Below are 136,162 nucleotides of genomic sequence, written 5' to 3'. Positions count from 1 at the left end.
ACAGTACTCATAACATCGTTGATGTGCGTGTTGTGCCAACGAGATCGATATTTTTTGTTTTTGTTTTACCCTTTTGGTTATATGGAGGTATAAGAGACGGACCGTTTTCTAGCGCAGAAACGATCCAGGGGGAAAAATGAAAAAAGGAGCTAAACTGTCACGAACGTTTATCGTGGAGCAGTTAACCATCGCCCGCCGATCCACAATATTTTCGACATCCCCCTCTAATAGTATCGTTGTCGATAAATTTTGGATAGCGTCGATAATTTGTCCTGGTAAAAGTGTAAAAATTAAGACATAGAATGTAAATTTTTCTTTAAAAATGTTACCTTGAGAAACGTCATCGTTTTCTTTGATGACACATTAGATTGGACGATGAAAGTCTTGAAAATTTTATTGCCCAATAAAAATGTCTGTGGCATTTTTCTGCCTGGTCGGTATGATTACAACAGAGGAGCTATGCTAGACAGGGCTCAAATTGATTAAATGCTAATTCCAACTGCGTAAATTATCATTTCATTCCGTTTTTCGTGAAAGGTCGCATCCTAGAGAAGAAGATGAAAAATGACAATTTTTTAAACTTTTCAAATAACTGGATAAGTGTTGTGGGGTTTAACGTTTTTACAGGGAATGTGTGGTCGATGGAGTAATCAATCGTGCCGGTTGACAATACTGAAGCATGAAGTAAATCTTTAGTTTTGTAAAAGTACATTTTGTTTTTTTTTCGCCTAATGACCTCATATAGAAACTGGCACAAAAGGTTTCCAGGGACAAGCGAGTATAATAAATTTTCGTTCAAATTGAACTAAATTTTGTTTTGATATCGTTTCCAATGCCTTTCTGTGGATGAAATGGTATCTTTAGAATCAATTAGGACATGTTGTTAAATGGTACGACGAATTCCCACAAAACTGGTTGATGTCCCAATGATCAATAGCTGTTTGATGGTTCGTAAGGTGTAAGGTAAAGTGAGATTGTTGAGGTAGAAAAAAAATCATTCTGCGTTAAGATGTGTACGTTTATTTGAGTTATGTTATAATGTAACGGGGGATGGTTGCACGGCATTCAGATGTTCACTTACTTCTCAGTGAGACCAATTTGGAGGCAGAATATATAGCCGAATTTCAGTAATTTGCAAACTGTCACGGTTTACGAAGTCTTGAAAACAATGGCTAGAATAATTGGTTTTCCAATGCGATTTTGCAATACCTGCGATTACAATAAAAATATTTTTAGTCCCTACTTTTGTAAAATGTGTTCTGGATGTATAAGTTGGGTCCAATCAGTTTTATCTGAATTGGCAACGGTGTCGCCATGAAATTCCAATCACAGTTGATAGAAGATTTGATCGTCTGCATGATGGCTTTCACTGTTACGTATGATAGTTGTTCATTATTTGATTCTTTGGGGGTAAGTAGCTACAAGTTGTCAAGGATTTTCAACACATTCTCCCATTATGGAAAGTCTTCTTCCATCACTAATTCTCTTTGCGACCCCAGGATATCCCCTTTACTCAATTGATTGGATTCATTTCGTAGGTGATGGTAGAGTTCACCCTAGTATTGGGTACAACACAAGTAACGCAGCACATATTTCGTATAGAACACATCAGTGAAGGATGGTGTTGGCCTAGGGTAGGAAATTGAAAACAACAAGGTAATCAAAGCAAAGGGTTCACTGACTTGGAGATGGAAAGACTTCATATGAAATAGCAATGTCCAAAATAGCTATGGATTCGACTGAGGGTTGAGCAGTATTGGTGAACTCGTTCGTCATAATTCTGATACTGGTTTGATTTGGTTTTAGTATCGTATTTTACTTTTGTCAGTACAAACATTTGTCAGCCAGTTCCCTCTTTCCACGAAAACTTCCTTTTCGATGGCCAGTCCAGGCTACCTGAGTGATTCAACTTATAAAGAAGTTTATGAATTATCATTGTTTACTTATTCCTACTTTCTGGCTTACTAGGATTTTTAACTAAGTTTGGAAAACAAATTTAAAATCTATGCAGTAGGCCTACTATTCAGCCCAGTGTTATTCTACAAGCCAATAAAAAATTATTCCGTATCTGAAAGTTAGAGAGCGCAATAAAATCACTTAATGTTTATATATTAATTTATAATAACCTCAATTCATAATAACTTTTTCCGAATTTCGACAAGTTATTCCGTGTATTTAGAAGGAGATTTTTTCGTTTTACGTTCAAACCATTTACATAGTAGGCTTGAATTAAGTTTAAAAACCACTGTCAATCAAAAAAGACCAATCAGAAAATCAATCACGAAACGAAGTGTTTCCTTCAGTCTACTTCGGCTGCTAAGGCCTAAAGAGAGTGGTGATAATACAAGTCTTTAAACCCACTTGTGACTTGCTTGTCTCTTTTCTCACTAGGTAAAAGGGTGTAAGATGGATCGGGATAAGTGAGCCCACAACAAAGGGTTGCCACTGACAACCCGTTGTTGGCAACTTGGTTGTTCTGGCAACTTTCCAGAAAACTCACTCTAGATTACGTTAAGATATGCTGAGTTAGCTAAACCAAACAGTTCTTCTGCCCAGTTTCAAAATGCTGCAATCCAAGTAATTGTCAATTGTTATAACAACATATCGGATGAAATGAATAAAACTCATTTCGAGATGATAATACAGTTTTAACTTTAAACCTCATTTATACATATCACAACTGTGGTTAAAAGGTAAGAAGGAAACACGTCTGATTCATACAAAAATCTTTTTTGTTTACGTGTACGACATATCAGACCTCGAACTACTAATAAATCGTTGTTTGTTTCACTCATTTTCTTAATCATTTATTCAAATCCTTTATGATTTAATTTATCATAACAATATGTGGCTTTCTAGAAAACATATAAATTTAAACAAAAAACGGAGCAGGTTTCAAATTTGCTTCTTCTGTGACTTGGATCCAGAATATAGCATCATATCGTAGCTTTCCTTATCGTGCTTACACAATGGAAGTGATTTTTTTCACCAGTTTTAATCCGCGAGGTTAAACCGAATACAAAAAATACACAGAAACAGTCACAACCATTTCCCGAACTGCTTCGGAGTTGACGATGAATGTTGACGATGAAAATCAATCCATCTAAATAATACATGATCCTATCTTTGGTGCATATGAAACCATATTTTCGTTTTTTTTTTTATTTCTGATATCTTTTTCTTCAAATCTATCGCTTCTGCAGTTCAACTTACCTCAAACTGTACACGTTCCTCTTCTAATTTCTGATATCGTTCAACTTTATATTCTTCAACTTCTTCAACTTCTAGGTCCAATATCTCTTCTCTGACTTCTTCCAATTTAAAAGAAAACGATAATAATTCATTTATTTTTTCGTACCATTTTTTTCCGTTGTTATCTTTTCGTTGCTTTAAAAAGTTTCTTCATTTTTCGAATTCTCATTTTTATTTTTATTTTTTTTCATTTGGGACTTCTTCACTTGATCTTTTTACACCCTTTAACTGAAGAAAGTATATCAATAATGTTGAACGTTTACATTAAGGAAGTATTTACCAAATAATCCAATTTCAATTTTAATAACTAATTTACAAAACATTAAATCGCATGGAATATTCCAAACTCCATAATCAACAAAGAACTCCTGATTATCCAGCCTCATCAATTTCATCATTAACAGCATGGTTCGGTATAATCCTTCACAGTGAATAGACTTGCGCATATCGCTCACAGTGACCCCTCAAATTCACATTAGGCTCCAGACCTACTTATACTTGTCTTGACACTTTGTCTTGACAATCAACAAGCGAACCACCCTACCTCGGAATCTAACCCAGCACGTGCCAGTCCAACGACGAGAATCTTAAAAAAATTGGCACGGAAGATGTAGAAAATCGCAGCCCACACAGGAAAAAAAGCGCGGTAGCGAGACCCAACTACCCCCAGTAATCACCAAACTCACGGATGGCAAATCTAACTTCAAAACCATGCAAATTGTAGAACGCATGAAGATCCGAAATGAACTTATCAGTGCGGTGAACAAAGAGATTCCGCAGTCCTCATGGGAGGAGACCTGGCTGTTAAATCCTAGAAGAACTAGCCGACCAAAACATCACGCACGTTAAGCATGGGAAACCGGAAATATGGTCAGAAACGGCACTTCGCACCTTCTTATTCAGCCTACCTAGAGAGTAAAAATGGCTTCACTACGCTATCAAGAACAAGTTTCCGTACCCAACCCCTAAAGGTGCCCATAAAGGCCCGCAAGATGCGGAGCCTTCCAAAAAAGTTGGAAGAACTGCTTCAGACAACACCCTAGCGAACAAGAATGTTCCATGAGATGCGTAAGCTGGGTGGACTACAAATACGACTCAGACTGCAACTACTGTCCAGTCTTCCCGGGGCCGTATTCCCTAAATCTAAATCTATTCACGAAGTCAAGTACATGAAGTACTCAAACAATCAAATATGTTGTTTTAGATTCATCATTATTTCGTAAAGGTCTTCAGGTACTTCTTCCATAGTAACAGGAACACCCAAACGAGCTCTACTTTCCATCAACACGTTTAAATACATAAATCTTTCCCTTTTCAGTCGTTTGTTTCCAATTTCGTCACTTAGCTTACAAATTTTATTTTTCGTCTCACTTATTGTTGATCGTGTAGTTTTGGGTGTAGAGCGGCCGTTGCAACTAGCACCTTTAGTTATAAATATTTTGCCAGACATTGATGGAGTCGGAGTGATTGAAAGAATGGTCCCATCATCCCTGTTTAAAACAACATTAGCTTTAAGTCATTAAAAACCATTTAATTTCTTTTTACTTACGTAACATCTACAATCACATCGCTTGTTGTGAAACTGTTATTGCTCCTCTCATCTTCATCAATTTCATCGACATTTGGAGTTGGTGTTGACTTTCTTGGTTTAACCATGCAGCTACTGCTAGCTGTTTCATTCTCTACACCTGCCTATAATATAAACTTTTAATAGATGAACATTGAAAGCTGCTTTATGTTTTACTTCGATTCGTCCATTACTATTGCTGGATTGTTGACTCCTATGACATCTTCAAAAATCTTTTTGTGAAGCGGTTTCTTAAATTGATATTCAGGGCCTCCACCTAGGTTAACGTTTCAAGTTAAGTAAAATGGTAATATGCCGATAGAATAATAAACTCCCTGTCCCACAGTAATTTGTGAAACGCGTTCCGTGATTGGTCGAACTAAGGCCCTCCTCCCAAGCTTGTCCAAGTCAAGCAAAAATTTCAATCCAACTAAATAAAAAAAAATTCGTTTTTAGAATTCTCTCTTCAAATTTTGCTTGGCTTGGTCAGGATTATGATTACTCAATCCAAGCTTGGGATCCAATCTCCCTTGAATATCAAGCCAAGTTCGGAATACGGCCCCTGGTGATGAGAAGAATCCTTAAAATGGCCTACGTAGAAGGGATAACGGTCTAAGAAACCCGAACAAGACGAACAGCCCTACTAAAAAACTTGGCCGCAAACGACTTGCAAAACCCACTCGCCCGGATAGTCAATAATCAGCAGAGAACGACCTACTAAAAGAACAACTTCAGGCCGTGCAACAAAACATAAAATCAAAACATAAAATCGCATAAAATCAACAAGGACGTAAAAATCTTAACGGTAGACCTGGCGGCTGCGAACGGGAAGCTCAACGGTCCCTGCTTCTCAGGCGTGACGACGTGATGCTAAACAGCCTCCCCACCCCAACAGCTCCCTCGTCATATTTTGAACACACGGACAATGAAGACATGGACCAATCTATCAACCACAATGACTAATCCCACAACCTCCGATTTCAAGTACCTTCAATGGAACGCAAGAGGTTTGACGAAAGCCAAACTAGAAGATTTCCGTCATTTCTTATCCTCAGTTAACCATGAAATAGTCATTCTAAGCGAAACTTACTGGAGCAGTGGAGTCGCCATAAGTTTCAAACCCACCACATCCTCAAGAAGGACCGCCCAACAGAATGGGGGGGGGGAGGTGTCCGCAAAATCCTAAAAGAAGCAATGAAATAAAACGACGCGCATAGACGTCAAAGGATCAGAATGGGGATCAGGCACTCTTTTTTGTTGTGTGCCTACAACCAGACTGGACAGGGTGGAATCTTCATACCACTTACTTCCTTAAAAAAAAAATTGTAAAGTAACTCGCAACTCACCTACAAGATTATGTGACTAATACCCCAACACTGGGTATCCTCACTGGGCCATGCGGGATCAAGCCACCAACCTTATCCAGCCAAAAACACACCACGACAGAATTATCTTTGCAAGAAAGAACAAGAATTAACATCAAATAACTAAGAAACAATAATTTTTGACAGTCGAACCACTCGCAGAACTAAAGCTGCCCAAACCTGCACCACACCTACAATACATCACAAGAAAATAAATTAGCACAGTCAACGGCAAAGAGGATAACGGTATCACCAACAATCAACTACAAAAACAGCACCTGCAAACACCGAACAATCCATCTACCAATTCCTACGAGCCGCTCGCTCTTCTCATTTTGTGTGTGTGCCTGCAATCCCAGGTATTGCTCGTTATAAAACTCATTGTTTTTATAAAATTTTTATCTTTCAGAAAACCATACGAGCCAGATCTACAACGGAATCTGAGGAGGGCATTCATTGAAAGAAATGAAGAGAAAATGGAGAGACGCAAGTTTCTTAGGTTGTCCGATAACCTTATGAACATGGAATTTGTTGGACAACAGTAAGTATTCTATTGTAATGGAAATTTAGGACTGCTTTTGTAATAATGATTAATTTTTAGGATTCGATACCCTATAGAAGTCTACCATGAAATCAAAAATTTGGCAGGAAATCTATGGGAAGAATTAAGACGAGAGAAGAAACTTGCCAGGATAAGGCATTATGGAGGTAAATTTATTAAATAAAAAATAAATTCCTTAAATATCAAGTTTTCTCATCATCTTTCTTTCGTACCAGAATACTCAGTCGAACATGGATTGGATGATTTTGTTCTCATAATGATGAGAAACGATAAAGAGGATATTGATTCTGGAGTTGGTTTGACACAAGATCGCTTGAAATCCATTATTCAAGAATCAGCCCGTTTATGTGGTTTGTTTCTCAAAGTGGATATTTTTAGCTGATGGGAGAATATGGTAAAATTATAATTAATAGTCACTAACACTTACTATATCAAATAAAAATGACCAATTTTAGGGAGACTGAAATTCTACTGGACGGAAAACTGATTGCGTTTGCGCGGGCATAGATAACGGGAATTGTCCATGAAACTCAAGGATTTCGTTTTGGAGGAAGCCATTCAGCACGTTGATTTTCCAGACCATCACTATGCCAAAATCACATTAATCCTAGACTCACATATATGTAATATTACTAATTCTATCTTAGCTTATAATGTTAAAAATTTCTTAATTCTATTTCTTATTCAGCCGTTACATTAGAATCGAGAAAATGGAGTTTTGCAGTAAAAGAAAGCATTTCAATCCTCCATTTGATTTTTCATTTCAGGCACAGAATTTTTTGAAAAACTTCGTTTCTGAACGGTCTTTGGAACTCCTCGAGTTTTCGAATGAATTGTCTCGTTGTCAAAAAGATATCGTTTGCGAGTAAGTTATGGATTGCCCCCCTCAACTAAAAATGAATATTTTCTGGTTGATATACGCAGTCATAGAAGATGAAAATGTCTATCCAATCTTTAAAAGCATCCTTGATTCCTTGTGCAACCAAAACCTCGCGTAGGATATTGGGCATTTATGCTCAGTACCTTTTCTCTCTGTGTACAATCTGGTAATGCTTATATCTGATCAAATGAGTCTTCAGATACAAATAATGGCCAGACCTATTGCCATGCCGGTCCGACAGGCAGACAGGGCAATAGAGGGCTATTGCCCTGTCAGTGTTAATAACCCCATCTAGCGACGGATATTGCATTTTACTTTGCGTATGTACATTTTTACTTTGGTCAAGGCCTAATGCACCTTTTCTTAAATTGTCTTGGTCACGACTCACGAATTAGGGGAGAACGGGGTCATGAAGGACAAATGTAATTATTCCCTCAGTTCAGAAGAGAAAATTTAATTTTTAAATGTTTTATGTAGAATTTTGTGTTTTACATCACAGATTAACTTTTTATTGAGATCGTGTGATTATTTTGGATGCTATCGCAAATTAAAAATAATAGGGGCAAAATATATTTTTTTATAGATGCTACACCATATTCTTTCTTTTCTGATATGATTACCCTTTCGTTAAATTGGATTTTTGTACGGTTATACTGCCCAGTCCATAGCCTTACGTTAAATCCGTTTATGTTAGTCGGGCTTATTTCAAGGCATTCCAGAGGATTTAATGTTTCCAGCAGCTTATTCATTCGCCTTAGAGAGATGATCATCAATAAAACAATGTAATTACTTTTTTAATTAAAAAATCATGCTTGAAAGTTTCTTGATTATAACTTTTATGTATTTAATCAAATTTTTAGGGATATACAACTTTGTTGGGTTCAATATTTCTTAGAGAATCGTTGCGGAAGTTGCAGGAAATCGAAATGCACTTGCCGAACCATGAAAAATGAAATCTAGTTGGTATACTTTTGAAAACGAAAGTAAAAAGCACACTCCACTTGCGTTTCTTCTGGTTATCTTTACCGTGTTGTACCGCAAAGAAGATTGGATTTCGTATGTAATGTGTTGTCCTGGGGACTACACCACAAAAATCCAAAATATTGTAAGAATTACATTACAGTTTTATAATTTTCTCCTGTAATACAATTTTTTTTATTTTAAAATTGTGTAGATGAAAGCTCACAAAGAACTGGTAAAAAATGGGATTCCATTGGATAAAGTTTTGTACATTAGTTACGGGATCGAAATCAGAAATTAAGATGATGGCTGGGGTAGCCTTGATAATTTTACAATTTTCAGTGCTGCTCAATTCTTCATTATACCGGAGCAGAATCTTTCCTGTGAATATTGTAGAAAAAATGCATTTTTGAAATGGATTTACTGTTAGAAATCAATTTTGAAAATATAAAAGAGACACGTTCATTCTGCACTTGTTTACACCTTTTTACAATAAAATAACTATATAAATGTTCATTAAAAATACTTTACAAAATCCCATCAATATTAGCAAAATATGTGGAAGTTGCAGCAATTATTGGATACTCGTACATAACACCGATGATGTTTACGATTTATGCGGGTATAGCAACGATTGCCGCCTTTTTATTACCCCACCTCGCTTTTCCTAAATTTTCTTTCCCCCTTAACTAATGCCCCCGAATAATGATTGATAATGGCCTTTTTTAGAATTTGAAAAGTTCCATGTGGAACTTTATAATGAATTCCAAAAAATATTGACTTCCCAAGAAATTTTTTACAAATGGCGACTCTCGACTTTTTACTACGAATTGTTCAATTAACTGTACTTCTATTGTTTCTAATTTGTAGAGAATTTTGGGGTCTGGTTTAACTAGACCCCGAAATTCTATTTTTTTTACAAGAGCAATAATAATGAGAAAGCAACAGTTAATAAGCAATCCGACTTGAATCGAGAAAAAAAGCAACTTTGCTCGTCAATTGCCGACGATTACCCGACGAAATAACGGGGAAAACCAAGGGCAAACAAAAAACAAAACAAAAAAATGTTGGGAATGGAGCTGGGAGCAAGTTGGAGTGTGAGTCGAATGAAGAACAAAAAAAAAAGAAAAGAAAAAAAGGATACTGAATTTAATCCGTTCGTAGGACCATGTTCAGTTTGCAACGCTTTGCCGGAAGTGTTCACCGGTTACAAACCGAAAAGATGAGAATTAAACAACACTTAGAGAATGAGGTCTTGACTCAATCGAATTTCTTTTCACACTAGTTTATTCGTAGATTAGAATTTGGCGGTTTACACACTTGGGGTAGGGGTACAATGGTGACAATGGGGCCACCTAAGGGGGGCCCTAAAGCAGTAATCATTAAGATGACGCGGCAAGCGACTCTGACGGTCAGATCTTGAAAAAAGCTGTTGGGGTGTCGGTACATTCCCAAAAATGGCGGTCTTTAAGTGTAGTTTACAAACATAAAATCATGGTCTATGAGGTGGTATCCTTGTCACGTTGTAGGATAAAATATCTATAAGCAATCGTAAAATTTAAAATGAACTGGAATGGAATACTATTGCAATATCATCAATAGCTGAGACGGTAGAAAGCGGTACTATGAATCCTAAGGTCAAGGGTTCAAGTCCATTATCGGGTTTGACTTTAGTTAGTATTGGTCGTTTAGACCATTAATTATCAAGTTTATGTCGTTTTAAATTATTCTCCATTATGGGCAGAATTCATAGATGTTCATAGACAACACAAGTTCTCATGGTGTTTCTTTATGTTCCTTTGATGTAGGGAAAGTGCGAACCAAGAGGAAGTACATTCGGATATAGGTCGTGGAACATACACAAATAATGAAATGAGATAGTGAGAAAGAGTATCCCTCATTGTTACACGTTTTTCGTTTTTTTTTCTTTTTCATCGGAAACAAAAAATTTTGATTCTCTCTTGTCCCTTGAATTGAGGAGAGCTCGGAAAAACCGACTCGCGGCCCAATGTTAAATTTTCTTATGGAACTGACTGACCTCCCCCTTAATGGCTCTGGTATTTCCTTGACATTTCAATGATACTTCTAGACGAATTAGCTTTAAAGCTAATGCGCCTGTTTAAAAGTTTTAAAGAAATTGGAATCTTCCTCATCATAAAAAATGATAGTCTTTTGTTTATTGTTATTTCCATTAATTGTCTGACAAATACACAATCTTTAAGGCGGATATGTAAATCTCGCGCACATTCTTTTTGTTCATTATATGTCTTATTCGACTATTTACATATTGGAATTTACTAAAAGAAATGTGTGTTGTCTTTTTAAAAAGTTGTTGATGTCTCATAAGTGTTATACCCAAGGATGATAAATTCAACATTTAAAAAGTAGCCACTTAGCGTGTATATTGTTTGTCAAATTTTCCCCAAAAGTTTATTTTTTAGCGCTAGATAGAGGTAAAAAACAATCGGAAAAATAATCGACAAAAATTAAAGGAAAATCAAATTTTTCCCACAGAAATTTTATCGTTGATTATATTTAAGCGATTATCGCTAGCAGCCGATTATCGGCGAAAAAAAATCGCGCGATATGTCTGAAGCTACGTATCCCAAGGTAGAAACAAATATATGATAACTTCAAAACTCACTTTATATTTTAGTCCAACCCGAATCGTCCAACCCGAATCTTCACAGTCACAAATGACTCCATACGCAAAAATTGGGCTGGCTATTCTGCACTTATCTGCTTTACATCCAAACTAAAGCATTCACTCTCTGGGTCCCTACCTCGCCACACTACAATCTTTCAAGCAGAAGGCCTTGCAATCCTTGCCGCCCTAGACTGGATTGTCTCAACACGCCCACTTCCCTCTCAAAACTACGAAATCTCTTCCGACTCCAAATCCACACTTGCTGCTTCTACTCCATCCTCGTCCACTAAATCCTCCGAACCATTCTCTTCTATAGTAAAAATCTTGGCTAAACACTGCACAAATATATTTTTTTTTATCCCGAGCCACTCTGGCCACCCTGGGAATGATATGGCAGACTCTATTGCTAAAAGTGCCACCCAAAGCTGGTCCTCTCATCACCCATCCCTGCCGATGACAAAATCATATGCAAAAGATGTGATTCTCAACTACATCAACACTCTATGGGGAGATGAGTGGAGGTCCATGAAAGCTGGAAAGTCAGTGCGGTACTTTGTTCCCCACAGCAACCATTGCAATAATTCTCAACACCAATTCCCTTTCCTACCAGACTAATCAACTCCTTACTGGCCACTGTCGTTTAAACGACTATCGCTTCAAACATGTTTCTTCGCCACTTTGCTCTTGTCTTTCCGAAGAGGAAACGGTTGAACACTTTGTACTCAGATGCCCCAATTTTTCCATACACCGTGAGCCTCTTATCCGCGCAGTTCTCCAACTAAAGCTTACTTGGCACCCTAAACTCTAAGTCTTCACCCAATCCAAACTTCTTCTTCAAGCCCGTCAAAACTTTTTCACGATAAAAACTTAGCGCCTAAAGTAACCTATGACGAATGCACGATTTGATACTCCGTTTCACGCCTCTCACATTTTTCCTATCTAATTTTGTTTTTATTTTATTTTACTCCAAATATAACCATCACTATACCCTAGTCTACTCTCTATGCCGTAATATTATTTTCTTTGTTTTTGTTTTCTTTTTCTTTTTCCCATTGAAATACAACAAAGAGGAAACTATCATTATTGATAAGTGATAACGCCTCTGCAACTAAAAAATTAAATATATATATATATATAGAGTATTTTATACTTAACCTTCACTATCACAATAAAATTGTTGCAATTAATAAATCTGTACATAGTTACTAACTGCTAAAACAAGAATTTTTATAATTACATTTACATTTTTGTTTGAATTTGCAATCAAAAATTTCACAACATACTAGGTTGTGACAAAGGGGAATTAGTGAAGCATCAGTAGCATATGTAGTATTAGGATAAGTGATCCGATTTTCCCCTTTTCTCTTTCCCCAAAAATTTCATATATCTTTAATGTCCGTTTTGGGACGGCCAAACTCTGTTGACATTTGGATTTACTACGGCGCGAAATTTCTTCTAAATCCATTAAGTCAAAGTTGATTGACCATTTTGGTTGTGATATCCATATTTTTAGTAACGACGGATTGATGACATTATTTGTTTACAGCAACTTCAAATCAGAAAAAAATTAATTGTACTCAGCCGAAGAAGAAAAAATTTGAATAATTTGTGCTGCAGCAAAACTAATCAATTAGAATTATAAATTATTGTCTCTAAACTTGAAATTGAACTTTCAAGTTTAGAAAACTGTGGCCTGTGTGCTTGTATATAACTAAATATTTTCTTGAAAATAATTACTGTGAAAAGTAATCAATCTAAAATTCCATCATTTGCTCAATCAATTATGCAGTTTGCGTATCCAAAGAAAATTATAGCGCCATTACAAGTAATCATATCTAAAAAAAAATTATTTAAATTTCATCCTACAACAAATTGTTCTTGCAGTATTACTACATGCTTCAAGAGCTTTAATTTAGATAATCTTTAAAGCCATGGATTTTGTTCATCATGCAACGAAGTACTTACATTTGAAAGTCGGCTGCCGTAACTTCGTTCACTAAACTGAACATCGCGCAAGATGCCTTTGTTTAATATATTCCCGATAACACTGATCATAATTTGTGCACTTTAGATGGAAAAGGCACTTTCCAAGGATGGCTACTATCGCTACGATAACCTTATGTTCTAAGAAAGCTTAAGAAAGCAAGCAAAAAAATACAGTTTCACGAAGAAAAGTAACTTTTAAAAGTTGCGCTTATCTTAACCTTATGAAAATTACACTCTTCTGTAATAGGGAACAGGCGCAAAACCTTCATATCTAATTTCACTATAATTTTCGTTATCATTTGCGTCGCTGGCAGCAATACCTCATTATTACTAAGTATTATTTGCTCGTCTAGTGTTACTATTTTACCCATTCAGTAGAAATATTGCTTACACCACATAACTAAAAAACAAAAAAAATTGTTTTAAGGGGGGTGGGTTGTTGTCTTTGGTGACAAGGTGTTACAAGGGGGTGGTTAAAAAAATCGACAATTTTCGTTACCTAATTTAAAAACGGCTCCATATCAACCTTAATAGGGAAATTTGGTCATTGATGAAAACATCATAGGTCTACAGCCTTCACAGGGATCCCAGGAATCTTCTTCTGAAGAAGAACCCCCAAATATAGTAATTGTATATATTATATGCATAACACACATTATATACAAAATTTACATTTCATGTTATCTCAGAACATCTCCGCCGGTAAACCAGAGGAAACATCGTTACCCGACAAAGAGGTGTGTATAAATAAAATGCGTTTTATTTTTATCCACTAAATAATTCGTATTAAGTAAAAGTTTAAAGTTAAACTTTAATAAATTAAATAAATAAAAATAAATAATTAAGTAAATTAAGTAAAGTTTAATAGAAAACTATTATTACAAAAATGTCCACTCTCTTGGTTCTTTGCTTCTTTTCTATTATGTGTACCAAGATTGAGATATTTATAGATTTAGGGATTCATGGAATACAAATTTATTGATCCCGATTTATCAAGTGTCCCAGCTATCGGAAGGTGATGATTTTTATCACCAAATTGCAAACTAACCGCTGTTTCTGCGAGCACGAGAGCGCCTCAATTGGCTTTAAAAAACCAAGGAACCCTAGGCCATCAGCCACCAGCGAAATTCATCACAGTTTCTGAAGATGTCCAAGTTACTTTGAATGTGGTAAATTACCCCCCTCCCCCCAAAAAATTTAAATTGATTCTTATTTACATTTATTTACAGAAAGAACTTGATGTGTTTTCCAAGGTGAACAAACAATTGAAGAAAAAAAAGGGATCTGGCCGGCAGTCATTCATCAATTGATGAGTAGGAGTCCAGAAGAAGGGATCCAGTTCAAAAATTCTTATGAAAGTGTTCTCCCTATCCAGGTACACTTTGGCCACCCATTCAACTTTATTTACGTGAGAAGTGAGACTGTCCTATTCGTTCCAAGGGGGACAACAGGCAATCCACTGTATACAATTCCCTTTTGCATTATTCCATTATTCCCAACTAAACGAATCAGAGTCGACAGATGCAAGCTATTCCTCTTTCCACATTTCGCAATATCTTCCCGTTTTACAGGGACCAGATGCTTTTTGGCTTTGATGGGTGGTTGGGAGGAAGCACCTCCAACTTTTGCAGGAAAGACCGTACGTTTAGTTGCGGTAGTTGCGGTAGGCTATGGTGAGGTGTGACTGTTTGGCCGTTGTGTGTAAAACAGCGGTCTGTGTGTCTTCAACTTGAAAGATTTCTTTTGCACAAACAGTAATTTTTGTAATTTCTCAGTGCAATTTGTGCTAAGGTGAGCTTTATTAGTTATTTTATTATTTTTCGATTTAAAAAAATATAAAAAAGTGAGGCTCAAGCCTAGTTGTATGACCATTATTTCACAATACATACACTCAAGTTTATGAATATATACCCCACCATTTAAATTGCAAAAATCAACTACAGTTTTACACATTATTTTTACGTATTCAAGAAAAGTCCCAGATGATGCTTGATGTTACTGCATCAGCATTTCATAAAAAAATAATATATAGATACATTTGAGTGTGTGAATCCCCACCCCCTACAATGACGAAAAAATTCCATTGAATTCAATTCTTTGCGATTCTTTACATTTATCTGTTAGCAAGTATCTGCTGACGACGCTGTCGCCTCATTGACTGAGAAACAGAATTACAGGCGGAATATACAGCAATGCCAATGCCAAATATGAATATCAAAACACGACTTTTAATAATCAATATATTCTTATTCTGCAACGCTGCTTGAATTAGGTGTTCCTAATTCTGAAGCGTGTCTTAACATAGCCGAATTGATGAAATCGTTCAAGCCTAGAGCTTCCCCATCTCTCCCGTGCTTTCGTCTTGACGCAGTCTCCACCTCTTTTTAAGCGAGGTTCTTATTGAGATCAGCGCACTCTAGTGAATGCAAAAACAACTTTTAAAAAACCTGCCGGTTATTTTGAATTGCTCCGACGCACCAAAATATTAACATGGTTGAACCTCTTGTTGAGACGAACATCACATTCTTTTTTTTCCATGGTTGTTTTAGTAGAAACATCTTGCATGTTTTGTTGATCAAAAGGGGTAATTCGTTCACTACATTGAAGTCGTGATTGGAATGGACAAAAATACGTCACTTTTCTTGAGCAAAAATTTTTGGGCAAAAAAAATTCGTTGATCTTTGCTAAATGTTTGAAGTGACTAACGCAAAATTTATGAAAGCCTTTTGATGGAAAATAAAATTAATAAGAAGGGATAATATGAATGTGTTATTTTTGTGTGTTATTTTTTTATTTTAAAATTGTGTAGGTGGAACCTCACAAAGAACTGGTACAAAAATGGGATTCCATTGGATAAAGTTTTGTACATTAGTTACGCGATCGAAATCGGAAGTGGAGATGACGGCTGGGGTAGCCTTGATAATTTCACAATTTTCAGTGCTGCTCAATTCTTCATTACGTTCAATTATTCATTTCGCAAAATTCTGGGAAACAATTGCCGCGTAGTAATTCAAATGATATTCATGGATTTTGTACAGGAATGCTAGATGGTAAATTAATAATTTAAAATTAATGTAATTTAAGAATCTATTCATCGTAGTCTATTAAATTATTAATCAATGTAATTAATTATTTTTGTATTTTCTATTTTAAATATTATTTTAAAAATTTAGATTTTGATGGGCGTGAACATATAACGACACAAGGAAGATCAGTTATGGCTGGAAAACCCATCGTAAACAAACATTAATATAAAGATAGCAAACTATCTACTTTTTCACTTGTTGTAGTCTTGGTAGTCTGTGTGTGTCTGTGTATTCTCTAGTGCCGCCTCGGTGGTCTCGACATGGAGGAGGGGAAGATGGGAGGCCACCTAGTGGTAGACTTTACAACATCACTTTTGTACACTCATGTTTTCATGTGAACTAATTTTCATTCACCTTTTAATTGATTGACATGCTTGTCATGTTGATTAATACTTTTTTGATGGTTTATTTCTGGTCTTATGTGGAAACATTTTCAAATATTTTGTAGTTCAATATATATAACCTAGCTTAATTTGCATCTTATTTTGATTTTTGATTTAATTGAATCTATTCCCCATAATTGTTTTATTTTATTATTGCTTTGTTCAAAGTAATAACTTTTGGTTTAAGAATGTTATCATTGCTAGTAAAGTGAATTACGATATAATTTATGCGTTTAATGAAATGATTGTTAGTTAGTTTAGTTAGTTTTCATGGAACATTGTGGATAACTAGAATTAAAATTTTGGATGACTAAAATTGATTAAAATTTTTTTTATTTCAATTATAATTGTGTATGACTAGAATTGATTTTGAATTTTGGATGAATGGAAATGAGGGATATTAAATAAACGAATAGGAATTCAGTAATAGTCAATCAGCATCTTGCCCGTCGTTTGGTTCGACGACGAAGACCAGCTACAGAGGGATGAGTCCGCCTTTATCTTGGGTGTTGACGTTGACTCCATGCTCGAGCAAATACTCGGCCACGTCCAAATTGGTCCTCACCTTTTATCCTGCCAATCAGTCAATTCAACTCTATCATCCATTCCATCAACATCTGACTGGGTGGCTAGAAATGGGCGACCACCATAACCATTACTGGAAATAGGCAGTCACCACTTATTCCGCCACCGAGTCTGACTGGGTGACTATAGAAATGGGCGACCACCATAACCATTGGAAATAGGTTGTCACCACTTATCCCACCACGACAATCGAATGATGACAAATAGGAACATGGGCCGTACGCATGGCACTGAACTGCAGGAAAGATTTGCCAATTATTTCACGACAGAGAAGCAGCTGGCGATGACAAAAATAGCAGGATAAATCTTTATGTGAGGGGCAACCAGTTCCGCCGCCGATGCCGTAATTTTACGAAGACGGATTTAAAGGATAGTTGGAGGGTATGATTGAATTTCAAGGCGGATAAGTAGGAAAGTGATAGTGTAGTGGATATATTAAAACAATTTTTAAGACGGATAAAGATTAAAAGATGTGCGCTATTACTATGTGTTTCACTCTTCTCTTTTATGATCTAATTGCCGAGTTTCCTTGATGAAATTTAGAAGTGCTTTCCAGATGGCTGATGACGTTGCTACTGTTGTTAGTGGGGGTGGATAGTCCCTTGATTTTTTTTTCAAGCGAGCTTCTTTGCATGTTTTCTTTTGCGCTGTGAACAGGCAGCACGTGAAAAGGAAGTGCTCGATGGATTCTTCTTCAGTGCTACAGTCACACACTGATGTTGACTGAATTTTCTTAATTTTGAAGAAATGGCGGTTCAATTGACAGTGACCTGTCAATAACTGAGTGATTTAGTGGCTGATGAAAACACCCTTCAGCAAATATGCATCGGCTGGGGAGGGGAAGAAACTCCTTGTGATGGCACCTTTTTTAGTTTTCGGACCATTCCTTTTTCCACAGCTTTTGAATCTTGTTACTGATTTTTGTTCTGAGAGTAGACAGCAAAACTTCTGTATTTGTAATCCCTAGACTGGTAGGGGTGGACTTAACGCTATTTATGTCGATCAGTTCCAGGAAATCATTGCTCGACAGCCAGTGAAATGAGAATAAATCACCATTTGCAAGGATCATCTCTCTACTCTGGGATGCTGTTGGAGAAATGTTTTTGAACGTCAATGTTCTATTCAGAGCTGGCTTGGAACAGCTGACTATATTGCAGGTGGCGAAATGCGAACTGTTTTATGCCGCATTCCGGATCGCGAGGTGTATTGCTCCTGCTTGGGTATTCTCAGCTTGGGTTGATGAGATGAACGCCGGAAATAGTACTACTTGGGTTTCTCTCACAGTTGGTGACTAAAACACACTCCGGGCCAGGATTCCCTTTTCGTGTGGTGCAGTTGCTACAAAAATTACTACGCTGTTTGGTTTTTCCGCTAGTATTCGTATTCCTGCTGCTTTAGCGTTGCTGTATTTGAGGGGCGGGATCTCCCATGGCTGCTTTGTGGACGAACGGAAATTTCTGCTGACTTCAACTGATATGTAATTCATTTCACTTTCGGAGAGAGTTAGCCCAATAGCTTTAGCCGAGAAAATAAAAAATGGACGATTTTTGTACTGGAAAAAACGAAGGGCAGCAAATTCAAAAGCAATCAGGTCAATTGGCAGTAAGTTATAAATAATTAGGAGGGATTCTCTTTGTGCTGTCTTGTGTGATCAGGTGATACATTTCAACATTTGGTACTGCGTGTTCATGAGCTAATTGTTGATACACCATTTCTTTTTGAGGCAGTGACTCCAGACTGATACACCATAAAGTAACTTTGGGACAATAATTTATTTGAAAAATGTTAGTAAGGTGTTAGTATTCAGTCCCCACGTCTGTCTCAGACAGTATTTCAGATTGTGAATTACTCTTTGAGTTGCAAGACATTTTTTTTCAACATGAGTTCTCCAGTAAAGCTTTGTATCAACTTCAAAACCGACAAATTTTGTGGAACGTGAAGGAAAAATATTTACATTGTTGATTTTAATTTGTACTGCATCTGTTATCATTTTTTTGCAAAAAATCATGAGGAAAGATTTTAAGGGATTTATTTCAACTAACACATTCTCACAATTTTTAAAAACTTCATTACACATTGTTTGCAAATTTGCTATGGATATTTGTAAAAATTTTATGCATTGCGACCAGCGCAATTTCATCTGCATTTCCAATTATCAAAAATTTGAAAGAAAAATTCGCATTAATAAGTTGCCCTGCTCTCCAAAGAAATGGAGATATAATTCCTCCTTATAGGTCGATGATAGACTCCTGCTTTAGTTCGTACAAGAGCGGATCTTGGGATTCCGTCTTTCCCAGGGTAAACTTCGTCGACACGGCTGATGGGCCATCGCTCTCTTGGAGCGTTCGGGTCGATGACGAGCACCAGGTCTCCTACTTGTATGTGTTGTTGGCGTTCCTGAGCCCGCCAAGATCGTGCGTTTTAATTTGGACCTGGCAACGCAGCGCGAGGGGTAAGGGAATCGGAGACGAAGGGCGGAGCTTACCACCACGCTACCACTTGGAATCCATTCGTCGCGAGAACCACATCTCCGCTCCGTAATTTTCCTTTTTTTGCTTGGCTTCACCAGCGCTTGCAGTTTTTTCGTGTCAACTAAAACTAGTTTAAATTGTTTGTGTAATTTGTGTGTGCGTGTCTTGAATTGTGGGGAGCTTACGCCGGGATCTCCTTTCTGGATCGTAACATTTCGTGTGTTGAGACGCGTGGTCTGGCAGCCATTGTGTCTCGTCTCGTCTCGTTTTTTCCTGTTCGTGCCGTGTCTTTCATGTCCATTGGAAGGCAACCAGTGGACACGTTGAAATATACATCGGTTTAATCTTCTGACGTTTGTTCGTGTCCTTTTCCGTCCCGTAACCGGCGTGGTGTGGCAACATTTGGTGCATCGACCGGGAAACCGAATCCCGGCACGGCGGCCATTACCACGCGGTCGGCGTTTCATCTGGCCATCGAAGGAGAGCTGCCGATATCAACAGCCATCTCATCCCGCTGCCCAGCCGTCGCCGACATCGAAAGTCCCGCGTGGCAGAAATTTCCGTTGCAGTTGCTGATTCTTCCGGCCCACGAAGAAACTGGCCAGCTGGCAGTTTACGTCGCAGTCGTCCAGATCTTCAACCCGAAGAAAGCAACATTTACAATTATTATATTTCATTTCTTTTCGTCCGTTTGTCCTGTTCAATATAATAATTGCTGTGTGTCGTGTGACGAGAGTCCATTGGTCGATCTCGTCAGATCGTCCGTGGATCTTCCCCCCGTTTGTTTGAACTCATTGGTCGATCTCGCCAGATCGTCCGTGATTTCTCCTTTTCTCTCCCGCCCGATTGCGTTGGTCGGTTCCGCCGAACCGTCCGCAAAATCCTGTTTCACTCCGTCGTCTTTCGTCAACGCCGTTCCAGGCAGCTGTCACAGTGTCCAGTGTCCGAGTGTCCAGTGTCCAGTGTCAGTGTCCAGGCTATCCAGCTATCCAGCCCGTCATCCGTTTCCGTCTGCTGTTTCTACACTCTAGTCGTTCCAGCATCACAGTTTGTCCGGCTTCATTGCCCGTCAGCTGACCCTTTATTCCCGCTCAGTTTGTCCGGCTCGTTGGCCCGCGTCAACTGATTAATTTTCCGTCCAGCTTGTCCGCCTTTCGGCCAGTGTCAGCTGGTTTCATTTGTTTCTTTGTCCGGCCGTTGGCTCGCGTCAGCTGCCTTTCCCGCCCAGTCTGTCCGGCTTTCCGCTGGTCAACTGGATTTCTTTCCTTTCCGTTGGTCGTCCCTCACTGTCAACCAGGCTAATCATCCGCCTTGGCCGGCGCCGTCCAGCTGTATAGACGTCTCGTTTATCTCGCGTGCCCAGCTCTTCAGCTCCACCATTCCGCGTAAATTCAACAGCGACGAGAAGAAGAAGAAGGACAATCTTACCAAAAGCAAAAAGAAGAATACCAAAACACTCCTGGCGGCCAGAGAAGCGGCTATTGCATATTTCGCGCGCGTCGACGCCGCCGCTGCCGACGAAGCCGCCGCCATCGAAGCGGCTGCCGCCGAAGCCGCCGCCATTGAAGTTGTCGACGTCGACGTTGAAGAACCCGCTGACGACGCCGCCGTTGCTTTGGTAATAGGCATTGCCGATCAACATTCGAGGCCGCGTCTACCAGATTTTGTACCTCCGCCAACTTCACGCCGCGTCGTTTACCGTCCTTACGACCGGTGGCCATCACCAGAAGAGCCACCTACACCACCAGGCGAGCCGGAATCAGAGGAAGAGGATTTCATCCCCAATCTTTCGGACTGCGAGGTACGAAGTCAGGTGGGGTCCTTTTCGGACGACGAAGCACCTGAGCCGACGTCGCCGCCGCCGCCGACACCACCGTCGCCCCCTCGTAGAGTGGTGCAAATTAGAAACACCAAGACTAATAAGACGCGTTGCGTCGGCCTGGATCAACTTTTCCGCCCGGAATCACAAGACAAGATCGTCCGTCGCAAATAATCCGCCGCTTCATTTAATTGTAACCTCATTGTGATTTGATTCATCGTTTGTATTTCTTCACTCGTCCCGCATCAAATAAATATCATCATGGCTGAATCTTTAGTTCCGGCTCTCACTTCAATCGCCGAAGAGGAGGAAGCAGTGTCTGATCCTGATGCGATCACCGATCCCGCTCGTCTCAAAAGATTCAGGACCACCTCCAAGATGGTCCATACGAATTCGGGAAAGAATCTCTTGAAATCAGTTAGAGTCGGCGAAGATCGGGACACCGTCCGAGCTTATCGTGTCATCTACGTCCGTGATTTTGACAGCCTGGAGCAGCATCACGATCGCTACGTTCGGTGTAACGCTCAAAACTGCTCGCAGGATGATCTCGATGGAGAAAGAGATTGGATTCAAGCCGTCATCTTCGACCACCAGGCAAGTCTGGCTGTTTGTGACAATTATTTGGCTCAAACTAATCCCAAACCACCCTCCACGGTTTCAAGAGCCTCATCACGGCATTCCAGCGTCTCCTCACGTCAAGCTAGAATTCACGAAGCTGAACGAAAGGAGAGGGAAGCCCAGTTGAAGCTCCAACAAGAGGAAGACGAGACCAGACGCAGAGAAGAAGAAGATGCGAAAATCAGGGAAGCGGAAGATTACAAACGCAAGGTGGAAAGTGAGAGAAGACAACGCGAGATACGCGACGAGATAGATCTACAGCGTTTGAGCGGCGCAATCATGCGGCAACAACTGAACGATATTACCGTCGACGATCAGGCAGCACACGCGCTTCATCTGTCGTGAGCGGTTTATCGCGAGTTTCATCACATCCTTCCATCCCGAATAATTCGACCATTTTCGCTCAAACTCCAGCCGCGCCTACACAAGCGTCGACCATGACAATCACGGCTCCGATTTCCAGAACAATGGCCACTCCGCGGACGCAGCCAAGCACCGTCGTGATTTCAACGGCTGCTCAAACTCAAGCGATGACCACACCCTTAGTCGGATCCGTGGCTAGGATGCCAACACCAACGAGACTCTTCAGCCAACCGGCAGCGACGGTGCCGTCAACACCAAAACCGACCCTTTTCGGCAGATTACTTCAAGCTATCACGCCCGGCACGCTTACACGTTCCGCATCCGTGCCGCATATTCCCTTGAATACAACCGCGTCGAATGTCATCGTTACAACCAGTATAACGAATCCGATGTTCTCCACACCGTCGTTTACTAGAGCACAGCCGGTCACGACGAGTCAGCCCATGTCAACGGCTTCAAACGTCGTCACTCCACCAACGTCGTTCTTCCAGGCTCCTATACCGACCGTTCCGCCAACAACGACATCGGCAAACGCTCCGATTCCTACGTCGGTAGTTCCTCAAGCGCCTACATCGACTGTACCATCGTTCGCCCCACCAACTTCCACATCAGTTGCCGCTCCGGTCTCTACATCATCGGCTTATCCGTTCACGCCGGTGACTACAGCCACCATGCACGTCCCGACGACCAGTAATGCGACGCACGTCCCAGTGTCGGTCCCGTTGCCACCCAGGTCTTCAGCTTCGGTCCCATTTCCGCCCGGATCTTCAACTTCGACTCCGTTACCACCCGTGTCTTCAGCAAGCGCTTCGTCGTGGTTTTCATCGTGGAGGAACGTTGGTCAACCGAATTTATTCGGGCCAAGGCAACCGGCCCAGCCACCGTCCGCTCCGCCGGCCCAGCCACCGTCCGCTCCGCCGGCCCAGCCACCTTCTGCTCCGCCGGCCCAGCCACCTTCTGCTCCGCCGGCCCAGCCACCTTCTGCTCCGCCGGCCCAGCCACCGTCTGCTCCGCCGACCCAGCCACCGTGTGCTCCTCCGGCCCAGCCACCGTTTGCTCCGCCAACTCAACCACCGTCTTTCCCGCCAGCGTCTAGTGCAAGCCACGCTTGGCCCCCGAATCCGCCGCCGACCACTTCAATTCAGATGGGCACGGTCCCGACGAGTTCAATTCCGACAAGTGAAACGCAAGTCACCTCCGCACCGCCTTACAGCACTAGTCATGTGCCGGTCAGCCTAGGTCCGTCATACGGTCCGGGTTTGTCCGCCTACAATCCGATTGTGTCTACAGCTCCATTTGAAATGGGTTCGATTTACGGGCCGGCCACCGCGGCTGCAACCCCGACCTCATCGTCATTTACGCCATCAACCAGTCTTGGACACGCCCCGACGTTCTTTCCAAGAGCCTCTGCACCGCCATTCGTGCCAACCAGCCTGACATTCGCGTCCGGCTTCCCTGGACCTTCCGCTCCTCCACCGACAACCGACAACCCGCACGGAGTCTATACGCCAGACGCCTGGATCCATGGCCTCAGTGCTGTTCACGCTCCGCCAGGCCGTTCGAGTATCAAACCACCGCGGATGAAGGCGCCGAGCTTTGATGGAGACCCTCGAAATTGGCCAATGTTTATTCAGATGTTTAAGGTCTTCGTCCACGATGCCGTTAGTTCCGACGCGGAACGAATCGCTCATCTTCACGACGCCCTTACTCCATCGATTAGAAAGGACATTGGTGGAGCGTTGTTGAATCCCGGTCTCTACCAACACGCTCTCAACGAACTCCAGAAACGATACGGCAATCCGCAAATCGTCTCTCAGGCTTGCACCGAATCAATCCTGAAACTCCGGCCCTTCAAAGACAACGATTTTAATGCCCTCCGCTCCTTCTCCGCGGATCTTCACTCCGTCGTGGCGACGTTACGGCTTGGGGGGTATGGAATGGAGCTTTACAGTCACGCTACTCTCTCGCAGCTGGTTGCCAAGCTCCCACCGGCTCTGAAAAGTCGATGGGGCGAGAAGAGTTGGGCGATGCAACCTGCGCTCGCGTCTATTGAAGACTTGGACCAATGGCTCGACGGAGTTGCTATGGCCGAAAAATCCATCCGGGCCAGTTCAGTGGAATCGTCTCATCAGCGGCCCGTGAAACCGACTGAGGAGAAGCGACGTACGCACAAACCGAATGTTTTTAACATTACGTCAACGAATCCCACAAAAACTGACGCCGAGGATAAACGCCCGAGATGCTTAGGGTGCAACAGCACGCACCAGCATCGGCTAAAGGACTGCAGAAAATTCAAGGATTTGCCAGTCGAAAAACGAGCCAAGATAGTGAAAGATTCGAATCTTTGTCTTCGCTGTTTAGGTAGTGGTCATATCGGCAAAGACTGTACAAAGCCCGAACGCTGTTCCAAACCCGAATGCGATGGGACTCACCACTTGCTACTGCATGGAGCTCCACGACTTTTTCCTAAAAGGACGGATCCTAAGCCACCAACTCCGGCGACATTTTCCGGTTCAATTGCATCGAGATCGTCCGGAAGCCGCATTTTACTGCCGATCGTCCCGATCATCCTAAAGACAGATGGGAAAGAGTTCCCGCTCTACGCTCTTCTTGACTCCGGAAGTGAAATTTCCGTTATAAAGGGGGAGACGGCGAACCTCCTCAATCTACATGGCAGAGTGGAGAGGGTAGCGACGAGAACGGTCAACGGCGAGACGAAATCTGCCGATCGAAAGATCGTCAATTTCAGTGTTTCTTCGACGGACGGTCGTTTTTCTTTCGACATCTCGGATGTTCACGTCATGGAAACCTTCGAACTGAACAAGCGATCAATCGACCTTGCTCGCCTGAGCAAGCAGTGGCCTCATCTCGTTCACGTCCCAGTTTATCCGACTACGCAAGAAGATGTCGCCATCTTAATCGGCCACGATCATCCAGCAGCCATCGAAATCTTCGAGACCCGAAAGGACCCCTTCGACCAACGAGCTCCTCGCGCTTATCTAACAGCTTTCGGTTGGTGCATAGGCGGTCCAAGCGGCCGACTCGATAACGGAGCAAGTAACTGCTATCACTCCAGCACGGCCGAAAGGGATTGTGACGTCATGCTGCATCAATTCATCGAAGCCGACACGTTCGGGACGAAGCCAAACGTCGCAAAACCAATTGGTGCGGAAGAGAAGCGAGCGTGGGAGATCTTGAACAGCACTACCAGACACACCGGTGAAAGGTACGAGGTGGGTCTGCTCTGGAAAGCGGATGATTCCGTTGTCCCAAACAACTTCTTTTCCACCCAACGGCGATTTACTAACCTCGAAGGTAAATTCGCCAAAAACGAAGGACTTGCCGAGACTTACCGGGCCGTCATCAACACCTACGTCAACCTGAAGCACGCCCGAAAATTATCGAAGGAAGAAATTGACTCTGGTCCAGATGGGCGAACCTGGTATTGCTCGCATCATCCCGTCTTCAATCCGAACAAGCCGGGAAAATGCAGAGTCGTTTTCGACCTGTCCGCCAAGTACAAAGGAGTGTGCCTCAACGACGTTCTTTTGAAAGGTCCTGATCTTCTAACCAATCTCATCGGCATTCTTCTCCGATTCCGACAGCATGCAGTTCCGATCGTCGCCGACGTGGAAAAGATGTTCCATCAAGTGCGAGTGAGACCTTCCGACGGGCCGGCTTTCCGCTTCATCTGGCGTGATCCAGGTGATACTAAACCTCCGGATATCTACCAGATGGACGTACATCTCTTCGGTGCTGTCTCTTCACCGGCCGTCTGTGCCAACGCACTACAAAAAGCCGTCAAAGACAGCAAAGATGCGGAATCGCTGCTACCCCAAATCACTCGACATTTCTACGTGGATAATTGGCTAGCGTCCTTTCCTTCAGCCGCCGAAGCTATATCGACTGCCCACCGATTGACTGAAGCCCTGAAGGTTGGAGGTTTCCCATTGACGCAGTGGGCCACTTCCAACGAAGCCGTAAGGAAGTCACTTCCAGGGATTCAGCAGGAAGGAGCATCCATCAATATGGACTTGGACGCCGATCCGATCGAACGAACTCTCGGTTTAGTCTGGGATTTCCGTCGCGACGTCTTCGTCCTAGGTGCAAAGGCGGATCCTGGTGGAAGAACAAAACGAGATCTTCTTAAGTCAATTTTCAGCATCTTCGACCCCCTCGGCTTTCTAGCGCCGATAGTTTTCCAAGCGAAGGTCCTCATGCAGGATATATGGCGCCACAAATTCGATTGGGACGACGAGCTAAGCCAAGATCTTATTGACCGCTGGATCCGATGGGCAGAAAATTTGCCCTCACTCTCCGGACTCGTTTTACAACGATGCATCGCTCCCAGCCGAGAAGACATCGTAGCGACCGAACTGCACGTTTTTGTGGACGCCTCAGAATTGGGCTTCGGTGCTGTCGCATACGTCCGATTGTTCAGCGATGGATCAGCCAGTGTCCGGTTCATCATCTCGAAAGCTAGAGTCGCTCCGCTTAAATTCCTGACGATCCCACGTCTAGAACTTAATGCTGCCGTTCTAGCCGCGCGTCTCGGCGCACAAGTGCGTACGAAGCTGGACATCGTCTTCGACCAAATTCTTTATTGGACCGATTCTACAACCGTGCTTAGCTGGATCACATCCCGTAATTGCCGTTTCAACAATTACGTCGGAAATCGTGTTGGCGAAATATTCGAAAGTTCAACGCCCGCTCAATGGAATTACGTCCCAAGCGCCAGCAATCCCGCCGACGACGCCAGCCGTGGTCTGGATCCTTCCGAGTTTACCGTTGAGCATCGTTGGTTCTCCGGTCCGCCGTTTCTTCAAGGCCTCGACGAATGGCCGAAACTCAAGGTTCTTCCGCCGGTGGAAGCAAGCGACCCAGAGATCCGCGAAACGTCCTGGGTCGGGCTTGTACAAAGAGAAAGCGACGCAATCGATCTTCTCATCGAACGGAAATCCCGGCCTTTGATCATCTTCAACACCGTCGCCTACATTTATCGCTTCATCCGGAACGCCCGTCAAAAGGACCGCAACCAGCGTTCAATAGGCCAACTTTCGGTCGAAGAAATTGAAGTTGGAAAGGCGTTCATTCTCCGCCGGATGCAATCTAACGCGTTTCAACAGGAGGTGAACGACCTACGGGCCGGCCACCAAATCGAAGAGATTTCCAAGATCGTCAAGTTGACTCCTTACTTCGACCACCACGGCCTCATGTGTGTTGGCGGGCGACTTGAAAAGGCGCCTCTCCCGATCGACGTCCGCCACCCAATCATTCTGCCTCGTTCCGAGCGGATGACTGAGCTAATTCTCTTCAAACTCCACCGTGATCGCGGCCATCTCTCGGCTAGCCAGCTTCATCACGAGGCGCGTCAGCAATACTGGATTCCGAAGGGCCGAATCGCGGCCCAACGAGCTTACCACCAGTGTCACCGTTGCAGAAGGATAAACGCGAAAGCAAGGAATCCATTCATGGCTGCTCTACCCGCTTCCCGGTTAAAAATTGGCTATCCCGCGTTCACCCACACCGGTGTAGATTACTTCGGCCCCATCGAGGTGTTAATTTTCCGTCGTACCATCAAACGTTGGGGTGTTCTCTTTACATGCCAGACTTCAAGATGCGTCCACCTCGAAATGGCTTATTCAATGGATACAAGTTCCTTCATCGCTGCACTCGAACGCTTCCAGAATCGTCGCGGCGTCCCAGCGTCTTATCACAGCGACAACGGGACTAACTTCGTCGGAGCGCAACGAGAGCTGGCCGAATGCCTCCAGAACTTGAACCAACATGCCATCCAGCGGCACCTGAGTCGTCAGCCGTCAAAATGGGTTTTCAATCCTCCAGCTGCTCCACATTTCGGGGGTAGTTGGGAACGGATGGTTCGTGCCGCCAAGATCGCGTTGCGAGCAGTACTAGGAAATCAACGCCTCACCGACGAGATCCTGTTAACCGCCCTCACGCTCGTCGAGAACATCCTCAATAGTCGCAAGTTGACCCCAATGAGCGAGGACGCGACCGATCCCGAATGTTTGACCCCAAACCATCTACTGCTGGGCCGTGCAACTCCAAATCTTCCGCCTGACGTCTTCACCAAGGATGATTTGAACGCCAAGCAGAGATGGCGAATCTCGCAGGCTGTTGCGGATCAATTCTGGCATCGTTGGATGAAGGAGGTTCTACCGAGCCTCACCGAGCGCGAGAAATGGTACCGAGAAGGCCCAAATCTCGAAGTAGGAGACATCGTCGTCATCATCGATCCAGCTACACCTCGTGGATCGTGGCCGACTGGAAGGATCCTGCAAACATTCCCTGGCGATGACGGAGTGGTCCGCTCCGCGACCGTCCAGACGAAGGGGACTGAACGCCATCGACCAGCTCACCACTTGTTTCCCCTGGAATCCGTCCGGATCCGAGAGGGTGCTCTTCGTATGACGAAGCGCAGGGCCGGCGATGTTGGCGTTCCTGAGCCCGCCAAGAGCGTGCGTTTTAATTTGGACCTGGCAACGCAGCGCGAGGGGTAAGGGAATCGGAGACGAAGGGCGGAGCTTACCACCACGCTACCACTTGGAATCCATTCGTCGCGAGAACCACATCTCCGCTCCGTAATTTTCCTTTTTTTGCTTGGCTTCACCAGCGCTTGCAGTTTTTTCGTGTCAACTAAAACTAGTTTAAATTGTTTGTGTAATTTGTGTGTGCGTGTCTTGAATTGTGGGGAGCCCACGCCGGGATCTCCTTTCTGGATCGTAACATTTCGTGTGTTGAGACGCGTGGTCTGGCAGCCATTGTGTCTCGTCTCGTCTCGTTTTTTCCTGTTCGTGCCGTGTCTTTCATGTCCATTGGAAGGCAACCAGTGGACACGTTGAAATATACATCGGTTTAATCTTCTGACGTTTGTTCGTGTCCTTTTCCGTCCCGTAACCGGCGTGGTGTGGCAACATGTGTCGACGATCAGCAAACCACTTTTTTCTTCTTAGTAGAGAGGGAACTACCTCGGCGGTCCATCTTCGCCAGAAATTATCCCCGATTATCTGAGCGTTCCTCCATCGCTGACGAGAAGTTGGATTGGACTCGTAAATCACATCAGTCGGGAGGCTAGGATTTGCTCGGCCCAGGAGAAGATGATTAGGCGTTAAGACGGCCGGGTCGTTTGGATCCGTGGAGCATCTGCCTATGGTTCGGTCATTCATAATGGACTCCACTTCGACTAAAGATGAGATGAGAACTTCGTCCGGGAAGGAATGGTCCTGAAGGATGAAACACAGAGCATCTTTGGCCGTCTTAATGAGGCTTTCCCATGCCCCGCCGAAGTGTGGGGCGGAAGGGGGGGGGGGGGGGGGAAACGTCCACCTGATGTTCTGGGCGCCGAGTTCCTCTGCAATGATGGTTTGATTCAGGCGTTCAAGACCGGCCTTAAGTTCCTTTTCGCCGGCTGTCAGATTGGTTCCATTATCCAAGTATACTACATCGGGCCGAATCCTTCGACGTGCGAATCTCCAAAAGGCCAGGAGGAATGATGACGTGTCCAGGGAATGAGCCGTTTCAAAATGCACTGCTCGAGATACCAGACAGGTGAAAATGATTCCCCATCGTTTCTCCTTTCGTCACCCGACAGTAGTAACAATAGGCCCAAAATAATCGATTCCAGTGTTAGAAAAAGCGGGACGATCGTCTTGAAGACGGTGGACTGGGAGAGGGCTCATCAAAGGAATGTCCGGCTTCGCCCTGAATCTTTTACAGTCAAAATATTTTCTTATCATGCTGTTGACGGAAGTTCTGCCTCGGGGAATCTAGTATTTTTTTGTACAGCAACGAGCGTTCTTTCAGCGGTCACGTGACGGAGGAGTAAGTGAGCTTGTTGCACGATGAGATTTGTGACGTGGTGGTTCGAGGGCAACAATATTGGATGCTTGATATCCGTCGGGAAATTGCAGTAGCCTAGACGACCACCTACGCGGATGAGTTTTGCCTTCGAGTCGAAGAATGGAGTCAGAGTGATAATAGGTGAATCAGGCTTTATCTCGTTCCCCTTTTCCAGATTTCGGCTCTCCCCTTTGTAGCTTTCTCGTTGGGCTAGTCAAACGAGGATGACTTCAGCTTCTCTCAGCTCGGGAATCAGGGCGTAAGGTTTTAATCTTCTTTCTTCGGCTGAAACGGAACGATTATGGATAAATCTGAGGACCCAGACGATAATCCTTTTTAACCGACACAAGTTTGAGTTCTTTTGAATCAGTGAATGAAGAGGATGAGATTCTTGAGACAAAGTTGATCCTACAAATTTTGAAATGGTTAATTTCGGGGTCGTTGTCCGGCGGCTCAAAATGTTCCGGCATGGCTGGCCAGCTGGTTTTGGGTTGGAGGAGAAAGGTTGGACCGGTCCACCAGCGGTTGTCTTCCGTCAGAGAAACTGCTTTGACGCCACGGCTACAATCATCGGCCGGGTTTAAGACGCCCGGTACGTGTCGCCATTGTTTGGCCTCCGTCAGAGTGATAATCTCGCCCACTCGGTTGGCTACCCAAGTGTGGTAACGGCAATGGGTTGAGTAAATCCAACGAATTACCGTAGACGAATCGGACCAATACGTTTCAGCGTCTATTTTCAGTCGTAGTTCTCTTTTAACCGTTTGAGCCAAACGTGCGCCGAGGAGAGCGGCGGATAATTCCATCCTCGGTATGGTGAGGTGGTGGATCGGAGCTACTCGACATTTTGACATGACGAACGAAGTCGTGACGTTTCCTTCAGATTTCAGCAACAGATACGACTCGGCTCCGTATCCAGCTTCGCTGGCATCGACGAAGGTGTGGAGCTGGATGGATGTTGGGGAAAATGGTTGCATGCATCGCGCAATGTTGACCGATTCCAAATGATGCAAATCGGCGACCCGTGAAGGGTTCCCATCAATATTTCTTCTGCGGGCGGGTTTAATTTTAGGGCCCGGAGCGCTTGGTGCGGCATCAAACTGAGCTCCAAACCAGGATCGACTAAAGCGTAGGTGACGAACGAGTGCCCGTTGGCTTCGACTTTCAGCTTGACTACGGCTAGCGCTAGCTGGACCTGTCCAGTCGAGGCTCTCTTTATGCAGTAGCTTTTTCCCTTTAGTACAGGGGGGAAAACGAGACCTTCGACGTCGTAGATGCGGGCGTCACAGATGTGGGAGTCGTAGACACGGCGGTCGTAGATGCGGGACCCAGGTGTGCTTTCTTCTTATCTGGTTGAGACGAAGGTGGCCAGGGCATCCTTGGTGCACCGTGCATCATCGGATGATGATATGATTTACAGTTTTCGCGAGTGCAAGTAATTTTCGTCGTACATCCTTTGCTCGCATGGCCAGGTAGCAGGCATCGGAAGCAACATTTTTTGTCAAAAACCAATTCGGCTCTTTCCTTTGGCGGCAATTTTGAGAATTTCCCGCAGTTCGGTAATGCGTGTGACCCTGAGCAGAACACGCAGGGACTCGGTTGAGTCGTGTTGAATATTCTTGGCGGGCGGGTGTTCACTGGCGGTTTCTCTTCTCTTTCTTTTGTCGTTCTTTGACGTTGCCGGCTGGCATTTGAAGCGGGGGGAAGGGCTGGAGCTGCCCATGTCCCTGCCATTACTCTTGAATCGAGCCAATGATCGAAGTCGATAAGAGTTACCGCCTTGGGTTGAAGTTGACACATCATCTCTCCCCATTTTTGAGTCAGAACGGGTGGGAGCTTGAATGTGACTTGGTAAAGCAATCCTGGTGCCAACAGATCGTGGACGTGTCCGCCATTTGAGAGATCGGTGACGGCGGCTTGGATTGCTCCCGAAAACACACAGATCGAATCGAAATCTCCGTCCTTGGGCCCGGGGAGCTGCATGAGAGTCTGGACGTGGGCTCGGACGACTATCTGGGGGTTGCCGTACCTTTTTGGAGCTTTTCTAGCGCTGCGCGGTATTGTGCGGGGTCTCGAAGAGAGTTTGCCACGCTGTTGCGGACCCTTTCGGTTAAGTAGTTCTTTAGAAAGACAATGCGTTACGCGTCGTCCGGAACAACGTCGTGCACCAAACTCTTGAAATTCTGTATGAAGTGGGACCAATTTCTTGGGTCTCCGTCGAAAGGGGCGAGGTTGATGCGGGGCAACTTCAATGCCAGCCTTGAGGACGGGTGGCTCCATGGGTTGGACCAGATGGCGTCATTAATCCAGCTATCCGGCGTCCGAGGTGCGCCCGGTGGTAGGGCGGAAGGGTTTTCATCCGGTCGTTTGTGTAGATCCATGGCAAATTTTACCTTAGGCTCGGGAGCAGCTGTCCCGGACCAAGTCAGGTCGCCATAAGCGCGTGCTAGGTGACCGTCGGCCGACGGATAGTGGTGGGCGGGAACATAAGTTGAATAGCCAGCAGCGGAAAAAATCGGTGGGCCGGCGGGAACATGAGCCGAGTAGCCAGCGTCGAAAGAAGTCGGTGGACCAGCAGGAACGTGAGTTGAAGAGTCAGCGGCGAATAAAGTCGGTGGGCCGGCTGCGAATGTAGTCGGTGGGCCGGCAGGAACATGAGCTGAATGGCCAGCAACGAATGAAGTCGGTGGACCGGCAGGAACATAAGTCAAAGAGCCAGCGGTGAATGAAGTCGGTGGGCCGGCTGCGAATGTAGTCGATGGGCCGGCAGGAACATGAGTTAAATGGCCAGCGACGAATGAAGTTGGTGGGCCGGCTGCGAATGTAGTCTGCGGGCCTGCAGAAACATGAGCTGAATAGCCAGCTCCGTATAAAGTCGGTGGGCCGGCTGCGAATGTAGTCGGCGGGCCAGCAGGAACATGAGCTGAATGGCCAGCGACGAATGAAGTCGTTGGGCCGGCAGGAACATAAGTCGAAGAGCCAGCGGTGAATGAAGTCGGTGGGCCGGCTGCGAATGTAGTCGGCAGGCCGGATGGCCAGCAGCAGACGGAGTCGGAAAACTAGCCAGAACAAAGGCCGGATGGCCAGCAGTAGATGACGTCGGGATAGTAACTGGAACATAGGCCGGAACGCTAGCAGCAGACGGAGTCGGAAAACTAGCCGGAATAAAGGCCGAATGGCCGGCAGCAGATGACGTTGGAGTAACTGGAAGATAGGCCGGAACGCTAACGGCGGGCGGAGTCGGAAAACTAGCCGGAATAAAGGCCGGATGGCCAGCAGCAGATGACGTCGTAGTAGTAACTGGAACATAGGCCGAATGGCCAGCAGCAGACGGAGTCGGAAAACTAGCCGGAATAAAGGCCGGATGGCCAGCAGCAGATGACGTCGGAGTAGTAACTGGAACATAGGCCGGATGGCCAGCAGCAGACGGAGTCGGAAAACTAGCTGGAATAAAGGCCGGATGGCCAGCAGCAGATGACGTCGGAGTAGTAACTGGAACATAGGCCGGATGGCCAGCAGCAGACGGAGTCGGAAAACTAGCCGGAAAAATGGCCGAGAGGCCACCAAGGATCGAAGTCCGAGGGCCGGCAAGAGTTGAAGTCAAAAGGCCGGCTGTGGCCGGGAGTGGAACGCCTGCCGAAGCGAAGGTAGGGTAGCCACCAAAGATCGAAGTCCGATAGCTAGCGGCGGTTGAAGTCGAGAGGCCGGCTTGGACGAAGCCTGAATGGTCAGCTGGAATGCTAGCCGGATGGTTATCCTCCGCAATCGTTGGAAGGCTATCTGGAAATAAGGCTGGACGGTTATACCGATAGGCGGCGAAGAGGCTGGTTGAAAATAAATCTGTAAAGCCGGTTGGGACGGAGCTTGAATTATCAGCAGGAACGGTGGCCGGATGGTTATCCGGATGTGTGGCGAAGAGGCTAGTTACGGGATCCAAAACTAACAGCGACGATCCGGGGCTGCTGTTAGGAGCCGTCTGGTCATCGATGTTAAGTGGAACTGCAGCTTGTTCTGATTTAGGATCGTCACTTGTCCGTCGTTCCATCGACACGTCATGCGCGGAAACCTCGTGCTCAGCTACCTGCGGCGGGGCGTCACGGTAGCCGGTTCTGAACAACCCTGGTGGCTGATCCCAACCGTGGAACGCGTCATCGCCTCCATAAGAATTAAATGATGTTACTCTTGGTCTAGCCCCGTAATAAACGTCGTCCACGTCGGGATGTTGAGTCGGCGCGGAAGATGGTCTCGGTAGAGGAAGTGGCGGTGAACGGCCTGGGCGTAGGCTTGGGCTTCCGTAATAACCATGCACTCCTTAGAGCTCTAGTTGGTTCACCCGACGTCTTAAATCATTCCAGTCGGGATCAGAGGTCGGCCGAGGCGAATGCGGTTGATTGATTCCTTCACTCAATAACGGCTGCTGAGAGAGCCGTGATCAGACGGATGCCTTGCTCGAAACCGACTCACCCACTCTGCTGAACAGGTGTTCTTCGATGGTGTCGAGCCAGAAGTCGAGGTCCGTTTCGATCGTACTGATCCAGGCAGCGCTCGATCCATCGTCGGGACGGATTGCAATGTAACAATTGTTGAAGTGGCTGCATTCTTGGAAGGCGCCGATGATATCTTCCCTCCTATTTTTTATTGATGTCCGATTGCCGTGGTCGGCCATCAAATCTCGAACGAGCTTTACTAAATTCGTGAACCGTCGTTTCGCGTTACCTCGAAGTACCTTGAGTGTTGCTGGGTCGTCGGTTTGCGTTTCTGCATTGTCTTCGGACATGTCGTTGGCCATTTTGATGGATGAACGCGGATACACTAGATTAGCTGCGTGGGCGTGGCTCGAGTGATGAGCGTGGAACACTATCGAGACCAGCGTGCGAGGTGAGGCAATAAATCGACGTGATTGTACGCTGCACGAGAAAGCTACGCACTCAATAACGGGGCCGCACGAGTAGGGAACACGATTCAATAATGACGGACCACACGTGGTGGGCATTGGCAAGTTATACACATGACGGGCCGCACAAGGGCCGACAAAGTACAAGCATACAAGACGGGCCACACTAGGTGGGGGACCGCGAGTTGCAGTATAGGTTTAAGTGCGGTCGATGAACTGAATCGACAATAGTACGAAAAACAAAAAGGGCACACAAATGGCAATTACCCGCTACTAACTGTTACTGATTACCATTTGTGTAGGTCCTGCCACGCGGGACTTGGGTGGAAAGAGAAGTGCACACTGGGACAGGCTTGTCGAGTCACTTTCCCGGTCGATGCACCATGTTCATTCTCGCGAGAGAAATGACCATGCACTTTCTTTCAGAGTTCAATCAATTGTATTTTTTAGTGTCACAGTAAGTTCAGTTACAAAATCACTTTTAGACAATAGAGTGGAATCAAGAGTCATCGATACGCACAGTTAAACAGGACACTAACTAGCAGCTCTCCGCACACCGCCGAGCTCGCCATGAAATCGCCTAAAGCTACTTGCTCGACTCGGCGTGGGGAAGGGAAACGGGCGGTATCGACGACATCTATGGTTCAGGTAAAGGACTCAGCAATTTGTTGTTGTGGCAAGGCTAGTGAGCGGTAACAAGTTACTTTTGCTATTTTCCATACTTTAGGGTAGTGATTTAACTCGAAGCATTTATTGTGGAATTTTAAAAGAATATCTGATAAGATGGAGTATGCAGTCTGGATATCTAGGCCAATCTCATCAATACCAGGCGCAGCTTTATTTTTGAGTGAATAAACACAATTTTTAAGTTCAGATAACGTAACTGGGGGAAATGACAGCTTAGACAGTTCTTCTAAATAATTTTTATACTTACGGAAAATAGTTTGCTGAGCTTGACCCATGTTTTTGGCCTTTGGGAAGAAACTTTTGCACAATTCTTCCACTATTACCTCTCTTTCCGTTATACTTTGACCATTTATATAATTAGCTCACCTGGTAGAAAATTACTGCATTGTGAGGTTGCCAGTTTTTTAAGACCTTTGTATGGGTTTCGTTCATGTCAACTGTGCACTGCTTCTCAAAGGCCTCCTTCTTGCTTCTCCTTAGCAACCTTTGATAGTCTGCTTTAAGTTGTTTGTGCTTATTTACATCGGATTTATTTTTTGTTTTAAAAGCTTCTCCTTTTGCGTTTCTTAATTATAGTTTTAATTGTAAAAGCTCTTCTGACCAGAAATCCAGTTATGATTTGCTTATTTTATTACTCGCTAATTTACTTGACATATAGCACTGTTCGATATATCATTTTTAAGTTCTTCTATTATACTGTCTAGCTTACTTCTAGAACAACATGGCCTCTCCGACTTAAGACAAGGCTGTTTCTGAAACTTTTTCATGTAACAGACAAAGTGTCTTAAGTTTTCCTTCTTTCCCAGGGGGCACACAGACTATGTTTCAGACCTGTAACAGGGTTGTTTTATCGGCCTGTTTTAGGTCGGTAATGAGTGCATACAAGTAAGGCTGTTACAGCCTTGTAATACAGTATTTGTAAAACATATCTGTTACAGATATGTTTTTTTGGGTGCATCTCACAGTGACGGAATCGCACTAGTAAAGGTGGCCATAAATAACAGCTTTTTTTTTTTTGCTCATAAATATATAGTGTTGAAAGTAAAGTGTTTCATTAGTAAAATATATCACTAATAATTTGATTGTTTAGTAACTCGAAACAGTACCCATTAATAACTAGTTCTTTAAGTAAAATGTCTCATAAGAACGAAGTTCTTGTGGTTCTTGTATCATAAGAACTTCGTTGCATTGATAAATTGTCTCACTAGTATTTCTGTTCACAAGTAACATCAGGTTAGGTTAGGTTAGGTTAGGTTAGGTTAGGTTAGGTTAGGTTAGGTTAGGTTAGGTTAGGTTAGGTTAGGTTAGGTTAGGTTAGGTTAGGTTAGGTTAGGTTAGGTTAGGTTTGGTTAGGTTAGGTTAGGTTATAAAATTGGTAATTCCCGAATCACAATCACGGCGAAGCCGTGAACATCATATTATTATCATCCACGGCGAAGCCGTGAACGTCAAGTTATTATCAATCACGGCGAAGCCGTGAACATAATTTTATTATTATCCACGGCGAAGCCGTGAAATTAAATTCGGTATCATCCACGGCGAAGCCGTAAAATTTACATTCGGGATCATCACGGCGAAGCCGTGAATATCATACTGGATCATAGGGGGTGTTACTGTTGATGCCTGTTACTAACGAGACGTTGTCGTTATACTACAAAATACTACTGTATCACTTTCCCTTTTCACACGAAATTTTGAAACAGAATTATGAAACAATTTACTATTGACCATTTGTTTCTATGAAATAAATAAATTATTTTGAAAATTTTGATTTTCTACCGAACGGTATTATTTGAGATACGTTTTACTAGTGATACACTGTAGCCATTTTCAATTTTACTAGTGATACAAATTACTATAGTACGATACTTACGCGCCTTTTTACTACTGCGATTCCGTCATAGTGCTACGCACCGGTTTTTTTTATGTACTATTTTTATGTGAAATAAAATTAAATACGACCAGAATCATTTTGATTAGTTTAGCCGTATTGGTTAATCGCTGCTAGAATACACGTTAGTTATATAATATTTTATTTCACCACATAATTCAAGTAGATTATGTTTGCAAACGTGTTTAATTTTATTTTTTTTTCACCAATTTTCTCATAGACTAAAACAATTGGGGGAAAAAACGGTAACTGCATCTTCGAAAGTACTGGATAAGATACAAAGGATGGACTAATAATAAAAATGGTAGTAAATAAAGATTTCATGTATCTGAAATAATGGCAACATAATCTAAAAATATTTTACTTATGATATAGCTCCGTTACAAAATGAAAAATCAACTTAAGAGATATCTCCGTAAAATAATTAAAAAAACAAATTGTTGGGATTTACTTTGATAGAATATGTAACTATTTTAATATTAAATCAAATTGAATAGAAACATTTTCATTTTTTCAGCTGTATTCCTTAATCGCTGCTAGAATACACGTCAGCAAGTTTAAGTTTGTTCACCTTTGTTATAGGAGAAATTTGAGAACTAGATTTGTCTTCAGTTTTTGTTCCAGGGTTTCTACCAGTTCCGGCTCTTCTACCTTTGCCGCCTCTGACTGATTTTCCTCTGGATGATGATGGTATGTCAAATGATTCGTGATCCTGTATTTTGAATTTTCTACCCGCTCCGCCTCTTCTACCTTTGCCGCTTCTGACTGCTTTTCCTCTGGATGATGATGGCATGCCAAATGATTCATGTTCCTGTAATATGAATACTGTTGCATTCGTAGGTGGCAATTTTTCAAGAATCACTTTGCATTCCATTGATAGTTTTTTGTCTTTTGATGGTGATGCAGGTTTCAATGTAAAATAACCAGATCGTTGCCATCTGAAAGGACAAGCTGAAAATTTGTCGAAGCAGCAGGTGATGACGAAGTAGACGGTGTGGCCATGAGAGAAAAGGGATGATTGGATGGGGGCGGAGACAATGACGGAGAACGAGCAGGAGGGGATCCTGGATGCTGTACTAAGGAGTCTTCCTCTCTTGCCTCTCCTATATTTCCTGTCCCTTTTATTTCACCTTTTTTCTTTCCCTTTCCTTTTCTTTCTCGAGACAACCTTTTTTTTCCTTCTTCCTCTTGATTTCTATTGAATTAAAACCAAACATTAGTTTCGGTATCATCGTCAGCGAGAGAAAAAAATTTTGAATACTTTTATCAACATCGCTTTCGTATGATCGCCCGTCATCCTCTCCTAGATTCCAGTCTTCTTCTGTTTCACTTGTAGGTTTATTTTTATTCAAAACTTTGTCCGTTTTTCCCTTTTGTCATATTTCCTAAACAAAATGGTTGAAATATTTAGTGTTGGAACCGATGACAGAATCAAAAGAAATAAATTATTGTCATGTACCTATTTTGTTCTTTTTACTTTTCCTTGCAAGCCACACTTCCTCTTTTTTACAAAGTTTCATCCTTTTTCCTGTTAAAAATAAATGTCAAATAGATGAAGTACATTTAATTCTATAGATCTACCTTGAACCTTGTCCCAGTGACGTTCCCATAAATGTTGAGTAAGCGTACCATCTTCTCTCTTTGCAGTAGTCAATACCTCCTCCGCTTGCCAAAATAAATTTGGTGTGCTGTGTTCCATTAGGAAGTCTGACCAAAAGGAGCATCGAAGCATTATACTTTGTTGCTGCTTTGGTTATCTTCCTATTAATGCTCTCAATCAAGTGAGATTTAGCTCTGTCCATGTTATTTGGTTCCCTCTCCGTTAGACCATTCCAGTAGTTTTGGTACTCTAGAACACCCCATGGCTCGTTCCTGGTTTCCTTCTCCTTGGCACCTTTGAAAACTTCCTGAGACAGAAAAATTTTTTAAGAAGGTTATGTAAAACCATAATATTATTGACTTAAGACTTACTTTGAAAGCTGTTAATCTCTTTTTAGATTCTTCTTTTTTTCTTAATTGTTCTTCTTTGCAAATTTTTAAGTTCCTACCTCTCTTTTTTCCTTTGTGCCTTGGCTTTTTTCAATCTTTTGCCTGCAACGTCATTTGCTACGCTCTCATTAAAATCAGAATTTAAATCAGATTCAGAAGACATTTTGATCCAAGTATCAGTTTGTGGTCGTATAAATATAAATCAAATATCGTATCTGGTATGTCTGGTATCGTATCAGTTCAAAAGCAAAATTTGACCAAACAGCGAATGATAAACAGCTGAGTGAGCTGACACCTGGTGGCATTTTAACGCAGTTGCAAATCACAATAACAAATTGGATAATATTGATTTATTAAAATAATTATCCTTATTCTACGTTATTTTTAGAATTGAAAGTCAATATTTATAAAGTTTTGCCCCTTTTTTTTATATTCGCCAAGAATAACGGCAACACCTTCCCTACCCATAACCCTCCATGGCCTATTGGCCGACTGGCCTTGTCAGTGTGAAGTGTTTCCCTTTATTACTGTATTTCAAAGCTAGTGAGATTTTATTGTGAACCATATTTTGGTTCCACAATCATTTTTGGAAATGAAATGGACTTCCAACAGATGGCTGCAACATCCAGCTGAATTACCTCCAATTCACTCAACTCAACTGTATATATTTAAAGGGCCCGACAGGTGGCCCCATTGCACAACCGCCTTTAACCCGAAAACCCTTTGTGCTTCCCCCACTTCATGTCTCGGGAGGCGTTGGGGAGGCAGTGTGTCAGTAGAAGTGTCCAAGAGTCAATGTAAAATATAGAATACTTCACGCTCAGTCTTAATACAAAAGGATCAGGGCATACATCTATCTTCCCGTGTCGTTTAACTCGTCTCAACTAAACATATTTCGGTACGTAAGTAGACACGGCTTACTATTCCGAACAATCATCAAGAGGTTGTGGTCTGCTTTTTTTCAAATATTTCACCTTTTAACTGTTATAATTTTATAGATTCTCTTTTCCCAGTTAACAGATTCAGGATACCACCTCAATCTTTCTGTTTCCTCTTTCAGCCCAGAAATCAGGTAAAAAAAGATATATTTCAATGTACCTAAAGTTATTACAAAAAATTGTTTCATTTCACTCTTAGGTAGTACTTTACTGGCCAATACTTGCATCTGGATAGATGTAGGATTGTTCTGATCATCCCGATTTAAGGTTGTGTGTCCCGTTGACATGTGTTTTAAGTTACAATACTCTTACCTATTTTATGATACAGGGTTTTGGCTGAAAAACATCAGGTGCTTGCGGTAAAATGTTGATGTGAGGAAATGCGAAACTCACCTTTATCTGGGCACCTTTGATAGTTCCCGTACTGTGATGTATAGAAGCACCAAACTTTTGGTAAATATCTTAAGCTTAAAAACCTTTGTTAAGAATTTTGTAATTCTAAGATGTGACAACAGGCTAATAGCTTGTAAAACTATAAGTAGCACATTCGAAATTTGTTAGATGGTTGTGAATGTTTATTACTTAAAGGTTTACTTTTTTTAACAGTATCTGCAAGAAGCTTTCTAAAACATCTTGATGGTAATAAAGTATTTTTGAGCATTGAATTAATTAATCCACTTAACATAAACTTGTGTCTTACTTACAGGCAGTCTATATAGTATTTGGTGATAGCAGCGTATAGGACTGCGAAGTCAGCTCCCCAGCAGTCATGTTCATTGTCAGTTTAAAAGAGGACTTAACAAGACGGACGAGAAAACCGACATCATTTCATATATATCGTACCTTATGTGCATTTAACCGCCTGTCTGTCTGTTTCCACTGGCTGTGAACAAATGCCGAAATTCAATAAATGTTGTGTGGGTCACTACTCTCATTAATTTCACGGGACATTTTTTCGTATACTGGATTTTTTTCTAATTCATTGGTAGCAGCCGAATGAAGCTGGAGATGGGCTATAATAAATAGTCAAGCGCCACTAAAATTGGGGTGTACAAAAAACCGGTTCAAATATTAGAACTTTGGGTATTCCATTGGAATCGAAAACGGTTCTGTTAGTACTGAAAATAAGTGTAAGTAAACGGGTCTAGTATTTTCAATTGCATTAGTGCTGCTGTGACTTTACGATGCGAAAGTTTAAATTAAAGTTTGAATTTTTAACGACTCCAGGGAGAGCGAGTGCCATCCTTTATTATGAGAAGAAAATCAAACAAAAACGCAGATTACAAAGAATGTAATCAATGAACTTTCTTTGGAAGGACTATGATATCACTTTTCACTTTTCAGAACAGTTTTAAAGTTAAGATGAATTTAATAAAAATCCAGATACAAAATGAATATTTGGGGAAAACCACCGTAGAGCCACCTATAGATCTTATTGCAATTCAAAAGTACGCGACATAGCCAAAAGTCGTGCGCAGCTTACGCCAATGCGCACCACTGTGGCCTATAGCCGAACTAAAAATTGTTTTATGCTTGACTACTCCCATTGTCCCCATTATGACCACAAAATTCGTGGAAGTGATGGGGACAATGGGAGTCATATCATATCATTCCAATTGTGATCAGTGTCATCTTCACCTGAATGCTGCTGCTGTAAGATGCATGACTTGCAAGAAACATCTCTGTCACAAGTGCGATACAGGCTCTCATTTAACTATGCCATTTCACCGACGATTCTTGTGTTCTTCCGACACATTGCAAATTTTGCTACCAGAACATTTCATCGATCCCAAGGGCAACATTATAATAAAAGGTATGGAAGTAAGAATCGAATTGTTCAGACAGCTTTGTTTCAAGTTTTTTATATTTTAAAGATGTCCCAAGTAGCACAGATATATCCCTTGGATATCTAGGAGATGGATTGACAGACGAACTCGACGTCCAGTGTTATGTCCCTTGGACATCCAGCGATAATCCAAATGTCGCTACGTATGACATCAAAATGAGATATACGTGAGACATCTGTTTGGATATCCAGCTGGATGTAGCCTGGACGTTACTTAGACGTCTGAAGACATCTAATTTTTTAACGAATTTTATGCCTGCAGGATATTACATTCATCGTACGCTCCCAGCGGATATTTCATAAACTACAAGAATATTTCGAAAATAAAATTGTATTTACTCTAACAATTGAATGGAACAAAATTATGAAACTTAAAAATAAATTACAAATTCAAGCATCTTTGCTTTAAGTATAAGTGAACAGAATTGGGGAATAAACAATGTAGGAAAGGGAGCAAACATTTCTTTTAATTTAGTGGAAAATATCATAAAAAAAGAAAGAACTTCAAGAAATCAGTGGAAAAAATAAATAAGAAAGACGTTTGAGATTATTCTTCTGTCAAATTCGAAGCTCTTGCAGGAGCGTGCCGCAACCAATTCTTGACATGGGTCTGAAACACCGTGTTGTTGTGACGAACCACATCCTCAAATTCAGGTTGCTTTCTGACCCCTTCTACACAACAAACCACAAAAATAAATGTTGCTGAACGTGTAAACTAAAACAAATATTACAAATAGGAAAATTTATTATACCAAGAATAGATTTGATGAACAGCATGTCATGGCATCCTTTCTTTTGTTTTTCCTTCCTTTTTCTGCCAAGCCAGTTGACATCACGCAGAACTTTGTCAGATGCCACAGCATCCAGTGCGCGTTCAATCGCATCTTTAAACCCGTTACCACCAATTGAGGATATCATGTCAACCTGGGGGAAGAGGAGAAATAAAAGAATTTGTGAACATCAGACAGTTATGTAAAATAATTCTCAAATTACTAATTGGCGTCTAACTTCTTCGTCCCTCAAGGAAATTTCATAACGTTCCAGTTCTGCCATTGTCTGCAACGGTAGTCCTTGTATTTCAGTGACAGTAGGGTGGTTAATAGTACCATTTGGTCGGGCCTGATTTTTCAATTGCTCAAGATCTTTTTGGTGCTGCAATTGATTCTGGTTACATGTTGCAAAAAAGTAAAAATGCAGTTATATATTTTTAACACTTGTAGGCTACACTGGGAGGGTAAATTTTCATTTTTGAATGCAACTATTTCAATACGTCGTAGAATTTCTTCACATTTGAACCCCTAATACTGTCATTTGGCAGTTCCAAATAAGCCGAAAAAGACATTCCTGAACCTCTGGTAGTCAAATGGGCTGGATACACAAAAAAACTATTATATATTACCAATGATACAACAATCATTGCTGATTGCGTAAAAATTGTATACCGTTAACTCTCAGATTTCTAGATACACCAGCACTCATTGGCAACATGTGTGGATTGGTTATGTCTGTTGATGAGACTTGTTGATTTGAGCCACTTTATCACACAAGCAGCAGCCGAAAAGGTGATTGGTATAAAACTGATTGCGAGTTCATTAATTTTTTCACCTGTTACTTTCAATTTTAAATAGGTGGTAGTAGATACTCACTCCCTGTATTATTAGTGGTCGACAATTTGCGATTCAGCTGCGTTTGGGGACTATACAAATGTCAACAGTGTAAATTTTTACCACAGACGAAATAGGTGAGACTTTTTTTCATATATTGCTATTTTATGTGTGTGTAACTTTCTGTTTACCTGTTAAAGGTATCGTCAGAGACAAACTGTGGCCAGGCTTTGTTACGTCCCATGTTGCTGCTGCTTTCTGCTAATTCGAGCCACTTTTTAACACAAGAGTTACAGCTGAAGGTGAATGAGATAAAACTGATTGCGAGTAAATGGATTTTCACCTGTTATTATTAATTTCAAATAGGTGGTGGTACACAGGCATCGTACATAGTTCCACATTTTCACGACATTGAAGTGACAGTGCAGTGGGACTGTGTATCAACTGTACTGCTACATTGAGACCAATTTGAATATCATCTTTACAAGCATGCCTAGAGTAAATTCTCGCTGCAAGGCTGTTGTCAGTCTGAGACAGTAGCAAAAGCGCATTAGGGCTACGCTTGAAAGGATTTATCTTGTTGATGAAGTTGTTGCTGAACCGAACATAGCAGCTGCATCATCTTCCATTCAACCGGAAGTGAATTGCTCTTCCAGTATGAATCATTTAAGTGACTGTGAAGTTTACAATGTTCCCGGTATTGAAGCTGTGTTGACAATGGACGACGGTGACAGTTCTGAGCCAGTAGATGAAGAAAGTGACGTTGATTCGTACTTATCGTTGTATGATAGTGATTCACAGAACTCTTGCTATGGTTCCAACGAAAATTTGTTTAAAAACATTGATTGGTCAAGCAGTGAAAGTGAAAATGGTCTGGAAGATGAAGTGAAGAAAAAACAGGACGACTTCTCCGAACTCTGGGCCATTGGGTTGTGGAATCGAATATTCCAAGGGTTCATGTGGGGAAGTTGTTGAAATGCATTCGTCCCCATTTTGATTTATCTTTCCTTCCACGTGATTATCGAACGCTATTAAAAACTCAGGGTAAAGTAACATTAAAAGAAATGCCTCCGGGACATTACTTCCATTTTGGTTTGATAAAATATCTGTTCGAATTTCTAAACTCTCTTTCCCCTCAACAAATTCCACTTTGTATAGAGTTGTGTGTTAATGTTGACGGCATCCCACTCTATAAAAGTTCGCGTAGTCAGTTCTGGCCTATTTTGGGATTGTTAAGAAACATTGATGGGGCGAAGCCTTTTATTGTGATTGGCATCTTCGAGGGGACAAGTAAGCCCCTCGATGTAAATTTTTTCCTGGAAGATTTTGTAAGGGAAGTTAAATTTCTAGAGACAAACGGGGTTATTTTGAATGGAAAAGTGATTAATTAATTAATTGTACCAACATTTTTTATTATTTCACTATGGTACCAGAATCTTGTCAGACCCTGACTTGAGTGGACTGCCAGAAATGATTTCTTACGCTGACAAGATTCTCAAACTATTTGTTCATCAATCAAAAACGTTGTATGGCAAGAAATTCGTCTCTTTTAATGTTCAATGTTTAACTCATTTAGCTCAAGAAGCCACAACTTATGGTTCCATTGACACAATTACATGTTATCCCTTTGAAAACTTTTTACAGATATTAAAAACGTTATGTAAAAAGAGTTCAAAGCCACTCCCTACAGTAGTAAAACGTTTAAGTGAGATTCAAACTGTTAAACATCGAGAGAAGAAGAAAAATCCCGAACAAACCATTCTTCTCTTTGGTAAGCATCGTAAGGGACCGTTAGTGCCAGCTTTATTTGGAAAGCAATATCGTAGAGTAAAATTCGGTTACTTCACATTGAGAACAAAAGTGCCTGATAACTGTGTAATTTTGAACGATATGTCTGTCTTTATCGGTTAAAACTTTGTTCAAGACCGCGACGGCCAAGTTTTTGTCATCGGCAGTAAATATTCCACATACAATTACCTGTTTATTTATCCGGCGCCTTCCCGAATTGTAGGAGAGGTTTTTGTGACTGAAAACGATTTGTCTACTTGTCTTTTGGCTTTTCCACTGTCTTTTATAAAATTTCAAGCTGCGAAAATTCCAATTAATAGTTCTGACGTCGACAAATTTGCTGTTATATCCATAAGAAACGAAGTGAACATGTATTAAACTTTTCTTTTGATGTAATCATGTTGCAACTATGAGATATTAAGAAATACAGTTTACTTGGAGAAACATTCTAACCTATTTTATTTTTCCCCTCTTATATTCAATTCATTGTAATTGATTGAGATAAATGACATACATTATTTTTAGCTTTTTGTTATGAAAAATTTTTTAGAGCACGGGGCGAAAACATTAGGTGGTCAAACTTTACATCCAGGCGATATCTACAGGACGTAATTCTATTATATAGATTACTATCCTTTTATCATCTAAGATTTACGTCCACTGGACATCCAAGAATGGTCTATCCAAGGGATATCTCCGAGCAACGTCTAGATTACGTCCATTGGGACCTGGACGGAAATCAGATGTTCAGATATCCAATGGACATCCAGGGGATGGGCTGTGCTACCTGGGCGTATGTGTTCCATGCTTCATATGTGTTACAATGTCGAATGCGAAGGATCGATGTTACTCATTCCAAATCTTCAAGAATCAATCGTGGTGGTCAATGAGAGTGGTAATACTTATATTGATACATCTTGTACAATAAAATATTTGAATCCTCTAAAACACTTCAAAGGTCGATTTCTCGTTAAAGCTGAAGCTTTCGTTTGTGATAGTTGCAACTCTCGTACAAGAGCCACAATCGATGACTATGTATTTTCTGGATTTTTCCCTGGAAGTTTATCGCCAAATGTCACCTATCTTTTTGCAGAAGAGGCACTTCTTCTAGGACACCACATTACTCATAAGTCTCCTGGGTCTTCAAAAAAAATGTATGCACATTCTCTTGAAGAAGTATCAACAGAATATGGCCGGGTATGTTACATAAAAGGTCCTGTTTTGTATGCACGTGATTCTAAAAATTTGGTTCTTACAGAATGGACCAATAAATGTAACATTATTTACTACTGCAGAAAGAGAATGGGAAACCTGTAGACATAATATTGACGACCAAGTGCTTGAAAGGAACAAAATTGATTGCCCCAGCTGTGGGAAAGAACCTTTAGTCAGATCTTCTGACGCTATCGTAAAATTGAATGGGAAACCTGTAGACATAATATTGACGACCAAGTGCTTGAAAGGAACAAAATTGATTGCCCCAGCTGTGGGAAAGAACCTTTAGTCAGATCTTCTGACGCTATCGTAAAATTGAGGCGCTTAAGCTCGGCTGGAAAAGTGCGAAATCCAGAAAAAGAAAGAACGTAAGATGCGTATACAAGAAAACACGACAAAGACTGGTCTTAAGTTTTATTATTTCAATAGAATGGAACAACCACAGGAGAGGTTTGGAAACTTAGTTATCAAATCCAATGCAGAAGTTGAAAATTTCCGTCAAAGGATTTACAACAAAGTTTCTACTGTACGCAATTACATTTCATTTGAAACTACTAGATTTGACGTGCTGGACTACGATATGATAAATCATGATTTCATTTTATTTTTAATTCCCTTATCTTTTTTTGTAGACAAAAAAGAAACAGATGTGTGGGGGATCGGCTTTTAAGGCCGCAAGAGAAGACTCCAATGAACAAAAGAAATATGACTGGGCTCGTCGTTAGCTCTTGCAAGCACTGCGTTGTACCATACGCAATTAACATGTTTAAAGGTGAATCGTGGACCCATACTGCATTTATGCACAAGGAAGCCATGAAAAGTAACGCCAAATTCTTCTGCTACGATGTGGTATGCCAATACTGGAAATGGATGAAAACATAAGTAGCTGGTCATTTTCCTGAATACAGTAATCTAACAAGTGAAATGACAGGAATCTTGCCTATCATGCATAAGAATGCACATCAATTGCCATGCAAGGTATTATATCAATAAATTATGAAGCAAAGTCTTCTCTCAAGCTTGAAATATATATGTACAAAACAGATTTTATGGAATCCCCGCTGGACAACTGGAATAGACTTAACTGGAGGAGAAGAGCACGAACAAGTTTTCTCAAAATTGTATCTATATACTTATGTGCTAAAGCATATGGCCAAACATAGTAATAGAGCTTCTTATTTTATTTATTAGCAAACATTGTTGCATTGTTAACTATTAATTCAGCGATTTTACTCTTACTTCATGTAGACAGAAACGATTTTTTAACATTAGCTATTCTTTATTGGAACTGGGGTAAAATTTAAAATATGCATTTCCTTCTACGCAGAAAGCTAGAAAAAGTAAACAACTTTCCAATACAGGTTGAATAATTATTTGAAAATAACGAAAATTTTCTTATTAGGCAAGAAAGGAAATCAAACAAGGCACTTCAAAACTCGAGAAATTGTTGGAAACCCATAACCTCGTAAATAATGATCTTCCACTGATTCACAAGGAGCTGGAGAGAAAAGCTAAGGCAATTCTTGACCAAAGAAAAACCAAAAAAGACTACAGCTGATAAACTGAGAAGAATGCTGGAGGGCTTTTAAAGACTACTTCCATTTCTATCTCTAAAGAAGCAGGTATATTACAAAAACTAAATTGAGACTGCATTACTTACTTAGAGTATCGAAGTTGTACTAAAACAGAAAATTCGAAGACTTTGACTAAATTAAGGCGGGTTTTCACTGAAACTAAACGGAAGGCTTTGGAAACGATCGAATTAATTAATTCTAAGGATAAAACGCTTCCAATTTCTTACGAGGATTTCGATAAAGGTGTCGTTTCTTGGGAAACAGTTCTGTATCGGGATGACACGCACTTTCCTACACGTAAAAATAAAAAAAAATTTATACTTTTTTAAGTAAAAACTTTATTTCGTCGTTTTTGCAGTTTCCCTTGCCGACAAATATAATATTGTTGATTGTTGGATGCTATTGAAAAGAGCAAGGGAGGAAATTACATTGAGTAAGAATGAAATGATAAACTACATGCGATTCCTCATTGATAAACGGTCATCACTAAAACAACCAAGTCAAAAACGGGTGTACGACATTCAGGCCCAGTCATTCAGGCCCGCGACGTTCAGGCCCACCTTTTTTTTACGTGCCTATCAGGCCCAATTTTGACGTCATTCAGGCCCAAGATTTCTTTTTTATAAAATTAAAAAAAAATGGGGTATCCGACGACTCCCCCTGGTGAGCACAGTTGCTCCCACACCTGGGCACTACCACTATACGTATACAGTTGTCATTATAAAATTTAATAATTTCAATTATTTCGAAATTTCTATTTCGACTTGCCCGAGATTCGAAACTCGGTCCATTGTCATTACAGCCCGGGCTTCTGACCATTAGACCACCGTTGTTATAGTGACATACAGGAAACATGGACGTTGATGGTATGGTTCAGGTATACCCCCCTTTCACTCAACCCTCTCCCAGGGGTGCGCGCAGTCCCCGTCCCCGCCGCTCAACCTCAGCCGCTAAGCCCTATATTAAAAATTATCAGTGTAAAAAGATCTTCATCCATGTATCAATCGTTTTTCGATAGCAGAAAACTTGTCTTGCTAGGGAACAAATCACTTTTGAATTATTCAAAATGCACGTCTGTTAAACGCTGATTGGCTTTCGATATATTTATGTATTGTGTTTTTATGTATAGCCTTAACTGATTGATCATTACTGATTGATCATTATTTTAAAAGGTTTAAAAATTCTTAAGTATGAAATGTATTTCCAATATATTAAACTGTGAAAAACATAAAAATTATATTGGGCCTGAATGACATTCAAGTCCGCCTTTCAGGCCCAATTTTTGCGACGTCCAGGCCCAATAAAAGTGGGCCTGAAAGACGCGGGCCTGAAAGACGCGGGCCTGAATGACCGGGCCTGAACGTCGTACACCCAACTTAAATTACAAAAAAAAACTGAAATTTTCCTTGTTTAGTTACATAATTTTTTCTACTTCGGTACTATTTAGAGTTAATTTAGATGCTTCCGATTGCGATTCCTTATGAAGATTGGCTTAGTTAATTTTAAAAATTCTTAGTTAGTAAAAATTTGTATAATCCCCCAAAATACATGTCAATAACGCTTTCGTAAAAATAGATAAAATCTTAAGACGTTGCTTTGTCTGAAGTATTTTTTAAATGAAAGATTCTTAGATTTGAAGTAAACTTGATAATTGCTTTACGCTAAGGTTTAAGTTTTTTAAAGAAATGCTAAGTTAAAAAGAAAAAAATTCTCAAAATATACAACCCTCAACATATGCTCTGCGACTTAAGATAAGGCTGTGTCTGAAATTTTTTATGTAACCCATACCATTGAAACAGCAAAATTTTAGAAAATTATGAAAGGGAATATTAACGTTTGGAAAATTTTATGCTGTGAATTGAAAAGGGATAAAATAAATGTATAACAAATATAAGGAGGCAATGCAATAAAAAGAAGGAAAATTTAAGACATGGCTTTGTCTGTTACATGAAAAAGTTTCAGACACAGCCTTATTGTCTTAAGTCGGAGAGGCCATGTTGTTCTAGAACTAATTAGTGGTAATTGATCTTCTATTTTTTTTAACTTTAATTTCCAACTTAGCAAGACATTTCATTTTATCTATGTTTTTTACTCTTGGCACTATTTTACTTACTGTACTACGCTTTGGTTGTTTCACAGCCACTTGAAACAGAATGATCGGATGATCAGAGTGACTGTTCTCGTTGGGAAAATGCCAATTTGAAATATTGGTATTATCACCTCTGAGAGTGACGTCCACCATCGCTGTTATCTGGGGAATGTATTCTAATTTGGAAACAGGAACGTTTGCTATATTTAACTTGTTTTGGTCAGTAAATGATTCCAGACACTCACCTCTTTTATCCGTAGACTTACTATTCCATAACTTATTTTTTGCGTTAGAATCCATGCCTATTATACAGACCGCTCTAAGTCAGGACCAGTCTTTATAAGATTCAAAAAATAATCTAGACTCAGAGACGGTCGGCAATATACAGAGAAAAAGTTTAGACCAGGGTATTTGTTTAAATGGACTCCTACACAATTATTTAGGTTTTGCACTGCTATATTTACAGCCATAAGAAATTTTGTAGCCAGAATTATTGCACCAAAAGCATGTTCTTTATTTAAGTTATGATGAACCGTATAATTACTAGGAATATTTGGTATAAGTAACTCATTATTAAATTTATTGGTTATGGCGTAAGGTTCTTGAATTAACGCTATGTCAATATCTAGCTCTACTCAAACTTGACTCAGGTTTAAGGATGCTACTTTACAGTGCTGCAGATTAATCTGTAAACATGAAAGTGATTTGTTATTGTGATTCATACTTTAGGCTAAGAGTTGTCTCAGTCTATCCACCACCTTAATGTGCGCTGAACATTGAAAGTCACCCGATTTGTGTGCACCTTTGCAATTCACGCATTTCATCTTGTTGTCTGGATGGATGCAGTCTTGTGTTTTGTGCGACTCTGCGAACCGGTCACAGATTTCTGCTGCCGATTTGTTTGTGCATTTAAACGTGACATGGCCCAGTTTTTTACATTTGTAACAATACGTCACCTCAAAATCCAGTTTAGCTTTTTCTACTCTATTCTCTTTTAACTCACCTGCGGCATTTTTAACTGATATTTTCCTAGCTTGGATTACTGCTTCTTCACACTTTTTGAATGTGCCATAAATCTTTGACGTGTCCTTTCTAATTCGAGAGCGGTTTGATTCTATTAATTTTACCACGTAATATTTCATTTCTAAACTCCATCTCTTTTTTAAGAACCTCTAGATTCTCTATCCCAGTCCCGAAGACTGCTATCGGGTACTCTATTTTGCGTTCTGAAACAGATTTTAAGGACGCCTCTATTTTTCCATCCGCTTCCATTAACTGTTTAGCCTTTTTGGCATCAGCGTCGTTATTAAACTTAAACCGAGCTATATTGTCTCTCTTAGTGAAAGACTGCAGCGTCAGATACTCCGAATTACTTTTAAAGAACTCATCCATAGCATCACCGATAAAATTGCTCGTGTCCACATCCGGATCTAGCTTAGCAATGATGGTGACCGACTTCGAGGCCACTGCCGCATAGGATTTACCTAGCTGCGAGTCCATTCCACTAGGTGGCTCATTCTCCTTAGTCGGCTGCCCATCACCGAATAACCCATTCAAGAACCTATTTGCAATTTTAACCTTGATGCTGGTTAGCTCACTTTCTATCTCTTTAGTATGACTGATAATGCACTCTTTCTCTTGAATGAGCGTCTCTCTTTCCTCTTTTAAATCCTTTATTAGTATATTATCATGTCTTCTCTCGACATGTCGGTCAGAGAATTCTGGCTATTGTTCTGTACACTAAGTGTACGTTTCCGTTTCTCACCATTGGTGCCACCAATACTTGATCTAGGTCTAGAGTACATTATTTTACACACCTCAGAGCAATAAAGATGATTTCCCTGCCATACTCCCTCCTATACGACGGAAATTCCGTCGTATAGGGGGTATATATTACACGAGCGAAGAAAGGCAACTTGCGTCACTTATTGATCAAGAAAAACTGAAGGTATATTTTTTAAAATAATTTAATGTCGTAGTGAATAGTGATCTAGTAACCACTACTTTGCCATTCATTTAGGCTATCAAACGACCAGTTGGAATAGCTTTTATAACCTTCGCCTCAAACATTCAAGCAGCGAGGGTAAGCCAAGATCATAGGCCCAATTGGCGATGTGGATCAATCCCAGAAAGCTCGAGCCTGATTGTTATCTTTAAGCCTCACCGTTGGTCCGTTGATTTTGCTCCACGTCCAGATGAGATCAATTGGTAACTAGATTAAATTAATTAAGGTTAATTCAAGTTCTATAATTATCCTCTGTCGTATAGGAGGGAGTATAGGATTAGTCAAGCATAAAATAATTTCTAGTTCGGCTATACGCCACAGTGGTACGCATTGGCGTAAGCTTCGCACGACTTTTGGCTATGTCGCGTACTTTTGAATTGCAATAAGATCTATTCGGCTGCGTCAATAGTCAATACAATACGTGTTACTGATGTATCGCGAATAACGTTCAGGATCAGCGCAGTGTTAATGGTTTATTTTACGTTACGTTTTTACGGGTTTATACGTTAATGGATTATTGGTCCTGATTGATCTTGTCCATTCGGAACCGTTCCGAACACAGCCGCCTATTTTATAACATTTCCCAACACACCCGCTGTGGCGCGGTGTAAAGGATTGGCCGATCGCACGATAGATGGTGTTTCTGCTTCATAAATCTTTGATCTTTGATTTCCATTTTCCAACCACTTAAAACCTAGGAGAAACCTTTTTCTTAATTATTAATTGGAACATATCGAGAACAATAATATTAAATCAATTATGGTAACTATTGAGTTTTGTGCTTCATACCGAATCATCGAAGATTAATTTAATTATTTATTTATCTAGTTACCTTTGTCGCTACTACGTACAGCCCAGAATCATCCCATGGTAAGCATTTTTTACTTTTGTTATTTACAGCAATAAAACTAGTGTTTCAATATTTACAGTTAGTGGAATTGAAAAATGGGGAGACTTACAATGGCCACTTGGTGAGTTGTGATAACTGGATGAACATCAATCTACGAGAAGTAATTTGCACCTCCAAGGTAAAGTACTTTCATTTAAGATAGTTCCGTCATCTGTATCTGTCAGTGATATTCTTGAATACGATCATAAGGTTTTACATATAATATTTAATGAACAAAAATACAATTTCTTTAGGATGGTGACAGATTTTGGAGAATGCCTGAGTGTTACATTAGAGGCAGTACCATCAAATATCTTCGAATTCCAGATGAAGTCATTGATATGGTTAAGGAAGAAGTAGTTGCAAAAGGTCGTGGTCGCAGTGATGGTAAAGGAAGAGGTGGAGCCCAAAGAGGAGGCAGAGGTGGTAGTAGAGGTATGTTTTAAATGCCAAAATTTTCTCACTCATTATCAATTAAGTTAATGGGGTATACAAAACAATTTTATTCGTAGTCTTAATATTGTTTTAGTCATGAATATTATTGAACAAGTACCAAGTTATAACAGTATTATACAAAATTTTCTGATAATGGTCCAATGGGATAAATATAGTACAATCACTTAATGCTCAAATGATTGTACAATAACTAATGTATGTTTGACTTCTTGTTAATCTCATTATTCTAGAATCATGTTCAGTATATCGTAGCTTTATTTTTAAATTACGTCGTTTCGTGTCATTTGACGAATGAATAGCTAAACATCCTATCTGCACATTCAGGAATGCCTGCTCTTATGGTTTAAAAATGAAATCTATCTACTATGTAGAGGTTTATAATTTGTTTTTTATTGATTATTATTTCAAGAGGTACATGCCGCGTCTCTTACTTGAATACTGATAATAAATTAATTTTAATATTAATTAAAAATAGGAATTTATAAAATTAATTATTTAATCTTTTCACGTTTTTTTATATTTTATTTTAACCTTCCAAAAAAAGTTTACAGTTTAATGAAGTATAGTACTACCTAGGTAATGTTTCTCAGTCGTGTACATTATTATAACTTACATTATTTCCTTTTACTAAGCGTTAGCTTATCGCAGCTACACGAATGTGCGTCAAACTCAAATTAATAGTTAATGATTGATTGAATCGATGGGATTATTTTAATTTTATTATTTAATATTTTTATTTTAAAACATATAGGCTTCGTTGACGTATAATATGGAGCATGCATATTCCTATTGATATGATATAAAATTATTCTTGTGTTGACCATCAGGTTCTTTTGGTGCTTCAAGAGGTCGAGGCGCGCCGTCGGGACGAGGTGGTGGTGGTGGTGGTGGCAATAATAAACCCCGTGGAAAGTAAATAAACTTGTCAGAATGAATGTATGAAAATAAAAATATGGCCAAGTCTTGATTTATTCGAGACGCTTTCTGTTTTGATAAAAAGATGGAAGCACTTATCTCATTCTTTCTCTTCACATTAATTTTACATGCTTAAAATAAGCCCATAAAACCTTTAGGCTGAAATACACCAAGAAACTGAAATATTTAGAAGAGAAGAAGCCCTTGTGGACTTGTAATAACACGCTGCACCTTCAGCTGTTTTGCTGCATATTTCATAAGTCAGTAGGTGCGGCGTAGTAAGAGTGGATGTGTCGGATCGTTCGTTGCCAACTGGCAAAGCGACAGCGAAAATCGTTGTTAGCACAGAAGATTCAGATGCCCATTTTTAATAACGAATGAAAACAAATGTTTTGTTTTTGCAGAAAGTTCGGCGCGCTTAATAAATGTCAAATGTGTATACATATTTTGAAGCATGAAAGTTTTTCGTTTGTTATAGATACTTTCTGCGTTATAGATACTTTGAACTTGAATGCTCACCAAATTCAGTACAAAAGCAAAAGCCATACCACTAATTTTAGAGCGACACCATAATACATCTTCCATTTTCTCGCTCAGTTGCATTCGAACGTAAAATACAATTAGCTCGTAATTACGATTTAGTTCTTAATTATTTGTCAGACGTTTGCAATAGTAAATTCGCCTTGCGTATCCGGAGAAGAAAAAAAATATATAACAATAGATAACCGATGGAAGAGAGATCTCTTGCTGCTAAGGAATCTACGGGGTGATAGACACACGAGAAAACCCAGGAGATGCAATTAGTTCTCCAATCTCCATTTCTCTCCTGTGCCTATGCACGGATACAACAGCAACGAGATGCCCGGAGCCAGCCAGCGCAGCCCCTGCTGTTCGCGCAGCCAAGCCCAACTTGGGCTTTCATCTCTCTTCGTTTTCGACATTTTCTTTCTTTCCTCCCTCACTCTCTCTTTCTTGTCCCTCCCTACCTTGAACCGAACCAGCAATTGACTCTTGTTTTAAGGGCCAAACACATTTTAACTTTGCCAGTCCTAAACCCACAGGAAACTCCCTGACGAAAAGAATGGCTAATATAGAACAGTTAATTGATCTCACAATAAAGTCATTTTCTTCTACTATACCATCTATTCAAGGCCTATTTATTATGTTCACCTTGAAGGAGAGTATTTATATGCGACGTTGTCAGACTCGAGTAGGGGTGAAAAGTGTTAATCATTAACCTTGAATTACACCAAAAAAGGAACCAGTTACTATAAATTAAATCGACGCATAACATTCAAAAGCGCCATTCAAGCAAAGGGCCTCGATAATAAATTAAATGTTGTTTTTCCGAGGCATAGTCAAGTTGCGTTCTTCCACTAGGCGATACCCGGCGATACCCTCTAGTAAAGGGCAACATCCTCTCTTCTGACTTGATATGGGGACAAAATCATGACACTAGAAACTCGTGAATAGAGCGTTAGTCGAAATCCTTCGCTAAAGACCTTTTATTGAATGGAGAAAAAAAGTTTAGTGAATAGCTTCAAGGAATTTTCGTAGAAGCGCCTTTTTCTAAGTCGTACGGAAGGGTGAAAAAGCTATAAGCCCCTATGAAAAAAGGCCTATTCCAGTGCGAGGGGATTTCAGTTGGAAAATAGAAACGAAATGAAACGATGGGGAAACGAAGGGCTTGAAGCTGCTGCTGCTGTCTGGGGGTCTGCTGGTTTAGTGAGGGGGAAACAGATGCGAAGGGGAAGAGAACGTTACAAATAGGAGAGAGGGAAAAATAGGCCTCCCTTGTAAAAAATGAAAAAAAGTTCCGACTTTTGACGCCCAGTCAATAGATTTACTACGATGCTTTCTTTTTTTCGAGCTTTTCGTCTTTCCTACTTCTCAAATTCTCCCCCAAGAGATTGTAAAGAAAATGATTCCTTCTTTGTTTCCAGTTTTCCACTTCTTTCGAATGCCGTAGGATCTTCGCTCTGCATTGTCTTTTATACAGCATTCCCAGAATAGCCCAAACTGACCAAGTGAATGAATTAACCTCCTATATACGTGAACTAAAGTTTTTGTGTGTGCCAATTGTTGTTGATTGGGGTGGGGGGATTATCTGTGTGAAAGACAGCAAAAGGTAGCCTGAGAAAAATTGGTTTCGCATTCCTCGAATGGGTCAATTGTTATTGTAGTGGGGTAGAAAATGTGACCGCCAGATGGCACTGGATGCGCAGTCGGGCAGTCGCGCGCTGCCGCCATCTCCATAGTTACATGTTAGTCTTGAGCTAGAGTTCTGGTAGTAGTGTAGTGTTGTGTTGACTCTTGTATATGATGCTTGTTTCTCCTCGTCATTGTAGCTGCTGTCGGCGGTCTCGTGTTATTTGGTGAATCTCGCCATGTTGGGCGCGTGTTGTGAATATCGAAAAGACGCCCGCAGGTCGTGCCATGAGCATCCCGCGTTTCTCACTATCTCATTTCAACAAGGTGTCCTCGCGCCGATTATGAACCTTTATTATGGCCTATCATGCATCTCATAGAAATAGAGTGGACGGAGCTCGCCAGCCGCATCGGTCAATCAACAAACACAGCAGGCTCACTACTCGTCGAACTCGCACAGTGCTCCAATGTCTTCTCTTATTCGCATTAGTGGTATGATACTCGTCCTTATATTATAGCCTTAACACACTTTGTTCCCCCCCCAAAATTTCATTTGTGGTTTCTTCTTTTTATAGTGGATTGATACGACAGAAGGCAGGCGACACAAGCGCCCGGAAACTTGCAGCAAACCTGACGTAAGTCGATTCCATTTTCGATACAATTATTTGTATCCAACGCACGCTTTGCCGTTGCTCTAATCCATTGTCGTCAAAGAAGCTCCAAGCGAACAGGCTACAACATGAAACGCTAGATTGAAATGGAAACCCGTCCAACGCAAGGACTAACCGTGTGTTGTGGGTGACACTCGGGTATTATCATACGTGTTTCCCGCCTACAATTCACACCAAACTTTTGGCGGCCATGTTGAATGTAATGCGCGTGCCCAACTCCCCGCAAGGAAAACACAAGGTGTAGGCGAGTGACGGCTCGATTCAGATGTCGAGCACACTTACACGGCCTTATAACGTCCCCCCTCGCACATGAGACTTTGTCCATACCCAACTTTGGTTTCCATAAGAGAAAAGTGAAGAGGGAGGTTGGGGGGAGGATGAGGAGGAAGAGAAGGAATTTTTCAAAAAACCTGTACTGGTTCTTCGGTCGAGAAAATGCGTGTTTTATGGCAGGACTAATTTCTTGACTTTCTTGAAACAAGATTAGCTGCATAGATGGGAAAAATTGCCAATCAATAAAACGCAAGACTTAAACTTTTGGGTACCCTACCTTGAACCACAAAATTGTAGGCCTTTATGGTAATCATTAAATGTTGTGCATTTCCCCTGGTTGGTATGGAGCCTGGTCTTGGGATCCATGTATGGCGTTGTCTGCGCGCTTTCACCTTAAAGTCAACGTTAAGGTGAAACGGGTCAACAGTCGTTTGTCTGCCGTTCACGAGACCCATGTTCGTGGTACTTGCAACACTGGGGAAAAAAGGTAGTTTTCTAACATCAAACCTGTCATATTTCCACTTGAACTAGAAGTTGAAAAAATATGTCGAGTTTACATAAATTTTCTCACTTTCAGTTTTTCGTCTCGACTCCGTTTATGGCGTTATATTTCGACTTTCGACTAACGGCATTAGTAACGAAAACTTTTTTCATGAAGAAATGGAACGTTGGCCATGAAAATTGGTTGCTGTTAGCTATAAAATAGTCGTCCTTTCCATTCTTGCTGATGCATGTGTTGAAAACGATTTAGACACATCGACCTTATTCTTTATTGTAATGAGAAGTTGGTTGTAAAAATCTCTACAGTTTTGGCTGGTGCTTACACACCTGAGGTAGGTAGACGAGGTTTTTAGCGTCCCTTCCTATCTGTTTAACGCAGGAATTTTTATTTCTTTTAGGCTGGATGAACAAAGACTTTTCTAGTGAAAAGCATGGGGTGTCGGATATGCGTCTCTCATTTAGTTACAAAACACACAAAGACTCAGTCTTCTAGAGATACCATTTAAAGATTTGTTTTCTCGTTTATTGTTATGAGAAAGGAATCAAATAACCAAAACAATGAGAAACTTATACATGGAGAGATGAACAATATTATGTGTATATGCGCATTTCATGCTTGAAAAGCGTTGAGAAAGCTACACTCGTGACGAAACTTGGAGTAATCACGGCATTCGTGTTATCAAGTGGCATTAAATTTTGGTTTTTTCATTCAACACGACCGCTACGAAAATGAGAAAATTTACGTAGAAAAAAAAATAAATAAACGGATCTTCTAGGAGTAGGGTTTATCTTTTTTTTTTTTTTCGTTATAATCACTTAATGGATTAGAATTAACATACATGAGAGGTCTGTTGTTTAATTGTCCTCACTTTCTTTTCCATGAATTATACAGAATGGGCGCAGCACCTCCTTTCTCTGGCGAATTGCTGCTGAACCGCCATCATATTTTTTCGGGACAATTCATGTACCTTATTCCCGTGTCTGGGACTACGTGCCTGAAAACGTTAAAAGAGCATTCGACGCCTCGGACGCAGTTTTTTTCGAACTGGATTTGACGGATCCCAACACCATCAGCGCACTTACCAGCTGCCAGCTCTTGCCAGTAAATTTGCCCAATTGGAATTTCAATATTTCTCTGTTTAATTCATTATGTGTATAGGCGGGACAGAGTCTAGGGCAAGTTTTGCCACCCGATTTATACGCACGGCTTAAACGCCATTTAGACTACGTAAAGGCTGTGATGCCATCGTGGATGAGTCCTGATCAGCGAGGACGAGGACTCTATGCAGACTACCTCTTCAGCGCCATCACGGGCAATTGGGAACGAAAACGACCAATCTGGGTCATGCTGATGGTCAATTCGTTGACAGAGAGTGATATCAAGTCGCGCGGTATCCCCGTTTTGGATTTGTATTTGGCTCAGGAAGCAGAACGACGAAACAAACGGATGGGAGCTGTCGAACGAGTTGAAGAGCAATGTGTTCCTCTTAATGGACTCAATTATTCACAGGTATTTTCCTTCTTTTGTCAGCACTTACCCCCTTTTTTTTTAACTTTCGGGTTTTAAAACGTGTTTTAGGTTGTTTTTGCTCTAAATCAAACTCTGCACCACCAAGAATCTCTGAGAGCAGGGGACCATTCAGCGCCCTATACTACTGATGACTTAATCAAGCATTACAACTGCGGCGACCTTAATGCTGTTATTTTTAGTCATGACACAGCTCAGGTAAACGTACTATGGCTCGGTTTAAATAAATGGGCATTTTAAAAACAAAATCACACATTTTTAGGTTCCATCGATGACTAATGTAACCTTGGCTCCTTACGAGCAAGTCATGGCGAAGAAAATTGACGAATATTTTCGACAAGAACTAATATTCAAACGTAATCGCAGAATGGGTCAACGAGTGCTGGAACTCCTTGCCGCTCATCCGGATAAAAGTTTTTTCTTTGCATTCGGTGCAGGTAAAATATGCACGTACGAATCATTTAAAACTATGAAGCTTTAATATTTTTTTTGCTTTGGACAGGACATTTTTTGGGTAATTATACTGTACTAGACGTCGTTCAAAGTGGTGGCTATACCGTCGAGCAACTAACATCTGATCACAAGATTCTTAGGTATGTTTTGTTGTTTGTTTGTCTAGTTTCCTAACATAGTGTAATTTTGAACTCCACTTGGATGACCTAGTCTTGCATTAAAACTTGCACAAATTCAGACTTTAGTCCAAAGCTGTTTTGAATTTTTTCATCCTTAGCTTTTAATATTGTGCACTTGTAAAAATGGTGATCCAATCTGGAAACGATTCATCTTGAAACCAAACACTTTTAAAGCGAAACAAACCTGACGGCGCCCAAGTCGTGACCACCCTGAAAGGTTGCCCACACTCTGTAACTTATTGAAAGCTTCGCCGAAGAAAGTATTCTCAAGTTGTGTGGTCGTGTTTATTTGGACTTTTGAAGAGCTGCAACTTCTTCTCTTAGACCTGTTTATTTTACAACACAGTTTGTGTTTTTCAAAGGACGTTGTGTTTATATTTTCTTCGTGGCGATGATGTTTAGTTTATGGTCTTCAGTTTTCTTGTTTAATAATTGTTTCTTGTTTTTAATTGAAGGCATCGGAAGAAGCAAAGTAAACCTCGCCCTTCGCTTGTACCAGAACCAAGCAGTCTTCGAGACTTTTCGACACACTTGAAGTCAAATACGCTGGATAGCCAAGATGAAGAGTTTTCACAGAACGTACTAGACACCCAAACAGTTACCCGCGTTGCGACCAACACTACCCGGACGCATCCACACGATTCTTTAAAGAAAACTACTTTTCGACCGCCCACACTTTTAAGAACCAGCCCAAATTTGGTAGCTGCCGCAGCTGCAGCTGCGAGAGAGGCAACAAATCAAGATCTGGCTGGGAAATACCGAAATTTCAATGACTTATGGGTCCGCTTGGAGAACGGAGGTCACTCTTACATTAGGTAACACTATTTCACATGATTTCATTCGTAGAGTCTTGATTTCTAGTGTTGTCGTTTTTGCAATTCCAATTAATTTCTTGTGAAATCGACCTTTCCTATTGATACAGCTCTAACCGTTTGATAAGTGAGAAACATTTAGATTTTTACTTATTTTCTTTTTCTTTATGTTTTTATGACACAGAAATTTACAGCCGTCAGAGCCGTCGTCTACGAGGATGGAAGATTCTTTGCGGGTCTGGTATGGATTGCGACCGAATCGAGCAACTTCAGATTCACTTTGCCAAGCTTTATGGGTCCCTCTCTTTGTATCTATGCTGTTCTCCTTAACAAGAGCCTGATATATCATGAAACGAAGATGCTTATTTTTGTGTCAGAATGTAGATTCAGTTTTTGAATGCGATTTCCTGCCAAATACTCATTAAGAGTTATTATCCATTGTCCAATGATGCCCAATTGTCCAATGTCTATTATCGAGATATAAGTTAGCTGTGGTTTGAATATTCGTTTATTATGTGTCAATTCTGTTTGTAGATAATTTGTACAGCTCAAATGCACTTTGATTTTGTTTTACGCATAATATTCTCCTCATGATAATTAAATTTATTAAATGCATTCGTCTTCTTAATTCAGTGTGCGTAAATGAAATGCGATACTTTTATTTATAATAGAGATAATTACGGACTATTTATTTGTTTTACTAAGATAGGGAATTAGTAATAGTAATAAATCTGAAAAACAGTAAATTTGGGGGCATTTTCAAATAATCCTAATAATGTTAATGTAACAAGACAAAAAGGAGATAGAACTAGAACCAAATGATAAACTTATCTTTAAACCATACGTTAGCCTACTCGACGTGGGCCGTGAGCCTTCGATTTTTTTATGATAAAATGTGAAATCGTTTTACAGCAAACGTTTATCAGATGGAAAAATTAAGAAAAGACCTGTGAAATGGGAAAAAAAGTTTAAGGTCTGTTTTTTTATTAATTAAATAACGATATTTCAGAATTTGAAATTGGTGCTTAACGGAAATCATGACTACACAACAGTCAGAGTGCGTTGATTAAGTGTTTCTTTTAAGCTAGTTTTCTAGCAAAACCGAACACCTATCTGTCTTTTATTCCTGAAAAGGCAAGCTGGAGATCCTAGGATAGATGGGTAGATCCTACTTAAATTTTTTTATTTCTTTTTTCTTCAACGAAATGACAACGAGATGGCGTTCGGTTACGGACTTGGCCACCTGAAAACTGCATTTAAAATCAAAATTTCTTATTAAATACTAATTTTAGGTATAGGAACAAATAATTAACCAACGATAAATTTTGTTATTCAGACAATTGCGTAATTAAAATATTTTTATTGCCGGTATATACAATACAAATTGTCAACGAGAGCTGCCTATAGGTTAGAGTACTGGCTCACTATATCTGTATTTTATTTCCCAAAAAGTCAAAGTAAAATGGCGCCCGACGATCAAATATCTGATCAAGAAAAGGTAAATTGTTTGTTACTTTTATTCGGTTTGATAACAATTTTAATAGTGTAAGATGATTTCTAAAATTGTGGGTATGACTGAACGTCACGTATTCATTTGTTTACCATAATACTACCGTAAAAGTGTGTTATTCAAAGTGTTCGTTTGACAAGTGGGAGGGGTCTTACCGGTGTTTCGCAATTCAGCTTTGCATTTTTATTTAATACTTTTGTCATAAATTTTGACTTAATCCACTTTTTGTCTGTTATTTGCTTCAGGTTCGAATTGCTTCGGATTTCATACGCCATGCCCCTCCTGGAGAATTCAATGAAGTGTTTACAGGTTAGAGTAATAGAAACGACTATCTGTTGATTTGTACTCGAAATCTCATTTGTTTTCAGATGTGCGTGTCCTCTTGAATAATGACACTCTCCTCAAAGAAGGAGTTGCAGGTGCCTTTGCCTTGTATAATAAAGATCAGCTCACTCCTGTCAAACTTCCAAACTCTAGTATTCCTTCTCTGGTTACTGAGCACAATGATATAGGGGGTGGAAGGTTTTTTGATCCTCGTTCAAAACAGTCTTTTAAGTATGACCATTTGAGAAAGGAGGCTTCTGATCTTCAGGTATATAGTAATATTATTTATTTTTGTTGAAAAAAAAACAATAATAAAGTTTATCCTTTGATTTTCAGGCATGGGAATCTGATTCTGCTGTTGAGTCATGGAGGGATGCATTAGAATCCCAATTTACTGAGTACACAGCCAACCATTACAAGCATGGTGTCTGTGCTGTTTTTGGTCAAAGTAGAAATGACAGTATATCGCTTGTAGCATGCATTGAGGATCATCAGTTTCAACCCAAAAACTATTGGTGTGTTGCAAATGTTGCTCATTGTTATATCATTCATTTATCATTGAGATTTGTGTAGGAACGGCCGTTGGAGGTCTCAGTGGTGTGCAACTTTAACTGGTGGCACTGGAGAGCTTCAAGGAACTTTAAGGGTTCAGGTACTCATAAATGTTTATTCCATGCATAACCTACATTTTGATATTTAATAAATTTGTTTTTTTAGGTCCACTATTATGAGGATGGTAATGTCCAGCTTGTGTGTTCAAAGAATGTTAAACACTCACTCACATGCTCAGTAAGTACACAGTACTGTATATGCATTAATGGAACTTACGTAATTATTATTATGGTTGTAGAGTGAGGTTGAAACTGCAAAGGAAATGGTTCGGTTGATTGAAGAATCCGAATCTGAATATCAACTGGCGATTAATGAAAATTATCAAACAATGTCCGACACTACCTTTAAAGCGTTGCGCCGTCAATTACCAATCACGCGAAGCAAAGTAGACTGGGAAAAGATCATTTCGTACAAAATTGGAAAAGAAATCAACAAGACCCAATAACAATAAGTTCAATCAGTAATTACTTACTTATTAGCCCTTCTTTTTCTTCCAGTTTCTTTATACTTGTTGGAAAGTAGATTCCGACCTACTGCCAACTGCTGGCCGATTGGTTCAATGTTGTTTACGGTGGTTCTAATAAGTTACTACGATACATCTCTTCCGTTTATTTACATATCCTATTTTTGTTTTTCTTTTCTTTTCCCAGTTCTCTTCGTGGTTTTGTTGTGTCGAGTGTTGGATGATTTGATCAAGGTTGTTTTTAGATTAGCGTAAAATTATCCTGATCAAGTTATTTCGCGTCATCGGTACGCTGCCTTTGTGCGCGCATTGCTGATGCGATGCGCCCTTTATTATTATCAAATTAATATTAAATCGTCGTCCATTGAAAATTTTGCATCCGATTTAATTTCTTTTATTATCAGTGGATTGATTGGCTTTGGTTACTAGGTAAAAGTAATCAAATCAGTATGACTGATATCTAGGTGTTTTGGTTTTCACTACTGAATTTGTTCCTCATCTTTTGCTCCTTTTCGTATCTTTATATCCTGTATGAATGCCTATTGCCTATAAAGAAAGATGTAGTGATTCCATAAGCCTCATTTTGTGTTATGGGCCGTTGGACTTACAAAGTGGAAATACAGCCGTGTTGGATTTGTTGAAAATATTTCATACTCTTTAGTTTACTCATTTATTGGCAATAGTTTCATTGATGTTGAATCTTTAAAATTTCTTTTTTCTCTCAGGCACTGCATAAGTCAAGCTTAATCAAGATCAATCAAGATTTATAAATTCACGGTTGGACTGCTAAGTCGTTGAGCTCACCAAAAAATATAGAATAAAAAAAAAGCAATAGTGAAGTCCTACATCGTTTGTTATTGCTTCTATATGTTCGGCTTATAGAAAGTCGAGCATGAAACCTTAAAAGTACCATAGCAATAATAACGTACAAAATTACAAAGGGTGCATACATAACCAAATATCCATGGAGTTCAGTCAAGTTATTGCAGTCTACTACTTTTGGATGCTACGAGACATACCGGTAGTGAACGTCTATAACCGCTAGCTTCGCACAATGAAGCGAGTCCTAGAATTCACTCAGAGTCTTCCAGTGCCTAAGGTGACTTTCACGCAATGGGGAAATCGCTCGTCGGGTAAGTTATTTGTTAAAAATGGCTTTATTATATTGCGTCGTTAAATAGTTATTTTTAAAATAGTGTTTTTTTTTTCGATGGCTATACAAAATATTATTTTTATTAGCACAAGGAAAACTGCTTTCGAAATATAAAACTACTGTGAAGTAACGTAGTTACGTTCGATAACTTCTGTTATGCGCATGCTTCATTAATTAAATTATTATAGCAAAATTGATTACTGGTTTCTAGATTGAACTAACCGTTTTCCTGCAGAAAGTAGTAACAACAGAGCATTTTGAATGTATGTATAACATAAAATGTTAATAAAATTCGGTTTTATAATTATTAGGTCTTTTAAATTTAAAGTTATGATATTTATTACAGTAAAGTAAATACACTGTAACTTCAAATACCGAGTCAATGAGTCATAGACCCCTGGTTTCGCAACTAAGGTTATTTCCGCTTTGTTATTTGGAAAATCCTAGTGAGCGCCAGGCGGAGAAAAATTTCAGAAATCTAGGTTTTAGAGCAGAAGTTTGTATGGTCATAACATTATCTCGTTTAAAATTGAAAAAATTAATTCAAAGGAGTCATCTAGTCCATCAACGGACAACGGTAGTTAGTATAAGAATATACCCCACACACCCACGAGAGGCGCTCTTTCATCGATCATTTTATTTTACACCTTTCCCCCACACAAAAGTTTCCCCAAAAAACAAGGGGTGGGATGTGGAAATTAAGCATAGTGGAGCAACAGGGGTTTTGGGGAGTTGGGACTGTGTGACAGTGTGCCTGACAAAAGGAAATATGCCGACAATCTCCGGCGGCAAGGATATGCATATTTCTCATAGATGGCGTTTGCCGTACAGTACGCATGGCGTTCATCATTTGTTTGCAGATGGCGTCCATGACGTCATTGCTGTTTCATTTTGCTAGCGCCCCCTCCCTTAGGCCCGCTTGTTGGAACATCCATTTTCTGCTGGGTGTGCCCTCGACGCGAGTTTGATTAGAAACTCTGTGTCGCTATTTTATAGTTCAGATTCAGTTATTTATCAAGTTCCTTAAACATTTTGTGTGTCTTTTGATTGTAAGTATATTTTGCTTTCGTTGATACAGTAGTCTAACGATCAAAATCTAACAAAGCTGGAAAAGGAATTCCGTTTCCCAACCGCTGTTCAGTGATGGCATTTCGACAAGACTCCACTGGAAATTTAATAACATTTCCAACAAAACATGATTTAAACTAATCAAAACAGACGTTTTAGTTCAGTTATTGATTTTCTTGTACTAGCCGGCTAAGATTTTACAAGTTATTGACGCAAATCATCTGACAGAAAACTTTGTTTGGTCATGTAGAATTCAGGGCAGGAATGGCTGCCATCCGAAAGAAACTTGTCATCGTCGGTGATGGTGCTTGTGGTAAAACCTGCCTGTTGATCGTCTTCAGCAAGGATCAGTTCCCTGAAGTGTATGTCCCAACTGTATTTGAAAACTATGTGGCAGATATTGAAGTTGATGGCAAACAGGTAATGTTCATAATGTTATTAAAGTGTCTACTTCAAGTTGCAATATCGTTATTAAGAAATAGATGACACAACGTTACAACAGTATCATCAATGTTTCATAGATGTTAATGTTGTTTAAGAATATTGTATTTGAGATTTCACATAAAACTGTCAATTAGAAATTTACCAAGTTCTTGTGGTAAACCACATACCTATTGGATAGTTTGACCCACCTAGTTTTTGCTCGATTGCCTTGTGTTGTGCAATAATTTCATTACTTTTGATTTCTTTTTTGAATCGTTTAGGTTGAGTTAGCATTGTGGGACACTGCTGGTCAAGAAGATTATGATCGATTGCGTCCTCTGTCGTACCCGGATACGGATGTAATCTTGATGTGTTTCTCTGTCGATTCTCCAGATTCGCTAGAGAACATTCCTGAGAAATGGACACCCGAAGTAAAGCACTTTTGCCCTAACGTCCCAATAATTCTTGTCGGGAATAAAAAAGATCTTCGAAATGATCCCGCCACTATTAAAGGTCGGTTTGCAGTGCCAATTTTTATGACGATTTTAATTATCAATGGAATTGTTTATGCATGTTTATTACAGAATTAGCCAAAATGAAGCAAGAGCCAGTCAAGCCAGAAGAGGGCCGAGCTATGGCAGAAAAAATTAGCGCATTTGCCTACCTTGAATGCTCGGCCAAGAGTAAGGAAGGTGTCCGTGAAGTCTTCGAAACCGCTACGCGAGCTGCCCTTCAGGTACGTTAAACGTCGTCCATTCTTTGTGGTCACAGTGGGAACCAAACACTTTTAGAAAATCAATTAAAATGTGTTGTTTGTATATATTTAGGTTAAGAAGAAGAAGAAGCCCAAGTGTACCATTTTGTGAAAGGTTGGAATCGGGAGAGGATATGAAAACATTTGCATTGGCCTTTTTTTCTTCTATGTGAAACTACCAACCATCGGACGACCTTTTTCAGACGATTTATTCCTTTTGTGTTCGTCTCTTCGATTATTACTACAGCAACAAATTTTCTTCTCCCAATTTCTCGTATATTTCTGGTAAATACAGTTGTTTCAAATCCCGAGTTGTTGTCGACAATACGAAACATGTCGCATGGTGTTGCAACTCCTTTATACACCTATGCTTTGGACTTGAGTTACTCTTTTCAAACCTTTTCATTTTTGTGAAATCATAACGATTTTGTTCGCAAAGTTGGTTTGATTAACCATTAAATTTGTTTGCTTCATGTTTAGAACAAAGCTTGTAGTAAAAAACCGAAATCTATTGTAGCTAGTACCTTTATTTGAAACTCGAAACGAAGCTTGTAGTGAGACCAATGTTACTGGAAAATCTTTATATTTCATACTGGTATTCGCACAAGATTAAGGGCAAGTACAGAAGTACAATTTCATCATAATTACGGATTACCGGTTGACTTTTTATCGCCGTACCGGAACACGTTGTTGTATTACATATTGAAAACGAGACGCTGTACAAAATATACAGCATAAATGAACTTTAGTCAACACTAAGCAACACTCGTCACTTGGTCCTAGACCATGGTAACAGTGAGAAGGCCGGTCGGTATATGTTTAGAGTTTTCCGTCGTTAACTTGGTTCTGCTGTTTTTATTAGTTACACCTGCTTTGTATCCAGAACGCGTATGAGTCGGCTGCATGATCTGTTCGATGGGACAATGTTGGTTGTCGTTGTCAATCAGTGGACAAGTTGTATGGAACTTTGAACGGATGAGCTCCTCTTGTCGCTGGCGTCTTTCTCGAGCCTTTTCTACGTGTTGCCTACGTTCTTCTTTGCTCCAGTAGCGTCCCAACTTCAATTCAGAAAGTGTGTCATCGTCAGTGGTTGTTCCGGCTCGTTCTTCAGAGATCTGATGAGCTCGGTCGCGCAGCAACCTGTCCCGAGTTGGACGTCGTGTTATGTATCGAGTGCCATCCGCCCGTTTCTTCATTCGCCATTCCGTGTTCGACTCGAGATATTTGCGCTCGTGATTTTGCAACTGTTCGGAAGTGAATACTTCGTTTGGCTTTCTGCTGTAACGTTCCTGGCTGTGTTGTGACAATAAAAGTTTGCCAAACGACCCAGTCTGAACGGCATCTTCCTCAATTGTGGACATCAATTGAACGTTACGTTTGCCAGCCATTTGCGCTTGCTGCTTTTGAAGTAATTGCTGCTGAAATAGTTGCTGTTGCAACCATATTGTTTGCTGCAGGTTCTCTGCATTAGTGTACATTGTCCGTGTTGCTGGTAGCATGGTGACGTAGTTGCAGTTTCTTTCCATCATGTCATTTCGAGTTGGGCGATTGTTGTCGCTGTCCTTGGGTCGGTTGAGAAGCTTTCTTTTGCCAACCTCTCCAAGTTGAGGAGGATGTCGTTTGGTTCTTTGTGGCTCAGTTGTGTGGTTGTTGTGGAGGCAAGGGCGACAACTTTCGCAGGGTAAACCTGTGCACGTCTCAGAGTCGAAATAGGACTGAGGACCACAGTCAGCTGTTTTATTGGTGGGAACCAGAGAGCCCGATACAGGATCTAGGCGATCACCCGACACCGAGATGGAAAGTGAGAGCGTTGACTGCATCCATCCTGAATTATTCGTCTGCTCAGCGACGCTAGGCTTTTCACAACATACGCAATGCTCATTTTGAATGGCAGCTCGCCCAGGTGGCAAAGGCTGCGATAAATGAGCACTTCGCCAAGATTCCCCAGTTCCAGTGTTGTACGCACTGGACGTATCACGATCTTCGCCTGTGCAAAAATGGTTCTGTCTCTGACGATCGCGACTAACCGATTTCTTCATCGCTTCTTCGTTGCTGATTCTTTTCTGGCCAACAGTCGCCAGTTTCTTTTCTTTTCTTCCGCTGGAATCTCCACTGCTTGAACTGAATTTAGTGGAGGTCGTGCCTTTCCAGTCGGCATTCTTTTTGGGTTCGTATAAACCGCCGGGTGGCTGTGATGGAGAAACAGCTGTCGCTTGCCGTATCCATTGCTCGACATCGTTGGCCTTTTCAACTCGATCAGAACGTGGCATTCCGCCGCGCTTGCTGTAGTGATTCTTGTACAGGGACTGGATACTTGTTTTGACTAGAGTAGTTTCCGTGCACAGAGAAGCATCTTTATTTCCAGATTTATTCTCTGCTCCGCCACGAAATGCACGAGGGCTTGAAGAATGGCTCGTGGATGGTTTGGTATTGATTGGTTCAAATGAGACTTCGTACGGAATCGAGTAGACAGGCTCTTGATCCAAGCATTCCGAAATCGTTTCATAAATGTGATCCGAGTCGTCTTTTTCGTTTTCCTCTTTCCTGGTCGAATGGGCCGGTGGTCGGGAATAGCGAGCGGAAGTAGTCGCACATTCCAATTCCATCGATTTCATTTTTTTGTTTACCACGTTCAACCTTTTATCGGTGACCAAATCAGTGGTCGTCCGATTTCCACACGATTCCGTTGCCTTGTAAGCGCATGCTTGCGTTTCTTCTGTTGATTGACTGAGTGTGGATTCGTTACTCATCCGTGACCTGTTCGTCAATAAACAAATTTTTCACACATTTTTCGAAACAAATATTTGATGTAGTATATTACCTCATAGTTCTTTCGTTAGAACATTCATTAGGGTCCTGATCACTATAGCTACGCGGAAGAGAACTTGTTCCAAATCCACTGTCCTGGCGCCATTCACCTTCATGGCCATGGTTTTCCTTCATGTATAAGGCCTAATATATTTATCATACAAATGTTAGTTGAGAATACTAATTAGAAAGAAGCATTGTAGTACTTGAAGTTGTTCATTGTCATTTTCTCCTTTTTCTGTTCTCCTCTTGCTTCCATCTTCCATTCTCTCTACTTCCAAATTGACTTGAACATCTTCGTCCGTTTCCGCATCTTCTTGGAATTCTTCTTCAAGCTCAGGAAAGGGGAATGCCACGGACAGCACGTCCAAAGGATCGGCCTTTAAATTTTAAAAATGTTTGAATTTTATCAAATGTCGAAATAATTATTTTTATTTGAATAACTTTTTTCGAAATAAAACAGCGGAAAAATCGAATCAAATCAAAATAACTAGATTTACTTGATTGTGTGGTCGTGATACAAGCAGCGTTATTTCAGGTCCGGTGGCAGCAGCAAACAAAGTCTCGGCTTGGTATCGATTTTGAACGTCTATGCCATTTATCTGAAATGTAAAGTTTCTTTAGTTTTCTTTCTTTCCTTGTGAATTGAAGAATAGGTATGTAGCTAGTTTGTGTGTTTGAAAGTACAATAGATTTAAATTTTGTTTCAAGAAAAAAAAAACGTCTTTTTAGAAACCTGCAAAAGGATATCGCCTTGAAAGAGCCTTCCATCGGCGGCCGCAAGGCTACCTTCGGCAACGGCTTGGATGTAGACTTCTTTATCTTGGCCCTCCAAGTCGTTTTCATCAATGCATGCTTCGTCTTCTTCGAATTCAGCAGTTTTCTCACTGGTATCGAATTGTGGCTTTGATCTTGGGGGTTTTTCATCGGCTAAATCGATTCTTTCCGTTGCTGCCGTCAGCTTGCCGTCCTCGTTGTAATTCGATCGAGACACTGACAAACCGTCGCATAGCGTCAATCCCAGTTTGTCCGTAGAATTGACCCGTTTCAACTTGATTTCCTACAAAAAAGAATAAAACGTTAAGTAGATTTATTTCATTTTATTTTATTTTACTCAATGATGTCGATGACGGATAATAAAAAATTGTCAACACAATAATTAAGTGATGTACGCCTTGACTAAGCCAACATTTGCTTTTGGTTGCTTTTAACTAGACGTCCTATTCGAAAAATCATCTCCTAACTCATGACCAAATTCTTTCGGCTTTAAATGCCGGTCTAGTATAGTAGTATTGAATAATATTACTTACGGTATAATATTTTAAAACTGCGAAAAAATTCTTTTAGGTAACCAGCACACATTTTACTACTTGCAAGGAAACATTTGAATTATCCAAGAATATTAAATTGTTTGTCGACTGTCGTAATTAAAACATCCTCTGTGTCCTCTGTCTAAATTACCGTAAATTACGGTGAAACTTAGATTCAGACTTTGTCTAAACTGGCGAAGAACATAATTAGCAAGTGAATTAGAGTGGATACTCGGCACAAAACAATTTAATGGGTCGTGTGGCCGATAAGTTTATCGGCAGCTGCAGCCTTCTGTCGCTTGTACGGCATCCTATTAAGTTTCTCATGTTAACAAGCCAAACGGACGAGCCCATCGTGAGTCATTGCATAAGTTACCAGCAAACAATAGCGCTCGAGAAATGTAAAAAGCTATAGTGCTAGCCAAAAAAAAGGGGGGCGGTGGAAATCGTTCTTGATATAAAAATACACATTTTGCCGTCTTCAAAAAAACCTTATTGAACGTCGACGTGTTTTAAAGAAAAGGTTCTCGGAGCAGGCCTAAGAAGAGAAGTGTAAACAATAAAGGGGACAGAGAAAATATATAAAGAATGGGATGCTTAGGGTGGCTCAATGTGGGTCCATGGAGGGGGGCACGTGGCCTACAGTAAACAACTGCTGCATTGAGACTCGGTCTACTCGGTGCAAGCCGAGGGTGAAGCACATATTGGGAAATGTGCTAGTTAGTCTTTTACCCGTTTTATTTGCTCTGCACGGTTTCCTGTGTTTGGATTCGACGGGTGGTAAAGCAAGCAACCGAGCGCCAGCGCTCAACTTGGGCCAGGGGTTTAAAAGCAGATGAGAAACTCGGGGAGCGAAGGGGAAAAAAAAACTCAAAGTCGGCTGGTTGTTAAAGCGACTGACCCATGTAAAAACCTCATAGCAACGCGCCCTACCAATAGGCCTGCAACTGCGGTCATACAGCACGCTTCATTCTATTACTGTACACACCTTTGAGTTTTTCCGGTCGAAAAAAAAAGAACAAAAATTTAATAAAAACACGGATTCGATGAATAATCTAAAAAACAATTTTTCCAGTCAATTTTTCCGCCCGTAGTTTGTTGGTCACGAAAATCTAATCATTTCATCCAACGGATACATAATAAATAAATATATATTATCTCATACATTTCTGGTGTTATCTGAAGCTAAAATAACAATCTAGCTGCTGCATCATTTCCAAATTTTCATAAGAACTTCACGTTTCGTTTTGGAATTTTCTCTTTGGAACTATAAAAAGGCACTACGTGGGGTCTCTTGTGGTTTGCATCCATTCGACTACCATAAATAGTGTGCGGGTGTCGTAAGGTAAGCAACCGTATGTTCTCTGATGCAGACAGTTAGCATTACAACGCATAAAACTCGTCCATGGGTTGGGTAGAGGACAAATAACAAAATTGAATGGGGAGGAAATTTTCAATCATTCAAACATGCGCATTGCGGGAAGTACGACAGTTACTTTGGTTCCGCATTTTTTCCCAATTTCTATTTCACTACATCTCTTGTTCAACAGACTTTGCAATTTTGATGTGAAGAGCTCTTATAAACAACGAGCGTGCTTCTCTATGTTATGATCACATAGAAATTTTAATATGATACTGCGGTGAAAAGAGCACAGCACGGTACGCGGAATAATAATTAAAAGATTCTACTCAATAAAGTTCCTAGTTATAAAAAAACCATTATTACTAGCAGATGGTGAAGCAGCTGACAGCGGAATTTTAAATGACGAATAATGCTGGGAGTAAATGAAGTTGAAACTACATGAAGTTATTTTAGCCGAAATACCTCGTATTCCATTTCTTGGTCTTCGTCAATTCCATCTTCAGCTTCGCCAAGGGCTTCCTGGTGATAGAAATCAATAGCGCTCCAAACGGGTAGATCCACCCCGGCCCAGTCCGTCTGAACTTGGACGTTGCTTCTGTTGCTATTATAAGATTCGTTTTCATGTAGGCAGCAAGTCCGTTGGGTGATGCATGTCGGAGAAGAAGAAGATGAAACAGCGTTTTCCTTTTTCAAAGGTTTCTCCTGATTCTATACATGATTTCATTTGTGCAAAAATGCATTTATTTATTTTTCTAAACATATTTTTTTTTAATAAATAAAACTGAACTATAAATTATAATTTAAAAAAAGACCAGTAAAATATTTCGAAAAATGATTGAAAAATAACTAGAACGTATTTTTGTAATGCTTTAAAAACTATTTGGATTATTTTTTGAGTTATTCAATTCAAATTTCTCAATTAAAAGACATTCCGTATTTTACATTTACCCCGTAGATAACAGATAACCCAACTACAAGATCGTCAGATCGGTATGGGTATAACATCTAAAGAATAGACCGCGTTTGTGTGTTTGTAATACATTTGAACTTTTTTTTTTTAAATTTGTCATCGTGTGGCACGAACACCCAATGGCGTTCTAAAATTCTCGGCCAGCTATTTGACAGAACACATCCATCAGTTTCTTAACCGGATGCGGCTGATAGAGCTGATGGTATGTTGAATCTTTGACTTCACGCTTGTATATCTGGGGCTCGCAGTTGGGAGCTTCTTGAACCTTGGCTCCGAGCGACTTATTGTCTCTCTAACGCCCAACTTCAAAGAGTTTTACGCTCTCACACACATGATGAACTAGGAAAATTATCGTTATCGTCATGAGACGAACCTTAACCGACGACAGTTCTGATGGTGAAGGTTTGACAGGGGCCCGCCGAAGCATCTGCACCAAAATGGGTTCCGACGCCGATTGAAACACGCCAATCGCCTCTTCATGCGACGACTTAGACACGTCTACTCCATTGACCTATGATAAAAAAACAATTAGAAAATTCGGTTAGTTGATATTCAATCTCTTTCTCACTCGTTTTCACTGGATTCAATTGCCATGGAACAAAAGACGTGACAATCGACGATAATTAAACCGAATTTCGTCAGATCAAATTAAAAAATCTCCCGTTATCTACTTCTAAACTGTAATTAGCGTAGCCTTGCAGGGGGTCAATAACCTGTTCGGTTGATTTGCTTCTTCTTTTTTTTTGTTTGAAATTTTATCTCGTACGAGTCGGGAGTTAAACCGTGAAGTCAGAAGCAAATGGTTAAACTGCGCAAGCTAGAGAGCCGACCAATGCAACAAAAACGTCTAGCCATCAGTTATCCCATCCTACATTTCCAACACATCGTCTCGCCTGCACGATTCGCTTTCGGATTTTCTATGCCAGGAAGTGAAGCAGCTGTTTCGGTTAAAGTACTATTAATGTAGGACCATCGTGAATGGCCCTCGTGCGGTGAGTCACAAATGTGTGTATAGACTGACGTAATTTTGGTTTTCATATTTTTTCATATTTCATGCACATGTGCTGCACAAAAAAAAAAAAAAAAACAAAAACAGAAGAAGAGAAGCTCCAGTATAGGAAATGTGTGTTATACACATCTAACATATTTAGATTGGAAAATTTCGAAACCAAAGAGTGGCGGGGGCATTTTACGAAACCTTTGAAACGTGCCATAGAGCAAATATCTGGGGGCAAACTATATAGAGAAAATTCTCTTTTGAAAGCTTGCTGTTGGCGATGAATCGATGATTAAATCGCTGAGAGCGCACAACAAGCCCTATCAAACGGGGCCAAACAACTTAAATATATAAGTACCGGAAACAGTTAAACAACAAGTACGGCTTCAACTAGAAAAGAGAACGATGGAAAACGTCGTGACCGAAACATCAAAGTCTAACCATGAAGTTGATGTCATCACATGACTAAGAGATTTGTCTTAATGCTTTTATATTTTCAGGTGTAAATCTAAATTTTTTTTTTTTTTTAAATATGAAGAAGTATTATTTGAATTTTGGTAACAGACGAGTCTCACATTTTATCGAAACGGGGCTGAAGTTGTGTTTAGAAAAGTTTCTTTAAGTATTGTTGACTTTTGAAAACCCATTAGAGCAAATATCTGAAATTCACTGAATTCACTTTGAATAAATAATCGTCTGTTACGAAATGACATGCGCTCTCTCCTATAGAGCTACATTTCACAGTGTATGGCCAATTCATAACTGTAGACACAGAATTGCCTACTATATTCCCCCATCAAGTCAACGGCGTATTTAATCACTAACGACACTACATGCATTATTTATTTAAGGATTCAAGGGAACGATAACGAAATTCAACTTTTGAGCATTATGAGAGACGTGGGTCTGACAGAAATACGTTTACTGTTTCATGCAAATCCGCTTGCGGGGCTATTTTCACAACTCTTTTTTGGAATCTGACATTCTCTCACGATATTCCTACAATTTTATGGGGTTGTTTAGAATGTTTTCGTATTTTGTTGTTTCTGTTCTTGGCTAGCTCCGAAACGCATTAATGTACAAACTATGGATCAATTCAGAGCAGACTTGTATATGCGAAACAAAAATTGGCTGTATATTTTGATGGTTTTAAACCGAGCCTTCCCAGAAAGAATTTTACCTGGAAATCCCCAACGAAAAGCGCGTCGTTCAAGGCAATATACAATAAAAATTCCCTTTTTCAACTTAATGGTTCGCATGAGAAACGCACGGTCTACATGGCTTGGCATATCATATAGGGTAAAACAACGAATTCCGGACAGCATCTTGGATACGCGAATGCCGGACGAAAAAGCCGACTTTTTCAATTTATAATTATAAATAAACGACGAAATTATATAAAAAACTAATGAATGAACTTTAAAATATGGCGAGGAATACACAATTGAGCCAAAGGGCATGTAGAAATACGCCCAATTAATCAAAAAATCATGAATTGAAGTTTCAGAATTTTTTTGTACGGCCTCTAATTTCGTCTGTGTGTTATCACCTAGTGAAAACTTTTTCCTCGTAAGGAATTTCTAAGGTAATAACGAAAACAATCCCTTAACTAATTATATCAAATGATAGAGAATTGAAAGCTCTACAATATTATATAAGGTTGCATCGTTATTTTTAAGAATTTCCCCAAATATCAGTGAAAATAGAAAACCTGGCCGAAATGCGAATGTCGGACAGCTGACGCGAATTCCGGACAGAAAATTTCGAAAATAATTGACTTTCTTTGTTTTCACATGTCTGTACATCAATCGACGCAGAATTGAGAGACGCATCGATTGGTGTACAATGTTTACATCTTTTGTTGCGTATTTTTTTAATTATTTCAAAAACAAGATTCGATTGACAGAGGATCGAATCTGGATCGATCCAAAAACGTTGTCATCATTATTTTGCTTTTTTCATTCCACTTTTTACCAGTATATGTAAAAGGAATATAATTTTAGTCACTTTTGTGAAAAAAAAAGAAAAAAAAAACGAGCGATAAGTTTGTTAACGACTGGCATACCTAAAAATGTTGTATCTTATGTCCGGATTTTTGTTTTTTCGTAAAATAGTTCAATTTTACGATTTTTTAATTAATTGGTGTGCATGTAACCCTAATTAGAGCTATTTTATCAAAAAAGCGTTTTAACACCGTAAAAAACCTAAATTTTTAAATCCATTTTTATCTCCCATAACGGCCCATGATGCGAATTCCGGACAGATGGCGTCTGTCTGCTAATGACTAGATCTTTGTAGAGTTCTTATTATGTTGTATGGTGGCTTTGTGGATGAATGCAAGCACACGAATTCACTGGTGCGCTGTTCAAGTCTCATAACAAACAAATTTCTTAAATACTCTCAAAAACATCCGGAACAACTTCTTGATTTAAATCTTTTTTCTTTAGATTTACTTATCAACTACTGTTAAAATTAGCTAGGTACAGTGGGCGACTGTAACCGATGTCGACTTTGCGACGCATACATCCATGAGAGCTGCTTTCCAAGAGCAATTCTTTTGTCAACATTTGGCATTTCAAGTTACTGCTGCCCATACTGTACTGAAATGACTATTGCGTACGTCTCATATATTTTTTTTTTCTTATTCGGTATTTAAACTAATTTTTTTAATTGTATTTAAAGTAATAGGGACAATCTTGAAGCTGCTCGTCTAGTTTTCTAAATTGCTCGTTTTCTAATAAAAAGTCAGATTATCTAAAATAAATTATTCTTTTTCAAATAAATATTAGCCGTCGTTAATTCATGACATTCATTAAAAGTTGTTCGCAGAAAAAGATAGCGTTTGTTATTATTCCATTAAAGGTTTTTCTTTACCTCAAAAATATTTTCCAAACACTGGGACCGAACTTCAACACTTGCCAATTTCTAATTCGTATTACTGGGTTCTACCAATGAGCCATTTAACCTTGTTAAAATTGTTGTGGAACGTTAATTGTACTGTTGTTTTCGTCTGCTGTCCGGAATTCGCATCAAGGGCTTAAAGGGGAAAGAAAAGTCATTAATTAGACGGAGTATATAACGCCATACCACTTTTATGCATCTAGACTAAAAGAGGACGTTATTCTTAATCTGTCAATACCCATTTTTCTTGAAAAAGATTAAATTTGAATTTTATTTTTATTATTCAAATTTTGGTAGTTTTCGGACATTCGCGTCATGTCTGACCGACTTTATATTCGAATTTCTCGAGAATCCCAACGAGGATTTCAATATGGTTTTTTGTTTTTGAATTATAGACTTCTTTACTTTAGTGAAATATAATTAACTAAAGTAAATATCGAAAAATAGTTTTTATGTTCTTAACTCGTTTTGAACCCAAGTCGAAAAGCTTGAGCAGACGAAAACAGTTTTTGACAGCTCAATGTTTTGATTTTTTAAATCAAAATATCTTAAAATACTTCCATTGCACTGTATAACATGTCTTGAGCAATTTTGTTACGAATTAAAAACTGCATCGATTGATATAATTAGTTTTTTAAAATATTTCCGTCCGGAATTCGAAAAAATGTCCGGGGCATTCGCGTTTTGTCCGGAAATTCGCATTTTGGGTTTACACACAAACGCCGTAAGTCGGATCGCTGTCCGGCATTCGCTGTTTTACCCTAACTTAAACTGTTAATTGTTCATTAAAGTTTCAATTTTTAAACTTTGTTGAAAACTTTGTGTGTGTGTGTTTTTTTTCGTCTAATTTAGTTATTGTTCAACTAGGAGCATTTGTTAACGGTAAATTAGAATAGCAGTTTCAAAACGCTGGGAAAGAAAATGATGTCCTTTATACAACGCCATAAAATAAATTGTGTGAAATCTTTAGTTATATGGGAGAGAAGGGGACTGAAGCTGCCAAATTTTAAAACATGTGATTTACAAGGCAATCTGAAGCGAAGGCAAACGCCACTTCGTCACAGCCTCACAGGGATATTTTAGCACAAACTCAGCGCAGTGTTGACTGTCTGTGTTTAAACAAGCCTGAAAGAATTGTGTGTCTGTTTGTTCTGAGTCAAACAACCTCCCCCTTTCCACCAATCAATGACTGCACATAGTGAGAACATCCACATTACCAAGGGCTGTTTGCAGACGTTATGTCTATGAGAGGCAAACGAAATGACAAATAAAACCAAAATTAATAGTTGGCTCTATGGCGCAATGGTTCTCTAGGTCACCTCATTGGAAAATTGGCATTCAGTCAAGTAGTCAACGCCTTAAACAAGGCAGCACCCTATCTTAACTTCCAAGAAATAGCGAATGGAATAGTTGTTTTTTTTTTAAATGTAAATCTCTCAGTGAAAATTTTAAGGGGAAATCAGCTGGGAGTTTTGCATATCAGTTAAAAGGAATACGCACTAAGTAAAAGTACCCATTTCCCTGTGAAAATACAATTAAATCTCAAATGGCAACCAGGATTTTACTTCTTTATCCACATGGATATGCAGGTATAAACATAAAATTATAAATGGATTTCAGTTCATTTTCTGAATAATCTTAATTGACATTAAGATTATTCAATGCCTTTCAATAAAAAATGATAATTGCTAGTTAGATCTGCGCTGGAGATCAACCATTTGGCAGTTGATAGAATTGAAACGGGGAAGTATTACCTTAGAATTATTAAACCCGATATCCCTCTATAATCCATTCTAATCTTATACTGGCACTCTTGTGTTTTTGCAGGATTCTCACCGACACAGTTGGTGTTTGTTTGATCTTATCCTTGTGCCGTCGCTGTTGTAGCCGTTAGTAAACTTTCAAACGCCATCATTTCGGTTCGCTGAAAGTACATCTTATACTATTTCATTTTTATCTCTTTTTTCCCTAAAAGAGGACCCTATCGAATCCGCGCATGAAAACTTGAGATTGTTCCAATCTGAAAACTGAAACGAGACCTACGAAAGTGCTTTGGCGCATAGCAACTTGGCAAGACACATCCCTAAATGGGCAACACCGTGAAGCGTCTTGAAAGAAAGACAGACAACAAAGAATAAAACTCGTCACGAAACCTTTGAATCATGTAGGATTGGAGGTGTACCAGCCGAAAAATTATTCGGAGAATTTCCATGTTTTCAGATTTTTTTTGCCCCCTACTATAAGATGGGGAGGTGCTGTATATGGCAATCTGATATCTTAAACATATACTTAGATTCGTAATTACTAATTTTACCCGAACTGTCCCGCCCCGATTACACAACACAATTCGCCTCATCTCTCTCGGCATTTGCCACAGGAGGAAAATTTGAACTTTTTTCAAAAGTACAATTTGTGTCTTGGCTCCCAAATATCGCGCTGATGTGTTTAGAAGGAAACTTTAGAAAGTCAAAAAATGTGTACGTCACGTCGACTCGTCTTTTGTAACTCCACCTTTACAATAGGTTTCGAATGGCACTTCGTGACAAGAAGTGACTAAGATTGCAATTCTGAAATCACACCCAAAGTCACGTATCGAGTACGGATAAGTGGCGGGGAACATTTTCCCTTTGGTCTTGTTTTTCTTCGGTTACCGCTGAGTGAGAAGTTGAGAACCCCCCAGGTTAGACTATTGAAGGAAAACACCACACAATGATCAAAAGTGCCACACACAATATTCTCAATTGCGCAGCTGCTAGATCAAAGAAAATGTGCCATTCAAAAACTGGTACCTGAAACGAAGAAGAAGAACATTCCCGAATCTTTTGGTCTACCCGCACTTGACAGTTACACTGGTATTATCAAGAAAACTAAAATTGTGTATGTTTAATCGCGAAAAACATTAACTTCCCCCCATCGGTATTTATGATTTTTATAGGTGTACAATCGCCACTTTTTCTCTGACTGTAACATTGTTTTCAATCTATGTTATGATCAATCATTTATGATTCACCACCCGTGATTAAAACCATGGGGTTGTTTTAGACGTCATCGACTCTCCAGTCGAGAAAAGTACCGGTAACTTTTGAAGAAGTGACTGGCGGTAAACGATACGGAGAGACGGCGTGACACACAAACACACATTTACTAGCAGCTCCCGATTAGTTTTCTCTTTGTTGGTGTAATGGTGTATGCGCTTTTTTGTTCGGTTCAGTTGCGATTTTCAGTGTGACACGTCTAAACGTCGACAAGGGAATTGCTGTCGATATTAAAAAATGGATGCCAGCAGAATCTGGCGAGTTGATTCCCGTCAAAAATTATGCGTTTGCCTGGAAATCAGCTGAAAAATATTTGGTCATTAAAGGGCGGTTGTTGAAAACACGCGAAGCTATTCTTGTTTCTTATGTACGGGGAAAAGATGAAGAAGGAGACGAAAGGAGAGAGGAATGAAAGAGGAGGAAAGAGGAGGAAAGAAGAGGAGGAAAAAAATGGAACTAGAGGGAAATGTGAAGAAAAAGGGGGAGAAACGCGGAGAAACGCGGAGAAGAAACATAAAAATCTCGGCGTAGTACGTAGTGTAGTAGTAGCCAAGGAAGGCTGCAACCAACTAGGAAATAAGAGGGGGGAAAGAAAACATTAGAAGCTCTCGTGCTGATGGCAATGCATGGGTCGCATGGTGAGGCCAAAACGAGAGTCTGTCGTGGTTGTAACGGCCAGACTTTTGGGCGTGAAGAAAAAAGAGAAAAAAGAGAAGCACGTTACAAGATTGGATTGAGAACGCTAGGCGAGAGAACGCCAACAAGGAAAAGTAGGAAAAGTGCTATGTATAGCCAATAGCCAGGATTGACTTATAGTCAGACTCTCTCTAAACTCGGAATTATATCGCACATTTCATTCTTCATTCTTCATTCAAGGGGATAAATTATGATGCAGACTTGCAGACGATTGGTGGCTTATTGCGTCGATTATCACGCCCGCGTGTTTCTGCCAACGTACGGCCGGGGCGCCCAAAAATAATGGCGAATGATTTAGAGAAAGAAAGGGCCGGCATATAAATAATTGAATCCGCCCATAGAAAAAGATGGGCCTGATGCGTAGCTTTTTTTTTCTCTTTTGCAGCTAAATAAGTCGGCGTTACTTGGAATCCAGCGCATTTCTGAACAAGAAATAGGAAACGCTAGGGGGGAAGGAAAGAGACGTCGAGAGAGAGACTAAGACTAAGACATGCTGTTTGTCAGAAGTGTTCACTGTTTGAGCTTCCAACCATGACGAACGGAAACCACACGGATATATCCTAATGCACGAGACTTTCAAACTACTACACGCATGAACCCATCATCAATAGACTGGCCACGAACAAAAAGGAAGGCAAAAAGTTTGGAAAAATACACACGCCAAGAACTTGTTCTTCTTGAAAACTTTTTTTTAACCCAATTGACTCCAAATGTCCAGGATATGTGGTACCACTACATGCCATTTGTGTTTGAAAACCTAGGCACGCTTCCGGCGTATTTTAGAATCGGCAAAGGCAATTGTATCATTGACGGATATTATTACAACTACAAAAAGTAACTTCGTCTATTTCCAAGTTGGGACATACCAAACAGGGCCAATAAAATGGAATACCAAAAATGACTGCAAAAACTTTTGAATCGATTAAAATAAAACAAGGTAAATGTATGCAGACATGTTTCCCAGTCGTACGTTTCAGTTCTACCATCGAGCCAAGGACCGTCGAAAGAACTTCCATAAAATTGTAGTATAATAGACGACGGAATTTTCCTTATTTGACGGATGAATAAGCTTTCTCTCCTAGCTAGTTTTACAATAAGGTGGTATATTCCATTCCGTTTCCCGCCCTCGAAGATATTTGAAAAGATATCGGTCACGATCCTTTTTTTTTTCTTTTTTCTTTTCAAATTGAATTGCACCCATGCTGGTGGCGCGGTGATCCTTTTTACGATTATTTTCAAGGAAAGGAAATTTAAGGGAAATAAATGGGCGAAATCAGCCCCAAATCACTTTGGCAAGCATCTGAAAGTTGGGAAGAAACCACATTTCGTGCACGACCATCGCCCATTTGAGTTTCAATTTTGAAAGTCGGCAGTGGAATAACAATAACCCCCCGGCCAAGAGTTACTTTTGAGAGCCCCCAATACTTCTTCTATTGACTCGGTTGCGGTTACCGAAAAATAAATTTTTCTTCCACTAAACTTTCGGTGTGGATAAATGAAATTTTCACCACTTTTTTTTTTTTTTATTAAAGAAAAAAAAATCCGATGTTTTGGTTATGGTATAGACCCTACCTACCCTGGAGAGCTGTCGGCAAAACCGGAAAAAAAGAATTGATTAAGTGCAAAATAATTCAAGACGAAACGTCGATGGACGGATAGCGTTATTTGGGCATGTACAAAAGATACGAAACAGGACATGCTGTGCTGTGCTGTGCTACGTTGGCTGTGCTGTGGTTTCAGGTAACCATCACAAGTGCCACAACTGCCACATTAGCATTTAAAGGACCTCCCACGATGGTTAGATTCCCTTGAAAGACTATATAATATATAAATAAATATGTGATTGAACCCATTTTCCCTTTCAAAACAGGCAACGATCTGACTGAGGGAGGGCTACAAAAGATTTCCAACCATTCGAGAACGTGTCCTTCGGGAGATTTTTTCTCTTTTATGAATAACTCACATTCTCTCATGGACGCAGACCAACACTCGTCTTATATCCAACACACATGGTATTTTTTTTGTTTTCCCAATGCTGATGTTTTTTTGGGGGGAAACATTCATTTCCCTCCCACTTTTAGGGCTCATTTGTTATTTTGATATTGCGGCTAAAATTCGAAGGAGATTTCCACGCGGGGAAATTATGCATGCACCTCTCTTGTGCAGACGTGTTCCATAAATCAAGTTAAATCAATAAAAAGAAGAGATTCCTTACTTGAAGAATAACAAAATCCATTGTGTGAATAAATTGGTAGAAATTTTAAAATTTCGATTCCTTCCAGATCCACTCCTGTCCAAATGGCTACGATTTCCAGTCGAGTGAGGACTTTGGCACAACCTATGTAATACAAAGAGTTCATAAAATCAAAATGACAAAAGTTTCATAATAATCGGACAAAGTGTTGTACATCAACGGACGTCCAGGAAAACTCGGTTGATAAGGAATAAGGCACATATTATCCAGTGAATTAGTGAGCCGTAAAAGAGACTTGACATTCCAACACCAAACAAGGTCTGAAAAAAAAGGTGACGGGCATATCCTCCGCCACATCTGCACACAGTCAACAAAAGGCTTGACCCCCTCTCTTCCGGTTTTATCAGCCAACAATTAGGCAGGAAGTCACTATATACTACGTCCCCTTAGATGATGTCTTCTACCAAAGAGAATAACAGGGAAAAAGAATTTGTATTTCTTTTTTTTTTTCTGGATAAAATATTTTGTTTTTTAAAAATCTATTGAAAATCTTGGTCATTTTTTTTGTTCTCCCTCCGAAAAGTCTTTTTGATTTTGATCTGTAAAAAAAAGAAAAACGAACTTTTTCATTTAAACTGTCGTGTCGGGTGGAAGGGGAAGGGTAAAAGAGAAAAGAGCTGCGCCAGGCGACTGGGTTTGAAGAGTTATGAAGATGAGAACCGCTCAGACTTTTCGGAGCCAGCTGAGAATGACGCCTGGCGGCTATACGAACGCCTTGACTGCCCTTATGAATGCTGTAGGTTGTGTTTTGTTTTTATCCTTTTCCAGAACTCTTATATATATGTGTATGCCCAGTTTTTTTTCTTTTTCGTTCAAGAGTTCTCTCTCTCTCTCTTTCAATACCGAGAAAAAATGACGGCAATTTTCTCCAGAGTCTGAGAGATTTATCATCCGATAGATATTGAAGGCGGTCGGGCGACTCTTATTCTCAGACAGGTGTACACACATCATTTATTTTATTTTACGAGTTGGCCTGGGCACAAGATGCACCACATTGCGTGTTGATCCCACCCGAGCTTGCCGCGTTTCTTTTGCCAATTTATCTGCTGGCTTAATCCAAAGGAAAAGCCGATTTTAATTGACGATTCCCTTCATTGCAAAAGCCGACGGGGTTTAGACACATGGACGCTCAACGTTGATCGATCACACAAAATTCTCATTTTGCTGCAGTTCAATCTAGCACGAATTCACCGCTTATAACTAACTAACTAGACTTTTGAAAATAAAAAAGAGACTTTACCAGTCGAAATGGCTAAATCCTCTGCACAGCTGGCCAATCGCCACACATTTAGACGCACACAATTTTGTTTATCCGTTATTTAATCAGTTATTGTTTTTCTCTATGCTGGCAACCAATCTTGGAACTGGGGGTTCTTAAATTCAGTTTAACACTCTGACTGGGTGTTTCCCATTGCCCGAAATGTACAACCGACTGGCACGACGGCAAAACCTCAACTGACTCTGCTGACTTCCCCCCCAACGAAAAAGCATGTCCGAGAAATATATACACCGTGGCGGCGGCAGGGTCGCTCAGCCTCGGGGCTTGAGAGCCCTCAGGCAGGCGCATAGCCGCACAGGATGGTTCACATTTTGAAACACCCTAAATAAATATCTGAAACTTTGCACCTCGGAAAAAGCCAAAAAGGCATGCAACTCCAATGCGCAAGAATTATTTTTATTTTTCCGTCGTTTGTTCATATTTTTGTTAAGTTTTGTTTTTCGATGGGGGGAGCGAATAAGGAAAACAGGATTTAAAAAAAAAGTGACGATTGCGTTATCTATTTGTAACCAGACCTATAATTGCTTAGTAATAAACAAAAATATCAGTTCTTTTTGGAAATGTGTGCGTCATCTGTGAACTTAAAAGCGTTGAGAAATCCCATGATGACTATTGTCACGGGGTTTGTGCTGTTGACTAAATAGCCAACTCTGGACATCTTTTGCCCCAATCCTTATTTGAAATTGGGGTTATCAGCAGCGACCAGATGGTTACGATTTTTATTTTATTTCCAAAAGGATATACACAAGGCATACACAATCAGGCAGGGGCCACACAAAATGCCAGTCTATAAGAATGAGGTAAGAATAAATAAAAAGAAGTTTTCCCACTCAACCCCCCCAGATCAGATCATCATCAGCTCTAACTCGTTTTTCTCTTTTTCCCCTTGGCCTTAATAAGGCTTAATACGATTAAATGATACCCGGCCAGCTCAGTTTTCCGTTGTAGCAGCCTACATTACATGAGACACAAGGCTATAGCTATACACGCAGGGTTCGATGATTATAATAGGATCCTCCCTATTAAAGTGTTGGTTACGCACACTGTTTTCCAGAACCGGCAGACTCAAATGGATAAGCCGAACGGGAGATGTTATTCGATATGTTGAGTAACTCGTAAATATATCAAATATAAAATATCTTGCATGTTACACTTGAGACGGCAGTGGCTCTCGGATCAAGCCAGGCATGCACTATCCACTTTCAGAGTTAGTTGCATATGCCAAATAAAATTTAAATCATAATTCCATCATCGTCAGCTTTCATTTATCAAATAGTGTATCATTTCATTAGCAATATAAGTTGATTAGAAACAATGTGTCCGAATTTTGTGGGCTTGATTGGCGAGGCAATCAGCTAGCCTAATAGTGTGTCGATTTCACCTTAATTAAAATAATACTTGAGAAACCAAAAAATAAATTATTCATAACATTGTTTACTTATTCGTTTAAGATTTCGCTTGTGAATGTCTTTTCCATTGTATATGGTGAGTCAATTCAAAGTCAAACAAGTCTATTGAGTAAGTTCGTGGATGTGACAAGTAACTGATGATTCCCTGATAGTGGCAAACTTATTGGCTGTCAGCTTTACTGCATGTCGCTGCATGTTGCATATAAATTGCAACATCGATCATCTGGGACATCATTTCGTTCTACAAGAAGAACAAGGACTTCCATCCCATGTACGCGTATGTACGCGGGCCTTGATAAAGTAGCTATATACCCAAATTGGATACACTCAAACATACCATAACTGCTCAAAAATTTTGCTTTGTATAGTTACTTTAAATTCTACTTTTTGGTATAAAGTAATGTGTTGCGCTTATTCAGTGAATCTTTGACGAAGTAAATCATCCGCTCAACGACTCAATAAGAGCCCTGTCTGTAACATTCGCTGCGATAATTAAGTGTTTTTTAAATTATTATTTAAAATTGAACGACAAAGCTGTCAAATACTTAATCGAACAAGTCTGATGATGTTTTAAAAAGTAAGACTGCAATTCGTTTCGCGTGTATAAAAAAGGATACATTCACCAATCACCATTCAGAATACACGTTTCCGGAGAATGTAACGATGAATGCTGAAACTAACGCCAACAAATCGGCAAAAAGGGAGAGAGTTCAAGAGCACGTTACATAATACTATAGATTATGATTATTAACTATAATCATGAAGGGAACAATCAAATACTGGTTGCAGGAATGTCTTCATGGGGGAAAAGGTGACAAAGACACTGGAGGGTTTCTTCTTTGCTCTGAAAGACTATTTTAAAGTTAGTCTAACACACACTCGTCACGAATCCAGAGGGCAAATATACTCGATTGCGGTAATCAGTAACTGGGGAAGCGCATCTCAGAGAACTAGATCTTTCTTTAACGATGAAGATTACAAACATTAGGCAGTTAATTAGAGGGAGACCCACCAACTTATATTCGGACGACCTCGAAATCAAGCAGCAGTGCATGTTCGCAGTTTAGCAGAGTTGACCTCGTCATTAAGAAATGTCGTCAAAATCTTGTGCATAGTAATCCACTGGAATCCGCATACACTATTCAGAGAGTGGGTTTATATGTATAGTCCCTTGGTAATCAGGAAGGTAAATTGAGTGGCACTTGGAGGTCAAAGAAAACTAATTTATTATTTAAGGATAGAAACGATTGATTATTAATGCTGAGACCGTAGCTTCCACTTGAGGACGAAGAAGGCAATCAGCCTTAGTACCACAAAGAATCCTGACAAGACAACTAAATCAACCCAGTAGAGAGAATGGCGGACATCGAACTCTTCGAGAAATTTGACGGGAGACCTGTAGTGGCAATAGGCTTCGGAGCAGTGCATGTTGGGGCGATCGAATCCGTAGATGGCCAGCAACGTCCCTTCGAAACCGTAGCGCACGTAGGCAACGTAAGACAGCCAACGCAAATACGGTGGGATCGTGTCCAGTGTCACGAAGAATCCAGAGAACAGCAAAATTGGAATTGTGGTTACCGGACCAAGAAAAACGGCGGCCTTTTAAATGAGAGAATTGGATGAAACGGGATTTTTTTAAAAAATATATTACATTTCTTTTTTCTAAACATTAATTTGATATATACCTGTAGATCCATGGCTGCTCCGATGACGAGGCCGAGACTTTGGGCTACTAAACTGGTCATGACACTCATCGTTAAGAACATGAAAAATCGCATCGGTTCGCAAGGTTGGTCCGACATAAAATAGACGATGACTACGTAGAGTGTAGGAAATACCAACTGAAATCAAAATAAAAATATTAAAAAAATTATTTCATAACTAACTGCACTTTTTGAACTTAGAATTTCGTGACTTACCTGAAATGGAAGATCGGCTACCGTTTTGGCAAGGTAATATGCTTTCAGGGAATACCAGTAATTTAAATGCTCTCTCATTAGGACTGCCATCTCCATCGGAACTATTTAAAAGAAAAACCGATTAAGCCTTTAACTTGCATTGCTTGAAGTAAAAGCGCTAAATTATACTTACAAGTAAGAACAGTGGGCATCATCGCGGTAAACATGAGGAAAAGTTGACCGAAGAAAAGAGAACCTGAATTGCTAAACGCTTTCGACGCTTCATTGCCGATGCCGAAATAAAGCAACCCGATGATAAGACCGACGATCAGATGTGACGCAACCCTCAATCCCGTTAAAGTCTAAAGTATAAAATCAGCGATCAATTACACGCCATTTTTTGTCAATGTTGAAAGAATCCTACCTGATCTCTCATGATGCATATGAACGTTCTGCGCAAAAGAATCAAAAACTGCGCCCAGCACGAAGTAGGAAATGACGAACAACGTGACGGCAAGTTGTCGTCAGAATCGAGTAAACAATCGGTCGCACGGGCAACATTTTCGCAATTTGGTGGCCCAATAGAAACGGTGATTTGCGCCTTTGTCCCAGATACGTCTAAGCGAATATTTCGATTTGATTAGAATCTTTCATAGTTTCCATTTGAGTTTTAGAAATGTGATTGTGTTGAATTTACTTACCAACATATGAATCGACGACTTTGCTGGTTTCATCGATGACGGAGGTTAAGGACTTTTGACTGCTGGAATCCTGATTCCAATTATTGCATTTGCCAGTTAACACAGCAACTACCAGTTTATGTATTCTATACGTCAAATAATAATATCGTCAAAAATAATTCCTAAAACAAATTTGTATCTTGTTTCTTTTACCCATTATCCCCGTACTCTCCATTGGCAATTTCTATCACTATATCGTGCAGGGAAAAGAAAAGACCATGAGTTTCTAAATTTACGATTTGTTAGGTTTGATAAATGAATACCGAAATCAGCTGGATTGTGGTAACTTGGGCAGTCCATACCGAGAGAGGATAAAAACTGCACAAGTCCTCCGGTTATTCCTCTATAGATGCATTGGCCTTCGGCTAAAAGGTAGAGTCGGTCAAATTTTTCGAATAATCTGGCACTCGGTTGATGGATCGTGCAAATGATCGTCCGCCCTCCTAAAACGACGAAAAAAAATTATGTAAAAATTTATGTAAAAAGAAAAATTATAATTTTAAACGTTATTCAAATGGAAGTAACGCAACACTTACCTTGAGCTAGTTGTTTGAGCAGCATTATGCACTGCATGCAAGAAGAGCTATCCAATCCGCTATTTCCGAAATAATATTTTAAAATATTTGTAATCTCTTCTGTTATATTATATACCAATTGATTAAATTTTCATCGTACCTTGTAGGTTCATCGAAAAACATGACGGGTGGATTATTAACCAGTTCCTGGGCAATAGCCAGACGTTTCCGCTGACCACCAGATAGATTCAGTGTTCGAGTATTTTCACAATCTTTAAGTCCCATTGTTTCCAAAATTTCGTAAACCTGAAAAAAAGATAAAAGTCCAAAAATGATATATTTTGCAGATATTATAAATAGAATTTATTTCTTACCAAAAACTGTTTCTCCTCGTGACTTATTCGATCAGCCAATTTGAGATTAGCCGAACACATCATAGCTTCCATCACCGTTAAATGGGGACACAATTCATCGTGTTGCATAATGTAACAAGACATTTTCCGAAATATCCGTGGATCGCGCTCAACGCCATTCACCAATACTTCACCCGTCATATTGGAACCCCTTTTCAGATCAAATAAATTATTGCGTTAATATTTAACCGTTTGTTTTTTATGTAATTTAAGGATTTTGGGTTTTACTTGAAACCAGCTAAAATATTCATTAAAGTGCTTTTTCCCGCACCTGAATGAGAGGGATAAGTTCATTTAATTAATCTGTTATTTTCATGTATATCCTTTCACGAAGTCAATAATAAATGTGTCAAATTATTACCGGATGGCCCCATGATTGCCGTCAGTTCTCCAGAATTAAATTTGCCACTAATTGATTTTAACAAGGTTTTATATCCTGAAAGGTAATAAAAGATGGTAAATAAGGACTCCCATTCCTCGTTATTATACAACTTAATTAAAAAAATGCAACTATTGTTTGAATTTCATGTGTTTTGGTTAGAAATTACCTTTGCGTCTGCCCTCCGATACGGAATAGGAAAGATCTTTGAATTCAATGTTGACGGCCTTTCTTCGAACTAGATGAGTAAGCGCAGCTCGCTTGGCAGGATTGTTGGGTACTTTCTTCATAACAACACCCCTGGGGGATGAGGGGAAAGGATAATTTGGTTAAGCCATTGTCGGAAATGTATTTTGCTTAGAGCTATAACGAAATATTTCCACATACAAAGCCTGGGCTGATGCGGCCGGGTAATGCAAGGTGACGTGACCAGATGTCAGATGAGCCATGGCAGCGGAACAATTCGAAATCTTTGTCACAGCACAATCTTCATTTGCCGAAATGTTCTTGTGAGCTGTTAGGGCGGCCATTCTTATCCAGTGAATTTGTGTGAAACAAGGTTACACAGTTTCTTTGACTTTCCTCCAAGCTTTCACCAGCTGGTAGTGGACAAAACTTCCGCTTCGCAGCTGTGTATAAAAAGCGAACGACAACAACAGAAGAAAAAAATGATCAAGGATACGCTTTCCACACACAGGAATTAATTAAATTAATTAGATTTTTTTAATAGTATGCTTTCACTTAATTCATGTAGAAATCGTCAAATCGATTGAAGCAGAAAACTTCTCTGTATACTTCTAACAGCCTGTTTTTTGACAAATTTATCTAATATTAAAAAGATTAATCCCCTTTTTCTCATTAGAGCGAAAAAACTTTCTTTCTTGCAAAGATGTTGACCGCAACTATTTCACGGACTTTCTATGCCCCACTCTCTTACCCCTACACTCCTTGATTTTTTGTCTTGGCCTTTTTATTTTTTGCAATTTCTAAGATGGAAATTGAGAAAATTAATCTTTGTAATGAATCGCTGATTTGAAGCTTTAGAGTTCGACACGAATCTTATGACACAGCAAATGTGTCTTTTTGTCACAGCGCCAGCAACGCGCTATATTATTTTCTTATGAAACTTTCTAAATATTGATTTTCTAGAGTCCGTTTGTGTTGGTACAAAATAAAAATGATGAGACAAATTACAGGTATATAAAAATTAAAACTTTCTAAACTAAGGAGAGAAGTCAGAGAACGAATGTCATTTTCTATTTCTAGTGACGCATTGGAAATAGGGGAAACGTTCTTACCGTCGTTTGATGTTTGTCAATGTCTCTGCAGCAGTAAAGATGATGGATTGTAGGGAGCAAGGGCGAAATTCTACAACAGGAAGTCAACCTTAAAATAATTAAGGACAGCTAGGGACTTCAGAGAGGTAGCATAGCGAGTAAATTCTTTGTTTTCACAAGTGAAAAACCCCAAAACCACGACAGAAATAAGACTGAATTTGAAGGCTGCTGGCTGGCTGGAATAGGTTGAAGAAAACTCGTCGTACACATCCGTCCGTGCTGGTCGCCTCACGAATACAACCAACAAACTTTCGGGCTGAGCAGAGGGGGTTTCGACAAAAGTATCCATGGCGAGGGAGGAGCGAAACTGGGAGTTCTTTGTGACGTCGATTCACCCCGGTACACGCGCACTCAATGTCCCTAGAGTTCTAGCAGCTCTCTGGCCATTATTCCCTTTCACTGACTTTTTTTTGTTCCTTTTTCTTTTTTCTTCTCTTTTTACTTTCACACACTGGTATAAAAAATGACCTATACCTAAATGGAATAAATTTTACCAACGGACATATTAATCAATTATACCATTGCTGATAATAACGGATATATCAATCAAAGGCTACATTCACTTTATAGCTGGTGGCGATTGCGCAACATTAGACATTCTACGGTATTCTGTTTGAGGTCGGGTCGTTGAGAGGTTTTCTCGATTCGTCATCATCGTATTTGTTGAGTTACGTGATAGACTGACGATCACTGAAAAATTGATGATGTCATTATTACCATTATTTTAAAAAAACCTGATGGCAAAATTGAATCGTCAAAGTTTTCGCTTTCTGTTTGATCGGGTCTTTTGTTAAAAGATTGGCTTTCTAGTTTTCCACCTATGCATTTTGTGTCTGCAGCTAGTAGTAGACTGTGTTTTACCGCATGTTTCCCCAGAAGCGGGAGTCCCGATCGGTGCATGTGCACTGGCTTCAAGGCGAACCAAGGGCAGCTGCACCCGAAGTCGTTTCTCAATATTGTCATCGTAAACAGTAACACGTGCTCATCAGCATTACAAAGACAGCTTATTAGCACTACGGAATTAATAATAATATCCCGTCATCAAAGTTTCATAATCAATTTGACTGATTCGAAACAACATTTATTAATATTATAATTGACTACGCAATCTACATGGCATAACCAAATTCGATTAACTAATCCAAGCGAATCCAAGTTAATACCGTAGGCCTACTTTTCGTTTACTTCATTTGATAAATAGTAATTACCTGGCTGGTTTTCTATTACCTTAACGAAATCAATTTTCATTTCTTTTGATGATGTGTCATATTTGTGATGAACTGATAAACTTTCCACGGACCACAGACGGACATATAAAATATCATAATTTCCTGATTTTCACACTAATTTCCTGCAAATTTGATTGTTCACACCTTAACCAGTGAAGCAGATGTGCTAGATTCATTGACAGCGATTCAATATTCAGTGCAACTGCACCGAATGATACCCCAGTCCCTGTGCTTCACTCAAAAAACGAAAAAATATAGGGGAGAGTGGGATTAGTTGAATGGAACGGTGGGGAAATTGGGACAGGGGGACATCAAATAGCGGAATGTTTTTTGTGAAAAATCCCAATCTTGATAAACAACATAGAATATACGTACAATGGTCAAAATATTTAAAATTCCGTGCAATAGTTTAGTGCAATAGTCTAAAAGAAAATTTCGGCATTTGAAAAAAAAAATTCCCTGTCCCACTTTTCACGTCCCACCCTATAACCCTTACCTCTCTCCCAAAACAACAACCATTTTGGCTCCGTCCATAAATTTAGGAACACTTTGGAAATCCATGGCGGAATAACAAATTATGCTCAAAATAATAATTTAAAAACATTGAGAAGATGGGGACGAATAAATAATACAGTTACGAGTACCAAATGTTTTGAAATCCTAACTCACTTCAAACATTTAAGGGAGGGGGGAAACAAGAGATGTCTCGACCAATTCCATTCTCCCCTACCAAAGTATACCGGTACAGCAAAGTACGAAATATACATTAGCGATTCCCCGAGCTTTATTCCTTCCTCAGTTTTCTTTGTCGCGCATTATTCCTGAGGCTAACAGCTGTTAATGGTGAAAGTTCCACAGAAAGTATCCACAGTATTCGTGTCATTCCACAGAAATTTCATTCAGATTTCAGAATAGCCCGGGAAGATTGAACGCTGATATTGACTCGAGGAGATGAATCATTCTTTTATATATTTTTTTTTTACGATTCACTTCGGATTGAGTTGCGAAATTGTCGGGTTTCGGTCTGATTGAGAGTATAAGTGATCATCACCAATCCAGCCGTAAGCAATACCGAACTCGCAAAACTTCCCTGTTATCGTTCGAGTTCAGTTGTATAATCAACGTGGCTGAACGATACGTCATTAAACATGTCGAATAATTATTTGGCAGTCGATAATAACAAGACCAAAACATGTTCAATAATGCATTTCTGAATAACTGATAGCGAGCTGGTAAGCAATAAGGCAAAGAGTTACAGTCGGCCATGAAAAATAACACTCGTTACTATTTTTAAATCGATATTTCGTACTTTTATCCAAGAATCAAAACAGCAAGGCCACTGCGATTCATTAAACCCTCCAGTATATACAGTACAGTTGCACCGGATAACCTCAATCCTTGCCTTGCTCCGAAAAACTAAAGTAAATTATTCACCGAAACAATATATATATTCACATTCAGTAGCGTTACACGAAACAACTCAAGCTATATTGCAGTTAATGAAAAGGAAAATGGGCTTGAAAATTCCAAAGAATGGGCCCTTCACAAAAATCGAACATTCCTAATTCCTAATGTACTGCGCGTAATAATTTATTTTTCAGTCTGGTAGAGGAAAGGAGTAGCTTATTATACTGTCAGTTTGATTTTTTGTACCTTTCCTTGAATCGCGAAAAGCTTGAATATAATCGACGTGAAATAGTTGGGGATTGGGATTTCCTACCTTTAGGGCATTTTAACATTTCCCGGTCATGTGCGCCCAAGGAATTTTATTTCGGACTTTTGCGGCAATCGATTCACCTTGCAATTCTGCCCAAGGCGATTCTCTTCCCCGGGATTTAATTCCTCGTTCCGGATTTTTTCGGATAGGCGCGAAAACTTAGAAAACAAATTTGAAGCCAGAAAAAAAACGCCTTTGTGTTCATTCCTACAGTGACGAGAAAATTGCGAAATGTGGAAGTCCCTGATATGTCACCGATGTCTTCTTACACTCTTCTATTATTTTTGTTGGTGTAGTGGGTCTTGAGCGATAACGTCAGTCAAATATCGCACAGTTAAAACAAATAATGCGTGAAGGGTGGTAAAGAATTTTAGAGTGGAATATCCGATGTAATTTGAGATAGGAAGCATTGCTATTTGACAAAAAAAAAGGCTGATCCTGGTTGAATTCAACACAACGTTTGGTTGAAGTCAACCAACACATTCCTCGTAATTATATTTGAACACATGCTATCTAAAGAATAGTCGCCTAATTTTTTTTTAACGACAGTATTAGGTATTAACCGAAAAATTTATTATTTTTCGTCGTTCGTAACAGTAAAAAGAGTTTTCCAGATTTGACTTCGTTGGGTACATCCTTTCCTTTTACCTTGTTATGGTATCCCCCCAATTTCCTACCAGCACAATTTGACTGTAATAATCCTCGTAGTGGATTGTCCCGTATATAGATCACATTACAATTATGGCATCAGTCAGCTACACCATAAAAGTATTTAAGTGCATGCAGACACAAAGCCAAAATGGTCACATTCACAACAAAAAAAGGAGAATAATGCAACGGATTTAGTTTCAATAGTGATAAAAAGATGCAAGATAAAAATTCAGTCACTACGCCTCAGCACAAATCGTCGTGCCCATTGATGTGACGAACTTTTTAATCAAATATTTATTTCGTTTGACAGTGTGATACAAGAAAGCGATTCCTCTGGCCTTGGAATTTGCAACTTTGACGGAACGAAGGAAAAATTACCAAACGATGTTTTACACATTATGATTTTAGACTGAAAATCTGGTCTCTTGGAATTTACTTTTTAACTAGATGAAAACTATTCTACTGGCCTGAAAACTACAGTACTTGCACAAATGTTGAAGAAGCAATAGAAAACCTTGAAAATTTGATTCATGTAGGATAGGTTGCATGCCATTAATTAATTAACGTTATCTTACAGACATAAACAAAAATCCGATCGATTTAGACCTATTGGAGGGTCATGAAGAAGAAACACTTACACTTACACTGTACAGAGGTCGTACTCTTGGCCGTCTGATCAACCAACTCCGTCCTGAGTGGGAGGTGGGTGGAGTGGGGTTGGGTGGGTTGAAGGTGGGGATGGGTGGCAGGGTCGTTTTGCGATAGAATCACTAAATAATCCAATCCAATATTAAAAAATTTCGAGAAGTGCAAATGAGGCGACCTCTTCCCCTGTGTTGACCACATGAAGAGTACGACCCGCTTCGAGGTCAACAAGTCTCGTTGAAGAGTTGAGTAAAATGTGACTTGGAGCATGTGGATCGCTTCTAAATTCGACGCTTCCTTTGAGGCGCACGACCTGCACAACAAAAAATGTTTACATAAGGATTTAAAAATCAGTTACACCAGTTAAATTTACCATCATCGGGTTATTAATTTTCAGAGGATGAACAATTGTTGGCTGTACATAAACCAACGATATGCTGTATTCAGTGTTGGACAGACCCTGTGCTCGTACAGGATCGCTGGGTGAGGCCAAATACAGATTGAATTGAGTCGGTAGAAGATTGCGGTTAGGCACTGGAAGTGTAGACGGATCAATGGCGGAATTTAATGGGACTTGGCGGTTCATTGAATTCTCAATTCGGAGCATAGTTTCCTGTAGTGCTTCAATCTTTCTTGCAATAAGTCTAGAATCTAGAGTTCCAAAATACTTTGAGAAACAATCAAAATTTTGACTCAACTCCCTATCAATAAAATACCATTCCCAACGATGTCGTTTTCGGGATCGTTCGGTTGTTGCGAGGATTTTAAAGGGGATTGGAGTCGCTTAGTTGGCGATGGTTTCTTTGAAGAATCAGATATACTTCTTCTCTTTGACACGGGAGTTTCCTCAATTGATTTTCCTAAACACAAAACAGTTTTTTTAAATAAAAAAGCAAAAGAGTGTGCACTGCAAGGCAAATTGTTTAAAATCCAGTTATCATTACCGTTGGCCTGAGAAGTGGAAGGCTCAAGTTGATTTTCCTGTTGCGATGTCTTGTACAGTTCTGTATCTGCAACATCTTCTGGATCGCTCAAAGACGGTTCAACTCTATTCAGTGATAATTCCATGGTCAAAGTAGTTCGTCTGGGAGTGGTCCGGAGCAGTGGTGTCGGTTCAGGTAAGAGACGGAATTTCGAAGTTTTGGGTGAGCCCAATTCTGAAACTTTGTCAGTGACTGTGTTTGGTGTTTTAAAACTGGGCAAAGGAACTGCATTTTTTGGACTTTTCGTTTTTTGGAAGGAATATCGACTGAGAAGAAATAAATCATCTTCGTCGTCCTCTTCGTCTTCTATTTCAGACTCTGAGCTGCTCAAGAAATGGTAGTTCCTTTCTACAAATACAAATTAACATGAAACCGTGCATTCGCGAAAATTTAGTTTAAAACAACCTTTGGGTTTTTCTGCGGTTTTCAAGACCATCGCATGCGCTTCAGGTGTTTTAACTTGAACTCTACTCTGGTCGTCTATAATTACAAAATAAACATAATTATGCAAAACGAAATTTCATATTTCAAAAATATTTGCCTAAGGACTTTGTAGGGGAACTTGAACTTGTTCCAGGTATACATTCAGCTGAAAGATCTCTCTCTGGACGACCACGACCGCGACCTCGACCACGACCCTGTTCGTTGTCAACACGTAATGTTGGGTCTAAAAATTTAAAAAAGTTTCAGTGAATTAGACTTTTTTAATTAAGCCAATTTCTTAATTAACTTGCCCGCAGACTTTGGAGGTTTACTTTTCGATCCTCCTGCTGATATATCCGTTTCTACTTCATCCACAATGCTAGAAACCTTGTTACCACGCAGATTCTGTTTCTGACTGATATCTACAAAAAGGAATAATAATTCAATTTCGAGAATCTGTTCGAATTTGGAAACATGCAGATATGTTCGTCTATAATTACATAATAAACATAATTATGCAAAACGAAATTTCAAATTTCAAAAATATTTGCCTAAGGACTTTGTAGGAGATCTTGAACGTGTTCCAGGTACCCATTCAGGTGAAACATCTCTCTCTGGGAGACCGCGTCCACGACCACCACGACCCTTGTTTTCACGTAATGTTGAGTCTAACAATTCAAATTTGTATAAAGGTTTAGAAGGTTTCAGTGAATTAGACTTTTTTATGGCAGATGAAAAATTTGAAATGGTAGATCCTTTCTACACATACAAATTAACATGAAACCTTTTATTCGCGAAAATTTAGTTTTAGATAGATAACCTTTGGGTTTTTTTGCGGTTTTCAAGATCATTTCGTGCGCTTCGTCATTTACAGCTTCAGGCGTTTTCGCTTCCATTCTACTCTGGTCGTCTATCATTACAAAATAAACATAATTATGCAAAACGAAATTTAATATTTCAAAAATATTTGCCTAAGGACTTTGAAGGGGAACTTGAACTTGTTTCAGGCACAAATTCAGCTGAAACATCTCTCTCTGGGCGACCGCGTGGACGACCACGACCCTTGTTTTCACGTAATGTTGAGTCTAACAATTCAAATTTGTATAAAGGTTTAGAAGGTTTCAGTGAATTAGACTTTTTTATGGCAGATGAAAAATTTGAAATGGTAGATCCTTTCTACACATACAAATTAACATGAAACCTTTTATTCGCGAAAATTTAGTTTTAGATAGATAACCTTTGGGTTTTTTTGCGGTTTTCAAGATCATTTCGTGCGCTTCGTCATTTACAGCTTCAGGCGTTTTCGCTTCCATTCTACTCTGGTCGTCTATCATTACAAAATAAACATAATTATGCAAAACGAAATTTAATATTTCAAAAATATTTGCCTAAGGACTTTGAAGGGGAACTTGAACTTGTTTCAGGCACAAATTCAGCTGAAACATCTCTCTCTGGGCGACCGCGTGGACGACCACGACCCTTGTTTTCACGTAATGTTGAGTCTAACAATTCAAATTTGTATAAAGGTTTAGAAGGTTTCAGTGAATTAGACTTTTTTATGGCAGATGAAAAATTTGAAATGGTAGATCCTTTCTACACATACAAATTAACATGAAACCTTTTATTCGCGAAAATTTAGTTTTAGATAGATAACCTTTGGGTTTTTTTGCGGTTTTCAAGATCATTTCGTGCGCTTCGTCATTTACAGCTTCAGGCGTTTTCGCTTCCATTCTACTCTGGTCGTCTATCATTACAAAATAAACATAATTATGCAAAACGAAATTTAATATTTCAAAAATATTTGCCTAAGGACTTTGAAGGGGAACTTGAACTTGTTTCAGGCACAAATTCAGCTGAAACATCTCTCTCTGGGCGACCGCGTGGACGACCACGACCCTTCTTTTCATGTAATGTTGGGTCTAAAAATTCAAATTTGTATAATGGTTTAAGAAGGTTTCAGTGAATTGTTCAAAATACCGTCGTCTGCATCTTCGGTGGAGGCTGTAGCTGCTTCTTTCGTTAAGATAGCTTTCCGTGGACGACCACGACCACGACCCTTGTTTTCATGTAATGTTGGGTCTAAAAATTCAAATTTGTATAATGGTTTAGGAAGGTTTCAGTGAATTGTTCAAAATACCGTCGTCTGCATCTTCAGTGGAGGCTGTAGCTGCTTTTTCCGTTAAGATAGCTTTCCTTTTAGAAGCAACTCTAGGCCGTTTCGCGGCTGGTTCAGCTGCATTATCAGTTGGATTTCCAGCTTCTTTCTTTCCTCTTTTTGTAGCCGGTGGTTTCGTTTTTTTGTCAGTTATTTTCGACAAGGATGCGGGCTCTTGATTCTTCTTTTCAGCTGCTGCTGCTAATAACAACATAAATTTGTCAATAAAAAAAAACTTGAAAACAATTGTGGATTAAATTTACTACGTCTAGTAGCAGGTTTTCTTGTGAAAGAATGTTTTGGTTGGAGCTTCCCGTCTTCTAAAAATAAAATTCAACAAAACAATTATTACATTGAAACAGAAAGACTAGTGTGATCACAATGATTAATACCTGGATTGTTCAATTCTGCTGCATTTTCTTGGGCACTGATTGACATACTCTGTATTTTGGATTGGGTATCTAAGGAACAGTTTGCATTAACAATCTTGACCAAATCTGTATTTAAACATTATAAAATAATAAAGGAATGTGTTTGTATTTTACTTGTACGAGGCACTTGAGGACTGAATCCATCGAAATCATCTTTGGGTTCACTATCTCCAGAGACATTGCTTTCTTGATCTGAGGCAGATGAGTCATGTGCACTCACAGCTGAATGCAAATATTTCCTATAAATAGACACACAATAAAAAAGATGAAGATGTATACTGTTGAATAATGAAAGATTTTACTTGGCTTTAATTTGGCGGTAGAATCTCGAAGATTCTGCAGATAGTCTTAACTTTGACATTCTTACGTTTGACCACAGCTAATCAGAAATCAAATGACATATGCTGTTGGGCTAGGAAAGTTCTGCACGACAGTGGTTGGAAATATGTTTTCTCTGCTTTGCGATATTGTAAGAGTTTAAAAGCATGTAAAAGTAAATACTAGAGATCAAATCTTATTGAAACTTCAAACTTGGTGTACAAATGCTGCAAATGCTAACAGTCGGTATTAAGTTGGAGCTGTATACTTAAGCTTCGCGACGTTGGACTGCGGGATTCCAAATTTCCAACTGTTTTTTTCAATTTTCATAATTTCATTGATTTCATGGCTTTTTCCAATGCTACTGCAACGTTGTGACGTGTAGACAGTTTTTTTTATCGAATTGATTTTTTATCAAAGTGAGTCGGGGACTCCGTTAGAGTGTATGGTTTACATAAATAAATTTTAAATTTATTGTGATTATTTATTGATAGAAGAGGTTTTAAAAAATAATTCATCTGGGGTAATCAGCTGTTCCAGTACGCAAGCACGCAAGTATGGGGAAACGGCTAAACACTTTCTCTCTAGTCTCTACTCTCTACCTCATCGTGCTGCCAACTGGCGGGCGGCTTCCACTCCCCGGACAGCTATGGATTACAGCGCGGGCAGAGCTATAGAATGTATGGTCTAACCACTTATACGGAAAGGCCTTCCATTGCCTTTTCCCCCTGGAAGTGTTCTGGCCAGACCTTAGTTGCAGAGCCACAGCGGGTGTGTTGTGAAACACATTGTTTTTTTCCAGTACCAAAATGAACAAAGTTTCAGTAGATGGCCGCTGTTGGCGCTGACAATAAGGTCTAAATCGATGCTTAAGCCCATTTTCCCACTTTCGATTCGCGATATTGGCTGCAACTTTGGGAAAAATTTCCGAGAGGAAAATTTAACAGGCAGTGGTTCTACCAAACATCTATAACTCTGGCGCGGGATTGCTGACTTGTTTCACGGACTGCTTTGTTTCTCCTCTATACTCCTCCCTGATTTTGCTACCAGCTGACTTTTTTAAAAGTTGACGCTGAACGTCGCTTGAGAGTTGAGCGCTTTTTATTCGAGACAAGTTGCTTACATTCCATTCAAAAATGTTACATCTAATAGTCTAATTATGTCCTCCTTCTGTGTCAGCCTCAGACCTTATCTCCTCTTGACGCTTTTTGATCTGCTACGGTGCCGTCCCTTTCGGCTTGCCAGTCCTGTCCGTTTTCTCGGAAATTGATTTATCTTGGAATCTACCTCGATCTACCTGTTCATCTGTTTGTGAAAGGGGGGTTGGGAATCTTGACACGAGATCATTTGAATGTGGGAAAGCAATACTGCTGCCAACTAGAGAAGAACGGGAGGATGAAATCGAGATCGGGCGGAATGCCAATTAAATCAAAATCGGGTGTATGCCAAGAACCTAGGTACCACAGATTGAACGAATGACGAGGCAATCAGAAAAATAGTAAAGAAACAAAAACAAAAAAACAGTCGGCGTCCATCCCAATGGGTATGGTTCCGTATGGTTCCGCTCCCTCCAATTCCGGAATTCCGGCGGCAGAGTCACTTCTAGGCAGCCAACGTTTAGGCGAAGGCTGGAGCGTCACCAGCTTAGGATCTTTCCTTCTAAGGGTGAGTCCCCGGTCTAGCAACTCGTCATTAAGCCTCAACCCGTCAATAACCGTCAACGTCTGGGCAAATTCAAGAGGGCTCCCGGGTCTGATGTATTCGTGATAGAACCGGACGTAATAAGAGGATTGGAAGAGTCCAGTGCTGACTGTGCTGTCCTCTATAATTCTTCCTGAACGAAATACTTTTTGGACGATGAGAACACTGCACGTCTTGATGGCCTCCCTCATCTTGTTGGTTGCAGAACCCCGGGCGAACGCCCACGATCGACCATTCGGCCACATGGTCAGCCGGGTGAACACTCCACTGCGACATTCCTAAGCCAGTGTTGGCGTAACCATCTATCCTGTCAACAATATTTCAATAAATTAAGAACTCCTGTCAACTTCAGTACTTGCACAGATGTTGAAAAAGCAATTTAACAAAACCTTGAAAATATGAGCCATGCAAGATAGGTGCATGACCGTGCATGACATTGATAGACAAAATGAGGTAATCAGTCAACAAATGAAATGTGTAATGTGTAATACAACAGACGACCGACGGCGGCGGCATGAGTTCAAGTATATTATAGAGAGTAGAGATCTTACAGAAAAGTTTCAACAGTTTCCTTAGAGCAATATTTTCCCACGAAGGATCCGCAGTTCAATAAAAAGCAAAGATCGCCAGATCGCCGGGCTAAAACAACAAATCCTGGCCCCGAGCACGATTATGCTGCCATCTGCTGGCGCTGGGCACCGTACTTTTTCTTCTCTTACATCAGATTAATGGCCTCGAGTTCCTTTCACTGACTTGCATAACTACGTGAAATTGATAATGTTAACATGAAATTTACAAAAACTATGACCATAAAGGAGACAAAGACTCAACACTAACAAGTAATGACCGAAATCAACTTAGCCCAACCTCGTAATCGTAATCGCGAGAAGAGAACTGCTAATCCCAATTTTAAATTAATCTTAGTATTAGTCAAATCAATTGAATATAAATAAGATAACGGAGTTCAATATATCTTTCCGATTGATATATTCACGAATTTCAGGTTGCTACTTGAAGCGTATTATAGATCATTTCATAATACTCGAAAGAGTTGTAACGAAATACAATCCAATTATGGGAGAAATCAAGTTCAAGACAACATGGAAACATCAAAGTTTTCTTGAACACGTAACAGCACGTGGCTATGATGCAGTACGTGCCGATCCTATGAGTAAACAGGAACACATAAGCTACGTCGTCGTCGTCTACTCAGGTTCAAAATGTGCATTTCAGTATAATTACCGTTCAAGTGGAAATGTTTATGCGTGCTTCACGACAGACATATGATTCGACTGTGTCGACCAATAAATATTTTTATATAATACACGTAATTAATTATCGTTATTGAAAGATACTGTATATACCAACAGTATATATAAGTTTCCTCTGCAATACAAATATGTACAAAAACCAAACGATGATATGAGGGCACACAAGTCACACAAAAATACGCAAGACTGCAAGAGTTATTACACGGGGACATATTATTTTTACGTAGAAACCCTTTCACGCCTGCGAGTGTTGTCTCGTCGAGCAATTTCTGACGATCGTTTCTTCCGTCGGTGAATTGTTGGCGTGCGGAACGGTTGGCTGCGATCGACAGGGCGATGGATAGATGGGGTTGATGAGGGGGTAACTCATCTTTGGGCTGGATAGCGGATGCAAGGGAGACATATTAACATAGAGCGGCGGATTCTGATTGCCTTCGCACGTCTGATCGGTGGAATCGTCTAGCGATGTGACTGGTTGGTGGTGCACTGGGCCGGAATTCATCGGCTGGGGGATCATCATCAAATCTGTGCAACAGTAATACATTTGGTTTTCGGCGTTGGAGATGAGGGCGGATGTCGTGGCGCCAAGGTGAAGGGTTGTGTATCCAGCCGAGTCTTCATCCGGCTGCTCCAGATCATGAATAACCATCGGGGAGAGCGATGATGAACGTTGTTGCTTCTGGTCGAAAGGTTGGGCGTGTGTTATAGTGTAATGATTGCCCTCGGCGCAAGTTTTGACTCCAGCCCACAGAGCACGCGTCAAAGGTGGAAAGGACGAAGGTGTTGTGACGTGTCGCTGAGCAGCAGCAGGCACCGCCGAGCCCGCCCGGCTGCAATTACCACCACCAAGGAAATGCTCGCCCATATCGCCAGAGGAGCAGACGGCCTGGCAATCGGCTTTTATGATGCTGCCTTCGCTTTGATGACTGGCAACTGTTCTTACCGGCATCATTACGCTGCCATTGTGGTGCCTTTCTCCGCCGATTGTTGGTGAGATGCCCGTGTCGTTGTTGCCTATCAAAATGGAGCCGTTTTCCGTCAGGAAGCTTCCGAAATCCCAGGCTCCTTTCAGCGTTTTCCTGTAAATTCACGTTGAAAGTTTATCATGAAAATCATCCAGCTCTGAAATTTTCATACAAAAACAAAAAAGTTATCTTACCCATTTAATCTCAAGTAGATCAAACCAGAGAGCAACGCTCCTAGCGTGAGCATCAAACAGGATGCCAGAATAACAAAAAACCAAGTATCTTCAAGGGCCATTTCTGTTTGCGAAAAATGATGTTTGAATAAAATTCATGTTTATTTTCCATGTCGGCTGTTTTTAGGCTAGTGTAATAGGGCACTTGAAATAAACATACCAGTGCCTGATGTGACGCTAATCGATCCGACCAAGTCAAGCCTTCTGGCCCAATGACACCAGTGACATGGCACCGTATCGTTGTTGCCCTTGTCGAAATCAGAGATCCCGGCTGCAGCCACAGCCATTTCGTGAAGATAATTCCGATCAATGAAATGCGGAAGCGGAGGAGGAGGGATCCGCAGAATGGCATCGGGAGGAGGTCCCAGATCGTTGAGGAGCCAATCGCAGCCCAAGGAATCCATCGTTTCCATCAGCGAAATCTGGAATTAAAACAATGAAAAAGAATATAAACGTGATGACCTAACGAATACACATCGTGATCCGAGTCTAATCCAGCCGAATGTGACTATAAGTTTGAGCTATCCAGTATATACTAATCTCTGAAATCCTATAAATCGCCTGTGGATATACAGAGTCCTATCAACTTAAATCGAAAAGAAACATGAAAACATTTGATTTCCTACAGGGTAGATTAAAAAAAATGGAACAAGCCAAAAGGGGGGGGGGGAGGGAAAAAATGGGAAGGTATAAAGGAAGTGGTCTGACACGCGAAGCGATCATCATTTTTATGATGACCTGTAGTACAGACGTCGGTGAATACGAGGGTCGCTAGTGGCTTTTTTTTTCTTTTTCGTTTCGTTTCGTTTCGTTTTTTGTATTCTTTTTAATGGCTTAAACACCTGCGCAGCAGTCAAGAGAACAGCCAGGCAACTGCCATGCACCCTTGTGTGTGTGCCCATCGCCTTTTGCCTTGAACCTTCGACGGAGAAACAATAAAACAAGGAAGAGGATAACATAATTTGAACTTAAATGCGCGCCGTTTGCTGCTCGGAAAACCAAAAGTAAAAAAAAAAAAACTCGAAAAATACATTTTTCTTTTTCCTTTTTGCTCTAGCATGCATTTTTTGGAAACGCTAAAAATAGGTGTTATCAATTTGAATCGTGTTCTTTTTTTTCAAAATTACCGCCTTTTCGTATTCCGAGATAAAGCGTCATGCTGCATTTACTTTAGTACTCGAGGGAGGGGGATTCATATTTCAATTCAAATTGTTATGCGGCTCACGATGAGGTCATGACACTCTGCCCTAGTGGTTTTTGGTGTAATAATAAACGATCTTCAAGTTCTAGCTTAGACTCTTTTAAAGAGACAATTTTGTCTTTACTTTTATTTTCGCAACGCCCGTGATGTGTAATCAAATGAAATTTTTTGTATCTTAAAGTAGTTGAATATGTGCACGAAAGGTGTTGGTCATCGAGGTAGGAAATGGTAAATTATTATGTTGAGAAGAGCCACCAGAGAGCCGCCGTTTGTAGCCCACTCTAGATTTACACCTTTAGTTTTTATATTTTTATTTAGTTAAGGCTATTATTTGGTCGGTGGGGTATTACTTGGTAGCTAATTAGAACTGGTATCCGATATCGCCGGAACACTATAGTTACCGTAATTATGCCTATACGAAAATGAAGATGTGAATCAACCGGAATTTGACATATTTATGACACTCGGAAACTGAGTCTCAGAGAATCGAGTCTTGTGGCTTTCACCATTTCCCCTAGTATTCTGTATGACCATCTCCGTGGTCAACTCTTTTCCTGTTCCACGTCTTATATATATTTTCAGGAATCTCTCCTGCTGTAATGGCAAGAACAAATATATACATACGTACGTATACAGTCGGTTGGACTTCCGCCCTATCGTGTTCCTGTAGACCAACCCAAAGCGCTTCATAATTCCACCTGGGTGGTCGATTGCTGTACAACAAACCAACAACCCTGCCGCGCCATCTTGCCTGGTAGTTCTTTCTTTTCTTTTCTCTTTAATGTAAACCTTTCCCGGGCATGCAACGCTCGTCGGCAACTCTGCTGGCCACGGTTTATCGAGACTCGCACGGAACGAAATTGTCGTTGATCACGAATCTTGGTCTTGAGTCTTGACCAATTTTAATGGAAATGAAGGACGTCGTGATGCAGCCCCTTTCTGTTTATTGAGCCCCAAAACTCGGATGCATCTCTCCTTGACATGACCTGCAGGCTACAACATTCTGCAAGGGACGTTGGCGCATCTCGGCTATCGATCGTCGACAGAGCCTCGCGCTGGATATATGAGGTAAAGCGGAGCAAAGGAATCTGGCAGTATCATTTCTGTGCCTATATACGCTAACCGACAGTAACCGACTGTGTTTCGCTATACAAACGCGCTGAAAGTATTGATTTATAGAAAATCGTTCTGTCACTTTCCCAAACCCCGTTCGCTATTCGCTCAAGCATATGAAAGGCTTTATTGGAAGCTATAGCAACCATAGCTCCGGGGAATTTTATTATAATAACTGAAGCGTATATATAGTCGCGACGCGAGGCTGCTGCTGTCTAAAGTAACGGAAATTTCAGGGTGGTATCAGCATAAAGAAGGCTTATTAAATGACACCGAAAAATGCAATATACTATAAAGAATGATATTTCCTCCACTCTACGGATGAGAAGAAATCAAATAAGGGAAGGACCATGGAAAAAAGAAATACTTTTCGTTTCGAGGAAGAGCGCAGCGCAGCGCCATGTGTTTGAGAATAAAGATGCCGGAATAAGCGGTCGTTTCCTTTGATATAGCTATCTAATTTGGACAACACTTTCAGCAAAGGTTTCCAAGTCTATGCTATAGTACACAGAGAATTTGTCTAATTGAGCATTGGTAGATAAAGAACCATACGTTGCTGCTGTGATCGGATCAGCAGCATATTTTCCGTTATCCGGCCAGAGTTTATAGAACCTTTTGCCGGACGTTTAATCCGACGTTTTAACATGCTTAAAGTAAAGCGAGGTATTCATAGGCTCAGCGCTCCCATACAACAGGACCAAATTGAGATGTACAATACGGAACTTTGTGAACCTTGTGAAGCCCATCATCTACGACAAACCCCTTGAGTTGGCGGCGGCATCCTTTTCCTCATTTCTTATATCTCCCAGGTAGAATTCTTTGACATCAAAGAGAAACATCACTCGCTGATGAATGGTCAACATTCTGTCACTTGTAAGAAATCCCCCGGCCTTGTCCTACGAGTCCCTCTAATTCTTAATACCTGCTGCCCAATGAAAAATGAAAAATGAAAAGAAAAGAAAAAAAGAAATGTCTAACCTGAGCAATGTCTTTATCTTTTCGGTTTAAAACTTCATCGACAGAATACATACATCATCGAGAGATAGTGTAGAAGGCGGCAGCAGACTGCATGCTCGAGACCAGCAACTACCACCCACGGTGAAACTTTCCCTCTAATACTCGCCATCCCACCTGCTTTTGTTAACTGCAGCCCAACTCTTTTTTAACTGCTGGAAACCAAATGGCTGCAAAGGTTTATCAAGACATCAATGTCGAACGACCCTTTCATTGAAGGTGAACCCTGCTCATATAATCGAATTTGCATTCACTCTAATCGGCGAAGCCTTCATCCATTTAGCTATTTCTTTTTTCAAATATTAGGACCCCAAAATACGAAGCGAAAATGAATGAAATTTCGATGTGCAAATTGAAAATAAAAGAACTGGCGATAATGTTGATTTAAAGAAAACAGTATAAGATATGAATTGAAAAAAAAAAAATTATAAATCCAATTTTAAGTTGATTTGTTGTCGCTTTCGTACTTTAGTATTTAAAGAGTTGGAAATCTCATACGAAAGCAATTACCGTCAATTCGAAAAATCACGACGGAATGCGAGGCCAGAAAGAATTTGAGTAGCTACGCGGCACATTTTTATTCTTGTTTTGTTGTTTCGTCATTGACTAATGTAGACTGAACAGCAGGTTGTTACTTACCACCTTTGCGCCTCAGATTTTCCCTCGGAAATGTTTGTGATGAACTCGAGACAAGTTTCTTATTGTCTTTTCACAAAAGTCGAGAGCAGAGATCAGTCAGAAATGAACCAAGTATTTGTTTTTCACCGAGAAATGAATCCGTAACTGAGTCAAGAGAAGCAGGAGACTTTTATTCGAGAAGGAATTGGATTTTTCTGACACCTCGTCTGTTAAAACACCTCGACGTTCATCGCCTTGCACACGTCACCACTGTCTGGATATCCACGAAAGAATGAAGAGATCGGCATGCGCTCCTTTGCCCTCGAGAGCAGAGACGCGCTCAGCAGGTTTGTTAGCCCAGCAGTCTTCTTCCAGCAGTTCCCCCCCATTTGCCTCCCATTCTTTAAATGATCGATACTTAGAGAAAACATCGATACATAGGGTCATTCTTTATAGTTGGTTTTTTAAGTAGCAATCAATGCAATGCAATCCATGTGATGTGATGTCTTCATTTTCTACCTGTCGAATGTCGATTTCTCTCTATTTCCCGTAGAATCTTAACTTGAAATAAATTCATCTAGCAGGTTATCCGTCCGATAGGCAACCGCCATCATATCCATCTTTATACTTTGCTGGAAATGATAATCGATCTGTGCTGGCTCCCTGGCTGCTGCTGCTGCCCATGAAGCGATTCCATCCACAAAGATGCTATGCGTTCTGGTATTGATCGAATGCCCTTCTGCGACGCGTTTACTGTATGAAGTTCTTACGAATTTTAGTCAGTCGAAAATACAAAATAGTTTAAACCTTGGCGTGACGCGCAGTCGCTCTATTGATCTTTTTTAACCGAGATTTATTTCTTATACTAATTGAACTTTCTAAATTAATCTTACGGGTTATGAACAGATCTTATGAGAAAAATTCAAGTTGCCTATAAGATGAATTGGCCTGACTGAAATACTATATTCGAGCTGATGAGATACGCCTATACGGGGGGAACAAGCAGATTCGTGATTACCATATTGACTGCTGGAAGCATTCTTTGTTTTTATTTGTTAGTCCTGTTTTTTTTTTTACAAACGCCACAGCTTCTCGTCTCACATAATGCAGACCTGCATTGATCCACTTGCAGAGTTGCAGATTGATGTAAAAGAAAAAAAGATTTGATGTGCGCAGTTTGCCATTCGCGGCAGAATTTATTCATCGTATTTCTATTAATTGATACCCATCTATAGAGCCAAGTCTTTGTCTCCTTGATCTCTCTCTTTTCAGATAAATACTTCATTTTGCCAGAGGCTTAATTGAACCCTTGTTCTGTTTTACCTTTTTACCTGCCCGGCACTATCCCCCCCCCCCCTCCTCTGTCTCAAGAAATTTGAGAGGGGGGAAGAGAGAGAGTAGGTAAAAAAAAAAGAAAATGGAGGCCAGCAGAGGACTAGAGGCGAGCTATTATACTGAAAAAATAAAGGCGAACAGAGTTCAGTACAAAGGAATGAGAGAGTATATACGAGAGAAAAGAAAGACCATAATGTCATAATTAGACAGAGGAGGGTACGGCTATGCCCGTGCTTTGCCACAGGCTATGTTCAAAGAACTGGTCGTGGTGTCCACCAACCGCCATATAACTACCGAGGGCTCAAAACTACAAAAACACACGCCAAAATCACAAAATCCGAACAATAACGCTACTGAGAGCACCGCCGACCGCCAAACCGATGCCAAGACCAGCTGCCATCAAAGAGGAAGCAGTTTCTTGTTCTTCTCTCATCACACACCTGATTTTGAATTGAAATGTAGAATCAAACAACAACACTTGATAGTGTCTTTTTAGAAAGGACATACTTGGGTGCCTGCGCAAATGGAATGACACTGAGGTATCCGTTAGAGAAGGCAAAAAGGGCCATCACAAAAACGAATCCAGCATCGTTCGAAATCAAGACAGGCAGATGAAGACGCGGTTGAGCGTTGCACATGATCATCAGTGAAATGAATCCTAATCGCAACACAGACAGCACACACGTCCACATCCGGATGTTGGCCGGCTAGGTTGGAAAAACGTATGGGCGTGAAAATTATATCGCATTGAGATTTGATAAAATGCAGACCGTTGGTATAATCCCAGCTGATGTACGACCGACGTAATCACCAACACTCATGAGGAGGAAACAGGCAACGGGCGTAAAATAAACATCTAATATTCCATATAAAAAGCGCGGTTATTAATATAACAATAAGTTTTAAATCTTTGATTTGGAACTACCATTCCAAAGATAACCGTGGCCACTACTAGCGGACCGTATCAACACGCTAACGGCAGGAAAAAGTGACAAAGTAACAACGTAAACTAGCGTGATAGAGAAGAGATATGGCCAAATCTAAAAAATAAAAAACAAAATAATAATAATTAAAAAAAAATTGTGTCGTTAATAAAATTTTGAATAAATCGAAATAAAATTTGACTTGCCTGTATAATAATTCTGCGGTAAGAGATTTTTGTGTCAACGATTAGTACTTCGTCTTCTTGCTCTTCCATGAGATCACATTCTTTTGCGAAATCATTTTGAATAGAGGGCACTCTTTCAGAACTCGAGTAAAATAAAAAGAAATCCTAAAAGGGGGAAAAAAGCATAATGACATTTACGCTAACTTCGGTACAATAATAATATTAGCTCACTGTCGATGACAGGACCATGTACAAACAGAACGATAAAACGAGAGTCACGTCAGCTGCCAAAAAGTATATGAAGGCACTCTGAGTCGGCGATGCTCCAAGGGCGATAGATATTATATTGGCGAGTGCGGCAAATATACCACCTTGAATAAATGTATTTTTTGAATATCAACTTTTTTGAAAAAAAAAAAAAAAAAAATGGACATATGTTGTCTATCACCTAGAGCTTGACCGCTTATAACTGCGTTGACGTAACCACTAGGGAACTTTCCAGCAAGGCCACACACTCCACCTTGGAATATGGAACTGACAACTGCAAATATTGAATTTCAGTGTTTAATAGTTAAATGATGAAATATTTTTGTATTTGTAGTATACAACATACCATTTATGAAGAAAGCACTTACTAAAGTTACAAAGTAGAATGACATCTGCCCTGTAAGAAATGAATACTTAACTTGCTATAAACATATAAGAGATTTTATATTTAAAAATTCATAAGAGGAATTAATAGAGCATGTTTTATTTACTTACATGCATCTGTATCCAATTCAACAAGTGCTGTTGTAAAAGTAAACAGCAAAACAACACCAAACAGACCACCAGCAATTCGGATCTTGAAAGAAAATCTGTGAAAATACAATTAATACACATAAAAAATTCCTGTCCTACAACTTATAAATATTGTGAATGGAAATTTCAATACTTATGCCCAATGAAAGCATTTAGGACTAGAACCACTGTACTAGGGACCAGTGAAGTAACACACAAGTAGGATGTAAACCCAAGTTGCAAAGGAGAGAGATGGGAAGCATTTCCAGAAGAGGTTGTGTTTAAATCTCTAAGTTTGTACATCCAGTACTTTGAATTAAGTTGAATCGATATTAATACTTGAAGGACAGTTAACAATATAATTTAAATCAACATTCATACCCCATTTGCAGTAATAAAGAAGTTCCAAGGCAACAAAGTTGCCATTCCAAGTAAATAGAACAAAATGTAAACAGCAAAGTATCTGTTTCAGGTTAAATATTGGGGATTAATGTTCTAACAAAGTTTCTTGAATAAATAACTTTCTGAAGTACCTGTCTTTGGGTTGGAAATCGTTGATGAGAAGATCATTTTCATTGTCTTTGCCATAATCAACTGATGAGATCACACTGTTTCCTTCATTATTTGCTGTATTTTCAATAAAATTTGTATCAATTAGAAAATCGCCCTGCTGATCTGGGGTGCCATTTAACTGGCTACTTATTTGAGGCATGGCAACAAATTTAACTCCAGAAATCTCTTTGCAAACAGAAAGATAAGATTGTCTAAAAGTTGAGATTGTACATGGAACAATAATTTATTAAATATGACATCGATTCTTAAAATAACTAGACTGTGTCAAAAGAAAAACTTCCTTTTCCTTATAGTAATTGACCGACACTGTCAGAATCAAAACATACTGACATTGGGGAAAAATCTGTTTTAATAAATAAAGTACGCCATCTTTTTGCGTTCAAGTGAACTTGATTATGGTTGTTGAACGCCGCCTTAGGCAAACATGCTCCGCGAGTCGATGAAACATGACAGCAACAACCAACAACTCGGTTGTTGAGGTCGTCTGCAATTTTGCTTTTCTGCATTTTATGTCACGTTGGGCTATCGGTATCGGTATTGGGTTTATCACTCGATCACTCTAGCTAGTTGAAGGCGAGTAGGCGACACTGAAAATTGTGAAATGCCTTTTGCCGATGATGAAGTTGTAGATATGATTTGGCAGGCAATGGTAATTATAGCAGATATTGTTTTTATTTTTTAAATAGTTCTGCCAAACATTAGGGCCTGAAGGTCGGACATCCTAGGGGTTCATAAGCAACAAGGATTTCTCCCTTGAGATTCACGTATAATATTATATCTCCCGGGTGTGTTAAAAAAATGTGTAGGTGTATAAATACATTTAGCCCAAACAGAAGATGAGTAAATGGGTATTCATGTTACATGAATTATTAATCATATTTTAGTATTGTTTATCATTCTCGAAATCCAATTAGTTAATAATGAACATTTTTGATTTTCTGGAATTTTTATAAATCTGTTAATTTGCATGGAATTTATATTGTGTATGTCTGAATTGAAGAATGAACATGAAGGACCCATTTCAAAAGAAATGTTAGTGAAACATTTAAAGACTCCTCCACACTTCACAATCATTCGAGTAAACACTGTAACTACAAGCAAAGAAATTCTTAGAGATGAAATTGAAGAGGCACTTTCAATGGTAAAAATTAATTTTATGTTTGATACATCATTTGCTGATATAATCATTTTTATTATTGTATCTAACTTATTTAGCAATATTCCATAAAGATGATTTCTCCCCCAGTAGTTCAATTTCACCCTAAAGTACATGACATACTAGTTGTTAAATCCAATCATGCCATTGAAAAGGTAGAACCTATTTACCCACATGTTATGGTTGGTTTGGGGTGTGCAATAGCAATTCTAAGGTTTCTGAACTCTTCTTATAAAATAATTTTGATGATTTGTCACATGTATAAATAATTTTGTTTATTGTGTACAATTATAGAGGTGCTAATGCATATTCTCCAGGGATAACAGCTATTCCAAATGGTAATTGTTATACTTGAAAGAAGTTTTTTTTTTATATATTAATTATTGTAATATAAATAATATATGGTGCAACTTCTCCACAAAAGGAGTTGTAATAGGGGACAAAGTTTCGGTTTTTGGTGATCTATTAGGTCAGTGTAAAAGAGGATGGAATAAAGAATATGAAGGAAAAAAATATTTTGTAGGTAATGGCCTATTGCTTCAAAATAGACAAGATCTGTTCTCAGTTGGAGTACCGAAGTATATTATAGCAATTATTATTATAGTCTATTAATAAATACCAAGTCTTGACGTGTTTTTTGTTGTTGTTTGTAGGGGTCTAGCTATTAATATGATTGAACCGCTTTTTTATTGTCCAAGTATTGGCGACATTTTGCTTGATAATAAAACAATCGGATTCCAGAAAGGATTTCTTCAAAATTTACCATCTGTACTGTGTGGCCATGCGCTTAATCCACAACCTCATCACTTGGTCTTGGGTATTTCAGAATATATCGTGCTCTTTACTACGATTTAATGAATCTGCTGTTTTTTATTTCATTTAATATAAAAAATGTAGATTTATGTGCTGCTCCTGGAGGCAAGACGACACATATTGGAAGTTTAATGGAAAATAAGGTTTGGAGGCCCCCTTCTTAATTATTAGAATTGAAATGGAATTGTTTTATAATATAACTCAAAATTGTGGATTGAAATGCAAGGGTTCAGTAATAGCTCTGGACAAATCAGCATCAAAAATCAAACAAATTCAAGAAAATTCAGCGAAGCTTGGGTTGACCAATATCACAGCCTTCGTCCAAGACTCAACAACAGCTTGCATAATGGAAAAGCCTGAACACTTACAAGAATATGAAACTACTGCTGCTGCTTCACTCCAGACTTCACCACCATTTCTCCCTAATTCCTTTGATCGCATATTACTTGATGCGCCATGCAGTGCCCTAGGACAACGACCACAATTATATAATCCTATACGACTGAAAGAGGTGCAGTCGTTTGCAAGGTTATTCATATATTTGCTGTTGCATTTTTTTCCTTAGTTGTCTTTTATATATTTTTTTAAAGATTGCAGAAAAAGCTTTTTCTTACGGTGAGAATTCGAACAATCCAGTATCCACATTATCTAATCCTTTAACAATTTTTCCCGATTGTTTTAAAGGCTGCTCAGTTATTGAGACCGGGAGGTCGCATGGTTTACAGTACGTGCACCTATAACATAGCTGAAAATGAAGAGATCATTGACTGGGCACTAGGATTATTTCCATCTCTCCGTGTAACGAATTTCAACATTCAAATCGGAAAGCCAGGATACAGAATTGGTCGGCTAACGGAAGAAGACTGCATAGCAATGCAGCGATTTGGTTCACCCAATGAAAGTGTGTCGATGGATGAAAACTCGGATACAATTGGTTTTTTCATTTGCTGTTTAGAAAAGATCCTCAGTTAAAAATGTGTTTGCATTTTGAGTCTTTCTATTTATAAGCAATCACTCACAAAATATAAAGAGCCAACAAGCGTACTATATCTTATGTAACGGTTATTATAATTTATCGTCACTATTTTAATCTGAACCTTTTTCCTATCCAAAGGAAGTACCTTCCGGTAGCAGGCTACGCTATAAAGCACAGTAAAGGTTCTATATATTTCTTATTTTAAGATGTTGAGTAAGTCTTCTTTATCGTGAATTCAGAAAACAGAAAGGAAAAGGGATGATATTAGTCTCAAAACTCGAAATCCGGCATTCGGTGATATGTGATTGTAACAAAAACATTATATAATCCAGTGAAAAAAGCAAACTTGTTTTTATTTTCAGGACTACTACATAGCCGAACAAATTAATAATTTAATTCTTCATATTGCCTTCCGACCAGAAGTACGCGCAAGCCCTAGTAAAAGAGCGTCTGCTTCACGGAGAGTTAGCTCTTGACTTGCTCCTAAGAACTTCGTGGATAGTTCTAATTCTTGAAGACGCAGTCGAACTCTAGAACCCCTAACATATTCGCTAGGAATAAGGAAAATTAATAAGCATTTAAATTATTAGTAGGTAGTAACACAACATAATGTCACAGCATACCTTTCATTTGTATTTGGTTTTGAACAAACACAGTGGAATTTCCCCCCAAAGTCTATATACAGATCATTACCAACTACTTGGAATATTTTACCTTCAACAATTTTCCCTTGAGGATCTCCTAACTGGGATTACAGATTTGAAATGAATTAGAAAACTTGTGACAGGATTCAAATAAAACAAAATTAAATGATAGTCATTTGAACACTGCACCACTGTATAAGTTACCTGAATGAGTTTAGAGTGTCTTAATAATGTAGCGAACACATCAGGTTCATCTAATGAGGATTTATTTGTTAACTTTGAAAACTTTGTGAAGGCTTTTCCAAATCCTGACAAGGACTTATTGTTGGACTCTTTGTGGGACATCTCCTGTTCATTTAAATCGGAACGATCCGTGTTGACTAAATTATTGCTTTGAGGAACAACATCAGCAAAATTGCGAAAACAATTCATTGAAGGTCGACCAGCAGACAGAAGCGTTCGCCGGACAATTTTATCCATTTCTTTAAAAAACGAATACTAGAGGAAATAATAATTATACGAGCTTTTAGAAACCTAAAATTCCTAAAATTCACATTAATACCACAAGTGTTATGAAATAAATCCTACTTATTTGGAATCGACTTAAGCCAACTCTTGTTTGTAAGTTATAACCGAAGAGAAAAGCAGAGCAGACAAACTTTTATCAAGATTTTTATACACCAGAGGGCCATGTCGTCGGTTTAGTCATCTGTTATTGTAATCTTGCACTCATTGCCTCTGTTACGGCTTCTGAGGTTATCGTATATTGTTATATAGTTAAAAGTTTTGATCGAATCGAACTTACCGAAATATTGACAAGTTGCTAGGATAAGTCATGGTTTAGTTGAATCTTGGACATAGAAACTGTTGTGGCCATTCATTTCTTGTCAGACACTTGGATCGTCAACCTTGAATAGGCTGAACACATAGGTAGCCCCGAAAACCGTAAATAGTGATACTACAGTGCTATCCATTTATATTTTCGTGTGATTTCACTTCACACGAGAATTATTTTTAAAACTGAGTCTTTTCAATATTAGTAATAATTCCACAATCATAAATCATGTTATTTAAAAACTTTGCATCACTTCTGTCAAGCCAGATGTAACTTAGACTTTTGGTACTTTTTAAGTACTGCTATTGTTTGTTGAGTGGTAACCAAACTTTAAATGGATATAAAACCGAAATAGTCCAACTTGGTGGTTTTGACTAAATTAATACCTTATTTTTAAACTTTGTTTTCTTTAAAATATTTTGTTTTCCCTTAAAACAGATAAGTTAAATGGATAAATTTCAAGAAATTCATGGAAAGGGAACCCCAGCCATGGAAAGTTCTTGCACTGCATCAAGCCGTGGTCCTTCACCATCACGTCCTCCAGCAGCCATAACATCTAATGCAGCATCTAACATAAATTCTCAGGGTCCCAATGGATCTAATGGGTAAATAAAGTTTCAGTTTTCATTACTTAATTAACCATCATAATATTAATATCAATACATTAATAAGTTGGATGTGATTGTCTGGTATATTTTCCCAGTTTTTTTTTAAATAATTTATAACAGCTATAATTTAAACATGCCATACATATTCCATTTCATTAAAAAATAATAATAATTTGACAGTTCTATAGATTTTGGTTTGTTGGCAACTTTGTAAAACTTAAGTACTGTGTAGTAGTAGTAACAGTACAAATTATGTTTCAGCTTATACTAACAAACAACCGTGCGTTATGTTTAATCGTGATTTAAATGGATAGGCCAAAGCACATCTTGTATGAGGTGATTGAGGTCGTAATAACTAGTTTTATTTAGATTTAGCCAGCTTACAATCAATTTCGAATTTTTATTATTATTATTTAAAGCTTCTTGAAAATAATAAATTATTTCAAAGGAGGAAGACACTCGAGACCGCCACCAATTTGAAAGGTGGAAGAAGAAAATCTCCTGTACCATCAAAGAAACACGGAGAACGAGGTGAAAAGGGTGGGGCTGGCGCTGGCGCTGGAATAACTGGCCCTACTACTGGAACTCTGCTCAGCTCGCTCCATGGAACTAGTAGCAATACTCACCTTAGTATTAATAGCAATCTCGCTTTAGCTGCCACTCCGTCAACTCAGTCATTACTTTCCGTGGCCGATGAACGTAATCATAGCAACCTTCAATCCACTACTTCCGCTCCAACGGGGTTGCTTGATTCCTCGATATTACCAGCCTCCTCGATTATTTCCAAAACCGTCGAAGATCAATCTATTGACGATGATCCGGTAAACAATTTAAAAAAACAATTACATTATTTAGATACAGCACTTTGGCAATGAAGTTGCACTTGCAAACACTGAGCTTGCAAGAAAATAAGATTTATTTCCTATTAACTTTAACGTTTCGACTAGGATGTTTCATATTTCTCAACCGGCGCCGAAGGAGGAAACGCTTTGTTAGATGAATTGGATGGTACAACTGGAAGTTTATCTTATCCTCCTGGTACTCCGGAATACCAAAAAGTTCGGTTAGAAATGGAACAAATTCATGTAAGTTCTTATCTTAATATCTGGTTTGCATTAGGATTATAAAAAGCACAAAAATAAAATATTTGTTGCCGTAATTTTTAAATAGATGAAGGTCAATAAAACGCGAGAATTAATACGAGATGAGCAAACGGCTCGTGACGAGAACGTCAATGAGTATTTACGTCTGGCCTCTCAGGCTGACAAACAACAACAAATTCGTTTGAAAGCAGTTTTTGAAAAGAAGAACACAAAATCTGCTCAGCAAATGCAAGTGCTGCAGCGTAAACTGGATACTTATCAAAGACGTCTCAAAGCCCTTGAAGCTCAAGGAATTCCTCGAAATCATGGTCATCGGGCACCCAAGCAAGTTCTTCGAGGTGTAGGCATAGGAATAAAGTAGGTTGATGTCTTTGTTATTTGAAAAATATTATTTTAACAGAGAGTTTCTAGTATAACCATCAAATAATACGACAATATTTATTTTCGTCTCGACATAGAACTGTTATGTCAAAACCCAGAGAATTCGCTCACTTAATCCGAAACAAATTTGGCAGTGCTGACAACATAAATCAAATACGTGCGGTAGAAAACACCCCGGGTTCTAGTGCGCCTGATGATCCTTTTGTTATTTCATCCGCCGCAGTTAATAATATGAGTGCTGGAAATTCCAATTCTCTTCCCGGTCATGGGGCCACATCACAGGTAACGTTAGTCATGTAACTTGCAAATAACCTATATACATATATATATATATTTTCAACGTGTAGACCGTTGGTCAATCCGCTATTGTTCCAGCAACTAGCCAGGGATCAGGTGGTGGTAAGTACACATCCGAAGAAGGATCAGAATGTGGCAGCTCAGTAACCAGTGAAAGCATGGCTGGTGGCTTGCATATGTCCCCCAGACACAATGTAGTGGGGACAAGTTTGGGGCTGAGCATGGGATTAGAGTCTTTTTTCCAAGAGCTTCAGGAGAGAAGGGAAGAAGTTGATCGATTGCGCGAGGAAATGGAACAAGTAAAGGTAAAAGTGAAAATTTAATCGCCATCTATGATTAGTGATGATTTCTTATGTTTACTATGATTTAGTTGCACCTTCAACAAGAAGTATCAATTGTTAGTGCTGCCTTACAAGAAGAGCGCTTTCGAGTTGAACGTTTAGAAGAACAGATTAATGATTTAACGGAACTGCATCAAAATGAGGTAAAATATCACGATTGCAAAATATTGCACAACTTTTCACGACTTGCAATAACATTGTCATTATCAAAGGTTGAGAATCTCAAACAAAACATTGCCGATATGGAGGAAAAAGTACAGTATCAATCGGAAGAAAGGCTAAGAGATATAAATGATTTGTTGGACAGCTGTCATACTCGAGTAGGAAAAAGAAAGAGTTGATGTTCCCCTGAAATTTTCACTTAATTTTTGTTTTCGTTCAGATATCGAAAGTGGAACATCAAGCCCAACATCAACAGCATGTCAGTTTGGAAGGAATTGAGAACTCCAATGCTCGAGCTGTTCTTGTCAAACTCATAAATATGGCCTTAACTTTGCTTCAATTAGTGCTAGTCGTTGTTTCAACATCAGCAAACATAATCGCACCTTTTCTTAAGACAAGGTAAAATAAAAAAAGATAAATCAAATATTTTAAATCTTTCACCTGGGACCTCTTACGAACGCTAATTTATTCTCAGGCTACGTGTATTAACCACTTGCGTATTGGCGTTGCTGTTTGCTTTTATACTCAAGCAATGGCCGGATCTGGAGGACTTAGGTTCACATTTAATTCAACATTGCAAGGCCGCTTTGAGATCATAGACAATTCTAAATTGTGTTTTAAATGGAAGTGATGATGATGGGGGGGGGGGGGTTGCGCAAGGTGTAACCGGATTGATGGGTTCCATTTTACCATTTCCGCTTTAACGGAGATAAATACTCGTCACTGTGATGGATGTAATGTAATGGAAGTGGAACATGAATTTTTTTGCAATTTGTACTTCCTGTTACAAGACCGGACTAATATTATTGTCTCGTCAATTCCTACTGCAAATTTTAGTTGGCGTACCAACTTTCTTAGAAACAATTGAAATGTGTCCTAATGAACTCACATATATTTAACCTGTATTCGTCGAAGTTTTGCATATTTGTTACTCGCCAAAATTGTTGTGAAATCAATACATTTTTGGCTTACTTTGATGATTGTAAGAAAATATCTTCCCCAATTTTTTAGGGTTGCAAATTTTATTCAATATCAACAACCAGATATGATTTACTTATTCCTTTCTTCCCGTTTGTTTTGATTTCAGCGTTGCCGCTTCAACTGCTTCCATCAAACTTGAACGAAATCCAGATTTTTCAAGAAAATAAACAGCCTGAATAGTGGAGCCTGGTGACTCGTATAAGTTAGATCTAGATGTTTAATTAAATGTTTAAAACAAACGTGATTTACCAGCAGGACTACACACGTCATCTTTCAATGCCCCGGGATGACGACCAGTTTCAAGGACCATTTTGGCCGCACCAACCAGAGTTTGAGCGGACAGTTTGTAGGCTAGTTCTCTTGGAATTCCCATTTTAACTCCTGAATAAATAAATTTTTTTATTTGTTACCCTTAGAATTTAGAACAAGCATTTCATTTTTAATTACCACCGTCAGCCAAAGCTTCCATAGCTATGTACATCTAGAGGGTATAAAGAAATTTCAAATAATAAGGAATTACTAATATATTACCGATAAGTAAAAAATAAACCGAAATTTTTCTAAGATCGTATTGTGTAATTTTAAATGCATAACAGAATTATCATTTAAAATTCCACCAAGTTTTACGTACATAGGCTGGACCTGAACCAGATAGGCCAGTACAAGCATCAATTAACCTATAAAGAAAAAAAAAAGAAGGTAAAAATGAAAAATAACCGTAAACGATTAAATACAAGTTTAGAAATAGCTTGTTTCAAATAGTTTTGAAAAACTCAACTTACACTTCCGGAACTTCTTCACAGAGACCTACGGCTGTGAATAATTTCTTGGTCAATGTAGCGTCACCACTTCTCGTAGCTGTTCCACAGCTAAACACGCTTGCCCCAGAACGAACCAAAACCTATACGTTTTTCTGATTATACTGTACACATAATTAAATAATATATATAAATTCTAAAAAAACATACCGGCGTATTTGGCATTATCCGAATGACCCTAGTTTTTCTTGGTAGCATCTACAGACCATCTTGCGTCAAGGTTATTATCTTAAGTACAATAACAACCAGATCGTAAAAATCATCTTAGTCTTTAAAGAAATCACCCAAGGAAAAAATTTTTAATGCCCACCAACTCAAAACACTTACAATATGTAATCATGGATAGAAAAAAGTTCTTTGTGTTGTACCCACATAACATATAAAGAAATCAAGATAACAAATACTTAAGAATTTATTAGATTACCTGTTCTAGATTGATTAGAGGAATGCCCATAGCAATGGATATAATGAGGTTGTTACTATTAACCACCTGTTAAAGGTAAAAGTCATGTTTTATATTGGTTTAAGGTACATCTTCTGTCTTCTGAGTAAGTATTATACAGGCAAAAGTTAACAAAGTGATATTCCTATACCGGATTGATTTCTGTGAGAACCTTTGGGACCAATGGAGGTTTTGTAGCAACAATAACCACTTCAGCCTGCTCAACCACCTGTTTCGATACATAAAAAAATTTTTAAACTTGATACAAAATGTAGAATTATAAGTATTATACATATAACTGACCATTGTTCATTACCTGGGCATTTTCATGTGTGGTAGAGCATCCAATGGCCTGATAGTTTACCAAAATGAAGTATCCAATTTGAATACCAAAACAATTATTAAAATGAACCTAAGTATGAAATACAAAACTTACAGCAAATTCCTCTATGAATGTGGAATCTATTCGAGGAGAACTTCCAATAATATTTTCTGATCTAGTGATTCCTTGTTTAAAATAATAAACATCGCGTTAAATTTAATTGTCAAATACATTTGTAAATTTTGTACTCGATAGAAAGCATAAAGAAAAATACCTACATACAAAACACAAAAACAGGTCGAATAAGACTTTCTTACCAGATGCAATAAATCCTTTAGCTAAAGCTTGAGCCATCTTTCCACAACCTATGAAACCGATTCGAAGAGATTTCTCTTTTATCATTTCTGAAAGCTGAATAATAAATATTATGCTCATATATCCGGGTCGGGTCGCGCCTATTGCACTTCACACGTGAAGTACTCAAACTGTCAAAGTTGCTATTGCACTTCACGCAGCATTGCCAAACTGTACATTTTTTAAAAATGAGGTGTGTATTCGCCGAAGGCGAATGTTACCAATTTATTGTCATAGGCATGGTTAAATACAAAAGTCAAATTATTATGAAGTAGGGATAAAATAAGGAAAAAGAGGAGGATGGAAGAAGAGAGAGGGAACCGAGAAGAAAAATTAGGCAGAAGTTCGAAAGGAGAACTGGAATTCTGGAAAGAGTGGAGCGGAGCAGCACGCGATATTATTAGGCAGGGGAGAGCATTCCGGCTGTCAGACTGAGGAAAAGACTAAAAAGACTGCCGCTGTCGACCCCCCAGATGGTCCGGAGCGACAAGATGCTGATTTGGATGTCACCAGCACCGCGAAGCAACGGACGACTCTTACGGCCACGGTCCGGTTAAGGCGCCCGCTAGAGCCAGAGGATGACAGCAGGGTCGAATACGCCAGAAATTAGGGCACGAGGGACTCATGCGAAACAAAAGGAGCGGCCAAAATGCAACTAAGAGAACAGAATAAAATATAAATAGATGGGAAAGACTGAGTAAAAAGACTGCCGCTGTCGACCCCCCAGATGGTCCGGAGCGACGAGATGCTGATTTGGATGTCACCAGCACCGCGAAGCAACGGACGACTCTTACGGCCACGGTCCGGTTAAGGCGCCCGCTAGAGCCAGAGGATGACATCAGGGTCGAATACGCCAGAAATTAGGGCACGAGGGACTCATGCGAAACAAAAGGAGCGGCCAAAACGCAACTAAGAGAACAGAATAAAATATAAATAGATGGGAAAGGTAATGGCGGTTATAGTCTTTTGATGGAACATAGGAATTTGACAAACGCAGACCATAGAGTTTTCGATTGGGAGAAGGCGTCTAGTGGGACTGGCCAAGAAAGCTTTAGCTCAGCCGCAGAAGAAATAAGGCGTACTCGGTGTGCGACGTGGCTTACACAGACAAATAAAATGTGCGCTGCGTTTTCCACTTCCCCTGACAGGCAGGGACAGAGCGGTGACGGGGACCTTTTGATTTTAAAAAGAAAATTGTTTAGACCGCAGTGGCCCGAGAGAAAGCTGCAGAGAAAGAAAGGTAATTTAGAAGAGGACAAAATCAAGGCGGATTCCACTGAGGGAAAGAACAAGCGGGTCTGGGCACCCGTGTTTGCATTTTGCCAGGCTGCGTTCCAAAGGGAAAGCATTTCTGACCGCATCACTCTTTTCCTGTGCAGACCAAGGGGTATGCCTGCTGGAGCTTCAGACGCCAGAATTTTGGCAGAGATACCGCCAGCAACTTGTAACGACGAGGGTGGCAGAAGAGCAGCTAGGGTAGAGATGGATCTCTTTAGAACCATTTCGATGATTTTGAGGTGCAGAGGGAGGATGTTGGCGAGAATGAGGGCCGCGTCAGTAGACGTGGATTTGAACAGTCGGCCAATGGTCAGCGCAAAAGGGCGTTGGGCGGATTTCAGGGCTGCAATTACACGCTTCCTGCGGATGGCCGAAGCCCAAACAGAGCAGTTGTAAAGTATAGTGGGAATCACGGTTGTTTTATATAGAAGAGAAATTGCATTGCGCGAGAGGCCCCAAGACAGCCGACAGCATTTAGGAATGAGGAACAAAAGTTTTTTTTTACCGCAGCGCATTTGTTAGATATGTGGGTGTTCCAGCTGAGTTTGTCATCGATGGTTAGACCAAGGTACAGGCATGAGTGGGAACGAGCAACACATATGTTGTCAACCTTCAAGGGCAATGACGGCAGGGTTCGTTTAGAGGAGAAGACCATGAAGACGAATTTTAAGCCGTTGAAAGTTAGTTTGACCGAACGACCCCATGCTACAGCGGAATCGCTCATTGCTTGAAGGTTGGCAAGAGCAGTATCAAAGTCTTTGTCCATAGCACAGAGAACAATGTCATCGGCATACGCCGAAATAAAGAAGAGAAAAGGGAAACTAAGGCTTAGCAGTTCCTCTATAAGAATGTTTCAAAGAAACGGCGAGAGGACACTGCCTTGTGGACAACCGAGCTTAGTGTTGGCAGTGAAGGAGGCCGAAACGTTTTTCAAAATGCTTGAGCGAGAGCTGAGGAAGTCACCCAGAATTTTTACTAAGAACTGGGGGCAGCCTTTTTTAATTAGGCTGTTCAGAATGGCTGGGTGCCAGGCCGCGTCAAAAGCTGACTTAATGTCTAAAAAAAGCACAACAAGTGACCATCTTTTTTTTGTTGCCTTCGATTAACTTAATAAGAGAGAGGGAGGCCGTTTCTGTGGATAGACCTGCCCTGAAACCATGCTGACTGGGGCTAAACCAAGAGTGCGTATCAGCCAAAGCCTTAAGTTTAGCAAGAATGATTTTCTCAAACAGTTTAGAGAGGCTGTTGATTATACCGATTGGTCTGAAACAGTTTGGGTGAAGGTAGTTCGGTTTATTGTCTTTTTTAAGAATGACGATAGAGGCGGTTTTCCAGCATTTAGGAAAGTAGCCGAGGTTGAAGCAAACCGAGAAGAGGGCCGCTAAATGGGATTTGATTAAATCGAAGGAATGGTTTAGCCAGATGGACGAGATTCCATCCGAGCCAGCGGACTTAGAGAGACGCACACTATCGAAGGCCTGCTTAACTTCGGAAGGGAGGACGAAATATTCCGTAGAGGAGAGAGGTGCTTCGCAGAAGGTAGTTGAGGAGAGCAGAGCGGATTTGTGAAATGATTCATCTGGAGGGTTAGTCGGGAAGAAATGCGAGCTGAAGGCAGAAAGGATGTCTTTTGGGTCAGTAATGGAAACCTCATCAATTAGTAGTTCTGAAGGATGGTTGTTAACTGGGGTGGATAACGTCAACTTTTTTAACTCTCCAAAACTATCTCCGTTTAGGTTATTGGAGCAGAAGGATTTCCAGCTTTCTTTTTTTCCTGCTCTGAGGGTCCTTTGATACTCGGCTTTGAGGTGACTGTACGCGTCTCTATGCCCTTGAGAGGGAGACTCACGACTAAGTTTGTAGGCGTCTCTCAGCTTTTTACGCAGAGACCACATATTATCGGACCACCAGGGCATCCTAGCAGGGGCTCGGGAGGGATGAAATGGGAGTTTACTTTTCAGAGCAGCCGACTTGATAGTCAGTCAAATTTGCAATGAATGCTTCGATATCATGAGGAGAAGTAAACGTCTGTATAGTACTGGGGATGACCATGGTACCGAGGGAGGCTTCAAGGTTTGAGAGAAAAAGAGGCATGTTGCAGTTGGGAGGAGACGGAAGACGGACCTCAGTGCGTGCAGGCGGGGCAACACGACAACCAAAGGGCACACGGAAAGAGATAAAAGGGTGGTCCGAAAGAGACGGATAGGCCGGGTATTGTCAACAATTGAGGGAGACGGAGTCCCCAGCCAGAGTGACGTCAACAGAGGACGTGTTGGACGTCTTGTGTGAAAGTAGGTTAAGATTCACATTTGAAACAGAGAGAGCGTTATTTAGGAAACAGAGCTCTAGGTCAACGCCGATGTGGTCAGAGCGAACGCTGTTCCAGTCCTGACTTTTGGCGTTGCAATCAATGCCGAAAAAGGCGTGTTTTTTACGGCCGGCGGAATAGAATTAAAAATTGACTCGAGGTGTAAAGGAATCGATACCAGAGACGGTCTGCAGAAAATAGAAAAAAAGAAAAGATCGTTCGACAGCTTGATGCCACAACAATTATTTGATAGACCAAAATTGCAGAGCGAAACGTTAAGAGAACTTTTGGCAATAATCAGGGCGCCGAAAGCATGCTCGGAAGACTGGAAAGAAGAGTAGCCAAGAGGAACGAATTTAGACTCAAACGAAGAAGACAGGGGGGACATAGCTGCATACGGCTCTTGAATTAAAATCACATCAATGTCAAGATCCAGTATCAATTGCGAGAGATTAAGCGCAGCGCAGCGTGCCTCAGATTGATCTGAAAACACTTGAGTGGGGCAGACGCTTTGCTGATGTTGTGATGGGCGACTGACATGTTCACTTGGTGGAAATGTAGGCGAGGCATTGAGCTACGGCCTTGGCCAGAGCAGGACACGCGTTTGAGCCAACTTGATGGTTTTGCTGACAATTTGCACATTTGAAGTCTTTGGGGAATGATGTACAGGTATGAGTCGCATGGTTCTGCGAGCATTTCCCACAAACTAAGATAGCGGAATTACAAAAATGATGGATATGTCCATAATTTTGGCACTTTGAGCAGTGCCGCACCTCTTTTCTTGGGTCAGACTCGACAACCGCATGAGTAACGCCATCCAGGAGGATTCTACCACTTTTTATCAGATGCTCACAGAAGGGCTTGGAGGTGAAAGCAATTCTGACAAGGAAAGAGTTGCTGTTTGGGCGTTGGTGGACTCGCACTGACTCTAAATGACCCCTTAGGCCAGGATTTTGTTCAACAAGCCTACGTTTAAGAGCGTTCTCTTGCGCAACTCGAGCAGCCTTGTTTTCAGTGCTTTTTAGATGAGAGATTCCCTGTAGTTCTCGAAACCTGACCAGAGCAGGATACTGTTTTTGAGGGACCGATACAGAACGAAACACGTTTTGGGCTGAGTTATTATTGAAGAGATCTTGGGCTTTGTCGCGAGAGGCCACGTCTAAAAAAGACAAAATTACTCGTCCATCGATTTTCTTTATGTTTTGGACAACAGGACCGTCACCATCAAGATCAAATAAATTGTCGATTTTGTCGTTTGAAATTTCGTTCATCGGCAGACGGTTGCTACCTCCTATATGAGCGATCAAAACTGGTTTTTTAGGTACCTCCGCATACAGGCGGGTATCTTTCGGAGCCGAGGGATTGCTAGTTGGAGGGTTTGAAGCTGAATGGGGTGGGATCAAAGACGGAGTCATAGCTGATTTGACAGACGATTGCAGCTCAAAAAGCCGGATGTCTTTGTCAGCTAGAGATAGTTTGGCAGTTAAAAGATCTTTTTTGGCTAGGTTTAATTCGCTTTGGAGAGTGGCTCTATTTTCGATTACTTTTTCAAGCTTCACGATTTTCCTTGTCATTAAAGTCTTTTCTGATTTGACACAGACTGCTTCTTCTTCTAATTTGGCAAAAAAGGATTTCAATTTGAGCGTTTGCTCTGCTGAGGTTAGATCAAGGAATAAATCGACGTCCATTCCGAAAGCTTTGTCAAATTGGAAGGGGAAGTTATCATCTTTATCATCTTTTTGCTGTTTGGGCAAATTAGTATCTTAAAAACAGAGCTGCAGAGCTATCTCTCTTTGTCGCGGACGCTTTCGGTCTGGACAACATTGTGGCTTTACAATCCACGCAATATTTGTATCTAGAATCTATCAGGACAAACGGAAGAGTGCAAGATTTGCAGGAGGTAGATTGACTTTGAGACGGGGTGGTGTTATTGAGTGCTAGGAAAGTAGGACCCCAGACGGAGGCATCTCCGCCTGGATCATCATCATCTCCCATCAATCTGAGGGAAGTGGAGAAGGTTAGTGATTAGCAGTTAAGATCCGGGTCCTTATAAAAAGGGAATCAAGTAGCGAGAAAGAAAGAAAGAAAGAGATGGACGATCCTCTACGACTGGGAAGGACAGGCAAGACGAGTACAGCGTCGAAGAGATTAAAACTATCCCCAGTTCACTTACCCCTCAACCCAAGCGTGAGCAGAGTGACCAGTACTCAATCCCCCCAAGGTCTCCACCAGAAGGTTTCCGGCGCTTCCTCAGAAGCCCACGACACGAGAACGGACTGAGAAGCTGGCCTTGCCACTCGCTCAGGGAGGAGGAGCAAGATCACCGGAGATCTTAGCTCTTTAGAACAATAAACTAGTTGACCAAGCCTTTTCCAGTTATGCTTAGAACCAGACCGGACGGGGTGGAATTTCACCACACACTTCCTGTTTATAAAAAATTTGAAAATAGAACTTCGCAACTTACGATTGAAACAGGGTTATAACACTATTTTCCTTTATAACTGATGAACGAGCACAAGAGAGTCTACTAATAGGGAGAGAAACAAAAAACACAATTAAGCCAACTGATATATGCTAATAAGAAGGCAGCAGAAAGGTGTGATAGAGAGAGAGAAGAAAAGAAAAACTGATCAGTCAGGCCACTGACAGATCAGCTGGAAGGGGGGGGAATATTATTCACAGACAGTGGATCGAAGGAACAAACGAGAAAAAGATAGAAAAAGAAGTTGATAATTATAGAAAAAAAGATATTCTGCAGAGTCCAGATTCGCTCGCAAACGAGATAAATCCAAGACTACTGTTGAAAACAAACCAGAAAAACACAAATATCCAAAAAATCGGGACGTCTGCTACGTCGAGGCTGTAGCAGACGAAATTGGAAACTCTACATGTTTCTCAAAAAATATTTTGTCGTCTGCTGAGTGCTGAGTCCGTGAAGTGCAGACTCTCAACTTCAAACTTCAACCATGGTGTATTAGTATGTTGGGGGAACTTATGGTTGGAATCGGCTATCTCGAATGAAGCCAGTTTCCGGACAGGAGGTGGAGCTTAGAGCAAAAGTCAAAATTCTTAACAGCCAATTGCAGGGCTGGTCGGCTTTTGTTGGTGCCCTCTATGAACCAAAATACTAATCTTTTCAGGCGCAATAAACATTAGGTCAGTTTCTAGGTCACTTTGTCCTTCATCTGGGAATAATTGTTGAGTGTCCAATTCTGCTGCATTCCACGGCATTTCCTGCTGGGGTGCATATACCTCTGTATATATGGGGCAATCGTATCCAGATGGTAGTTTAGCTAGAATGGTCACTGGGGAGTCTTGTTCGTAGTTTAGTACTGTTATTCTTGCGCCTTTGTGGATGAGGAAACTGGCCAGCTCTTTATTTCCAAAAAGGGAACAATAATGCAATGCCGTGTTTCCCTTTTCGTCAGCGGCGTCCAGAAGAATACACGTTTTTATGTTGACAGTCTCGCCATTCACGATGATCACCTCAGTTGAATGGATGTCATCATTTAAAAAAATATGTTCGACTGCCGTGTTTGTGTCGTTGAACAGTTCCTTTGATGCTTCCGTGTAATTAAAACTTGCCGTTATTATCAGCGGCGTTTGTCCTCTCACATCGAGGGCGTTTCTGTCCACGTATTTTTCCTTTAGCATTTTAATTGCCGTAAGGTTGTTGACAGAGCTTGCGATGTGAAGAGGTGTCTCGTTATACATATTTCTTTCGTCGAAGTCTTTTGTGCACGAGAAAATCATTTCTAGAAGTGGTACATTTTCGTGGCGGCAGGCCATGTGGAGTAGCGTATTTAGTTGAAGATCTTTTGCTGATGTATTGAAATGAACGCTGTGCCACAGCATGTCTACCGCTCTTTCGTTGTTGTATTTTATGGCGATTGTCAATGGTATGTCGCCATAAATATCTTTGATGGATCCTAGGCTTTTGTCTTGAAGTCTGTGTAGAATGCAAGGGCTAGCACTTATGCATGCATAATGCAATGGTGTTTTCCCTTCTTTGTCTTGTTTATTGTAGTCGTCTGGTGATTTCAGTAGGACAGTCAACATTTTTATTTTACTTTGTTTGACTGCTGATATAAGTGCACTGTCTCCTTCATTGTTTAATATCGTCTGATTGAAATATCGACTTTTCCTTATTGCCCTTCCAATTTCTAGGTTGTTTAATTGTACTGCATTATGCATTGGCGTGTTTCCTTCTTTTGTCTGTGCGTTCACGTCTGCATTGTTTTTTAATAATTCCTGCACTAGTTTAAGCGCGTTTGCTTCGATGGCGTAATGGAGTGCTGTGTAGCCTTTTTCGTCTTGTGTGTTAATTAACGGCTTTTGGGTAAGTATTAAACTTGCGAAGCCGTAGGCTCCCAATTGGCTTGCAATTATCAATGGTGTCTCGTTTCGACGGTTGACAATATTGACGTTTTTCTCGACTTTTACGCGTTGAACGAGGAGGTTGACAGATTTCCCTCTCGTTCCAAACCAGCTTGCTGTACTTGCGATTCGACTATATGTCATATTGATTCTTTTGATTCTCACCGGAGCTTGCTTGTTAGATAATACTTGTTCTACTAGTTTGTCTATTTCTTCTGTTGGGTTTTTTACTTTGTTTTGGAGGAGCACTTCCATATTTTTGCCGAGTGACGAGCTTGCTTGCATGATGGAGACTGATAATTCTCCGTTAACTCTTCGTATTCTTATATAGAGATCTTAATTGCTTGGGTGGTAGCCCCCTTTTTTTTTGGTGGTCCGCGGGGGGTTAAAGGTTAAAAAATTTTTGGTTATGGGGGGGAAAGGCCGGTGCGCTGGGGGTCTGTAAAATTTTGGTTTTTGCGTGTCCGTTTGGCTATATCTTCTTTTTTTTTAAACAAGACTTTCGTCGTTGTTGGTCTCTGCTCGGTTCTGCTCCAGGCTTTCGGCACGTAACAGTTTTCTGTTTTCCTGCAGTTGCTCTGCGTACCGTTCGAAACGTTGTTTTGATCTTAGGGTCCGAACTTTTATGAAAACAATTATTGTTAGCATGCAGAGAATAATAAAGAACAGTATCGAAATGACTGCTATCAGTCCTTTTCGGATACGGTGCCATAACTCAAATTTCCCGAATTTAGATTCTGCCTCTTCTTTCATCGTTACAGATGGACTGGCATCTGTAACTTGAATTTGAGTGATTAAATCGTTAATTGAGTTAATTCTTTCGTATTCTTGTTTCTGGTAAAATTCGTGATGATTTAGCTGATAATTTGCTTCATTATCGTTTAATTCGGTGAACTTTGCTGTTAGTCGGAGGGTTGATTGGTGGATATTTGGGTGCACATATGCCCAGTCATTTAATTCTTTCTTCCACATAAATGTTTTTCCATTAAAGTTTACGATTCCATCTTCCCAAAAGCATTCGGAAAATGGGTGTAATGAGAATCCGTCTTTTCCGATTGTTTGATTATCGTAAAATGGTTCATATCCACAGGCCGTTTGTTTTGCTCCTATCGTGATATTTATTGCACTGCACTTTTGTACGATAAACGCTTCACCCATAGGTTTCAATCTATGGCACACCGGTAGGTTATTAGCTCTTGCTGCTAGTAATCCACTTGATTCTGATATGAGAGATGTCGCTTGACGTGCCATCTGTAGGTTACTGCAGTAGATGCGTTTTAATTCGTTTTCGATAATATTCTCATTTGTCACTGATTGGTCTTCTACGTATTGGTGGTGTTGCAGCAGAAGGGATTCTTTTGTGTCCACATTTTCTGTTATATTTATTTCCGGTATTCCGAATATCCATTTCTGGTGATTTTCTCCGGAACAAATGTTCATAAATACACTCGAATTATCGTTCATTTGTAGGCATCTTGTGTTTCCAGTGATTTCTAATGAGTCTGGGTCCCATTTCAGTGAGTACAAATTACTACATTCATCCATGTGATGAAAGAATGGTGACATTGCGATGCATATCTTTTTATCTGATTTGTCTTTGGGTACTATATTTAATTTGTTATCTACAATTTTAAATTCTCCTCCGGTCAAGTTACTGCACTTTGATGGTGTTCTAATTTGAGGGTTCAAGCAATATTTTGTTTCTACGTTATAAATGTGGGACCAATTCTTGTTTTGTACTTGGAGATATGCACCATCAACGTTTTTTAGTTTGTGGAGGGTGAAGTCGCAGATGTTTTGCGTTTCCGCCGTATAAATGTAGTCTAATTGTCCTGGGGCATCTACTAATTTATAAGTGTTGTCGTCTATTTTTGTGATCGTGCCTGTGCTTTTTCTTTTTATTTTAATCTTACATTCTTCTTCTAGATTTCTTTTTGGTTGTATCCATACAATGACTGAGTCCTGATGGTACACAAAAGTTTCTCTAGGTTTTTCATTTAAAATTCCGAATGGAGATGTAGTTGGGCAAGTTGCACAATCTTTTTTCAATGATATCTTTTGTATCATACAATTATTGGATGTGAAAGATACTTTTTGCATCCAAACGCCTTCTCCGTTTGGGCTTGACGTGAATGAAAATTGATTTTCGTCTCCAATCATTTCATTTTCTCCGCATCGTTTAGTTTGTTTCATTCGCCAACACTCATTTTCGGAGAGATGCTGTATTTTTGAGGAAAATACAGTATCAAAATCTCCGAAAAAGAATCCGTCGACCGTTTTTCTCTTTAGCCATGCTTTACAGACGTACCCTTCCCATGTCATGTGTGGCTCTTCTTTTACGAAGAATTGATAATCTGCTAGGATTGGGTCGTCTTTCTTCTTATTTCGACAATATTCAGGTTTTTCGGTGTCCATTATTCCAATGAATTTTGGTTTCTTGCAGTCGCATACTGTGATATTTAAAGACGAAGATGGGATGATGTAGACGATGATGATGATCAGGATGATGATTGAAATGAATTTTGCCATCTGTAATGATTTCTTGATTAGTTTGGTCTGAAACGATCTGGCATGCGGATTGTTTTTCTTAAAGAGTATCTGGGCTCCTCTGACAGGTTAGGCTCTTTAATGGGATTTTCACTTGTTTTTCTTTTCTTTTCGTCTTGTTTTACTTCTTCTGGCTTTTCTGCTATCGATTTGTTTTGTGTTATCTCTTCTGCCGTTTCTTCCGGTGACTTTCTTTTGTGAAAATGTTTCATCCTATCCGCATGTACTATCATCATCTTTTTCCCGTTGTCTGCGTATATTTTATAGTTAACATTCCCTTTTCTTTCTTTCACAGTGTAGGGGCCTTCCCATCTCATGTTGAATTTTCCTGGCGTATTGGCCATTTCTTTTAATAGGATTTTGTCTCCTATTTTAAATTCTATTCTCTTCGTATTTCTGTCGTAGTAGGCTTTTTGCTTTTCCTTAGCTTCCTCTAGCTTTTCTTTAGTGATATCGAGTGCATCGTACCACATTTGTGAGAAGATCATATTTACATCAGTCATGTTCCGGTTTCGGACTGGTTTAATCATATCTTGGGGCTCGGTTGCTTCTCTGCCATACATGAGATAGAAGGGGGTGTATCCTGTACTTGAGTGGACTGCTGTGTTATATGCAAATGTCGCTGATGGTAAAAAATCGGACCATGTGGTTGGCTCCTTCGATACGTAACTGGCTATTATATCCGCTAATGTTCTGTTCACTCTCTCAACCATCCCATCGCATTGGGGTCTATAAGCGGTTGTTTTTAGTCGAGTGATTCCATATTGTTTATACATAATATTCATAAGCTCTGATTGGAAATTCGTACCTTGGTCGGTTAATACCGTTTCTGGTACTCCATGAATTAATACTACATTATTTACAAACGTTCTTGCTACTGTCTCTGCTGTTTGATCTGGCATCGGTGCTGTGATAATGTACCGTGTCAGATATTCTCCCATTACTAGAATATATTGGTTTCTTTCTCTTCCTGATTCTACTAACGGTCCCATGATGTCCATGGCCATTGTCTGCCATACATCTTTTGGGGGAGGAATCGGGTTTAGTGGTGCCTTATTTGCTCCTACTGCTTTCCGTTTAGCGCAAATTTCGCATCCTTTAACATATTCTTTGATATCTTTTCCCATTTTGTGCCATTTAAATCTTCGTTGAATCCTTGCTGTCGTCTTCTTTATTCCCAGGTGTCCTGCGTATGGACTGTCATGGAATCTTTTAAAAATTTTCTCTTTTAAGGATTCCGGGACCAGGATTCTTCCTGCAGATGTACCTAGTAGGCCATTTTCTAGCTCAACTACTTCTTCTTCATCGTTGTATACGTTGTCTTCATCTGTAAGATATCCTTGATCACTGTCTTGGGGGCTGTCGTCGATTGCATTATCCCTAATCGACATACTATCATCTTCTGTTTCTGATTCATTAATTAATTCTTCTCTTATTTTCAACATCTTCTTATATTTTTCGCGCGCGCGCCTGCAGTATTTATCTTTTTCTTGTTCCTCTGCGAAGTTTATGGTTGTCAGCGCATTTATCACTGGCGTTTGCTCAGGTTGCGCCTCTTTATTGCTATCTGGTTCTGGAATTCTACTGAGGCAGTCTGCATTTTGGTTTGTTTTTCCAGATCGATATTCGATATCAATATCATAATCTTGCAGGCATAAAGCCCATCTAGCTAGTTTTGCTGAAGTATCTTTCTTCCTTAATAATTCTCTCAATGGTTTGTGATCACTTAATACTTGAAATTTCCTTCCGTATAGGTACGGGTAAAATTGTTTCACCGCATGCACTATTGCGTACGCTTCTTTCTCAATGGTACTCCAGTTTTTCTCAACATCATTTAGATGTCGGGAAGCGTAAGCGATGACGACTTCTTTTTCTTCGCCATCTTCTATATGTTTTTGGCTTAAAACTGATCCTACACCATATCCAGACGCATCTGTATGAATAAGAAACTCTCGCGAAAAGTTCGGATAGCGTAGGATTGGTGGATGGATCAGACACTTCTTTAAAAATTGGAAAGCTTCTTCTTCTTCTTCTTTCCATTTCCATGGGTTATTTTTCTTTGTCAAAATTGTTAGTGCATGGGCTCTATCAGCAAAATTTTTAATAAATTTCCTATAATATCCGGCTAGACCCAGAAAACTTTTTAATTGGCTAACTGTTTTGGGAGTTGGGTAATTTTCGATTGCTTTTATATTCATGGGATCGGGAGAGATTCCTTTTTCTGAGATTATATGTCCCAGGTATTTAACTGACGTTTGCAAGAACGTACATTTTGACAATTTAATTTTTAGTCCTGCTTTCTTTAGTAAATCTAAGACAATATCTATGTGTTTTATATGCTGGTCTATAGAAGTGGAGTATATGATAACGTCGTCCAAGTAAACTAGTGCGAATTTTTTAATTACTGGTAGTAAAATTTGATTCATCAAACGCTGGAATGTAGAAAGGGCATTCGTCAGACCAAAGGGCATTCTATTATATTCATAGTGTCCGTCTTCCGTCGAGAAAGCGGTTTTCGGCCTATCCTTTTCGTCTATCTCAATTTGCCAATACCCGCTGATCAGGTCGAGTGTCGAGAAAAATTTTGATCCGTAAAGGT

The 136,162-nt window shown here is 40.0% G+C and overlaps 16 protein-coding genes and 3 long non-coding RNA genes across 34 annotated transcripts; 10 read left to right on the top strand and 9 right to left on the bottom strand.

Moving 5' to 3' along the window:
• Positions 1-22,542: 22,542 nt before the first annotated feature.
• On the top strand, positions 22,543-29,064 carry LOC124206041. Its single transcript, XM_046603657.1, has one exon. The coding sequence runs from the start codon at positions 22,618-22,620 to the stop codon at positions 29,062-29,064; it is 6,447 nt and encodes a 2,148-aa protein (XP_046459613.1). The 5' UTR covers positions 22,543-22,617.
• A 9,369-nt stretch (positions 29,065-38,433) lies between these two features.
• LOC124204424 lies at positions 38,434-40,210 on the bottom strand. The gene is made up of 4 exons (XR_006878878.1): positions 39,844-40,210; positions 39,454-39,779; positions 39,134-39,400; positions 38,434-39,067 (listed from the first exon to the last, which is right to left on the bottom strand). It is a non-coding gene; the product is annotated as an uncharacterized LOC124204424 (long non-coding RNA).
• Positions 40,211-40,490: 280 nt separating this feature from the next.
• Positions 40,491-41,749, top strand: LOC124204423. 2 transcript variants are annotated; one of them, XR_006878877.1, is made up of 6 exons: positions 40,491-40,759; positions 40,860-40,933; positions 40,999-41,066; positions 41,128-41,252; positions 41,406-41,438; positions 41,506-41,749. It is a non-coding gene; the product is annotated as an uncharacterized LOC124204423 (long non-coding RNA). The 2 variants fall into 2 exon arrangements; XR_006878876.1 differs by having other exon boundaries at positions 40,500-40,759; positions 40,875-40,933.
• A 5,101-nt stretch (positions 41,750-46,850) lies between these two features.
• LOC124206040 lies at positions 46,851-47,541 on the top strand. Its single transcript, XM_046603656.1, has 3 exons — positions 46,851-46,932; positions 46,996-47,234; positions 47,296-47,541. The coding sequence occupies exons 1-3, from the start codon at positions 46,851-46,853 to the stop codon at positions 47,539-47,541; spliced, it is 567 nt and encodes a 188-aa protein (XP_046459612.1).
• Positions 47,542-47,681: 140 nt separating this feature from the next.
• LOC124204118 lies at positions 47,682-48,593 on the top strand. The gene is made up of 4 exons (XR_006878754.1): positions 47,682-47,778; positions 47,885-48,230; positions 48,297-48,414; positions 48,501-48,593. It is a non-coding gene; the product is annotated as an uncharacterized LOC124204118 (long non-coding RNA).
• Positions 48,594-53,534: 4,941 nt separating this feature from the next.
• Positions 53,535-55,363, top strand: LOC124205075 (U6 snRNA-associated Sm-like protein LSm4). The gene is made up of 5 exons (XM_046602391.1): positions 53,535-53,682; positions 53,749-53,790; positions 53,850-53,948; positions 54,064-54,244; positions 55,093-55,363. Exons 1-5 carry the CDS (start codon positions 53,680-53,682, stop codon positions 55,179-55,181), a joined length of 414 nt encoding a protein of 137 aa, XP_046458347.1. The 5' UTR covers positions 53,535-53,679; the 3' UTR covers positions 55,182-55,363.
• A 1,780-nt stretch (positions 55,364-57,143) lies between these two features.
• On the top strand, positions 57,144-62,360 carry LOC124205072 (metalloprotease TIKI1-like). The gene is made up of 9 exons (XM_046602386.1): positions 57,144-57,820; positions 57,904-57,963; positions 59,666-59,875; positions 59,933-60,283; positions 60,353-60,499; positions 60,564-60,738; positions 60,804-60,894; positions 61,389-61,748; positions 61,930-62,360. The coding sequence occupies exons 1-9, from the start codon at positions 57,686-57,688 to the stop codon at positions 62,084-62,086; spliced, it is 1,686 nt and encodes a 561-aa protein (XP_046458342.1). The 5' UTR covers positions 57,144-57,685; the 3' UTR covers positions 62,087-62,360.
• Positions 62,361-63,091: 731 nt separating this feature from the next.
• Positions 63,092-65,300, top strand: LOC124205073 (F-actin-capping protein subunit alpha-like). Of its 4 annotated transcripts, XR_006879194.1 has the most exons (9): positions 63,092-63,243; positions 63,501-63,564; positions 63,624-63,847; positions 63,916-64,094; positions 64,153-64,231; positions 64,297-64,368; positions 64,430-64,651; positions 64,714-64,762; positions 64,842-65,300. XR_006879194.1 is itself a non-coding variant. In XM_046602389.1 (8 exons), exons 1-7 carry the CDS (start codon positions 63,208-63,210, stop codon positions 64,634-64,636), a joined length of 861 nt encoding a protein of 286 aa, XP_046458345.1. In that variant the 5' UTR covers positions 63,092-63,207; the 3' UTR covers positions 64,637-64,651; positions 64,842-65,300. The 4 variants fall into 4 exon arrangements, 2 of the variants coding, with proteins under 2 accessions (XP_046458345.1, XP_046458344.1); XR_006879193.1 differs by having other exon boundaries at positions 64,430-64,762; XM_046602389.1 differs by lacking the exon at positions 64,714-64,762.
• A 1,264-nt stretch (positions 65,301-66,564) lies between these two features.
• Positions 66,565-68,363, top strand: LOC124205074 (ras-like GTP-binding protein Rho1). Its single transcript, XM_046602390.1, has 5 exons — positions 66,565-66,856; positions 67,126-67,295; positions 67,580-67,811; positions 67,883-68,034; positions 68,126-68,363. Exons 2-5 carry the CDS (start codon positions 67,140-67,142, stop codon positions 68,162-68,164), a joined length of 579 nt encoding a protein of 192 aa, XP_046458346.1. The 5' UTR covers positions 66,565-66,856; positions 67,126-67,139; the 3' UTR covers positions 68,165-68,363.
• LOC124205071 lies at positions 68,260-85,874 on the bottom strand. Its single transcript, XM_046602385.1, has 9 exons — positions 85,627-85,874; positions 84,348-84,470; positions 74,877-75,014; positions 73,996-74,241; positions 71,597-71,920; positions 71,361-71,462; positions 71,067-71,240; positions 70,874-71,004; positions 68,260-70,809 (listed from the first exon to the last, which is right to left on the bottom strand). The coding sequence occupies exons 2-9, from the start codon at positions 84,366-84,368 to the stop codon at positions 68,832-68,834; spliced, it is 3,114 nt and encodes a 1,037-aa protein (XP_046458341.1). The 5' UTR covers positions 84,369-84,470; positions 85,627-85,874; the 3' UTR covers positions 68,260-68,831.
• A 1,784-nt stretch (positions 85,875-87,658) lies between these two features.
• LOC124204166 (ATP-binding cassette sub-family G member 1-like) lies at positions 87,659-92,608 on the bottom strand. The gene is made up of 16 exons (XM_046601200.1): positions 92,318-92,608; positions 91,407-91,648; positions 91,189-91,319; positions 91,002-91,076; positions 90,869-90,911; positions 90,602-90,791; positions 90,388-90,533; positions 90,249-90,307; positions 89,976-90,155; positions 89,866-89,902; positions 89,674-89,798; positions 89,397-89,590; positions 89,166-89,334; positions 88,994-89,094; positions 88,760-88,915; positions 87,659-88,673 (listed from the first exon to the last, which is right to left on the bottom strand). Exons 2-16 carry the CDS (start codon positions 91,547-91,549, stop codon positions 88,329-88,331), a joined length of 2,094 nt encoding a protein of 697 aa, XP_046457156.1. The 5' UTR covers positions 91,550-91,648; positions 92,318-92,608; the 3' UTR covers positions 87,659-88,328.
• Positions 92,609-96,218: 3,610 nt separating this feature from the next.
• On the bottom strand, positions 96,219-101,467 carry LOC124204176 (nucleolar protein dao-5-like). Of its 6 annotated transcripts, XM_046601218.1 has the most exons (21): positions 101,177-101,466; positions 100,893-101,044; positions 100,705-100,829; positions 100,552-100,620; positions 100,423-100,479; positions 100,142-100,360; positions 99,982-100,083; positions 99,810-99,923; positions 99,659-99,748; positions 99,393-99,506; positions 99,242-99,331; positions 98,976-99,089; positions 98,825-98,914; positions 98,556-98,672; positions 98,316-98,426; positions 98,123-98,248; positions 97,987-98,061; positions 97,543-97,929; positions 97,315-97,458; positions 96,972-97,249; positions 96,219-96,911 (listed from the first exon to the last, which is right to left on the bottom strand). In XM_046601218.1, the coding sequence occupies exons 2-21, from the start codon at positions 100,949-100,951 to the stop codon at positions 96,744-96,746; spliced, it is 2,649 nt and encodes an 882-aa protein (XP_046457174.1). In that variant the 5' UTR covers positions 100,952-101,044; positions 101,177-101,466; the 3' UTR covers positions 96,219-96,743. The 6 variants fall into 6 exon arrangements, with proteins under 6 accessions (XP_046457174.1, XP_046457175.1, XP_046457176.1 ...); XM_046601219.1 differs by having other exon boundaries at positions 100,142-100,357; positions 100,893-101,467; XM_046601220.1 differs by having other exon boundaries at positions 100,426-100,479; positions 100,893-101,467.
• Positions 101,468-103,579: 2,112 nt separating this feature from the next.
• LOC124205809 lies at positions 103,580-109,334 on the bottom strand. The gene is made up of 4 exons (XM_046603318.1): positions 109,046-109,334; positions 105,239-105,500; positions 105,040-105,142; positions 103,580-104,959 (listed from the first exon to the last, which is right to left on the bottom strand). The coding sequence occupies exons 2-4, from the start codon at positions 105,489-105,491 to the stop codon at positions 104,116-104,118; spliced, it is 1,200 nt and encodes a 399-aa protein (XP_046459274.1). The 5' UTR covers positions 105,492-105,500; positions 109,046-109,334; the 3' UTR covers positions 103,580-104,115.
• Positions 109,335-110,460: 1,126 nt separating this feature from the next.
• On the bottom strand, positions 110,461-113,185 carry LOC124205807 (equilibrative nucleoside transporter 1-like). Its single transcript, XM_046603314.1, has 12 exons — positions 112,781-113,185; positions 112,629-112,710; positions 112,402-112,556; positions 112,230-112,324; positions 112,081-112,131; positions 111,916-112,008; positions 111,699-111,838; positions 111,489-111,632; positions 111,285-111,399; positions 111,130-111,215; positions 110,867-111,066; positions 110,461-110,799 (listed from the first exon to the last, which is right to left on the bottom strand). Exons 1-12 carry the CDS (start codon positions 112,957-112,959, stop codon positions 110,688-110,690), a joined length of 1,452 nt encoding a protein of 483 aa, XP_046459270.1. The 5' UTR covers positions 112,960-113,185; the 3' UTR covers positions 110,461-110,687.
• Positions 113,186-113,282: 97 nt separating this feature from the next.
• LOC124205808 (tRNA (cytosine(72)-C(5))-methyltransferase NSUN6-like) lies at positions 113,283-115,833 on the top strand. Of its 2 annotated transcripts, none has more exons than XM_046603316.1 (10): positions 113,283-113,469; positions 113,821-113,961; positions 114,036-114,190; positions 114,271-114,314; positions 114,401-114,554; positions 114,630-114,793; positions 114,874-114,932; positions 115,016-115,317; positions 115,380-115,404; positions 115,474-115,833. In XM_046603316.1, exons 1-10 carry the CDS (start codon positions 113,422-113,424, stop codon positions 115,759-115,761), a joined length of 1,380 nt encoding a protein of 459 aa, XP_046459272.1. In that variant the 5' UTR covers positions 113,283-113,421; the 3' UTR covers positions 115,762-115,833. The 2 variants fall into 2 exon arrangements, with proteins under 2 accessions (XP_046459272.1, XP_046459273.1); XM_046603317.1 differs by having other exon boundaries at positions 113,321-113,622.
• A 264-nt stretch (positions 115,834-116,097) lies between these two features.
• On the bottom strand, positions 116,098-117,099 carry LOC124205811 (28S ribosomal protein S28, mitochondrial-like). 2 transcript variants are annotated; one of them, XM_046603322.1, is made up of 4 exons: positions 116,998-117,099; positions 116,614-116,907; positions 116,389-116,510; positions 116,098-116,316 (listed from the first exon to the last, which is right to left on the bottom strand). In XM_046603322.1, the coding sequence occupies exons 2-4, from the start codon at positions 116,887-116,889 to the stop codon at positions 116,166-116,168; spliced, it is 549 nt and encodes a 182-aa protein (XP_046459278.1). In that variant the 5' UTR covers positions 116,890-116,907; positions 116,998-117,099; the 3' UTR covers positions 116,098-116,165. The 2 variants fall into 2 exon arrangements, with proteins under 2 accessions (XP_046459278.1, XP_046459277.1); XM_046603321.1 differs by having other exon boundaries at positions 116,972-117,070.
• A 29-nt stretch (positions 117,100-117,128) lies between these two features.
• Positions 117,129-121,111, top strand: LOC124205805 (transmembrane and coiled-coil domains protein 2-like). 3 transcript variants are annotated; one of them, XM_046603312.1, is made up of 11 exons: positions 117,129-117,354; positions 117,683-117,849; positions 118,301-118,673; positions 118,800-118,937; positions 119,023-119,312; positions 119,414-119,618; positions 119,684-119,938; positions 120,004-120,117; positions 120,187-120,294; positions 120,357-120,535; positions 120,612-121,111. In XM_046603312.1, exons 2-11 carry the CDS (start codon positions 117,692-117,694, stop codon positions 120,733-120,735), a joined length of 1,944 nt encoding a protein of 647 aa, XP_046459268.1. In that variant the 5' UTR covers positions 117,129-117,354; positions 117,683-117,691; the 3' UTR covers positions 120,736-121,111. The 3 variants fall into 3 exon arrangements, with proteins under 3 accessions (XP_046459268.1, XP_046459269.1, XP_046459267.1); XM_046603313.1 differs by having other exon boundaries at positions 117,132-117,339; positions 119,684-119,932; XM_046603311.1 differs by having other exon boundaries at positions 117,199-117,339.
• A 26-nt stretch (positions 121,112-121,137) lies between these two features.
• LOC124205810 (pyrroline-5-carboxylate reductase 3-like) lies at positions 121,138-129,770 on the bottom strand. 3 transcript variants are annotated; one of them, XM_046603319.1, is made up of 11 exons: positions 123,017-123,239; positions 122,814-122,884; positions 122,694-122,729; positions 122,529-122,606; positions 122,360-122,425; positions 122,086-122,133; positions 121,900-122,018; positions 121,749-121,794; positions 121,565-121,598; positions 121,367-121,498; positions 121,138-121,303 (listed from the first exon to the last, which is right to left on the bottom strand). In XM_046603319.1, exons 1-11 carry the CDS (start codon positions 123,132-123,134, stop codon positions 121,191-121,193), a joined length of 861 nt encoding a protein of 286 aa, XP_046459275.1. In that variant the 5' UTR covers positions 123,135-123,239; the 3' UTR covers positions 121,138-121,190. The 3 variants fall into 3 exon arrangements, 2 of the variants coding, with proteins under 2 accessions (XP_046459275.1, XP_046459276.1); XM_046603320.1 differs by lacking the exon at positions 122,086-122,133 and having other exon boundaries at positions 123,017-123,222; XR_006879483.1 differs by lacking the exons at positions 121,138-121,303; positions 121,367-121,498; positions 121,565-121,598; ... (4 more) ...; positions 122,529-122,606; positions 122,694-122,729 and adding an exon at positions 124,837-129,770 and having other exon boundaries at positions 123,017-124,691.
• On the bottom strand, positions 129,709-131,160 carry LOC124206039 (putative ankyrin repeat protein RF_0381). Its single transcript, XM_046603654.1, has one exon. It carries the CDS (start codon positions 131,158-131,160, stop codon positions 129,709-129,711), a length of 1,452 nt encoding a protein of 483 aa, XP_046459610.1.
• Positions 131,161-136,162: the final 5,002 nt, after the last annotated feature.

The sequence above is a fragment of the Daphnia pulex genome, chromosome 10, assembly GCF_021134715.1.
Source record: "Daphnia pulex isolate KAP4 chromosome 10, ASM2113471v1".
Lineage (NCBI taxonomy): Eukaryota > Metazoa > Arthropoda > Branchiopoda > Diplostraca > Daphniidae > Daphnia > Daphnia pulex.
Note: the sequence above shows the minus strand (reverse complement) of the source record. Positions and strands in the feature narration are given on the sequence as shown.

What these genes read in the sequence shown, in the direction of transcription:
- LOC124206041 (XM_046603657.1), top strand. Translation starts at nt 22,618, where the DNA reads ATGACAATCACGGCTCCGATTTCCAGAACAATGGCCACTCCGCGGACG.
- LOC124206040 (XM_046603656.1), top strand. Translation starts at nt 46,851, where the DNA reads ATGTGTTACAATGTCGAATGCGAAGGATCGATGTTACTCATTCCAAAT. An exon ending in CGTGGTGGTCAATGAGAGTG is followed by an intron (nt 46,933 to 46,995) that starts GTAATACTTATA and finishes AACACTTCAAAG; the next exon opens with GTCGATTTCTCGTTAAAGCT. An exon ending in TATCAACAGAATATGGCCGG is followed by an intron (nt 47,235 to 47,295) that starts GTATGTTACATA and finishes TGGTTCTTACAG; the next exon opens with AATGGACCAATAAATGTAAC.
- LOC124205075 (XM_046602391.1), top strand. An exon ending in AAGTAATTTGCACCTCCAAG is followed by an intron (nt 53,949 to 54,063) that starts GTAAAGTACTTT and finishes CAATTTCTTTAG; the next exon opens with GATGGTGACAGATTTTGGAG. An exon ending in AGGCAGAGGTGGTAGTAGAG is followed by an intron (nt 54,245 to 55,092) that starts GTATGTTTTAAA and finishes GTTGACCATCAG; the next exon opens with GTTCTTTTGGTGCTTCAAGA.
- LOC124205072 (XM_046602386.1), top strand. Translation starts at nt 57,686, where the DNA reads ATGGCCTATCATGCATCTCATAGAAATAGAGTGGACGGAGCTCGCCAG. An exon ending in TTCTCTTATTCGCATTAGTG is followed by an intron (nt 57,821 to 57,903) that starts GTATGATACTCG and finishes TTCTTTTTATAG; the next exon opens with TGGATTGATACGACAGAAGG. An exon ending in CCAGCTGCCAGCTCTTGCCA is followed by an intron (nt 59,876 to 59,932) that starts GTAAATTTGCCC and finishes TTATGTGTATAG; the next exon opens with GCGGGACAGAGTCTAGGGCA.
- LOC124205073 (XM_046602389.1), top strand. Translation starts at nt 63,208, where the DNA reads ATGGCGCCCGACGATCAAATATCTGATCAAGAAAAG. An exon ending in AGGAGGCTTCTGATCTTCAG is followed by an intron (nt 63,848 to 63,915) that starts GTATATAGTAAT and finishes TTTGATTTTCAG; the next exon opens with GCATGGGAATCTGATTCTGC. An exon ending in AACACTCACTCACATGCTCA is followed by an intron (nt 64,369 to 64,429) that starts GTAAGTACACAG and finishes TTATGGTTGTAG; the next exon opens with AGTGAGGTTGAAACTGCAAA.
- LOC124205074 (XM_046602390.1), top strand. Translation starts at nt 67,140, where the DNA reads ATGGCTGCCATCCGAAAGAAACTTGTCATCGTCGGTGATGGTGCTTGT. An exon ending in TTGAAGTTGATGGCAAACAG is followed by an intron (nt 67,296 to 67,579) that starts GTAATGTTCATA and finishes TGAATCGTTTAG; the next exon opens with GTTGAGTTAGCATTGTGGGA. An exon ending in TGATCCCGCCACTATTAAAG is followed by an intron (nt 67,812 to 67,882) that starts GTCGGTTTGCAG and finishes TGTTTATTACAG; the next exon opens with AATTAGCCAAAATGAAGCAA.
- LOC124205071 (XM_046602385.1), bottom strand. Translation starts at nt 84,368, where the DNA reads ATGGATTTTGTTATTCTTCAA. An exon ending in TGGATTTTGTTATTCTTCAA is followed by an intron (nt 75,015 to 84,347) that starts GTAAGGAATCTC and finishes TTTTTATCATAG; the next exon opens with GTCAATGGAGTAGACGTGTC. An exon ending in TATCACGACCACACAATCAA is followed by an intron (nt 71,241 to 71,360) that starts GTAAATCTAGTT and finishes TAAAATTTAAAG; the next exon opens with GCCGATCCTTTGGACGTGCT.
- LOC124204166 (XM_046601200.1), bottom strand. Translation starts at nt 91,549, where the DNA reads ATGGCCGCCCTAACAGCTCACAAGAACATTTCGGCAAATGAAGATTGT. An exon ending in GCTCAAACAACTAGCTCAAG is followed by an intron (nt 90,156 to 90,248) that starts GTAAGTGTTGCG and finishes TCGTCGTTTTAG; the next exon opens with GAGGGCGGACGATCATTTGC. An exon ending in CCACAATCCAGCTGATTTCG is followed by an intron (nt 89,903 to 89,975) that starts GTATTCATTTAT and finishes TGCACGATATAG; the next exon opens with TGATAGAAATTGCCAATGGA.
- LOC124204176 (XM_046601218.1), bottom strand. Translation starts at nt 100,951, where the DNA reads ATGTCAAAGTTAAGACTATCTGCAGAATCTTCGAGATTCTACCGCCAA. An exon ending in TACCGCCAAATTAAAGCCAA is followed by an intron (nt 100,830 to 100,892) that starts GTAAAATCTTTC and finishes GTCTATTTATAG; the next exon opens with GAAATATTTGCATTCAGCTG. An exon ending in ATCTCCTACAAAGTCCTTAG is followed by an intron (nt 98,427 to 98,555) that starts GCAAATATTTTT and finishes TCCTTTTTGTAG; the next exon opens with ATATCAGTCAGAAACAGAAT.
- LOC124205809 (XM_046603318.1), bottom strand. Translation starts at nt 105,491, where the DNA reads ATGGAAACGATGGATTCCTTGGGCTGCGATTGGCTCCTCAACGATCTG. An exon ending in TAGCGTCACATCAGGCACTG is followed by an intron (nt 105,143 to 105,238) that starts GTATGTTTATTT and finishes TTTCGCAAACAG; the next exon opens with AAATGGCCCTTGAAGATACT. An exon ending in ATCTACTTGAGATTAAATGG is followed by an intron (nt 104,960 to 105,039) that starts GTAAGATAACTT and finishes GTGAATTTACAG; the next exon opens with GAAAACGCTGAAAGGAGCCT.
- LOC124205807 (XM_046603314.1), bottom strand. Translation starts at nt 112,959, where the DNA reads ATGCCTCAAATAAGTAGCCAGTTAAATGGCACCCCAGATCAGCAGGGC. An exon ending in GATTTCCAACCCAAAGACAG is followed by an intron (nt 112,711 to 112,780) that starts GTACTTCAGAAA and finishes AACCTGAAACAG; the next exon opens with ATACTTTGCTGTTTACATTT. An exon ending in CCACGGTTATCTTTGGAATG is followed by an intron (nt 111,216 to 111,284) that starts GTAGTTCCAAAT and finishes ATGGAATATTAG; the next exon opens with ATGTTTATTTTACGCCCGTT.
- LOC124205808 (XM_046603316.1), top strand. Translation starts at nt 113,422, where the DNA reads ATGCCTTTTGCCGATGATGAAGTTGTAGATATGATTTGGCAGGCAATG. An exon ending in GATAACAGCTATTCCAAATG is followed by an intron (nt 114,315 to 114,400) that starts GTAATTGTTATA and finishes TCTCCACAAAAG; the next exon opens with GAGTTGTAATAGGGGACAAA. An exon ending in ACCTCATCACTTGGTCTTGG is followed by an intron (nt 114,794 to 114,873) that starts GTATTTCAGAAT and finishes TAAAAAATGTAG; the next exon opens with ATTTATGTGCTGCTCCTGGA.
- LOC124205811 (XM_046603322.1), bottom strand. Translation starts at nt 116,889, where the DNA reads ATGGATAAAATTGTCCGGCGAACGCTTCTGTCTGCTGGTCGACCTTCA. An exon ending in GACACTCTAAACTCATTCAG is followed by an intron (nt 116,511 to 116,613) that starts GTAACTTATACA and finishes CTGTAATCCCAG; the next exon opens with TTAGGAGATCCTCAAGGGAA. An exon ending in AAACCAAATACAAATGAAAG is followed by an intron (nt 116,317 to 116,388) that starts GTATGCTGTGAC and finishes CCTTATTCCTAG; the next exon opens with CGAATATGTTAGGGGTTCTA.
- LOC124205805 (XM_046603312.1), top strand. Translation starts at nt 117,692, where the DNA reads ATGGATAAATTTCAAGAAATTCATGGAAAGGGAACCCCAGCCATGGAA. An exon ending in TAGAAATGGAACAAATTCAT is followed by an intron (nt 118,938 to 119,022) that starts GTAAGTTCTTAT and finishes ATTTTTAAATAG; the next exon opens with ATGAAGGTCAATAAAACGCG. An exon ending in AGGAAATGGAACAAGTAAAG is followed by an intron (nt 119,939 to 120,003) that starts GTAAAAGTGAAA and finishes ACTATGATTTAG; the next exon opens with TTGCACCTTCAACAAGAAGT.
- LOC124205810 (XM_046603319.1), bottom strand. Translation starts at nt 123,134, where the DNA reads ATGAGCATAATATTTATTATTCAGCTTTCAGAAATGATAAAAGAGAAA. An exon ending in CTCTAATCAATCTAGAACAG is followed by an intron (nt 122,134 to 122,359) that starts GTAATCTAATAA and finishes GATGGTCTGTAG; the next exon opens with ATGCTACCAAGAAAAACTAG. An exon ending in GGATAATGCCAAATACGCCG is followed by an intron (nt 122,019 to 122,085) that starts GTATGTTTTTTT and finishes AAAAACGTATAG; the next exon opens with GTTTTGGTTCGTTCTGGGGC.
- LOC124206039 (XM_046603654.1), bottom strand. Translation starts at nt 131,160, where the DNA reads ATGACATATAGTCGAATCGCAAGTACAGCAAGCTGGTTTGGAACGAGA.